Below are 144,179 nucleotides of genomic sequence, written 5' to 3' on the forward strand. Positions count from 1 at the left end.
TTCTCTATTCCATTTTACAAACCTCAAAACGGTGCCACCTTGTCACCACCTTGCCAATTTATCTCCCGCACTCTTTCCAACTTGATGATGTCCTTTGGCTTCATAATTAAAAACAATACTAAAGACATCTAATGCCAGAAGGTTGTTATTGCAGCAAGATTATTGTTTTGAATCAGTCTGCCCTGTCTGGGGCACCTCACCAGGTTCCTGAAGAATATAAGAAATAGGAGCAGTATAGAATATATGTCACGTAATGGATAGAGCCAGAGACTTGGAGGGGAATGTACTATAAAGGATTGTGGTGTGATATGCAAATAAAATGCAGGACATGTCAATCCAGCTTTGTGGCATGTCATTGTCCCCTTTAAGTATTGTTACTGTTAGCTACGTCTGTCAATAAACGTTTTCGTTTTTAACCCTATCTCAGCAAACACTGTAGACATGCTGTGGTAACACAAGACCAAGGACGATCTAAAGCTGTAACTAGAATCAGAAGTTGGCTATTTGGCTTTTCAAACCTATACAATCATTCAGCAAGATCGTGGAGGAGCTGATCAAGTCTCAGCTGCACTTTCCTGCCTGAACTCCAAAGACACTTTCTTCCAAGAACAGTCACTGTCATTGCAAACTTGTCCTTCCCAGTACAATGTTTTTCGACATACTGATATAAAAATGGGAAGAAGCCTCAAACCTGTTGTGTCATATGATTAGGTCATATCTAGGGTGTACAGCAACGTTAGTTTCTGGTGATGACTCTACGAACTTTAATGTCCCTGCTGGAGAAAATCCTCAGTTTGAGATGTTCAGTTGACTCCTCCTGCAAGCTCAACAGCCTTTTGTCTTTGCTGCTGCTCCTCACAATGTTTTACCCTTTTTCCTGGATCCATCAGCAGCCAAAGGGCCATGAGAAGGGAGGGTGGGTGTGACTGGTGGTGAGGGGTAGGTAGCCGAGGGGTGATGTCATAAGGGAAGGCCCCTCATGTTTGTAGCGATTGTAATGAGGTCAGCCAGGTGGACCTTGTTGAAAATGAGTTCCCTGATTAAGCTGGTCCAATCAGGGAGCCCTGGCTGACAGGTACAAATAGGGGGGGGTTTCACACAGCATTGTCCTTTTGTGAAGGGCACTGCTTGTCACTGGCCACTCGGGTGCTTCCTTTCTTCCTGGTGGTGGAAATTGAATAAAGATTTGTACACCTTGTGTCTCTCACTGTGTCTCACACCTACACACACACACACACACACACCATGGGTGCTGGGGAAAAAAAAAGCACTACCGCAGTTAGGCGGTAGTGTGGGGGTTAACAACAAAAAAATAAACAGTGCACTAACTCTATTTTGATTTAGTCCCTACCCTCCCCTTCACTGTTTGATCACACAGCAATGCCCTTTTTGTTGTGAAGGGCACTGCTTGTCACTGGCCACTCAGGTGTTTCTTTTTTCCCTGAGAGAAAAATAAGAAAAAAAAAACAGGGGGGGTCAGAGGTTCTGTTCACTCTGAGAGCTGGCTCTGGGGGAGGTGAAACAGTATCAAGGCCTCTCCTCATGTAAATAAAGGGTGACTTGGTGATGGAATACTAGCTTCTCTAGAACTATTTCAGTGGCAATGAGATTGGGATAACCATGCAAAAGCACCTTGGAGCTGAAGCCCAACTGGATTTCAAACAGGCAATACAACCGGCTTTATCATTGGAAAATGCAGCAAGTGGAGCATATGAGTTGCCGGGTTTTCCAATGGAAGTGGACACCCTCGCCAATCTGACTGAGATTGGCGAACACCACTTAAGTGAAGACAATTGCACAGCCTCACTCAGGACATACCCTGAACAGAGGGACTCAAGGTTAGCCCACAGCAAAACCCCAAACCAACACCAAGCCTTGGCCAAATGGTTAAAATTTTCTTCAGGATCTGGGCCAGCAAGCCATTGTAGTTGGGGGCAGTACGCATTCCTGAGGCAGCCAAAGAGTCCCATTAGACCTTAATTGAGTAAGAGAACTCACAGGCCAGTAGCCATGAGAGTGCACACCCTGGAAAGCCCACTTACATCTGGCTTGGAACAGCTAAACTGCTGAGCAACATCCAAGTCAGATGCAATCAAAATAAACATCTGGTTAAATGGTTACCCGGTTCTAATGGAGATTGATACCGCCATGGCTGTTTCAATGATTGCAGAACTAGTCTTTAACAAAATTTGCTCTGGACTCCAGCCTCAAAGTTAGTGGAAGATCATGGCTAGACTGACAGCCTATACTGGGGAGCCTTTACAGATTAAGGGTACAGCTTCAGTTCTAGTCTCTTATGAGAAGCAGCTAGTTTAATTACCACTGATTGTAGTAGAAGGCTCAGGCCCAAGCTTGATGGGGCGAAATTAGTTGAAAAAGAATCACCCAGATCAGCTCAATATTGTTCAATTAGAAAATGGCTGCCTGAGTGAAGTCCTAATTAAATACCAAGAAGTTTTTCAGGAAGGTCTAGGGACTATCAAAGGAGCCAAGGCCACCTTGCAAGTTGACAAGCAAGTGATTCCATGATTCTGCAAGGTCCACTCAGTGCCATTTGCCTTATGGGCAAAAGTAGTGGAAAGTGAAGGAATCATCAAACCCAGTCCAGTTTGTGGAATGAATATTATGGGCCATACACATTATGAAGCCTGATGGGTCAGTTTGCCTTTGTGGAGATTTTAAACAAATGGTAAATCACTTTTTGCGCTGTATAAATACCCAATCCCTCACATAGAGGATATATACACAAAACTGACAGAGGGGCTGTCCTTCACCAATCTAGACATTAGATTACTTACAGAGTGGAAACAGGCCCTTTGGCCCACACTGACCCTCCGAAGGGCAACCCAGCCAGACCCATTCCCCTACATCTAACACTATGGGGCAATTTAGCGTGGCCAATTCACCTAACCTGCACATTTTTGGACTGTGGGAGGAAACTGGAGCACCCGGAGGAAACCCACACAGACACGGGGAGAATGTGCAAACTCCACACAGACAGTTGCCTGAGGTGGGAATTGAACCCGGGTCTCTGGCGCGGTGAGGCAGCAGTGCTAACCACTGTGCCACCGTGCCGCCCATGAGCCATGTATACTTGCAATTGCGGCTAGATGAGGATTCCCAGAACTATGCTGCAATTAATACCAATAAGGCTTGTACCAACACACAAGACTGCCATTTGGGGTATTGTCAGCCTGTGCAGTTTTTCAGCAGACGATGAAGAACATTTTACAAGATCTGCCCCAGGTAGCCATTTATTTAGATGATGTGCTAATAACAGAGAAGACCAATAAGGATCATTTAGAGAACTTGGACAGAGTTCTTCGACATTCCCCCAGGCGTACATGCCTTAGAAGGGAAAAATGTGTGTTCCAGGCACCCCAAATGATCTATAGAGTCAACAAGGCTGAATTACAACTATTGGAAGATAAAGTGAAGGCAATCAAAGGTGCCCTGGTTCCCACATCTGTATTGGAGTTTAAGTCTTTCCTTTGGCTGGTGAACCATTATGGTAAGGTCATACATAATTCAGTTTCCATCCTGGCACCTTTGCTTCAACTCTTAATGAAGGAAATGGTCGCATAGCCAAGCCATTGCTTTCAGGAAAGTGAAGAAACAGCTATCATGTGGCTGTGATTCTCAACCGGTTTTTGGCCATGCCCCCCCCTGCCTCCCAACACACATAGGAGTTCTTCTCAGGTTCCAGGGCCCCCCCCCCCCCCCCCTATCAAAGAGGGATACAACACAAACAGACAGACAGAAAATCATTTCGCAGTTTTCAGTCTATGACCCCCTTCAGATGTGCCAGGGCCCCTAAGATCTGGTATTGACATGCGATCCCTCCCTGTATGGTATCAGGGTAGCATTAGCTCACAGATGGATCAATAGAGAGGCATGCCTAATACAGTGTGCATTCGAAACTTTGGCTATTGCAGAGCTTAAATATGCTCAGATAGAGAAGGAAGGTTTGGCAGTATAATATTAGGAGTCAGGAAATCCCACCAATACTTCTAAGGAAATAAATTTATAATAATAACGAACCACAAAATGCTCGGTCTACTGAGAGGGGACAAGACAGCGCCCATTACTTCAGGCTGAATTCAGCAGTGGGCTCTAATGCGAAGCGAATATAATTACAAGTTGGATCATTGCCCGGGAGACCAAGTAGCAAATGCAGACGCACTGAGCCGCCTCCCATTGACAGATACGCTACCAATGGTACCACCACTGGAAGAGCCTGCAGTGGTTTTAAATTTTCTGGACACCCTTCCAGCCACAGCTGACAATATCAGGGTTTGGACGCAGAAAGATCCAGTCCTGGCAAAACTGCAACAGCTAGTGGTGATAAGGAAAACCAAGGGGCTGTCACAACCAGAACGAAAACCTTTTTGACCTGGAGAGACCAGATCACATTGGAGGATGGTATGCTAGTATGGGGAGCAAGAGTGATCGTCCAGAGCAAATGATGCTGGAGAAAAACATGCCCGGCTCTTCAATAGTCTTTCCAACTGTTCCAGAACCTGTGGGTTCTCCCGCTCCATCAAGTGCTAAAGACACCTCAAACTCTGAGATGGGCATGGTGGATGTCACCACCTTGACTCTTTTGCCAGCTGAAGAAGAGGGTGAGTTTCTTCCGAGACATGCGGTGCACAAGAAGTGAGCTACCGTGTGTTTCACACCACCTGTATCAGTCAGAGTTGGAGAAACCTGATCCGATGTCAAAATGCTCTGGGGGAGCTACAAGTATCTTAGGACACAGACGAGGTGGAACTTCGTGATTGTAATGTGGTCACCCAGGTGCACCTCATAGAATATGAGTTCCCTGATTGGGGCTATTAACCTGGGCAAAAACAAGGACTGCAGATGCTGGAAACCAGATTCTGGATTAGAGTGGTGCTGAAAAAGCACAGCAGGTCAGGCAGCATCTGAGGAGCAGGAAAATCGACGTTTCGGGTAAAAGCCCTTCATCAGGAATAGCGGTCTGATGAAGGGCTTTTAATAGAGGCTATTAACCTGGATCAATCAGGGAGCCCTGGCTGATTGATATGGACAATAGTGTCAGAGGTTCTGTTCACTCCAAGGGCGCTGGATCAGTGTGAAGGACACTCTGTAATAAAGGCTGATTTGGTGATGGGATACCAGTCTCTGTGGAGCTATTTCATTGGTGACCTCAGCCAGTTCAGGAACTGAACCCACACTGTTAACATCACGCTGCATCACAGATCAGCTGTCCAGCTAACCAGCTCTCCTTTACCCTGGTGTAATTCTGATGGATCTCAATGCAGCCCCTCCACAACTAACAGATCCTTGCTATGATGAGATGCTTGGAACTAAGCCAGTATTCCAATGTATCCAGCAGTGTTCACTCTAATCTATCTCCCATCACCTCTTTGTTATTCTGTCCCTTTGACGTAAAGGCCAACATTCCATTAGCTATTTTAATCATTTTTCTACCTGAACACCAGCTGATATTGATTTCTCTTCAGGGACCTCCTATTGTTGTCGCCTCCTCCACAATTCTTGGTCTCTCACTATTTCTAATATCCCTCTGATCTTGCTTTCTTTTGTGTGAATTGGATGCTCCCGCCCTTCCTCACATTAAAATCTGTTGGCCACTGTTTTTCTTCCATTCACCTAATCGATCAATGTCCCTTTGCAGCATTCTGCTTCCCCACATACTTTATGCGCTTTGCCCCCTCACTGGTTGTAGTCAGCAAATTTGGATATACAGTTTTGTATTCCTTTATCAATGTCCGTTGAAAATAAAGTGAAATCCTGAGGTCCCAGGGCAAATTACTCTGGTGTTCTACCAGCAAAGGGCTGCCCTCCATTTTGAAGCCAGAACGATTACTCCTGCCCTCTCCTTCCAACTTCTGAACCATTTCTCTGCCCATGCAATCTTGAAGTTATACATTCTCATGGGATTGGATCTAACTGTGAGGTGCCCTGCTGGTATTCCTACCTTTCTGACCCATTTGTCCCTCTGTACATTTACGCAGTGAGTGATCCTTGCCCTGCTGAACGAGTGAATGATGAAGTTGCCGTAGTCCCTCTCTCCCATCACAGAATGATGGGAGTTTAACCTGAGAGTCAGCATGCCTTGAGAAGGCAGGATCTTCATGGTGATCTCAGCTAGTACAGGAACTAAACCCACACCACGGCTGGCACTATGCGTTGCAAACCAACCATCCGGCTAACTAAGCTAACCGACCCCCACTAAATCAGTCGTAACTTTCTACAATTACACAGTAAGTTACAACGGAGCGGGGGGGGGGGGCTGCAGGGAGGGAGAATGTAAAAGTTACATGATCTCTGGTAGGGGGCGAGATTTCTTTCCATGAGCTCGACTCATTTTCCAATAAAGAAACTTATCAAAGTTCTAAATATGGGACAGAATTGAATCCAGCCCTAATTCTGCCCATCTGATGCCTCTTTCTCAAGCTGCCTTCTGTTATTACCAAATCCTTCCTGATCCATGGACTTCAGAGTCATTATGTTTATCAGCAGGGTAAGGATTACCCACTGTGTAATTGTACAGAGGAGTAGAGAATTCAGCAGGCTAACACTCACTGACTGTGTAACTGTATAGAAATGCTGACAATCCAGCTGAATATAGATTATTCACTGTGCAATCGCTCACAGCTACTATTCATTCAATAGGCTAAGTATTAATCAATACGTAACTGTATGGAGTTATTACTAACTCAGCAGGGTAAGGGTCACTCACTGTGTGACTATCTGGAGATTTGGAGAATTCAGCAGGGTAAGGGTCACTCACTGTGTGACTATCTGGAGATTTGGAGAATTCAGCAGGGTAAGGGTCACTCACTGTGTGACTATCTGGAGATTTGGAGAATTCAGCAGGGTAAGGGTCACTCACTGTGTGACTATCTGGAGATTTGGAGAATTCAGCAGGGTAAGGGTCACTCACTGTGTGACTATCTGGAGATTTGGAGAATTCAGCAGGGTAAGGGTCACTCACTGTGTGACTATCTGGAGATTTGGAGAATTCAGCAGGGTAAGGGTCACTCACTGTGTGACTATCTGGAGATTTGGAGAATTCAGCAGGGTAAGGGTCACTCACTGTGTGACTATCTGGAGATTTGGAGAATTCAGCAGGGTAAGGGTCACTCACTGTGTGACTATCTGGAGATTTGGAGAATTCAGCAGGGTAAGGGTCACTCACTGTGTTACTATCTGGAGGTGTGGAGAATTCAGCAGGGTAAGGGTCACTCACTGTGTGACTATCTGGAGATTTGGAGAATTCAGCAGGGTAAGGGTCACTCACTGTGTGACTATCTGGAGATTTGGAGAATTCAGCAGGGTAGCGGCTGCTGCAACGTTTAATTCTGGCAGATGGGTGAAAACAGAAGACATTTTCTGAATCAGGCCAGCTGTGGGTGAAGGGTGAAGGATGGGAAGGGGGTGTTGTATTAGTTCAGGAACACAGTGGAAGAGTGGAAATCGGATTGGTTCCTTCATGAAGAGTGAGGACCACAAGGAGATTAGTGAACGACTGTAGTATAAGCTTGGAGAAAGAAAATGTTCGCCTTTCTCTGACCAAAGACATTTTGGCTGAATTCACCGATTAGTGACTATCATACACTTACAGCCCTTCATTTCAGTCTCCCCTACCAGTAGAAAGATCACCTTCACAATCACCTGATCAAACTGTCATCAGTTTGGAGACCGCTGTCCAGGCAGCTCTCAGCTCCGTCTTTTCTGAAGAAACAGATCCCTGGAGTTGTTTTAGTTCTTTCTATTGCTGAAATGGTCAGGTTGCGGGGTCCCCAACACTTCCAATCAGCCATTCATTCTCCCCCCCCCTGAAGCTGCTGAAATGCAGTTCTCATAGACATCCCCCCTCCCCCTCGTACTGCTCCCCAAGTGGTCACCTTCAGCCAGAACATGATTGAGACCCATGGGTAATTCGGGATGGGCCCATACAGAAACATTCACATCCCATGAATGAATAACAAAAAAGAGGGAAGGGAAGGCATTTCAACAGAGTCTAATCCAACTCTCATCCCAACTTCCACGTACATGTCTCTGTCTTCAAGGAAGGTGGAGAATGTTTCCAGGGATGGGGAACTTCTGTGGGGAAGATGGATTGGAGAAGTTGGGCCTGTTGTCTCTGGAGAAGAGAACATTGAGCAGAGTTCTGTTGGAGGTCCTTAAAATCAGGAGGGGCTTGGACAGAGTAAATAGGGTGAAATTACTCCCATTCATGAAATGATCAAGAATGAGAGAACACGATGCAAAGTAATTAGTAAAAGAAGAACGGCGACTCGAGGGAAAATGCTTTCAGACACTGAGTGGTGAAGGTCTGGAATGCACTGCCTGAGAGTGTGGTGAAGGCAGGATCAACTGGAACATTTAAAAGGGAGTTCGGCTCATCTGAAAATTAAAAATGTGCAAGGTTGTGGGGAGAAGAGAGGAAAATGATACTGAGTGGGTGGCTCAGTTGGATGCTGATAATGGATAAGTATGGCTTGAGATATCAGGGAGACCTTCGGATTTTCTTCAGTAGCAGTTTTGCACATTTCAAAGAGAGGACACTTGAGCCTCAACTCAATGTCTCCTCCAAAATACAGAATCTCTGACAGTGTGGCATTCTCTCAGCATCGACACTGGGAGAATCAGCCTAGAGTATGTGCTTGAATGTCGAGAATGGGACTTGAACTCACAGCCTTCTGACACAGAGGAGGCATGAGAGGGCACTGAGAGACAGTTGATGCATGGCTTTGCAGAGTGTTGGGTGGGGCTCTGGCGATCTTGCAGTACAATAGTTGAGTGATTGGGAGAAATCCTGCAGGAACTTATCTCTGCCTTTTTTGGGGGGATTCTTAAAGGGGAGTGTCCATTAGTAAACTTGGAAACCAGTGAAAAGAGAGGCATGTTGCTGAAGCACTTTATATGTAGAACAAAAGGGTACGATTTAGTTGACAGTTGGCTGACACATTGCCATGAAGTAAGCAATGGGAAACTATTAGTTCTGAAAATTCCCAGATAATTCAAAAGAAGGGCAAGTCTGGAACATATTCATTTTGTTTGCAGAAGACGGGTCTCTGTATATTGCATATTGCTTCTAGTGAGCATTATTGAGCTACATTACGAGCTCAACAAATTATCTTAAATTTGTTATTCGTGCAGCAGTTAGCACATTCTGGATTGTGCAGCAAGTCCTACCCAATCTCAAATCATATCTATTCTCCGAAATAATGTAATACTAATTATAGAGTCATAGAGATGTACAGCATGGAAACAGACCCTTCGGTCCAACTTGTCCATGCCAACCAGATATCCCAAACCAATCTAGTCCCACCTGCCAGCACCCGGCCCATATCCCTCCAAACCCTTCCTATTCATAAAACTTTAACAATTTTTTTGTTCATTTACAGGATGTGGGCATCACTGGCTGGGCCAGCATTTATTATCTGTACATACTAGTTAAGAGTTAACTACATTGCTGTGCATCTGGAATCACATGGAGACCAGACCAGGTAAGGATGGAAGATTCCATCCCTGAAGGACACAAGTGAACCAGACAGGACCTCCCCCAGCAATAAGCAATGGTTTCATGGTCACCATTCGACTCTTAATTCTTGATTTTTACTCTAAGGAGTTTGAATTCCATCATCTGCCATGGGAGGATTTGAACCCAGGTCCCCAGAACATTACTTGGGTCTCTCGATTAATCACCTCGCGACAATACCACTAGTCTGTTCCATTCCCATTCTGCTCCTATTCCAATAGTTGGAGCTTGAAATGTTTGGTTCCTGCCAGCCTTAGATTAGAGGATCAGCCATAATCTCATTGAATGTCAAACAGGATCGAGAATAATCTCCTCCTGCACCCATTTTCTAGCCAACCTGTTGAGAGATGCCATTATACACTGGAGCAGGTGGGATTGAACATGTGTCCCCTGGCCCAGAGGTAGCAACACTACCACTGCTCCACAAGAACCACATCGATACATTCTTAATAAGCAGGTTGGAATGGTGGGGTGGGTGATCTTGGGGGTAGGTGTTGGGGGTTAGTGATTTGCCTGATCGAATGCAAGCAGCAAAGAGCAAGGGGATCTCATGCCCCATTTGCATCATTAAGCTGATGTTCTTTCATGACCTTTTGCATTTCAAGGAACTAAGTTGGCCTTTGGCAAGAATTTAAATTGGAGCAATAAGGGAAGGGGTGGATATTTGCTCCATGACTGGAGAACGTCCATTGAAAAGCTCAGTGAAACCTTTCGGAATCTTGTTTACACGTGCTTTCAGTCAACTGGGCTTGACTATCAGGACCAAAACTGCTAACTCTCACAAACAGCATGTGTTGAAGGGACAAGAGACACTGTGAGGGAGTCTATAGGGTGGGGAATGGTAGGAAATGTGGAGAAGATTGGAAATCCACTGATTGCTGCCTCAGGATTTGCCAAAAATCTTAACTGGCCTTGAGAGATTAAGGAGTCAAGAAAGTGGATAGTAGAAATTCATATTAGATTGACCCTATGCTGCATCATTTTCCACCGACAGAGGGAGGCTGAAATTGGTCGCCAGTACAACATTGCAGTCTTATCCAATCAGTTCAGCTCCCTGATGATCAAGTTTGAATAAAAATGAGCCCCAATGGCACAAAACCCTAGATCCCCCTTCACCACCCTGAGACCTGACACTAGGTGGGATCTCATTTAACAAGGTTGCCACCAAAGGATAGAGGGCTCTTACCACCTCCTGGCTTCCAAATGCTTTCAAAAACACATGACCGGCTTGGAAAAAAAAAATATTCTCCTGGAATTCGTGCATTGAAATCATATGTCCAGCAGCATAGTTATCCGTCCATCCGATTGGCAGGAATGTACAGAGAATGGATAATATTTTGACTTTGTGAAGTAGCCCCAAGTTGGGGTGGGGATTGGTGGAGGGATTTGAGTTGAGGGATGGATACAGTGGGGGGGCCAGTGATTTCCTGCTCACACATGTCATACCCAAGCCACAAACATCCATGGTGAAACATGCATTCGAAACAGGGTTATTTTTGCCCTGAAAACTGAATTTTGCGGTTGCATCGTTTTCGAGCGTTCACCTTGGTTTCGGAATGGGTTCTGAGTCGAGCTCCCAGACACCTTCATCCCAAATACACAGACACACGTGGCAACTGAATATGGTTGTTAAATGATCCATGGGTTGATCGATGAGTCTGCCCATTTATTGCCCAACTTCCTCTTGCTTGCTGTCCTCAGACCGGGACGCAGACATTGTAGGGTTTGATCCCTCACCTTTCTTTCTCTCTTTCCCGATGAAGAAAGGATTTCATAAACCGAAGAAAAGTTGAAAAAAAAATGCACTGCTGGCTTCTTGTGTTCCCTGCAGAAGATGAAAAAAAAACCAGAGGGGATGAAATTGAAGGTAAATAGGTTAGCACTGTCTCTATTTATCACAGAACCCTATTGCTGTCTGCTTCCATCACAGAGACACAGCTATTGCTATGTGTCACTTCCTCTTGCTTTGACTGTCAAGTTTGCCTCACTCTCTCTAATCTTACCTTTTTTGTCACTTTGCTTCAGACTGTCAGTCATTGCGTCAAACACTCTTTTCATTCCTCTCTCCTAATCTCTCTCGTTCTATCAGCGATCGAAACACAGGCTTTAAAGAAGGCTATTCAGCCCATTGCACCCATGTTGGCTGAAGCATTGTCACGCAAACTGATTCCACTTTCTATAGTCCTCTAAGTTACGGCAGAGCCAATACGATGATAGGTTTTGTCTCTACCAACTTTTCATGCAGCGAGTTCCAGACTCCTCAGTGATGAAATCACCTCTACCTTTTCCACCATTTACTTTAAAACTACTGGCTATTGACCTTTCGATTTAGGGAAATAATTTTTCTGATCTGCCTAAGTTCCACATAATCAAATCTCTCCTCTTTGCGAAGAAAATAAACTCAGCTCTGTCCCACAGTTAAAATTCCCCAACCATGCCAAATCTCTGTTATACCCACATGAGTGGAATTGCATCCTATTTGTAATGAGGTGACCAGAACTGGGTGGGTGGGTGAGGTGGTCCCACAAGATGCCTGTGTGTGGATTCATTTAACGTGGACTTACAGCTAACACACAGAGACACTCCTGCACTTACCATAGGGGTATCAGAAACACCTGATGATTGATTATCAATTGTTTGGGCAGGTTATGACACACGACTTATAACTATCAAGTTCTGTGAACTGAACCTGGAACCTGGAGGTAAGGACAGAAACCCACTGTGCTGCAAGACCTCCAATTCCAGAGATGTCTGCAGGCCCTGAGCTGTCTGAACAAGTACACATTCTTCCTTTCACTGAATCACTTGACTGATTACCCCAACCCCTCTGTTAGTGTGAATTAGACTGTAAGGGTTAAATAAGAAAAACATAAAGAGCAGACTTCAATTAATGAGCCTTTTACTAGATGAACTTTAAGAGGTAATTTGGATAAACGTGAGGTGCTGCATTTTGGTAAGGCAGATCAGGACAGAACTTATACACTTATTGGTAAGGTTCTGAACAAAGAGACCTTGGAGTACAGGTTCACAGCTCCTTGAAAGTGGAGTCACAGGTAGATGGGATCGTGAAGAAAGCGTTTGGTATGTTTGCCTTTATTGGTCAGAGTACTGGGTACAGGAATTGGAAGGTCACGTTGCGGCTGTACAGGCTATTGGTGAGGCCACTTTTGTAATACTGCATTCAATTCTTGTTTCCCTGCTATAGGAAGGATATTGTGAAACTTGAAAGTGCTCAGAAAAGATTTACAAGGATGTGGCCAAGGTTGGAGGATCTGGGCTATAGGGAGAGGCTGAACAGGCTGGGGCAGTTTTCCCTGGAGCTTCGGATGCTGAGGGGTGACCTCATAGAGGTTTATAAAATCATGAGGGGCATGGATAGGGTTAATACACAAGGTCTTTTTTCTTGGGGTGGGATAATCCAAAACTAGAGGGCATAGGTTTAAGGTGAGAAGGGCAAGATTTAAAAGGGACCTAAGGGGCAACTTCTTCATGCAGAGGGTGGTGTGTATATGGAATGAGCTGCCAGAGGAAGTGGTGGTGGCTGGTACAATTACAGCATTTAAAAAGCATTTGGATGAGATGTGTATAGGAAGCATTTAGAGGAATATGGGCCAAATGCTGGCAAATGGGACTAGATTTATTTAGGTTATCTGGTTAGAATAGATGAATTGGACCAAAGGATCTGTTTCTGTGCTGTATATCTCTGTGACCCTTTGACAGTGTCGGCAGGAGCCTATAAACAACAATTAGCACTAATGAAACATTCTAGTCAGGCTTTGGAGAGAGGTTGAGAGGCAGGAGGTGTCAACATCAATAGGGAATGTAGAAACAGCAACATCTAGGGTAAGATTAACTGTCCTCTGGCTGGGTGAAGGAGAAATATTGATGACATTCACCTATGACCCAGAATAGACATCTGTTGCCTTTATTTTTACAAAGCAAGATTGGAATTTGGATAATGAGTTGCCCATGTGGCAAAAGATTGGTATAAAGATACTGCCTTTTACTACATTCCCCAGAGCTAGCCTCTGAATACTCGCAATGTCTGAAAAAAAATGATCAAAGGCCTGTACGCAAGACTCCTGTTGTAGATTTTTACCATAATCTCTCTCACAGGAATTCCCATAATCTCGCTCACAGGAATTCTAACTGGCTCAAAGGGAAAGGCAGCAAAGTTTGGGAGAAGATTTGTAGCTCGGGTGCTCGTTGTTCTGGTTCTGTTCGCCGAGCTGGGAATTTGTGTTGCAAATGTTTCGTCCCCTGTCTAGGTGACATCCTCAGTGCTTGGGAGCCTCCTGTGAAGCGCTTCTGTGCTGTGAAGCGCTTCACAGGAGGCTCCCAAGCACTGAGGATGTCACCTAGACAGGGGACGAAACATTTGCAACACAGATTCCCAGCTCGGCGAACGGAAAGGCAGCAGTCGAAAGAAACCTCTCCCTCTGACACCATGTCTACCTATAGCGGTTCAAGAAGGCAATTCAGCACCACCTTCTCAAAGGCAATTAGGGACACATAATAACCTTCTCAAGGGCAATTAAGGACACACAATAACGGCTGGCTTAGCCAGTGACGCCCACATCCCACATGCGTTCTGTTCATGGGAATGGCAAGTGCACCCACCTTATGTGATGTATGGTAAGACTCTCAGTCTGAATGAGGACTCTCCACCACAATGCTAACTGGTTTGGTGGCACCTGTACTGGTGGTGTAACTTTTTGTCATGTAATTGTTCATGACTTTTTCCTGAGGTGGAAAGAAAAGGAAGAACAGAGGCAGCAAATCAGAATGCGTTTGAAAGCTATAGGCAGGCTGAGCACTAGGATTTTATCTTAGATCAAAGAAGACTGCCTTTCTTGCCAAAGACAACTCTCCAAGCCTTCATCCAAGACTTGCAAACTACACAGGCCGGCTCGCAGCTCACCTCAACAAGCTGCTGCCATTGTTCAATGGGTTTGCGTGGGTTGGCCAGCATTTCAGTCCAGTGTTCCCGACCTGCACCATCAGCGTCGTTCCCTACACAGCACATCCCAATAACCTCGTTGTGACCGATGCTGCAGAGAGAGCAAGAGACAGGATCAGCGTGAGGTGTTTCTGAAGCGAAAGGAATGAGACAGATGACCAGACAAGTTAGAAGCAAGAATCAGCCATTCAGTCCCTCGTGGCTTTTTGCACCATTTGATCAGTTCATGTCTGATTGTGGCCTTGCTTTCACTTCCCCGCCTACTCCCACTCCTTCATCACTAATCCCTTGTCTCTACTTCTCTTAGGTGTGGAGGAGCCGGTGTTGGACTGAGGTGGACAAACTTTTAAAAAATCACACAACACCAGATAATAGTCCAACAGGTTTATTTGGAAGCACTAGCTTTCGGAGCGCTGCTCCTTCATTGGGTAGCTGCCAACACAGCTATCTGATGAAGGAGCAGTGCTCCGAAAGCTAGTGCTTCCAAATAAACCTGTTGGACTATAACCTGGTGTTGTGTGATTTTTTTTAACTCGCTTAACTTAAATGGCCCAGCCACCACTGTCTGCAGAAAGCAGTTGCAAAGGCTGATGACCCTCTGAAAGAAATAAACTTTTCTCCACATCTCTGTCTTAAAGTCCTTTATTTTTAAACTACACCCCCTTGTCTCTCCCACAAGGAGACAGATCTGCTGTGCATCCTCCTGACAAGTCCCCTTTTCTATGTTTCAGTAGGATATTCTGAATTCCAATGAATACAGGGCCATCCCCTCTCAACCCTTCTCCTGTGACAACACTACCTCATTCAAGGAAGCAGTTGTTTAACTCAGGCCCAAAAGCAAATCACTGTGGCCGCTCGAAATTGGAATCTATTCAGTCTGTACATGCTTTCTTGAAAAGTGTATTTGTTCACAGATGTGAGTGTCACTGGATCGGTGAGTGGTTTATTGTGTATCCCTAAATGTTCACCACCCTCCCTCCATTTTACCCATTCTCACTGCCTTTTTATTCATGCCTGGGATGCTGGCAATGGTGTCTAGGCCTGCATGTGCCCCCCATTCCTAATTGCCTCAAAGCCAACCTGATTTCTCCAGGTCCAGAGTCACATAGAGTCATAGAAATGTACAGCACGGAAACAGACCCTTCGGTCCAACCCGTCCATGCCGACCAGATATCCCAACCCAATCTAGTCCTCCCTGCCAGCACCCGGCCCATTTCCCTCCAAACCTTTCCACATGTTCAATTCTGCTCTCCTCACCATAGGAAAGATGGTTGTTGAACTTGAAAGGGTCAGAAAATGTTTATAAAAATGTTATCGGAGTTGGATGTTTTGAGCTATTAGGAAAGGCTGAATAGGCTGGGGCTGTTTCCCCTGGTGCATCGGAGACTGAGGGGTGACCTGAAAGAGGTTTATAAAATCATGAGGGGCATGGATAAGGTAAATAGACAAGGGTCGTTTTCCCAGGGTGAGGGGTCCAAAACTAGAGGGCATAGTTTTAAGGTGAGAGGGGAAAGATATAAAAGGGACAGAAGGGACAATTTTTTGGTGGTGCACGTATGGAATGAGCTGCCAGAGGAAGTGGTGCAGGTTGTATAATTACAACATTTAAAAGGCATCTGGATGGGTACATGGATAGGAAGGGTTTAGAGGGATATGGGCCAAATGTTGGCAAATGGGATGTACAACTCTATGACTCAATGTAGGCCAGATTGAGAAAGGAAGGCAGATTTCCTTTTTTAAAGGGTAATAGTAAACCAGATGGGTTTTATGACAATTGACAATGTCATAAAACATAGTGGCCCTTATCTTTAGGCTAGCGTTTTTTTCCATTCACGTGAACCAACAAATAAATGATACCAAGTTTCCAAACCCCTGCCATTTTCAGTCCCCACCTTGCTGCAGGGTGCCAGTGAAAGCCAACACAATCTAGAGAAACAGCAGCTGTCCTTGAGGCTTTAGACTGGAGATACCTGCAATGAAGCTAGTCAGACATGTTACAATATACCTTTGCAGCAGGTGGGACTTGAACTTGGGCCTTCTAGCCCAGAGGCATGGACAGTACCATTACACCACAAGAGTTCAACTTTCGATTGCTGCCTCTGCCTTTGGCATGTTCTCTGTTGCCCCATTTCCTAGATTACCAGCATGACTATGAGCTGGATATTATATGCCCCCCACCAGCTCTGTTTTTCGATGGGGGTGGGGGGTGGGGGGGTCATGTAATGTAGGGGGGATGGCTAACCCACTACCTCCGAGCTGGATGATTCGGCTTGAAAATCGGCAGTACGCCCATCACTGTAAATGAATAATTAAGGGACGATTGAGTTGGTTAAGAGCTTTTAATCCTACACCCACACGGGTCAGAAAGGGAGGAATGGACAGTCAGGCGCATGTGAGATTTGCAATTTTTTCCAAATAATAGGAAGGAAGGTGCTCTTGCCCATCAGGAGTGTAGCCTAGCCCCACTCCCTGCAGCAAAGCTGGAACATTCCTCCTTCCTTCTAACATGAAACGTTTCCAGACCACCTGTAAACAATGTATTCTTCGTAAGATCAAAGTCAGATTTTGCTGTCCTTCCCTTATTGACCTGGTATCGAGGGGTTTGCTAGGGCCATTTTAGGAAGCAGGTAAGAGTCAAGTACATTGCTGTTGGTCTGGAGTTACATGTAAGGATGGTGGATTTCCTTCTCTGAAGGGCATTCGTGAATCCAATGGGTTTTTACAACAATCAATGTGGTCACCATTATTGAAACAAGATTTTAATACCAGAGTTATTAACTGAAATTAATTCCACTATGGAATTTAAATTCCATTGAATTTAATTTCACTATGGTGGGACTTGAACCCACATCCCAGAGCAGGAGCCTCTGAAATACTCATCAATGGGATCATTATCTCCCCCAAATCTTACAGGAACTAAACACTAGCTGACCCATGTCCGTGTTACATTGCAATAATTGCACTTTCAACCTGTAATTGGCACACAGGTGCATCTTTATGGAATATTCCACTGTGTATTACAGCTTCTAACACTTTTTGACAATTTTGTGTGTGTGCGTGTGTGTGTGTGTATGTGAGTGTGTGTCTGTGTGTGTATATGTGCATGTGTGTGTGTCTGTGTGCGTGTATGTGAGTGTGTGTAAATATATGTGTGTGTGTCTGTGTGTGTATCTGTGTGTGTGTATATGTGCGTGTGTGTATGTGAATGTGTGTCTGTGTGTGTATATGTGTATGTGTGTGTGTATATGTGTATGTGTGTGTGTATATGTGTGTGTCTGTGTGTCTGTGTATGTGTATATGTGTGTATGTATGTGTGTGAACACATGTGCGCATGCGTCTCTGTCTGTGGTCTGTGTGTTTATGATGGCCTTCTAGCATCCAGTGTCTCGGGCATTAGGTATGCCCTTGATGTCTGTCGCCCAGAGTGTGTTTTTTGACTGCCTGATATCCAAGTGATCTACAGTGATCCCAAGGATTAAGCACAGCCCTCTGCTGACTCTAAATTCAGTTTGTTGTTTGCAAGTGTGCTTTGATGTAATAAATGTTGACAGAGGAAGGCAGCAGAATCCACATTTCACTCGACTGTGGTTCAGGGTTATAGCTGTCAGACACCCAGTGGAAATAATGAATGGAATTGAAGCAACAGCAGACTATAGATTTACAGCAGTTATCCCTTCACAGAAAGTTAAAGATGAGACCTGCTCATCTGGTAGAGAGAGTGGCAAAGGATATGTCGTTTACATGGTGTTTTGTTGATAGGTCTCCATGGCGATGGTGCGACCTATCTATCTCACATGAATGAAAGGTTCCTCAATTTGTACAAGAGAAGCTGAGAGTTACTTCTCCAAGCCCAACCGGAACAAATCAAACTTTTGATCACTCAACCTCTGAAAAGACTGTCAATCAAATTTACTGCCCAATAAGATTCACAGGATGCTTGTATTTAAATTGATTGGCCAGGTCCTGACCTCAGTAACTTGGTCAAATCCAGTGCCTACATTTTGGGCCAACTGCAACCAAGGGGATTGGTTCCTGTGTGTGATTTTGCATATTGAGGATGTCCTTGGTAGTAATGCAAGGCAATTGTGAGGAAGAAGGTTTTCTTCCCTTTGAATGGGGTCTCAGCTTGCATTTATATCACATTTCCACAAACATTCCCAAATATGTTAGAATTCATGATGTGTTTTAGATAGGGTGGTCATATTAGGTAAAGTAGAAAAATAGCAGCCAATTCTCCCACAGCCAGTAATGAGGTAAATAACTGTTGATGCCATAAGGTATGGGAACAAAGTAGGTCATTCAGTCCATTAAGTGTGTTCCCCACTCAATGAGATCCTGGTTGATCTGATAATTCTTAACTATATTTCCAGTTATTTAATACAGTGCATTAGTCGGGGGGGGGGGGGGGGGTGGTAAATGTAGAGTAGTAGGGTAAGGGAATAGGTCTTCAAGGAGAAAGTGAGGACTGCAGATGCTGGAGAATAGGGGAATAGGTCTGTGTGGGTTCCTCTTCAGAGGGTCGGGGTGGACTTGTTGGGCCTGATTCCACACTATAGGGATTCTATGATTCTATAATACTTTCCTGCCCCTTCCCGTGACCCTTGATTCCTTTACAGATTAAAGGTCCATCTATCTCAGCCTTAATGACCCAACCTCAACACGGTCTCTATGGTAAAGAATGCCACAGATTCACAACCCTCAGAGAGAAACAAAAATCCTCTGCATCTCTGTCTTATGGGTGACCCCCTTACTCTAGAATTGTACCCTTTGGTCATAGACTCTTCCACAAAGGGAAACAACCTCACTGCATCGACCCTGGGAACCTCGTACATTTCAGTAAGGTCACCTTTCATTCTTCTAAACTCCAGTGAGTATGAACCCAAACCACTCGCCCTCTCCTGATAAGCAAATCCTTCCATGCTGGCGATCAGCCCCAATGAACCTTTCCTGAACCACCTCCAATGCCAGTCTAATACCGGGTAAATAAGCAAACAGCAGAATTATTGAGCAGTTATCCAGTCAATGTGTTCGCTGTTGAAGACATAACAAATATCCCAAAAATACTTGTAAATCAAGGCATGTTAATTTGGAACTTATTACAAACATCACGGAAGTAGTACTGTGAAGCTTAGTTGAACGAAAGGATGATTCGTCATCAGGACCTGATAGACTCCATCCCAGAGTATTAAAAGTAGTCACTGCTGAGATAGTAAGTACATTGGTTACAATTTTCCAAAGTTCCCTAGGTTCTGCATCAGATTGTAAAATGGTTGGTGGATTCAGGAAAGGAGTGAGACTGCAGGAAACAATAGGCAGTTAGTTGTAGGTCTGTCTTAGGGAAAATTCTATAATCTATTATTAAGGTGGAAGCAGGGCACTTGGAGAATCTTAATTCAATCACTCAGAGTTGACACGGTTTTGTGAAAGGGAAATCATCTTTGGCTGATATATTGGAGTTCTCGAGGAAGTAAGAGGCAACATGGATAAAGGGGAGCCTGGTAGATGTGGTGTACTTGAATTTCCTAAAAGCATTCGATAAGATGTCACATCACAGATTACAACAATAACTAAACACAAATGCAACAAAACAAGAGCTGGGTGGGGTGGGGAGCGACACATTCACACGGATACAGGATTGGTCAGCAAACAGGTAGCAGACCTGAAGAATAACCAGGTCATTTTTGAACTAGCAGGATGTAACAAGTGTCCAAAGGGTTAATATTGGAACCTCAACTAGTTACAATTAATAACACCAATTTGGATGAAGGCACCAAATGGTGTTAAATTTGCTGATGACACAAAAATAGATACGAGACTAAGTTGTAAAGGTGACATAAGGAGTTTGCAAAGGGATATACTATAAATAGGTTAATTGAGTGGGCAAACATTTGGCAGATGGATGAAAATGTGTAAAAATATGAGCTTGTGCATTTTGGCAAGAAGAACAGAAAAGCAGCATTTTATTTTAATGGGAAGAGACTGAAGAACCCTGTGGGATCTTGATGTCCTTCTACATGAATCACAAAATGTTAGTACGCAGATACAGCAGGTAGGCAGACAAATTGAATGTTTCTACTTATTCCCAATGGATTAGAATACAAAATAAAGAGGTGCTTCGCTGCAGCCGAACAGCATGTTGGGTAGATCATATCTGGAGTTCTGTTACAGTTTTAGATCCTTTGCTTAAGAGTGGCTCTAACTGTGTTGGAAGCAGTTCAGAGTGGTTTTGACTGATGGATTCGTAGGCTGAAGGTATTAGGAAGAAAAGTTGAGCTGGGGTTTAGAATAATGAGAGCGGATGTTACTGAAATATGTTAAGATCTTGCGTTGTCAAGGTGGACACTGAGAGGATGTTTTCCTTTATGTGAGAGACAAGAACTAGGGGATACAGTTTAACAATAAAGAGACTCACACTTTTTCTCTCAGAGAGTCATGAGAACATGGAATTCTCTTCCCTAGAGAGGAATGGAGGTTGAGTCATTCAATTTTTTTTAAGGCTGCGTTGGATATTGAGGGGAGGCAGTAAGGAGCAGTTGAGGCCACAATCAGTTCAGCCACATTCATATCAAATGACAGAGCTGGCTCAAGGGGCCACACGGCCTACTCAGACTCTGAGTTTCTATGGTGAGTGAATGAAGTAAGCTTTTATGGAGAAGGTGTCCCACAGTTAAAACAATTGTGAGGAGAAATTCCACAGTCTAACACAGTCCTATCATCCTTTCCAATTTATGCACTTGTCTTAATTTATCTGTTGTCAGGAGAAGCAAGAATTACACATGTTGTTAAGTAATGTGACCTGAAGTGCTAGAGAGCTTCAAGTGTGATTAACCCACATTCACCACAAGGGCAGTGAATAAGCTGTGCAGACTCCCACACCTCTAGTTAAAATGCTTCACTTTAAAATAAAGTCCAACGTTTTCAACTCTGCTGTCCCTTCAGCATTGCCTCCCCCTGCCCCAACCCCACCAAGGGAGATTCAGCTCAGAAGCCTTGATCATTCCGTGTATTACTTCATTTTGTGGGTTACTCCTCTCGAGATGTACTGGATGGCAATAAAACCGTGAGCCTGTAGCTGCAATCTTCTTGTGATGTTTGAATCTTCCAGGAAATCCATCCACATAATTTTCAGCATCAGGTAGCCCGAGCTTGTACTCTAGAGTGCTGCAGCCTCTTCAGTGTGCCAAGCTAATAAAACCTTCAGTAAAACTAAGAATGAAGGTCACAGAAGAACTGATGTAATAGCCCTTTCAACTGAATTTAAAAGCAAGGCCATTGTAATGTGAAGCTGGGAGATATTGAAAGGAGGCATCTGGAGCGATGGTTAATGCACACACCGTTACAAAGAAAGCATCCTTTGTAATCTCAGGTGTTTGTCATGAGTAAATGTAACATTAAATCTTTAAGAAATCTGCAAGCATTTGATATGAAAGTGGAATCTTTTGTCTATGTACTGCTACAAAATTCACACTCTGAACAAAAGCCTTTTCTCCAGGTGCCTCTTTCCTATTCTTTGCCTAACACTGTATTTCTCATTTCTTGGTTGACACTCGCTTTTAAATTCAGCTGAAAGGACTGTTACATCAGTTCTTCTGTGACCTTCATTGTTGTGGGAGTATATGTGTGGGCCGGCGTGTGTGTTTGTAATCATGTGTGTAATTGGGCTTGTGTGTAAATGTGTGCACTTATGAGTCTGTCTGCCAAGTGTGTATGCATGTCTGTATACAAATGTGTGTGTGAAGGGTCTGGGTGTGTTTGTCTATGTGCACTTGCATATGTTTGTGTATGTGTGTGGTTATGTGTACCTGTACAATCTGTGTGTGTGTGGTTATGTGTACCTGTACTGTGTGTGTGTGTGTGTGATTATGTGTGCCTGTACGATCTGTGTGTGTGTGGTTATGTATACATGTACTATCTATGTGTGTGTGGTTTTGTGTACCTGTACTATCTATGTTGTCTGTGCACCTGGGTGCATGTATGCATGAGCGAGTGTGTAACTCAAGTGTGTGAGCCCTGTGTATGGGTGTGTCCACACATGAGCGTGTGTGTGTACGTGTGGCCGCACGTGCAGGTGAGGTGTATCTAAGTGTATGTGTATTTACATTCTGTTCAACCAGGACAAATCAAATAATAAGATATAACAAGGATCGATTTGAGGCTATCCATTTTGAGCAAAAACAGGAAGGTAAAGGATTATTAGAATGGCGATAGATTGTGACAGGGGGAGTTGTGACGAGACCTGGATGTCCTTGCAGATCAGTTGTTGAAAGTAAGTGTGCAGATGCAGTAGGTGGTGAAGATAGCAAATAGGTATGTTCATCTTCATTGCAAGAGGATTCCAGTACAGGAGCAGGAATGTCTTGCTGCAATTGTACAGGGCTTTGGTGAGACCGCATCTAGTGTATTGTGTTCCATTTTCGTCTCCTTATCGGAGGAAGGATGTTCTGGCTATGGGGAGAATGTAATGAAGGTTTAACAGACTGATTCCTGGAAAGGTAGGGCTTTGCACCACCCCACACTGCCCTCAAAGCAGCTGGAGAGGCATAGGGACAACACATCCATCCTAGGACTAGCCAAACAAAGTTAACCATAAGAATTCCTAGAGCATGGCATTCCAACTGGAACTCTACCAACAAACACATTGACTTAGACCCCATTTACCACCCCCTGAGATAAAGAACAGGAAATAACAATATCACATGAAATGACATCAATACAGGAAATGACATCACTGATCCAAGAAAACCTAAACACAGAAATAGAAAGTGGGCTACACCACCAGTGCTTCACCGGAGGCTCACTGATGATGGTACCTGGTATGGTGATAAAATGTCTAAAAACGAACCTTCCAGCTCAGTGAGCAAACTTACATCCAGAACCTCAACCTGAGCTACAAATCTTTTCAAAACTCGGCTGTAGAGACTGTCACATATCTCCCACTGAACTGTGCCTTTGCAAAGGAAGTCTGGAGAGAATGATGCAGTGGTTTCTGTCAAGGCCGGCCTGAGCAGTTCTGTGATATGGTCTCTGTGGTCTACAGTCTAATCCCAGGGACACACACCGAGACAAACATAAACTGAGCCTGGAGGGCCATCAACTCAATGAAAGATGCTCTTTCGTCTACCCGAAATTCGTTGGTCTTCCAGAACAAGGGGTTGACCCTGACTGAGTGTTGCTGACTGGCACAGTCCAAGGTCCAGGACGACGTGCTGAGGGATGCCATAAAGTTTGGAAAGTTGTGGCCAAGGCGCAGTGAGGAAAGACCACTATATAAGGTCATTCTGACGAAGTTAAATAGGGGTCCATTCAGTTATCAGACCCTTCTCATGCCTCAAATGTATGGAAATATAGTATTTTATAAGTAAGAAATGCCTTGGGTATTTTGAAACTGTTGGTAAAGTCCAACTCAAATGTTTGTTTATTCTAAATATGAAAAGACTGTCAGAATCAAACTGCTTTAGTGACAATGTTTGTCTGTAAAGAATTTTATGAATAAAGTATATTTTTGAAATAAAGAAATCCATTCGGTTATTGAACTCTCCTGGTGCCTCAAATATATGTAAATAGTATCTTGCATAAGTAAGAAATGTCTTTTGGGTTGTTGGAACTGTCAGCAAAGTCAAACTCCAATATTTATCTGTTTTTCACATACAAAGACGGTATAGAACTGAACTGCTTTAGTGAACATGTATGTATATAAAAATGTTTATGAATAAAGTATATTGTTGAAATAAAAAATGTTGATGAGCTGGAGTCTGAACTTTAAATACTGCAACATATCAGGGAGGGAGAGAGTTACCTGGACGCTGTGTTTTAGGAGACAGTTATACCCCTTAGACTAACTACCTAGAATTCGGTCAGTGGTCAGGAACAGGAGGGTGTGAATCCACAGCAAGGCAGGATCCAGGAAATAGTGCTGAAGGAGCCTCAGCTCTTCGGCCTGTCTAACAGGTTTGAGATTCTTGCTCCCCTGTGTGGATGAGAGTGGGTGCTGTAGGGAGGGTGAGCAAACTAACCATTGCACCTTGGTACAGGGAGTCATTCAAGAGAAATGTAGTTGTAATCAGGGATAATATAGTCAAGGGTATAGACACTATTCCCTGTGACCAGGATCAAGAGTCCAAAAGTCTGCGTTGCCTGTGGTATCTGGGTTCAGAATATCTCATCTGGGCTGCAGGAGAACATAAAGTGGGAAAGGAAAGCTCCAGTTGTCACGGTCCATGTGGATACTAATAACATATTGTCAAAAGAGGGAAGAGGTTCTGCTGAGGCAATTATGAGAAGCTAGGGGCTAAATTAAGAAGCAGAACCAGCAAAGTATTAGTCTTCAGATTAACACCTTAGCCATGAGCTAATTGGCACAGGCTCAACAAGATTAAAGAGGTATATGCGTGGTTCACATAATGATGTGGAAATTCATATTTGTGGGACACTGGTATCAGTACTGGGGAAGGAGGGAGCTGTTCCAATGGGATGGGCTCCACCTGAATCATGCTGGGACCAGTGTCCTGGAGAATTATATATCTAGGGCTATAGATAGGGCTTCAGACTAAATAGTGGTGGATTGAGTTTAGTTACATAAATCATTACAAAATCAATGGTAAGGGAAAAGATAGGATTGCTGATGAGTGATGGGATTGACTGTTATTAGAAAATAAATGGAAGGGGCAGAATGTGTGAATGTCACATTGTACCAAGGAACCATAAAAGTTCCTTGATAAATTTAAAGACTTGACATCTTCATGCACAAAGCATTTGGAATAGGGCAAATGAACTAATGGCAAAAATCAAAGAGACAAGGACTTTGAACTAGTTAAACTGGGGGGAAGGTTCAAGAGAGGTTATCAAAATTTCCAGAACAAGTTATAGGTCACTTAGTATATGGAAATGGTCAGAAATTTAACTTCAAGCACAGCAAACAACCATGAGAGGATATGGTCAACACAGGATTGATGGTGTTGTACTTGAATGCATGCATGATTTGGAGATGTCGATGTTAGACAGGGGTGTACAAAGTTATAAATTACACAACACCAGGTTATAGTCCAACAGGTTTAATTCGAATTGCACTAGCTTTTGGAGTGCTGCTCCTTCATCAGATGGTTGTGCTGATGAAGGAGCAGCTCTCTGAAAGCTAGTGTGTTTCCAATTAAACCTGTTGGACTATAAGCTGGTGTTGTGTGATTTTTAGCTTTGAATGCATGCAGTATACAAAACACGATAAATGAACTTGTAGTGCAGATTGGTGTGTGCAACGTTGTGTACATCACAGAGATGTGCCTTCAAGTGGGTCAGGGCTGGGAACTAAATATCCAAGGCTACATGTTCTATCAAAAGGACAGGCAGATGAGCAATGGGGATTGGGTAGCCTTGTTAGTAAGAAATGAAATTAAGTCAATAGCTAGAAGTGATATAGGGTCAGAAAGCATAGAATCTGTGTGGGTAGCGTTAAGGAGCCACAAAGGGAAAAAAAACAACCTGATGGAAGGCATTTACAGGCCTCTGGCAGTAGTAAGAATATGGAGCAGAAAATAAATCAGGAGACAGAAAAGACATGTATGAAGGGAACTATTACAATGATTATGGGGGACTTCAACATCAGCTGGACTGGGAAAATCAGGTTGGTAGTGGATCCCAAGAAAAGGAATTCGGGAAATGTCTACGACATGGTTTCTTGGAGCAGCTTGTTTTTCAGTCCAGCAGGGGACAAGGAATTTCTGGATTTGGTACTGTGTAATGAGGTACACTTGATAAGGGAGCTTAAGGTGAAGGGACAGCATAACATTGGTAGTGCCCCTACCCCTGGACAGAAGTTCAAGTCCTACTTGCCCCAGACACAGGTGGTAATGTGTCTGAACAGCTTGATTTAAAATGTCTAAAAGCAAACCAGGAAACATATCATGTGGTGAAGATTAGTGGGAAGCCAGAGAATTGGGAAGCCTTTAAAAGCCAGCAGAGGACAATTTAAAAAAAGTAGTGAGGGGGGGAAAGATGAAATGTGAGAGGAAGCTATAAAAGAAGATTGCAAGAGCTTTTTAAATATATAAAAGGTAAGAGAGTGACAAAAGTGGACATTGGACAACTGGAAAATGAGGCTGGAGAAGTTGTAATGGGGAAGTAGTAAAGAAATGACACAGGAATTATAAATAAGTACTTTGAATCCATCTTTATGATGGAAGACACTAGTAGCATACCAGAACTTCAAGAGAGTCAGAGAGCAGAGGTGGACATAGTAGCCATCATTAGGGAGAAGGTGTTGGAGAAACTGAAAGGTCAGCAGATGAATAAATCACTTGGATAGGTTGGATAGATCCCATGGTTCTGAAGCAGATAACTGAGGAGGTTGTAAAGGCACTTGTGTTGATCTGTTAGGAATCATTAGAGTTCAGGAGGGTTCCAGAGGACTGGAAAATGGCTAACATAACAATTCTGAATAAGCAGGGATGGAGGCACCAGACAGGAGATTACAGACTGTTTAGCCTGACTGCAGTTGTTGGTAAGATTTTAGAGTGCGTTGTTAAAGACGAGATTCAGAGTTCCTAGAAGCGCATGGTAAAATAGGGCTGAGTCAGCATGGCTTTGTCAAAGGGAGGTCAGGCCTAACAAATCTGACATCACCAATTCACCCGACGTTGAAGCCGTTGTCACTTCAGTCACCGCCAGATTGCCGCCACAGCCACGAGGAATAAACCAGAGTCCCCGCTGAAACTGATGCATCGTTGCCAGGAGGGACGGACCAGACCCACTGATGACGAAGCCTTCAATAAAGCCACAGCCACTGAGGCCACGAGGAAGGGACACCCAGATCCATCACGCTGCTGTCACCTCGCAACCGTCTTCCTCCACCACAACCACGGGAAAGAAGGAAAGGTGGACTTTCACACAAAAGAGAAATGAAGAAACAAAACAAAAAAAAAACAAACAAAGACACGTGACCAGCCAGGTGAGCAGGAGCGTACGGCCACAAAGCCCAAACATTTCCCACACTGTTGGTGCCACCAAGGGTTTTAATGGCCGTACCTCAGGGGCCTGCAACTTCTCTCTGTCCATCTCTCTGTCTCACTCACTCTCTACTCATTGCAATCAGACCTTCCCGCTGTAACATCAGCACTCAGTCAGTAATCCTCTGAACATCACACTTAAAATGGCAGAGTAGGACTCCAAAGCCTGAGCTCGTCCATTCCTTCCATTACTTCTTGTCTTTTTCCTCTTTTTGTGTTTATTTTCTTCCTCTTCTTTTATTTTCTCTCTATTTACCTCCACTCCTTGGACAGTATCAGTGGTGGAGAGTTGAGCCAGTGTGGACTCAGTGTGCGTTGAGGTAGCCTGACATGGACTCCCTGCTTTAGAAAGACTGTAATGCTGATCTTATACCGTTACTTTTTTGTTTTTCTAATTTATACCAAAGATTTTGTACCTTTTGAACCTTTGTACTTAGCTTTATAAGGAGTGTGATGCTGATCTTTTAACTTTATTTCTTCATCTTTAAAAATTTATATCTGAGATTTTGTACCTAAGATGGTGCCGAAAATAGTGACTTTGTACACTTTTTGCTGTACTCACGTATCCCTGTCTGTGAATACATGTGACAATAAACCGAATTCTAATTCTAATTCCCTTGGTCCTTCTAAGCTCCTAAACCACACATAAACTCAGAGAGATGTTGACAAAGCTCTTGATCAGGATAAATGCAAGACTGCACGAATTGGCCAATTTGTTACAACAGGGGAAAGCAATAGATCAATGGTTTCTCTATGTCAACACATTGGCCATTCACGGTCAGCTTGGGAACCAATCAGCACATTTTCTCCTGTAGTTGAGTCATAGAGATTTTACTGCATGGAAAAAGGCCCTTAACCCATTGCATCTATGCAAGTCATCAAGTATTTGTCTATTCTAATCCCATTTTTCAGTACTTGGCCCATAATCTTTTATGCTATTATTAATAGTTATAATATTTTGAAATTTGGCATTTTTGCTTTCATCTTGATGAGTCCAAGATGAAAAGCTTTGGCAACATAGCTCAGATTTCAGCAATACGCAGGATTTGTATTACCAAAAATACAAAGCCGACACCTTCTTCCAAACACTGGGAACAAGACTTACTGCTCGAGCCTATTCGACCATCCCATTATATCACGGTTAGACTATATGCCAACTTCATCCATCCATCAGTAGTAGGGGTGTGGAATGGACTGCCTGCAACAGTAGTAGACTCGCCAACCTTAAGGGCATTTAAATTATCATTGGATAGGCATATGGACAAGAATGGAATAGTGTAGGTTATATGGGCTTCACATTGGTTCCACAGGTTAGCGCAACATTGAGGGCTGAAGGGCCTGTACTGCTCTGTAATGTTCTATCATTGATCCTATCCCTCCATCCCTTTACCTAACAAAAATGTATCGCTTTTAGTCTGGAAGATTTTTATTGACTCCAAAGCTTTTCCAGGAAGAAAGTTTCAGATTTCCTTAACCATTTGTGTGGAAACTAAGATTTTCCTGATTTCACAGCCTGTCTCTAATTTTAAGATCACACATCCCTTGTTTTGAATTTCAGGGTAATAAGCTCCCTGTAACTAGCCTGTCTGAATTTTCTTGTATGATTTTGTACCTGACCTGGTGAAGTCAATGAAGTACAAGCCATATTTAAGCAACCTGTCCTCTTAAATTAACACTCAAACCCTAATAGTAGTCTGGTGGATATGCTCTGCACTCCCTCAAAGGTCAGTGTAGTGAGGTAAAGTGCCCAGGGCTTGACTTTGATGAAATGGCCCAACAGAGGCCTGAATGCCATCATACTTTATTTCCACTTGAACAATCCTGGACATTGATTCAGCTTGCTCAGAGCCAGCTCTTCGAGTGAACAGAATCTCTGACATTCCTGTTTACATCTGTCAGCCAGAGCTCCCTGATTGGACCAGATTAAAAGCTCCAATCAGGGAACTCATATTCTATGAGGTGCGCCTTGTCACAACTACTACATTAGACACCTGTCTCTCTTAATCCCATTATTTTCTTCATTTTTGTGGTTCCATTGTGCTCAAATAATTTCTTTCCTCAATTTACTTTTTGTTTCCCTTATGTCAGTGTTACTTATCTCTCATCTGTATTGTAAAAATGGAATATATAGTGTTTTTTGTCAACGAGTCTACCATTCTATTATTGTCCATTATAATATCTCCTGTTTACTGGGCCTACAATCACCTTTACCACTCCCTGTCTCTTAATCTTATTTTATATATCTTTGCTATTTATTTCAATACAGTTTGCAAACTTTTATCATTTTTCTTTTTTGTATTTCTTTGTTGCTGTCTCAATCTGTTGGTATTCTCCCACACCTTGTGCTTGTGTCCTGTTTTTCATTTGATACTGTCTGTTACTTCATTCGCTGGCCTGGCTTGCTTTGCAGCTCCAGTGAAGGATTTGCCTGGCAGAGCAAAAGACTGCTTTGTATTCTACCCAAAAATATCATTGAATATTTCTCATTGTAAATCTGTAGATTTACTTATTAGCTTACTGCAATCAATTTACTCACTGTCCCTCTGAAATTCACCTCGTGATAAATGTGAAGTCTTGGTTTATCAGCTTTTACCAAAACCCAACATCAAATTTTATTATGGTCACTATCTCCAAGATGTTTCCTTATCCCCAGATTGTTAATTAGTTGTGGCTCACTATTCAAGCCTAAATTGAGTAATGGCTGTTCCTGAGTCAGTTCTAAAACATTTTGTTCCAGAAATCCATCCAAATACCTTTCAGATCAATATCTTCACTGTACATCACCTTCTGTACGAAAATAATACTTGTCCATTATAATTAAATTGTTCTGCTCCATAATTTCAATTAGACATCCCTCTCACTATATTAAAGTTATGTCAGGAAGTTGTCTCTATTGTTTCATAGAATATTGCTGTCACTAGCAAGGTCAGTATTTGTGGCCCATCCTTAACAGCCCTTGAACTGTGCAGTTTGCTAGTTCCAACAGGAGTTAAAGGTCAACTCTTACACTGTGTATCTGAAGCCACACGTGGGTCAGATTGGGTAAAGATGGCAGATTCCTTCATTAAAGGGCAGTAGTGAAACCAATGCGTTCTTACAACAATTGGTGATAGTTGCCATGGTTACCATGACTAAAATTGGCCTTATATTCTAGTCATTAAATAAATTTAGTGCTACCAGCTGGGGTAATGGGATTGTCTTTGAGAAGGTGACAGTGATCAGCCTTCTTAAACCACTGCTGGGTAGGACGTTGGAAGTTTGACCAAGTAACAATAAAGGAACAGAGGACTTAGGGATTCTGAAGCCTCACACCGCGAAGATTAACCCTTTCTGCCCACAGTTACTGGTTGATGTGACAGTCACATTCCCAAGTCAGGATGGTGTGTGGTTTGGAAAGGAATCGTAGGTGGTGTTGTTCCCATGTATCTGAAGCCCTTGTCCTTCTAGGTGGTGGAGGTTTCAGGTTTGGTAAACATTGTTGAAGGAAGCTTTGCAAGTTCCTGTTGCACATTTTGGAGATGGTACACACTGCTGCTGCGGTGTGTGCCAATGTTGGGGGAAATGAATGTTTAAGGTGATGAATAAGGTGCAAGTAAATTGGCCTCTGTTGCCTTGAACAGGGTCGAGCTTCTCAAGTGTTGTTGGAGGTTTCCTCGTCTAGACACATCAGGGACTAACCTTGTAACTTTTGGCTTAGTGGTGATGGAAAGAATCTGGGGAGTCAGGTGTTGTCTGTGGAGTCTATCACATGCTGAGCTGCTCTATGGTCACAGTATTTTTTTATGCAGCAGGTTTCTAGTCATTGCAAGCCGATGGAGACTCCCACTAGGGTACTGCCTCCTTGGTTAGATGGACACTGTTTGCATTACCCCTATTAATGCCTTTTCTCATTCTCCATGAACACAAGTCAAAAACAGGAAGCAACCTGTAAACGGAGAGCAGAAAATGCTGAGAATGCACAGAGCAGCTAAATCAGGACTTGCTGAGGGAAGTAGCAGGTTGATACCAGGAGGCCAATTCCCCCAAACAGGACAGCCCTGTGAGGAATGGCACCAATGGCATGAGTTGGTTATAACAGCATGTGCCCACAGTGCTTGAGATTCCACACCAATGCTGTTGCTATCTGGGAGCATCCCGTAGAAAATTATCACTGGAGATGGGTGACACTGAAGGTTCACACAGTGAATATTGACTGGTGTCTGATTGACCTTCTTTACATTGAAGGAGGAGAAAATGAGGACTGCAGATGCTGGAGATCAGAGTCGAAGAGTATGGTGCTGGAAAAGCATATCCGAGGAGCAGGAGAATCTGTCAGGCAGCATCCGAGGAGCAGGAGAATCAACGTTTCGGGTCCTGATGAAGGGCTTTTTGCCCAAAACATCGATTTGCCTGCTCCTCGGATGCTGCCTGACCGACTGTGCTTTTCTAGCACCACACTCTTCTACTTTACATTGAAAACATTATAACAGAGACATGGCAGAGAATGAGGCCATTTGATCCATTGAGCCCATTCTTGGCAAGCCATTGATCAATCCAGTCTTAGTGCCTCTGCCCCACAAATCTATCTCACTTAATGTCCACTTTATTTCATCTGGAAATCACTGATGGTTTCAACTTCCAACCCTCTCATGGGCAGTCCGTTTCAGGTCTTTTTCACTCATGTTAGCCTTTGTGTATCTTGCACAAAGCCTCAAATCTGTGTCTCCTATTCCTCGCATGACTGGCTACAGGATCAACTTTTCCTTGCATGCCTTGTTTAACCTTACACATGCAAACCGCCTTCGTCTGTGTAATCTCCCTTCATAATTTAGGTATCAGGTATCCAGGTATCATTCTGTTACTTGGCATGTGTTTCTGAGTATCATGACTGCATTATACACACATTGTACTCACTGTTACACAGATAGTAGCACATTGTGTGCAAACTGAAAAGATTTGCTGGATGCACGTGATAAATGATGAAGTCGCCATATTCCCGCTCTCTCATTAGAGAGACGATTGGCAGTGGGTAATCTGAGGGTTTAACCACGCCTCAGGTGAGGTTAGAAAGAGAGCCCTTCAGCCACTGCAGGAATTGAACCCACACAGGTGGAATCACACTGCATCACAAACCAGCCATCCAGCCATCCAAACTAACCAGCCCACCTTGAGGAAACACTGCCGCGCACATACAGGCAGAGGGCAGCACTGAATCTACACGCAGGTCTCTCCCTCCCCATTGCCACATTGTTTTAAGAGTTTCTCACCAGTCGTAATCCATGACAGCAATGATGACGTTGACATGGTCCATATTCTCGTTGGGAATGTCAAACACCAGGGCCTCATTGTATACTGGGTTCAGTGTGTTCTTCTTTATTGACGTCTTTCGCTTCTTCAGACGCCTCCCCTCACAGATCAATGACGCCTTCACATAGGGATCTGTAAACAGAGAGGGAGGGATGGTGGGTTGGATGTCAACCAGGCCAGAGCCCTCCATTTCTTGATACTTTACATTCTGCAGGGCATTCGCCTCTATGTCACACAGCATCCAAACCCCAAACAAAATTCTGCGAACTACTACTGCCCTCTAACTGAGTAAAGACATGCCCTAATATGGAGCTCATCTTGCAATCCCCACATACTATTTCTGTCCTGCACTGATAAATCGACGTAGCTGTAATTAGCCTCAGCATCTTCAGATTGGGAAGGGTAAAACTGAGAAGGTGGGAAGAGTCCTTTTCCTGAATGGAAGCTATAGGAGCAGGCCATTCAGTCCCTCTAGCCTTTCCCAAATTAATTTAAGTCAGAATCAATCTGGACTTCAACTCCTTGACTTGCCCTTTTACTCATTTCCCTTAATACCCTTAGGCAACAAGAATCTATCAATTTAATTGAAAATACCATGCAGCATCTATGGCTATTTTATGAGAGAAGGTTTTTCTTAATTTCGGATGCAAGCCCTTGTAACCTCCGATCAAATGGGAGCATGTGCAGAGGTCAGAGGTCTAAGCTCACACAGGGTCACTTTGGTTCAGATACCAGAGGAGCTGACAGCACCTGGTCACCCACTTTGGCAACAAGAAAAGAAAAACAGATTATTATTTAAATGGTGCAAGACTGCAGAATACTATGATGAGAGGAAACTGCACGCCATTGTACATGAATCACAAAATGTTAGAATGCAGGCTCCGCAGATAATTAGGAAGGTAAATGGAGTGATAACCTTTATTGCTGGGGGAATGGCATATAAATAGAACATAGAACATAGAAAAGTACAGCACAGAACAGGCCCTTAGGCCCACGATGTTGTGCCGAGACTTAATCCTAATGTAAAGTATAGTAACTTAACCTATGTACCTCTGAACTCACTGCTATCCATGTGCATAGGGAAGACTTCCTACTACTGTACAGGGTATTGACAGAACCTAGATTATAGAACCATTGGTGTTCAGTCTCACAAGTTTGCTCTGCCATTCATTAGGACAATGACTGATCATCCACTTTGATGCCTTTCGTCCCACACTATTACATATCCCTTTGCGTCACTAGAACTTGGAAATCTGTAAAGATAGAGGGTTTCCAGCACCCTCGAGGATAGAGAATTCCAGATTCACAACTCTAAGTGAAAACAAATTCTCATTTTCGTCCAAATTGGCTTCCCCTGATTTTCAAATTGTTCTGCTGATTCTAGACTCCCCAGCCAGGAAACACGTCTTACCTGGACCTACTATTCCTGGCTCCTGAACATTTTCTAGGCTTTAGTGAGATTCTCTCTCTTTCTTCAAAACTCTCGCTCCATTTTTGCAGCAGGAGCAGTGAGAGTGAGCACCAGGAGGCTGTCGGGAAGGCAAATTGATCCTTTAATAACATATGTCGTGAGTAGGTGGAGCGCATGCTGAGCAGAAGGGGACACGGGACTGCTGAGTAAGTGAGGGAATATATTTGTGTGGTTGCTTTACCTGAAACACTACTCAGGTAGTGTCTCCCACTCATCCTCCTCCTCTAACCAAAAAATAAGGTTCTGTGCGCTGATTCGGTAAGGTTACTAGTTTTTTTGATAGTCTCTTTGGGAATTCAGAACAGTGGGAATGGGATGTTAGGGCAGTAGCATGCTCCTCCTGTAGGATGTGGGAGGTAAGGGTCACCACTAGTGTCCCCACTGACTTCAACTGCAGGAAGTGCACCCAACTCCAGCTCCTCGGAAACCATGTTAGGGAACTGGAGCTGGAGCTGGATGAACTTTGGATCATTCGGGAAGCGGAGGGGGTGATAGAGAGGAGTTATAGGGAACTAGTCTCCCCTCAGGTACAGGAAGAAGGTAGATCCGTTACAGTCAGGGGACGGAAAGGGAACAGACAGGCAGTAGAGGGATCCCCTGTGGCCCTTCCCCTCAATAATAAGTATGCAGCTTTGGACACTGTTGTGGGGGGATGACCATTCAGGGAAAGCCATAGTTGCCAGGTCTCTGGCACTCAGCCTGGCTCTGTGGCTCAGAAGGGAAGCGGGGAGAATAGAAAAGTGCTCGTGGTACAAGACTCAGTAGTTGGAGGAACGGACATGAGATACTGTGGTTGCAAAAAGGACTCCTGGAAGGTATTTTGCCTCCCAGGTGCCAGGGTCCGGGATGTCTCTGATCAAGTCTACAAGATTCTGAAGGGGAAGGGTGAGCAGCCAGAAGTCATGGTGCACACTGCTACCAATGATGTAGCTAGGAAAAGGGATGAGGATCTAAAAGGTAATTTCAGGTAGTTAGGTTGGAAGCTAAAAAGCAGGAGGAGCAGAGTAGTAAGCTCAGGATTACTACTGGTGCTACGTGCTAGTGAGATGAGGAACAGGGAGCGAGTGCTGCTAAATGTGTGACTACAGGGCTGGTGCAAGAGGGACGGCTTCAAGGGTATCTTGGGGTACCTTTTGGGAAGGTGGAACCTGTACATGAAGGACAGTATGCACTGAAACAGGAGGGGCAGCAATGTCCTGGGTGGGAGATTGCTAGAACACTTCGGGAGGGTCTAAACTAATTTGGCAGGGGGATGGGAACCAGAGCTACAGATCAGATGAGAGGGTAGTTGTTGGGCAGGCAGGAATAGAATGTAGAGAGTCTGTCAAGAAGAATACACAGTTGATAGGGCAAAGGGATGGGTTAAAGTGAGTCTGTTTCAAAGCAAGGAGTGTCAAGAATAAGAGTGACGAACTTAGAGCATGAATCAGTACTTAGAACTACGGTGTTGTGGCCTTAACGGAGACATGGATTTCACAGGGGCAGGAATGGGTGCTGGGTGTTCCAGGGTTTAGATCTTTTAAAAAGAATGGGGGGTGGGGGGGGGAGGTAAAAGAGGAGGGGGAGTAGCATTGTTAATTAGAGAATGCATCACAGCTGCAGAAAAGGAGGTTGTTGAGGACGGTTTGTCTACTGAGTCAGTATGGGTGGAAGTCAGTTTTCCATTGACCCCCCACCCCCCAAATACAGCAGAGAGATGGAAGAACAGATTGGACAGCAGATCTTGGAGAGTTATTGTTATGGGTGACTTCAACTTCCCCAACATCGATTGGAACCTCCTTCGTACAGATGGTCTGGATGGAGCCGATTTTGTCAGGGGTGTCCAGTAAGGATTCCTGGCTCAATATGTAGATTGGCTGACTGGGGGGGAGGCCATATTGGATTTGGTGTGAGGTAGTGAACAAGGCCAGGTGTCAGATCGCTCAGTGGGACAGCATTTCGCACAACTGCCTCACCTTTATCATAGCCACGGAGAGGGACAGGAACAGAGAGTGAGGGAAGGGATTTAATTGGGGGAGGGGAAATTATAATGCCAATAGACAGGAGCTGTGGAGTATAAATTGGGATCATTTCTTCTACGAGAAATACACAACAGAAATGCAAAGGCTGTTTAAGGAGCACTTGTTGCAATTGTTGGATAACTTTGTCCCTCTGAGACAGATAAGGAATGGGAAGGTGAAGGAGCCTTGGATGACAAGAGAAGAGGAGCTTGTTGTCAAGAGGAAGACGGAAGCTTACTTAAGGCTGAGGGAGCAAGGATCTGGCACAACTTTAGAAGATTCCAGGGTAGCCAGGAGAGAACCACAAAAATGGACGAAGAGAGCTCGGAGGAGCTATGAGAAAGCCTTCACAGGAGGGATTAGGGAAAACCCAAAAGCACTCTACACTTACGTGAGGAATAAGAGAATGATCAGAGAGAGAGGGGAGGGCCGATTAGGGATGGTGGAGGGAACTTGTGCCTGGAGTCTGAAGAGTTGGGGCTGCCTTAAATGAGTTTTTTGTTTCAGTATTCACTTAAGAAAGGGACCTGGTTAGTAGCGAGAACACCGTGGACCAGGTTAATAGACTTGAACAGATTGATATTAAGAAAGTGGACGTGCTGGAAATTCCGGGAAACATCACAATAGTTAAGTCTCCAGGGATATATCGAAGGTCACTACAGGAAGCAAGGAATGAGACTGCTGCAGCTCTGGCGATGATCTTTGCATCCTCACTCTCCACGGGAGTACTACCGGATGATTGGAGGGAGGCGAATGTTGTTCCTCTGTTCAAGAAAGGGAATAGGGAAATTCCTGGGAATTACAGATCAGTCTGTCTTATGTCTATGGTAAGCAAGGTACTGGAAAGGATTCTGAGAGATAAGACTTACGACAATTTGGAAAACATAGTTTGATGAAAGACAGTCAGCATGGCTTTGTGAGGGGCAGATCATGCCTCACCAGCCTTAATGAGTTCTTTGAGAATGTGACGAGACAGGTTGACGAAGGTTGAGCAGTGGATGTAGTGTATATGGCTTTCAGTAAGGCATTTGATTAGGTTCCCCAGGGTAGGCTCATTCAGAAAGTTAGGAGGTATGGGATACAGGGAAATTTAGCTGTCTGGACACAGAATTGGCTGGCCAAAAGAAGACAGCGAGTGGTAGTGGATGGAAAGTATTCCACCTGGAGGCTGGTGACCAGTGAGCTCTCACAGGGATCTGTTCTTGGGCCTCTGCTCTTTGTAGTTTTTATAGATGACTTGGATGAAGAAGTGGAAGGATGGATTAGTACATTTGCCGATGACACAAAGGTCAGTGGTGTTGTAAATAGTGTTGAGCGCTGTTGCAGGCTACAACAAAACATTGACAGGATGGAGAGCTGGGCTGAGAAGTGGCAAATGGAGTTTAGCCAGGATTAATGTGAAGTGATTCTTTTTGGAAGGTCGCATTTGAATGCTGAATACAGGGTTAAAGACAGGATACTTGACAGTGCGGAGGAACAACAGGATCTTGGGGTCCATGTACATAGATCCCTCAAAGTTGCCATCCGAGTTGATAGGGTTGTTAAGAAGGTGTAGGGTGTTTTGGCTTTCAAATGGGAGGATTGGGTTTAAAAGCCGCGAGGTTTTGCTACAGCTCTATAAAACCCTGGTTAGGCCACACTTGGAATATTGTGTCCAGTTCTGGTAGTCTCATTACAGGAAAGATGTGTATGCTTTAGAGAGGATGCAGAGGAGATTTACCAGGATGCTGCCTGGATTGGAGGGCTTAGAACATAGAACATAGAATGTTACAGCACAGTTCAGGCCCTTTGGCCCTCAAAGTTGCACCGACCTGTGAAATTAATCTGATGCCCATCTAACCTACACCGTTATTATCCATATGTATGTCTAATGCCCATTTGAGTGTTCTTAACATCGGTGAGTCTATTACTGTTGCAGGCAGGCCATTCCACGCCCCTATTACTCTCTTGTCTTATGAAGAGAGGTTGAGCTAGCTAGGGCTTTTCACACTGGAGAGAAAAAGGAAGAGAGGCGACTTGATAGAGGGGTACAAGGTAATGAGAGGCATAGACAGAGTAGAAAGCCAGAGACCTATCCCCAGGGCAGAAATGGCTGCCATGAGGAGTCATAATTGTAAGGTGATTCAAGAAAGGTTTAGGGAGATGTCAGAGGTAGGTTCTTTACACAGAGAGTGGTGGGTACGTGGAATGCACTGCCAGTGGTAGTGGTGGTAGTGGAGTCAGAGACATTAGGGACATTTCAGCAACTGTTGGACAAGCACATGGACGGCAGTAAGTTGAGGGGTGTGTTGGTTAGGATGATCTTAGATTAAGATAAATGCTCGGCACAGCATTGTGGGCCGAAGGGCCTGTACTGTGCTGTACTGTTCTATGTTCTAACACAGATCTAATCTCTCTTCATAGGATAGTCTGGCACCCAAAGAACACATCTGATCAATCTTGATTGTACCTGTTCTTTGGTAGTAATAATATCCTTTCCCAGGTATCCTTTACGAGGGGACACAGCTTTAAATTGGGGGTGATAGATATCGGACAGTTGTCAGAGGTGGTTTCTTTACTCAGAGAGTCGTAGTGGCGTGGAATGCATTGCCTGCAACAGTAGTTGACTCACCAACTTTAAGGGCATTTAAATGGTCATTGGATAGGCATAGGGATGAGAATGGAATAGTGTAGGATAGATGGGCTTCAGATTGGTTCCACAGGTCAGTGTGACATTGAGGGCTGATGGGTCTGTATGGGTAGCTTTGATAATGGTGATTGTGAGTCTGCTGTAAAGTTCTATGCTATATGTAAGGGGTCCAAAGTGCAGACAGGTACCCTAGTACCTAAATAACATTCTGTACAAATGGAGCAAGACTTCACTGCTCCTGTACTCAAGTCCTGTTGTGATAAAGGCTAATATTCCATCAGCCTTTCTAATGGTCTACTTGTACTGGAAACAATTCAGAGATGGTTCACCAGTCTGGTTCCTCGGGTGAAGGAAAGGTTGAATAGGTTGGGCCTGTACTCACTGCGTTTGGGAGAAAGACAGGTGTCCTCAATGGAACTGACAAGATCCTGTGACAGGGTGGATACTGAAAGAAGGGAGAGTCTAGAACAAGGGGGCAGATGGAGGCAAAGGTCATCGGGGTAGAGGGCAAAAAGATGCAAAAATCGATTCGAGGTTCACGACAAAGGGGACCCTTTGTTCGCCATCTGCGTGCAGTGGTGAAATTACCTGAGAATCCAGTCAAATCCATCGCCTTAAGATTGGTGGCTTTGATAATGGTGATTGTGAGTCTGCCTGCCGTCGGGAGATAGCACAAGGAGAAGTTTATCTCACCCAGATCAGCTTTCTCCTGGTGGAAAGACAACAACTTTAGTCAGGCAGCCAAGCATCCCAGAATACTACACTACGGCGTTTTGACTTGACGTTGGCACATAGGATTCAAATAGTCCTCAACTCGCTTTTCTCCTGAGGTGAAAATATTGCCAAAAGGACCAGAAGCCCACAGCAGCAGTGAATGGCAATCACTGAGTTGTACATTAGACTTATTCCACCAAGACTGCTCCACCTTTCCCCTTTCTCTGACTGCAGACTGCTTGCTATTTATAACACTCCCTTTCCAGAGAGAAAGCTGGAGAAAAAACTTATATTTCTATCGCGTTTCTCCTGACCTCATAAAGCCACTTTACTGGCCAATCTTTATTCTCCCATAGGATACGGGCGCCATGGGTAGCAGCTTCAGAACAGATTAAAACCAGAAGGTGCAGGATCAGAAATAGGCCATTCAGCCCTCGAATCTGCTTTCCCATTCAATCAGATGATAGCTGATCTAATGACCCTCAACTTCATTTTCCTGTCTTTTCCCCAGAACCCTTGATCCCACTCTTGATTAAAAAATCTATCTCAGGTTGATGGGCAACCTACAAATCCCTTCATTGCATGTCAGCAGTAAATGCAGGAGTGACTCCTGGCCCGTTGTGCTAGAGTGGCACCCCCCAACTGAGAACCTCTGGCTTCAGGTTCATAGCCTGTTCTGGGGGGAAAAAAAAAGAGACCGAGGAAGCAGATGTAAGATTACACTTTGCCTGCCTTGTGCTTCTCTAGATGCAGGAAACAAGGAAGAAGGTAGAAGGACGTGGAATTCCAGTCACCAACAGGGAAAATTTAGGAGTAGGCGGCAGCCTATTTAAAATCCTAGTGTGGAATGCAGTGTCACTCGCAGTCTGTCCTTGAACAAACTGTGTGGTTTGTATGTCCCATTTCAAAAGGCAGATAAGAGTCAACCACATTGTTGTGATCACACGTAGACCAGGTCAGATAAAGATGGCAGATTTCCTTCCCTAAGAGACATCAGTGAACCAATCAGCATTAAATAATAGTGCAATGGTCACTGTTATTAGTTTCATTTTCCAGATTTATTGCTTGAATCTTAGATTCCACCAGCTGGGGAAGCAAGATTTGAACCCTTATCCCCAGAGCATTCGGCGAGGCTACTGGGCTACTCATCCAGTGGCATTATCATGACCCACCATGAGGGAGGCAACTCGGTGGCTCAGTGGTTAGCACTGTTGCCTCACAGCATCAGGGATCCGGGTTCAATTTCTGTGTGGAGTTTGCACATTCTCCCCGTGTCTGCGTGGGATTCCTCTGGGTGCTCCAGTTTCCTCCCACAGTCCAACAATGTGCAGGTTAAAGTGGATTGGTCGTGCTAAATTGCCTATAGTGTTAGGTGCATTAGTCAGGGGTCAGTGTAAGGTAGGGGACTGGGTGTGGGTGGGTTACTCTTCAGAGGTTCGGTGTGGACTTGTTGGGCCGAAGGACTTGTTTCCATACTGTAGGAAATCTAACCTAATCTCTGTGTAAACTGTTATAATATAGGCTGTTTGAACAGCTGTAATAGAGTCCACACTGGGCCACGGTGCGGGAGGTCCAGGGAGTATCACCTTCAAACACAAAGGGAGGGATCTGTGCCCCTCCTGCCTAATTGGCACTAGCTTCTGTTTGTAGCCTTGTGCTGAGCTAGCTGGCTGGCTCCTCAAGCCACCAAGACATGCACAGGGTGAAAGAGATCAGAGGTCACAGGGTTCTCACTGTCAAATACTGTCCTGAGCTCCATTGCGATGCTTCCCCACCATGGTCGAACAGCCTTGCCAATACCCACAATCTAGAAATAACACACAAGGAATAATCACTTCTTCTTCACTATCTGTCCACCTCGAGTCATGGGCTAATGAAGGTCGAGGGATAGTCACGGAACGTTACTTTTTAGTTGGCATTGCTGGCTTAACTCATCCCTAATTGTCCTTGAGAAGATGATTGGGAGCTGCCTGCTTGAAGTGCCACAATCAAGGTGGGGGGGAGGCGCTGGCGTCATTGATACTGCCATTGGACTAATAATGCAGAAACCCAGGCTCATGTTGTGAGGACATGGGTTCAAATCCCACTGTAGCTGATGGTGAAACTTGAATTCAATTTTAAAAAAAAGCTGGCCCATTGGTGACCATTTAACCACAGTCAGTCTGTTTCACTAATGTCCTTCAGGGAAGGAAACCTGCCTTCCTTACTTGGTCTGGTCTATATGTGACTCCGAACCCACAGCGATGTGGTGGACTCTAGCCCTTGCCAGTCACACATTGACATCCCGTTGACACTTTTTGTTTCATGTGGTCTGGGTTGATGGATATATCAGAGCCCAGTAACTGTTGTCCTCAGGGAACAGAGGAAGGATCCATGATTTCTGTCCCTGGGGGTGATGGGAGGGAGGGAGTTTCAGGATGTTGAACCAATAACACTTAGGCAACTGAAGAAGGACCTCCAGTTAAAAGACTTAATAGTCAGGTGAATAAATCAGCTGGAGGTTTGTAATTTTCTGGAATTTGCTTTGTCAACGTGAGTACTAACATGATGCTAAAAATGGAAACTGAGAAGCCTGAAGGATATACCTTCGGGTGTTTTGGTGGCAATGGCCCAGTGGTATTATCATGAGGCTATCAATCCATACAGTCAAGATTAGAGTGGTGCTGGAAAAGCACAGCAGGTCAGGCGGCATCCGAGGAGCAGGAAAAATCGACGTTTTGGGCAAAAGCCCATAAAAAATCCAGAGACCTGGGTTCAAATCTCACTATGGCAGATGGTGAAGTTTGATTTCAAGATATTAAAGAAATATCTGCAATTAAGAATCTAATGATGATCATGAAATTCTTTGGGAAAATCCCCATCTGGGTGGTTCAGTAATGCCATTTAGGGAATGAAATCTGCCATCCTTCCACGGTTTGACCTACACGTGATTCCAGACCCACAACGGCGTGGTTGACTTTTAACTGCCCGCTGGGCAATAAATGTTGGCCGAGCCAGCGATGCCTACAACCCATGAACAAATTTTTTAAAAGGCAAAAGTGATTTCCTACTCAACATTATTCTGAAGCTGGAGCTGTCAGCTGGTGCACTTGTCTGTATTACAATTAAGCTCGAATGCATTTTAAAAACATAAAAGCAGTGCCAGCTCTTCACTTTCTGTTCCAGATTCTTCCAACACACTAAAGCCTTTGTCACTTTCTTATTAAAACCTTAGTTGTTCAAGTTACTGAACTGAAAACAATGTGAACCTTCACAGCACAAACGCTGACTCTCTTAATTGAATCAGTACATCAGAGCGATTAATAATCCTAAATCTATGTCCTTGTGTCCTCCTCCCCAACCATCACAAAGGCCAATTTGCTTTAACTGAAATGGCAACTTGAGTCTGAAGGAGAAAGGTGCCTTTTAATGCCGCACCTACTCAGACCGACCACAAGATGTCGCTGGCTGTAGCTCTCTGGCGGTGTCTCGTGGTAGCAATGTAGGAAGTTACAATTCACAACCAGTTACATTTTGGCCCAATCAGAGTATGGCACAAATCGCTTCCTAAAGACGAGAGGGTGGATGGAAATTTCCAGAAGAAGGATTCACCATTTTGACCCTGTTTCTGTCGACAACCAGAATAATAACACATAGCCGCATTAATGTAATCAAACATTAGAAGCCACTCCACTGGATCACGATAAAACAAATGGCACTGAGCCACATAAGGACATATAAGGTTGTGTGAGCAAAAGCTTAATTAACAAAGTAATAATTTCTCTCTTTCTCCTTCCGAGAGAAAAGGGCCCCAGGCTTTTCAAAGAGTAACGAGGAATGGGCTACATACTCTGGCCTTGCTGATGACACTCCATTGAAAGAATCAAAAAACATCTAATGAATTCAGGAAATGGGTGAGGTGGTGGATGCTGCCTGATGCTGAGGATTATTGGAGTGGGAAGTAGAGAGGCCGGAAGGGTAAGGAGGGAATTACAAGGTTTGAGACCTAAACAACTTAAGGCACCAATGGTGAGTCAACTAACATTGGGGACAATGAAAATTGAAATTGCTGGAAAAGCTCAGCGGGTCTGGCAGCATCTGTGGAGAGAAATCAGAGTTAACGTTTCAGGTCCAGTTACCCTTCCTCAGAGCACAGTCCTAAGGAAGGGTCACTGGACCTGAAACATTAACTCTGATTTCTCTCCACAGATCCTGCCAAACCTGTTGATCTTTTCCAGCAACTTCTGTTTTTGTTTCTCATTTGCAGCAGTTCATTTGGTTTTTGCTTAAAATTGGGGATATACAGATGGATGGACCTCATTAAGCAGGTAACTGAGGATGAGACTGTAGTGTACTGAAAATTGCACTGTATATTTTATCCACTTGAGACCACCATACACACATGTACCAGCAGAGAGGGTCAGCTAAAAGATCACAAAGAATTCATGTTTAATACCATGTGCAATTCTCATTCCACGTCTCCCTGGCTAAATATATATCTGTTTATGTTCAAGGAACTTCACAAAGATCTTGGCAAAGGAAAGGAAATGGATGGTTATGATGATGATGCCATGGAGTTCTCTTTCCCTCCAACACAGAGGGTCTTTCCGCTAACAGCCCAGAGACTATTAGCAAATGTCACTTTTGCCACTGTCTGGGTTTTCTATCACACAACATTAGGTTATAGTCCAACAGGTTTATTTGAAATTACTGGTGATCTTACATTTATGAATCTGCCTTCTGATCTTCCCCATTAGTGGTAACATATTCTCTATGTCAACTTTATTAAACCCATCCAAAGTTTTCTGCTTCCAAGAGAGAGATGCTCCAACATTCTCAAGGATTGCCAGTGACACTCACCTCACCTCACAGGAAAGGGTCAAAAAACATCTGGTGTGTGTGTGTGTCTGTGTGTGTCTGTGTGTGGTGTGTGTGTGTGTGTGTGTATGTGTGTGTGTATGTGTGTGTGTGAGTGTGGTGTGTGTGTGTATGTGTGTGTGGGGGGGTGGGGGGGGCATAATGATTGCTTCTGCAGAGAGTTATTGGTCTGGGAGGTGCATGATCATGGGAAATATTTTTAAAAACTTGTTCATGGGCTCTGAGCATCACTGGCTGAGCCAGCATTTCTTGCCCACCCCTAACTGCCCTTGAGAAGGTGATGATGAGCTGCCTTCTTGAACTATTACTATCTATTTGCTGCAGGTAGCTCTATAGTGTTGTTATGGAAGGAGTTCCAGGATTTTGACCAAATGACGCTGAAAGAATGGTGATATATTTCCAAGTCGGGATGATGAGTGGCTTGGAGAGGAATTGTGGGTGGCGATGCTCCCATTAAACTGCTATCCTTGTCCTTGTAGATGGAAGTGGGCATGGTTTCAGAAGGTAGAGTCGAAGGAGCCTTGGTGAATGGTGAAGGCGGAGAATGTTACATCGTATAAAGAAACATATTTTGCAGCAAAGGAATTTGGAGGCAGAGAGTGGAGCTGGAAGATTGGTTTTATTAGAAATCCAGGCTATGACTCACCTTTCAATAAGCTCCTTCCGCACTGCAAAGTTCTGCCAAATTCCAGATTACAATGGAACTGCATTCTCTCATATGCTCGCCTCATTTGTGTAATGGATTCCTCTTTACAATTTGGACAGTAGTCATTGTATCACTATCCTACTCTGCTGAGACTAAGTGACCACACACACTGCCATTTCAATTAGATTTTAACATAATTAATAGTTGCATAGAGACAGGTGAGTGATTGATATACTCCATTATCTAATAGCATTGGAGAAAGTGCAGGTAAAGCATCTCTACTTATCTCGAGACAATAAATGATCTGCTTCAGCATTCAGCTTTGCCTTGTGCCAAGCCAATCACTTACACAATGTGTCCCCATGCCCCAGCGTGTACATACATTCCAGCTTATCACTGTCTCAGCCATTAATGGAAGAATAGCCACAAGTTAAAGACCAGAGTGACCTTGGAGAACTGCAAGCTTGCAATTCTTTTTAAAATCCTCATTCTCGGGACTGGGTCGTCGCAGGCTGGGCTGGTATGTATCACCCATCCCCCCACTATCCTTGAGAAACAGGCTGCTGTCTTACACCGGCACCATCTGTGTGGTGAAGGTGCTCCTACATTGTTGGTGTAAAGGGATTTGCAGAGACTTTGGACCCAGTGACTGTGAACGGGTGACTTATTTATATCATACAAAGGCGGTGGTGTGTTTTATAGGATCTGGCCATCACAGACAAAAAAGGCATCTTTTCTCGCTCACTCCCGTAATTACCCTTGAACTGTGTAAAGGCCACGTCTTGGCAATTTTTCTCGGATTTCTTTTTGCATGCTGAAATGATGAAACCAGTGGTTTTATTAAAGGATTACTGCGTGTTTTGAAAGCAAGTAACATGATACTCACAGGATGCGTTATAAATTGCCATTTGAGAAAGCAGTGACTGAAGTATTTGCAGATGAACTGGAGCCAAGGGCTGGTGTACAGATGCAGCTGGGTGGCAACAGGGAGTTGGTTGGCCTACGGACTAACAATCAGTTATCAATGATGAATTGGATGAATTTGGGTGCCAATAGTCCTGTAACTGGTTCCCAGTGGCAGGAGCCATCCATGGAGGATGGGGTGTGTGTTGAGGGCATGGAATGTTGCTACATGCAGTGCTGCGTTCAGCTTAATTAACTCTCCAGTCCAGGAGTCTATCATCCAGAAATGCTAATTGACAGGAAACTCATTGAGCCCGATGTCGCCCCTCAAGTCGTAGAAACTTGTGCCCACCCTGAACAGCTTGGGGCTGGGAACAAGTTACAGGGAGAACTGATGTGCCCTCCAACAGCCCAGGAGCTACCTCTCTGCACTCTCTCCTTTGTGGTAACCTCAGCCAGTGCAGGAATTGAACCCACGCAGTTGGCATCACTCTGCATTGCAACTGAGCTAATGTCATTTCTAGCCATGCCATCGCTCTCTCATATACTCTGAATTATTTGAGGGGTACTGCCATTGTATTGGCTAAAACAAGCACCCGTGCTTCAGATATCCTTGAACTTTTCATCCTCCCCCATCCTCTCACAATGCCCTCCCCCACACACTGGTTGCATTTATCTAATACAATGCTCTGGCCAACTTTGCAGTCGATACCCTGAGTAATCAGTCCCTTCACTCAACAGTATAAGATCATAAGAAGTAGGAACAGGAAAAGGCCATTTGGCCCCTCTAACCTGCTCTAACATTCAATACGATCATATCTGTTATCTTGCTGGTGCCCTGTTCTCCCTGACCCTGCGGTTAATGTTTTGGAGCTGTTCCTCCAAATTGCATCTGATAACTTCTTATTCCTCTACTTCAGCCTCAGAGAGGGTCTGTCGCTTGGCGTAGTCCACCTGCTCAATTCAAGGCCCTGTTGAACAGATCTCCAGACAAATTCTGATTGACTTTGATGAGCTTTTCCCCTCATTTGCTCATCCCATGTCTAAATTGCTTGTGAAGCTTTCATTTCGATGTTGATCCCCAGAGGCAACTTTGAAAAGCTCTCGGCCTCCGCACAGCCTTCTATCCCATCAGCTCCGTTGTGGGGAGCCAAGCTGGTAATGAGTATTTCTGTAGGTCCAGCAGTTATCTCGAGCTGCCAGGGCAGATAGCATTGGACTGAGAGGAGGAATAGAATTTACTGTTCAGTCATCGACTCCTACTCCTTTTGTCAGCTTCAGAAATATGATGGTTAGAGGCTGCTGCAGCAAACAATTTAGTGACAATCAACAAGGTTGCCAACTCTGCTTGGAGCTCTGCACCACGTGGGCCCGAGCAGCATAACACTGATGTTACTTGACTAGTAATGCAATACCAGGACTATTATGAGTCCATATCCAACCACAACAGCAGGGAGGCTTGATTTCTAGATAAACAACTTTGGAAATAAAAACCCTGTGCATCCTGATCTCTCTAGTCTAGCAGTCTATCATTCAGAAAAGCTAATTAACTGGAAAAAGCTGAGAGCAGCACCACATGCAGCAGAGGCTTGGGGCCCTCCCACACTACCCCCCAGTGAGGGTTGGGAGCTATCTGCCATCTTCCCACCTCTATCCCAATGGAAAGGTCAATAGACAGTCTCCTAGCCCCTACACTGACTGAAGCCCTGCAAGTGGGCATTAATGACCTACTCAGTCACTGCTGGGATTAACCCTGGAGTCAAATACACATAGAAATTAGGAGCAAGGGTTCTTCTGGTGCAGTGGTAGTGTCCCTACATCTGAACCAGGTGCAACTCCCACTTGTTCTATGTTAATTAGAAAATATTGGAAACTAGGAGCAGACGTAGACCATTCAGCCCTTCATGCATCTGATTGTATTAATTGAATTTAAAACCCAACAGCAGCTAGTTTGAGATTTGAATCCCTGGCCCAGAACATTAGTCTGAGCAGCTGAATTAGTACTGGCAGTCCCTGGGTTGTGAATGGTCCCATTCCAAAATCCATTCGCAAGTTGCTTTGTGCCCAAGTTGGAACACAATGCAGGACAATGTAAAGTAGCCGTTTGGAGGTGCAGGAAATGTTTGTAAGGTGGGACTTTCATTTTTCACCCTGTTTTGGATTGCGTTCATAGGTAAGAGCGTCCCAAAATTGCTGACAAGCTGGCAGAGTGGGTTTTCAAGTGAGTCTGTGTGAGAGAGAGTATGTCCTTTGGGAGAGAGCGAGCGAGTTTGGGGGGCAATAAGACAGAGAGTGCAAATGGGATGGGGAGAGAGAGTTTGTGTGTGGGAGAAAGTTTGCATGAATTAGGAGAGAGCTGGTCTCACACACGTGCACACACACACACAAACACACCATATACACACCGACGCACCCACACACAGACACACACGCACGCATACATATACACACACTTTCCAGCCTACTCCTTCCTAAAAATAAGGATTTCCTTCAGTTCCTCCTTCATGTTTGACCCTCTGTCCCCAAGCATTTCCTGAAGGTTATTTGGGTCCTCCTTAGTGAAGACAGATCCAAAGTATTTGTTCAACTGGTTCTGCCATCTCTTTGTTGTCCATTATGAATTCACCTGCAAGGGACTTACATTTGTCTTCACCGGTCTTTTTCTCTTCACATATCTATAGAAGCTTTTGCAGTCAGTTTTTATGTTTTCCCCAAGCTTACTTTCACATTCTATTTTCCCTTTCCAAATTAAACCCTTTGTCCTCCTGCGCTGCATTTTAAATTTCTCCCAGTCCTCAGATTTTTCTGGCCAATTTATATGCCTTTTCTTTGACTTTAAGGCTTGCCCTGATTTCCCTTGTTAGCTATGTTTGAGCCACCTTCCCTGTTTTACTCTTACGTCAGACAGGGATGTACAATTGTTGAAGTTCATCCATGTGTTGTTTAAATGTCTTCCATTGCCTATTCACTGTCAACCCGCACTGTTGGTATCACCCTGCATTGCAAACTGGACATCTGGTTCACTGAACTAATTCGTCTTTGATATTTACACCATGCCGACCAGTTATCCTAACCTAATCTAGTCCCATTTGCCAGCACTTGGCCCATATCCCTCTTACCCTTTCCTGTTCATATACTCATCCAGATGCCTTTTAAATGTTGTAATCATACCAGCCTCCACCACATCCTCTGGCAGCTCATTCCATACACGGACCACCCTCTGAGTGAAAAATTTGCCCCTTAGGTCACTTTTTAATCTTTCCCCTCTCACCCTGAACCTACGCTCTCTAGTCCTGGACTCCCCCACCCCAGGGGAAAGACCTTGTCTATTTACTCTATCCATGTCCCTCATGATTTTATAAACGTCTATGAGGTCACCCCTCAGCCTCTGACGCTCCAGGTAAAACAGCCCCAGCCTGTTCAGCCTCTCCCTTTAGCTCAAACCCTCCAATTCTGGCATTTGACCCCTCTTTGAGGAGCTTTGCACTCCAGAGACATTGTCTGAATCTACATTACATCAGCTATTGTGTGTTCCCACAGCATTCATCTAGTTCTCTGGATACCAGCCTATGACAACCATGCCACCTTCCCTGCCAACATTGCCAAACAGTTTCAATAGCAGCCTTAAGAAGAGTCATATCAAATTTGAAACTTTAACTCTGTTTCTCTCTCCACAGAGGCTGCCAGACCTGCTGAGTCTCTCCAGCATTCTCCCTTTTCATTTTGGGTCCTATAGCGGCGGAAAGTTGCTTTTATTTGAGTATCCTTCCGACACACACCAATGGCAGGCCGTAAGAGAGAGGGAGAGATTCCTGGTCAGCCGTGTGTGAGAGAGAGAAAACATTGGAGCCTCTACCTCTGTAGCTCCAGGATGCAACATGCAGTAAAAAGTGTACGTTGCCATAGTAACGTGGCTTCCTGAGTCAACTGTAATCCCCCTCCACACCTCCTCCTGAAAGAAAAATGCACATTAGAGCGTTAAATCAATTCAGTGTTTAAAAGCTGCCGTGTTTTGCAAAGTTCCAGATGGGAAGCTGACAATTAAGAATGGGCAGACTTAACAATAACCTCCAAAATGGAATTGGTTAAATACTCAAAGGGGAGAAGGTTTTCCAGGCTGAAGGCCAAAGTGTGAAGGAGGGTGTGATGCTCACCAGATCGCTTGTTCAATGAGCCAGCACAAGCACGGTGGGCCAAATGGCCTCCGTCAGTGCACACTGTTGGTATGATTCAGGCCCCCGCAGAGAAACAGTTGTTTGCAAAGCGAATTGCACACCCTCTGCTCAAAGCCACGGCTGATGCAGCTGGAGAACCTGACACAGAAGCACAACAGGACAGGCTGCATGCTTCCATTCCTTCTGTGTCCCAGGGAAATGGGTCGAAATCTGACAGTAATTTAAATTGGAAACACTGTAAAGTGGCTCCCAGGGATCATTCTGCAACTGTCTCCACTCTATGCTTGTGGCTAAAAAGAAGATTCAGTGAATAATATATAAAAAAGAAACAATCATTTAGGCCTTGACCACGGGTGAATGAATTGAGTGCAGTGGTGTCTAGAGAGTTGGCTTAGAAAGTGAGATTAAAGTTCTCTCTTATTAAGACTGAGAGTAGGCCCTCAATCAGCAAATTCCTGGACTCTGAACTTAATGTTAGGCAGAAATGTTTCAATTCCTCACCTCCACTTCACCCATCGATTTTTCTGGGGCCTTTGTCAATCACAGACTGATTGTTGACATCTCAGGAAATAGAGGGACACTTGCAGGGGTTTGGAGAGGGGGCCTGGAGAAGGAGCGTGCAGGAAGCTGGAGATAAGGTTGAGGATCTGCTTTGTTCATTATGTGGTTAAAGACGCAAAGGTGATGGGCACTGATTTATTAAATACTGGGATCACATTTAAATTCAAGATTAGAGTGGTGCTGGAAAGGCACAGCAGGTCAGGCAGCACCTGAGGGGCAGGAAAATCGACTTTTCGGGCAAAAGCCCTTCATTCCTGACCTGCTGTGCTTTTCCAGCACCACTCTTATCTTGACTCTGATCTCCAGCATCTGCAGTCCTCACTTTCGCCTCATATATAAAGTGTCCGGTTCGGGGGTCTTGTGATGGAATGGTCATGTCCCTTCTCGTGAGCATCCCCAACTGCTCCAGAGGTGTGTCATAACATCTCTGAACTGGTCAACAACAGAATATTTGTAAAGTGTCTGGTTATGGCTATTTGTGGTGCAGAGGTAGTGTCCCTGCCTCTGAGCCAGGAGGCCTGGGTTCAAATCTCACCTGTCATAACATATTCAGATAGGTTAATCAGGAAAGATGCATAAAGTGCCAGGTAGCTGGTGGGAGGCTCTCTATTTGGCAGTCCTTTTCTCTCCCATTAGGGATTGACTGTTGAGCGTGATGCAAGCAGCGCTCCCATATGAGAGAAGGTTCACAGGTTTCCTGTAATGTCTGTGGCCTGGAGGCGTCCATATTCCACACAGATTCCAGACCTTACTTCACTTCAGGCTGTTTGCACCTCAGCCCCATATGCCGAACATTTGTTCTCCTCTCGTACCCCCACCGCTGCAGAAGGGGACAGGCAAGTCCGAGGACCTCCTCGTGAAGCCTGGCTAAGGAGGTCATCAACATCCCTGGCCAATAAGTGGTCAAGGGGATCATTTGATCCCTATTCTGTGGCACTGTGCACATTTGGTAATCCCTGGAGAGGGAGCAGATGGTGCCTGCTGGTATAGCTCAGGGCTTTCACACCTGGTGGGTACCACGGGAGCTGCAGTGTACCAGCTTCACGCAATGTCACATATCCATTTATATTTTCTAAGTTTAATTTCAACGTTTGATTCTTGTTGCGGTGACCCTTAAGGCGCTGTTACCCTTTAATTTGACTATTTAAAAAATAAAGAGATTCAGAAGGGCTAACTGGTAGTTCCTCTTCACCTTATCTCTATTGCGCTCAGTGTTTCCATCATGCAGAGGACAACAGTTCAAATTCCCTGATGGGAAGAAGTTTCTGTCTGTATTGTTGGCTGCAGAAACTGGGTTTTTGCTTTGGCCAAGTGGCTATTCACATTTCCAGGCAGTGGGCAGTGGAGGGGACCATTACAGTCAACCACCAATCTCTCGTCTGTGATTACATCAACACCCAGTGTCCCCGGAGAGCTGATGCCCACTGCAATAGAACATAGAACATAAAACATAGAACAATACAGTGCAGTACAGGCCCTTTGGCCCTCAATGTTGTGCCAATCCAAGCCCACCTAACCTACACTAGCCCACTATCCTCCATATGTCTATCCAATGCCCGTTTAAATGCCCATAAAGAGGGAGAGTCCACCACTGCTACTGGCAGGGCATTCCATGAACTCACGACTCGCTGAGTAAAGAATCTACCCCTAACATCTGTCCTATACCTACCACCCCTTAATTTAAAGCTATGCCCCCTCGTAATAGTTGACTCCATACGTGGAAAAAGGTTCTCATGGTCAACCCTATCTAAACCCCTAATCATCTTGTACACCTCTATCAAATCACCCCTAAACCTTCTTTTCTCCAATGAAAACAGCCCCAAGTGCCTCAGCCTTTCCTCATATGATCTTCCTACCATACCAGGCAACATCCTGGTAAACCTCCTCTGCACCCGTTCCAGTGCCTCCCCATCCTTCCTATAGTATGGCGACCAAAACTGCACACAATACTCCAGATGCGGCCGCACCAGAGTCTTATACAACTGCAACATGACCTCAGGACTCCGGAACTCAATTCCTCAACCAATAAAAGCCAGTACGCCATATGCCTTCTTCACAGCACTATTTACCTGGGTGGCAACTTTCAGAGATCTGTGTACATGGACACCAAGATCCCTCTGCTCATCCACACTGCCAAGTATCCGACCATTAGCCCAGTACCCCATCTTCTTGTTACTCTTACCAAAGTGAATCACTTCACACTTAGCTACATTGAACTCCATTTGCCACCTTTCTGCCCAGCTCTGCAGCTTATCTATATCCCGTTGTAACCTGCCACATTCTTCCTCACTGTCAACAACTTCACCGACTTTCGTATCATCCGCAAACTTGCTCACCCAACCTTCTAGCCCCTCCTCCAGGTCATTTATAAAAATGACAAACAGCAATGGTCCCAAAACAGATCCTTGCGGAACACCGCTAGTAACTGCACTCCAAGATGAACCTTTACCATCAACTACTACCCTCTGTCTTCTTCCAGCCAGCTAATTCCTAATCCAAACCTCTAATGCCATACCTCTGTACTTTTTGCAGTAGCCTACCATGGGGAACCTTGTCAAACGCCTTACTAAAATCCATATACACCACATCCACCGCCTTACCCTCGTCCACCTCCTTAGTCACCTTCTCAAAGAATTCAATAAGGTTTGTGAGGCACGCTCTGCCCTTCACAAAACCATGCTGACTATCCTTGATCACATTATTCCTGTCCAGATGTTCATAAATCCTACCCTTACAATTCTCTCCAAGACTTTGCCCACAACAGAAGTGAGGCTCACCGGCCTATAGTTACTAGGGTTATCCCTACTCCCCTTCTTGAACAAGGGAACCACATTTGCTATCCTCCAGTCTTCTGGCACTATTCCTGTAGACAACGAGGACATAAAAATCAAGGCCAATGGCTCTGCAATCTCCTCCCTTGCTTTCCAGAGAATCCTAGGATAAATGCCATCAGGCCCAAGGGACTTATCTAGTTTCACCCTTTCCAGAATTTCCAGATCTCTTTAGATCCTTCCTGGCTACCATATAACTCTCAATCACCCCAATTGAACCTTCACGCCTCATCTTTACATAGGCCGCCCTCTTCCCTTTAACAAGGGATTTCCAATTCCTTATTAAACCAGGGTCCCTCACACGACCCTTTTCTCCCTGCCTGACAGGTACATACTTATCAAGGACACTCAATAGTTGCTCCTTGAACAAGCTCCATATATCGATTGCGCCCTTCCCTTGAAGCCTACTTTTCCAAGCCACGCATCCTAAGTCATGCCTCACCGCATCATAATTTCCCTGCCCCCAGCTATAACTCTTGCCCTGCAGTGCACACTTATCCCTTTCCATCACTAGAGTAAAAGTCACCGAATTGTAGTCACTGTCCCCAAAGTGCTCACCTACCTCCAATTCTAACACCTGGCCTGGTTCGTTACCCAGAACCAAATCCAGTATGGCCTCACCTCTTGTTGGCCTGTCTACATATTGTGTCAAGAAACCCTCCTGCACACATTGGACAAATACCGACCCATCTAACGAACTCGAGCTATAGCTTTCCCAGTCAATATCAGGAAAGTTAAAGTCCCCCATAACAACCACCCTCTTACTTTCACTCTTCTCCTGAATCATCCTCGCAATCCTTTGTTCTACGTCTCTCGGACTATTAGGAGGCCTGTAGAAAACTCCTAACAGGGTGACCTCACCTTTCCTATTCCTTACCTCAGCCCAAACTACCTCAGATGGCGAGTCTTCATCCATCGTCCTTTCCACCACTGTCATACTATCTTTGACAAGCACACCTCCCCCTCTTTTACCCCCACCTCTGAGCGTACAAAAACATTTAAACCCTGGAACCTGCAACAGCCAATCCTGTCCCTGTTCTACCCATGTCTCCGTAATAGCCATAACATCGAAATCTCAGGTACCTACCCACTATGTTTGAGGTTTTTCACAACCAGTGGGTTGTGAAAGTGGGACTTCTAATTAAAATTAGATAAGCTTTGGTTTAAAATGCTTCTTTAAAGGGTGACCTTTTAGTTAACTAGTTTGTTAATTTATGTAATTTACTCAAAAGAGTCGGAAGAGAGTGAGGTAGAACACAGGGGTTATGTTTACAAGGTAAAAGTCTGCAAAAGCTGAAGCCTGTGACTAAAGCAACTATCAAGGAAAGATAATTATCTTGTTTTGTACTTCACTATCTAGTTTGGATCCATTTAGCATAGCCATGATCATACTGGAGGACAGAGCAGGCTCAAGGGCTGAGTGATCTACTCCTGCTCCTTTTTCTTATCTCCTTATTGTCAGCATGCTCAGGGGCCACCCAATCACCTCTTGGGATCCAATGGATCACCTTGTCACCTGATATATCTTCCTTGTCATCAAGAGTCATACCTGACACATAGGAAGATGGTCATGGTTGTTGGAGGTCAGTCATCTCATCTCCAGGACACCTCTGCAGGGATTCCTCAGCGTAGTGTCCTCGGTCCAACCATCTTCTGCTACTTCAGTGACCTTCCCTCCATCAAGAGGTCAGAAATGGGGATGTTTGCTGATGATTGCACAACACCATTCATAACTCTGAAGCAGTTTATGTCCAAATGCAAGAAGATCTGGACAAAGTCCAGGCTTGGGCTGACAAGTGGCAACTAACATTCATGCCACTCAAATGCCAAGCTATGACCAGCACCAATAAGAGACAATCTAATGATCATCCCTTGAAATTCAATGGTTGAATACCACACTATCAATGTCCTGGGAGTTATGATTATTCAGAAACTGAATTGGACTCATCTTTGAACGCAGTGGCTACAAGGACAGGTCAGAGGCTAGGAATACTGTGGTGAGTAACTCACCTGACTCCCCAAAGCCTATCCAATATCTACAAGGCACAAGTCAGGAATAGTCCTCATTTGCCTGGATGAGTGCAGCTCCAACAACATTCAAGAAACCTGATACCATCCAGGACAAAGCAGTCCATTTGATTGGTACTACATCCACAAGCATCCACACCCTCCATCCACCGACACTCAGTAGCGGCAGTGTGTATGATCTACAAGATGCATGCAGAAATTCACCCAAGATCCTCAGACAGCACTTCCAAACCCATAACCACTTCCAACTAGAAGGACAAAGGCAGCAGATATTTGAGAACACCACCACCTGCAAGTCCCCCTCCAAACCACTCACCATTCTGACCTGGAAATATATCAACGTTCCTTCACTGTGATTGGGTCAAAATCCTGGAATTCCCTCCCGAACAGCATTGTAGGTCAACCCAGAGCAGGTGGACTAAAGCAGTTTAAGAAGGCAGCTTACCCCTACGTTCTCATTGGACAACAAGGGATGGGGAATAAATGTTTGCTCAGCCAGCAATGCCCACATCCCACCGAATGCATAAATAAAGTGTGCAGCTACCAATAGCCGCTGCTAAATACTCACAGCCTACCCAGAAATGTTTATTATGAGTGTAATTTTGGAAAAACACCAACAACAGATCCCTGGCTCAGTCAGTCAATGTGTGGTTAATGCAGGCCATTAGGATTGCATAGAGGTTTACAGAAACAACTCCATATGCCCTACTGATTTATGATGCTGTTTCTGATCCACAACAAACCTGCTCAATACTGAACCCATCTCGCCTAACCAACATAAATTTCTCTTCATTTCTCCTTCCTGTGCTTATCTGTCTTCCCCTTAAATGAATCGATATTGCTTTGCTCAATTACTACCTGTTGTAATACACCCACATTCATGTTAATCTGTGGGTAAGCCATTCACCTCCATTTTCTATTGGATTTATTCATGATGTTCCAACCCCAGTCTTTGTTCTCCCTTTAATGGGAAACACCTCCTCTACATCTTCCCATTGAAACTTCCATGATTTTAAAGGTCTCTAAATTTAACCATTTAGGAACAAGACGGGTAGGAAATGATTACTCAGGCCAGGGCTTTACTATTCAGTTAGGACGTGCCTGATCTACAGCAGCAACCCCATTGACTCCAGAACAAAGCCTGTATGTTCAATGTGGTAAGAAAGAGAGACATATCGCGAAAGATTCTTATCTTGTACTCACTGGGACAAACACTTGCTGAACAATTCCAAGTGTGCTAAATAGTTGCACTAACAACCAACTTAAGATAACCAGTCAAGCCCATAATATGGCTCAGTTACACTTGACTGAAGTGATCTAAGTTCAGGGCCGTGATCTCTGAAACAAGGGAACGCATTCGAGCCCTGTATTACCTAGTTCCTCATGGCTTCCTCCAATCAGCCAACTAGCCAATCAATCAGCACCTTTTTCTTCTGTTATTTAAATTTCATGTGCTCATTTGACATTTGGCATTTTTGCATGTGTCCTGATGAATGGAAGACAGAAATGCTTCAGCAAGCGACTGCCTGCATCATTCTTCCTTCGCACACGTCACATACTGATGATGACGTCAGGATGAGCCATCCTTTTCCTGTAGGAGCAGGAAACCACAGTGGATCGCTCTCTTGGCCCAAACCACCTTTTCAAAAAGTTGCTATTCCTCCGGGAAGACAAGGGCTTAAATATTAGCTGTGGTGTCCGGGAGAGCCACTCTCCAGTCACAGCCATGGGATATTTTCCATCCATCTGATGAAAGCAGACAGAGGCCTCATCTTACCACCTCACTGGCAGCTCTGACAGAGCAGCACTCCCTCAGCACATCATCTGCTCACTGAGGCATAGCGGTGGAGACTTGGCGGTGGATGGAGGGAGAAGGCACTGAGCCAGGTTGAGTGCAAAGTGAGAGAGTGGGGAGAGGTGTGAGGGGGAAATGGGGACAGATAATTCTTTTTTAATCTGGCTGTCATTGGCCATGCCTAACTGCCCAGAGGCCAGGCAAGAGTCAACGACATTGATGTTGATCTGGAGTCACGTGTAGGTCAGACCAGATAAGGATAGCAGATTTCCTTCCCTGAAGGACACGGGTGAACCAGATAGGCTTTTGCAACAACTGACAGAGTTTATCTGGAACCCTTAATTCCAGATTTTTACTGAAACCACATTCTACCGTGGCAGGATTTGAGCCCAGGTTCCTAAACATTACTGAGAATCTGAAACCAAAACAGCTGGAAGAACTCAGAAGGTCTGGCATCATCTGTGGGAAGAAAACAAAATTCTGAAGACTAACTCTGTTTTCTGCCCACAGATGCTGCCAGACCTACTGAGTTCCTCCAGCTGTTTTGGTTTCAGACTTCCAGTAATGGTCTAGTGATTACACCACGAGACCATCCTCTCCCCATCACTTCACAGATCCCAACTTGCCCAATGTGGAAAATCCAATGCAACTCACCGATGTCGCCTCCAAGATGTCCCGCCACATGGGTGTTCCCTCGGAGAGGTCGGAGAATTCCAGCAGGTTGTCCAGCACCACTTGCCCGATCAGGTCGTGACGAGAGAAACGGTCAAAGTCATAGATGCTGAAGTGGAGCTTGCGATTCTGCAGCTCGTTAAACGGGACATTGAACTGAAAGGTCTCATTGAACACTGGGTTCAGCGTCTTGCGGTGCACCTTGGTCTGGAACTTCTTCTTGCGGTCGGGGAGCAGGTAGATCTTCACGTAAGGGTCAGAGAATCCGTTGGCGTCTTTGGCTGGAAGATCGAGGGCCTTCAGGACTTTGACCACCAGCTGCTCGGTGGCGTACGTGTACCTCAGCAGGAAGTTTATCCGCCCGCAGTTCACCTTCTGGTGCTTCTTCGCCTCTGCGTCGATGGACCTCTGCTTGTAGAGTTCCGGTTTGATCTGGCCGATGCTGGTCACCTGCTCCACTTTCTCATCGGTCTGGCTCCCAAAGTCCGGGCTGGACAACTGCTGTGGGATTGGCCTCGGGAGCGAGTTGAACCTGAAAGGCAATGAAGACGTCAATGGATTCTCCACAGCCTTTGTTCTATCTTTGGCAGTGACCCAGAATACTTTGTTTCCCCGAAACAATGATCCCCGCCCTCCCACCCCTTTGTCATCACTTTCAGGCCATTGCTGCTGATCGGAAACTAAATTGCAGTTCCTTAATTGTCACTGGGTCAAAATTGTGGAACATCCTCCCAACAGCACAGTACAAATATCTATACCCACATGGGCTGCAGCGGTTCAAGATGTGGTTCACTAACATGTCCAGGGCAATTAAGGACAGGCAATTATCCTGGCCTTGCCTACAATTGATATCCTGCAAATGAATTTTAAAAATAAATGTTGCGTCAGGATGGATTTGAGTGTGATCACACACTTTCCCTTGAAAGTAACAGTTTGAATAAGTGGAAGGATTCACAGGCAGATAAATGTTCCTCCCATGACTGTAGGCAGCTGGCTTTGGTGGGGGAGGGAGTATTGGTCCTGTACGGTAAGCGGTGTGTATGGGTAGGGACTCCCATGACCTAAATGAGGAGGAGGGAGAGAGTCCCCACTGGACATGAGTATCCCCTTGGGGGGGGCGTCAACCTGAAATTCAGAGGAGAGTAAATGGGCTGGGATTGCTTTCCTCAGAGTACAAAAGCCTGAGGGGGCATCTGATTGAGATGTGCAAAGTTACAATGGGCACAGGCAGGGTAGATAGGGTGAAACCTTTCCCTTGAGTAGTGAGTCAATAATCAGTGGGGGTACAGTTTAAAGAAGCAGGAGATTTGGAGGAGTTTTGAGGAAAATATTTTTAAGCCAGAGGGTGATAGGTGTCTGGAAATCTGCCTAAAAGGTGGATAGAAGTGAGAACCTTCAAGATATTTAAAAAGATATTTAGATAAGCACTAGATATGCCGTAGCATAAAAGGCGATGTACCAAGTACTGGAAAACGGGATGAGAATATTTCAGTGCTTACTGACTAGTATGGACACGATGGGCCAAAGGGTCTTTCTCTGTGCTGGAGAAATTCTATGACTCTGCAGTATTTATTCCCTGAAACAGTCTTGGCAGCATCCTCCCTCAGGTTTCAGTTTAGTAGGACTTGAGTAAGGAACCCAACAAGGATCCTGAGACCATACTGGCTGGGAGTCAGACCAGGGGAGCCACTTTCCATCCAATTTGGCTGCTTTCGTTCAGGCTATTTAGAATGGCGGAAGGCCCCTGATACAGTTCAATCATGGCTCTCAAACCCGAGAGAGAGGAAGACAAGTGGGTACTGCTGAGGCAGGATGGGTAATGTGAGGATATCGAAAAACAACGGGGCCCAAAGTAATTATATTTCTTTGGAAGGACTCAGTGGAGGAGGGCCTCTCTGATCAGAGAAGACACATCTCAATTTTATTGCAACGGGTGGGCGGAGGGGAGGGTGGTTGGTGGTGGTTTTTGATGACAGCAGCATTCCTCTTCCCCCCCCACCACTTCCCATCGCCTCCTGCCTCCCATCTCTTCACACTCCCAACTCATCAACGCTCTTCCAACTCCTCACATCCCCACCCCCCATCACCCTCCCCTCTTTGGCACCTACTGCTGACCTGACTGGATCAGTTAGGACTCTATTCACTGCAGTTTAGAAGAACAAGGGGGGAGGGAATCTCATAGAAACTAATAATATTCTAACAGGACCAGCAAGTAAATACAGGATGTTCCCGATGACCGAGGAGTCAAGAACAAGGGGTCACAGTTTAAGAATATGGGGTAGGATTGAAATGAGGAGAACTCCCTTCACCCAGAGAGTGGGGAGCCTGTGGAATTTTCTGCCACAGGAAGAAGTTGAGGGAAAAACATTGAATGTTTTCAAGAAGGAGTTACATATATTTCTTAGAGCTCAAGGGATCAAAGGGTGTGGGGAGAAAATGGGAACAGGGTACAGAGTTGGATGATCCATGATCATATTGAATGGTGAAGCAAGCTCAATGAGCCAGATAGCCTTCTTTTGCTCCAATTCTATGTGCAAACATCAAGATTGGTTACCTACCTCCTTCACTGCAGGCATACCTTCATGAGTAGGGCCTCCACACTTCCCTTATCAACTCCTGCCAACCCAGAAAATCACAGGTCGGCCAGACTGGGTGAGGACCTCCCAGTCACCGCCCATTTCAATTCCTCCAACCACTCCCTTCCCAATGTGACCATCCTGAGCCTCCTCCATTGCCAAAACAAACTACAATGTCTATTGGAGGAACAACACCTTATCTTCTGCCTGGGCAACCTGGAGGACTCAACACTGAGTTCTCCAATTTCAAGTAACCTCCCTCTCCATCTATGACTCCCTTCCCAGCCCTCCACCCTCCCTTCCACTGCTCCCTGCCACCAACCGGATTCATTCCTCCCATTGACCAACCAGGTCATACCCTCTACCTGTCTTCACCTATCCCCACTTCACCATCCTGCCCCGCCACCCACTTTATCTGCAGCTTCCCTCACACCTACCCCCAATCCAGAAGAAGGGTTACACCTGAAACGTCCTGATGCTGCCTGGCTTGCTGTGTTCTTCCAACCTCCTGCCCGTCGACCTTGGATTCCAGCATCTGCAGTTTTTTTGTCTCTAATCAAGACTGGGTGAGGATGGTAGATTTCCTTCCATCGGCACCATGAGTGAACCAGGAGGGTTCGTTCTTGGCTCTGAGGCTAGCTTTTAATTCAAGATTAATTAATTTGGTGTCTTAAATCCAAATCACAGCGAGTGGAATATGGATGTAAGTTTGCTCGCTGATCTGGAAGGTTCATTTCCAGATGTTTTGTCACCCTGCTAAGTAACATCTTCAATGGGCCTCAGCCGAAGCACTGCTGAAAATGCCTGCTTTCTATTTATATGTTTGTGTTTCTTTGGGTCGGTGATGTCATTTCCGGTGGTGATGTTATTTCCTGTAAAATCACTTCCTGTTCTTTTTCTCAGGGGGTGGTAGATGAGGTCTAACTTGATGTGTTTGTTGATAGAGTTCCAGTTGGAATGCCTTGCTTCTAGGAACTCTCGTGTGTGTCTTTGTTTGGCTTTGCTTGGCAAAGATATGCACGAGAATTCCTAGAAGCATGGCATTCCAACCGGAACTCTATTTAGATTAGATTAGATTCTCTACAGTCTACCAACAAACACATCGAGCTATACCCCATTTAACACCCCCTGAGGAAAGGAACCGGAAGTGACTTCACCACAGGAGATAACATCACCAACCCAAAGAAACACAAACATATAAATAGAAAGCAGAAATTTTCAGCAGTGCTTTGCCTGAGGCCCACATAAGATGTTAGCTAGTAGGGTGACGAAACGTCTGGAAATGAACCTTCCAGCTCAGCGAGCAAACCTACATCCAAAACCTTAACCTGAGCTACAAATCTTCTCAAAACTCACTAGTGGAATATAAATTGAGATATAAAATTGGGACTTAAAGCAAATCTTTATGCTGGTGACTATGTCCTCTATCACCAATTGATGTAAAAACACCTTTGGTTTACTTCAGGGGTTGGAAATCTTCTGGTGGAGAGGGGAGACAGTGGTGTAGTGGAAGTATTACTGGACCAACCATCCACAACCCCAGATCAATGTTGCAGGGAGATTGGTTCAAATCCCACCACAGCAGATGGTGAAGTTTGAATTCAATTTAAAAATATAATCTGAAATAAAACTATGCAATCACTGATTGCACTGAAATCCCCATATAGTTCACTACAGCCCTTTAGGAAGGAAATCTGTCATCCTTACCTGGTCTAGCCTACATGCGACTTCAGAGCAACAACGATGTGGTTGACTGTGAACCGCTTTCTGGGCGACTAGGTCAGTAAATGCTGGTCTATCAGGTGATGCCCAGATCCCATGAATAAATATTTTAAATGGACGTTACTCCAGGCCCAACACAGAATGTGGCTGACTCTGAAATAGCTAAGCAATTAAGGGTACTTAGGGATGGGCAACTGATACCAATCTTGCCAGTGATGCCCACATCACATGAAACAAATAAAAGAAAAGTAGGACAGCATTTGTGGTAGAGGGATCTGAATCTTTGCTCCCCTAGCATTCAGTTTGGTCTCCTCAGTTATGAACCTGGGGATGAAACCACTAGACCTCCATTGCCCTAGTCTGCAGGCTTGACCACCTCAGGTCATCTGAGCCTTAAATAAAATGACAGAGATGGTAAAAGCAACACTGTAATCTCTTCCTCCCAATACAGTAGCAAGAGCCTGAACTGAGAGACTCCATCACGGTTCCCACCTTGTTGCTGGTGGCGGGACAGACACCTGTTGGTGGGAGTGTGCGTTTGGGAGGCTGTTCTCCTTAGTCCCGGAGTTGGTGTCCACCGGGATATCAGGCGACGTCTGGCTCAGTTTGATGCTGGACTCGGGGTATGACTCCAGGTCGAGGTAGGAGCGTTCGGGCATCTCTGGGCCACAGTCAACGCGCTCGACAGCAAGGTCGGTGAAGTGCGAGTGGTGGTGCAGGTGGTGCAGGTGGTGCGAGTCCTTGCGCTGGGGGTTCAAGCCTTTGTCACGCCATGGGATCCAGCAGAGCTTCCAGGAGACAAAGAGTGAGACACCCAGGAGAACGATGCCGCAGAATGTTACAATCACCGAGAGGAGGCTGACCGATATATCTGAGGTGAGAGACAATGGGTGGCGGGTGATGGGTGTGTAGAAAAGGCAAATGTTAGTAACAACCTTCAAATCTTCAAAGGACACAGTAATGTGCTTAACTCTACAAGATCAAGCAAGGCAATGATTACAGAGACGTTACAATAATGTGCAATTATTTATAGAGAACAAGAAGACATTAGGTACAAAAGGAAGTGTAAAAGTGGGTTGAACTGTCTTGTATTGGATTATGAGGGTCTGGTAACTGATCTACACTTACTGTGCTCGGTTGGCTCAGTTGATGTGGACTTAGCATTATAAAGAGACACCACAGAAGCTCCTGCGGCCTAGAGCTGTAATACCTCAATCCAATGTGCATCACTCTTCTAAATGCAACAGAATACTAACTGAGATTGTACGACCGTCCCTCATAAAGAAATCCCCTAAAGACTGATATTATTCAGGTGAAGCTGCGCTGCATACCCACCAAGAGCAATCCCTCCTTCCTGAGTGAAGTGCCCAGAACTGAGCACAGTTATCTCAAGCTGGGCTGATAATGGCTCTAGAGAATTGAACATTACTCCCACCCCTCTGTACACCAACCTCCTGAAATAAAGGCCAACGATAACCTTTGCCTTTTTGCTTGCTTTCTCTGCAGCTTTTAATTATTTTATATTTTGCCTCCCAATGTGGTTCCTCAAAGTTTTGTTTTCATTCATTCATGGATGAGGCCAACATTTATTGCCCAATCCCAAATTCCTTTCAGAATATTGACAGGATTGAGTCTACAGCTAGGATCAGAATAGCAAAGGCAGGACCACAGTATCAGATCTTTCCACATCACTTTCTCATATGGCTATGTTGTGGCTTTTGTATACTTTAGGTGTTGTGTTATGACTCAAACAGTATGTAAATGTACCTTTAAGAGACATGCTCACATCATCACTGTGTCATAGCGTGTGACCTGAGGGTCTAAAGATCTCATATCTTGCATCACTTGAAGCATGAAGGTCTATTAGAAACATACTCCTCTGGTTGTAGAATACTGTATTAGCTTACGATTCACTCAGTCACTGATTTACCTCAGGAATGTAATGTTTGAAGATAATAGTTTGTTGTCACAGATGCCTGTTGGAATCTTCAATACGACACCCAGTTTTTCATGTTACAGGAGATAACATAAAAATTTCTCCATCAGGTAAAATGCCATGCAGGAGCTAAACTCACACCACATGTAATGTACCACTTTTATCTTTTTAAATTCTTTTAGGAGATATGCATGATTCGAGTAAGATCAGCCATTAGTTCCATATCCCTTTTAAGGTGGCGTTGAGCTGGCATCTTGAACCACTGGAGGTACACTTACAGCCCCTCTGGGAATGGAGTCACATGCTTTTGACCAAGTGACACCGAAGGAATGGTGATATATTTTCAAGCTGGGATGGTGAGTGGCTTGGAGGGGATCTTGAAGGTGGTAGCGATCCCATGTATTAGTGCCCTGTCCTTCTACATGGCATTGATTGTGAATTTGGAAGATGCTGTCAAAAGATCTTCGCCGAATCTTTGCAGTGCATCTTATAGATGGCACACATTGCTGCCACTGAGTGCTGGTGGTGGGGGAGGATGTTTATGGATGTGGTGCTAGTAAAGGAGGCGACTTTGACTGGATGCATCAAGGTTCTTGAGTGTTGATGAAGTTGCACTCATCTGGCACATGGGGAGTATGCTGTCACACACCTGACTTGTGTCTTGTAGATGGTGGACAGGCTTTGGGGAGTCAGCGGCTAAGTTACTTGCTGTAGTACTCCACGCCTCTGACCTACTAATATAGCCAATATCGAGAGTGTGGTACTGGAAAAGCACAGCTGGTCAGGCAGCATCCAAGGAGCAGGAGAATCAATGTTTTGGCATAAGCTGTTTATTCCTGATGAAGAACTTATGCCGAAACGTCGATTCTCCTGCTCCTCGGATGCTGCCTGACCTGCTGTGCTTTTCCAGTACCACACTTTTTGACTCTGATCTCCAGCATCTGCAGTTCTCACTTTCTCCTATACAGCCAATATGGTGAGTCCGGTTCGATGGTAACCCAGGATGTTGACAGTAGGGGATTTAGTGATGGCAACACGATTAGATGTCAAGGGGTGATGGTTAAATGTAGAAACATTGAAGATAGGTGCAGACATAGGCCATTCAGCCCTTCCAGCCTGCACCACCATTCAATATGATCATAACTAATATTGCAACTTCAGTTTCCCACTCTTGCTTTCTCTCCATATTCCTTGATCCCTTTAGTCCCAAGGGCCATGTCCAGCTCCTTCTTGAATATATCTAACAAACTGGCCCCAACAACTTCCTGTGGGAGAAAATTCCACAGGTTCACAGCTTCCTGAGTGAAGAAATTCTTCCTCATTTCAGTCCTGAATGGTTTACCCCTTATTCTTCGGCTGTCACCTCTAGTTCTGGATTTACCCAACATCGGGAACATTCTTTTCTTATCTAGCCTGTCCACTCCCGTCAGGCTTTTATATGATTTTATGAGATTCCCCCCAATTCTCATAAATTCCAGTGGGTTCAAGCCCAGTCAATCCAGTTTTTCTTCATAGATCAGTCCTGCCATTCTGGAAATCTGTCTGTTGAACCTTTGCTGGAATCCTTCAACAGCTAGAATGTCCTTCCTCAGACTGGGAGACCAGGTTGGATTCTGTCTTATTGGAGATGGTCATTGCCTGGCATTTGTGTGGCGCGAATTTTACTTGGCGAAAGTGAGGACAGCAGACGCTGGAGATCAGAGTCAAGATTAGAGTGGTGCTGGAAAAGCTCAGCAGGTCAGGCTGCATCCGAGGAGCAAGAAAATCAATGTTTCGGGCAAAAGCCCTTCATTAGGGAAGGGCTTTTGCCTGAAACGTTGATTTTCCTGCTCCTCGGATGCTGCCTGACCTGCTGTGCTTTTCCAGCACCACTCTAATCTTCACTGCGAATTTTACATGTCACTTTTCAGCTTATGCTCAGTTCTGTTTCTGGGCAATGGCACACTCCAGGATATTGGTAATGGGTGATTCCACAACGGCAATGCCATTGAATGTCAACTTAATCAAAAGCAATTTACAGGAGATCTGAAATAAAAACAGAAAGCGCCAGAGAAACTCAGCAGGGCTGGTAGCATCTGTGGAGAGAGAAATCTTCAGTCATGTCAGAATTACACCAGGTTTACGGGCTGTGCCTAAATGGTTGGCATCCTCTTCAGCAAGGGCCCTGTCAGAGCGATGAACAATCACCCACTGCAAATGTAAGAAACCCTTTTGTTTGAAAAGTGATGACACTATTTGCTTAATAATAAATAACCCACGAGCAGATAAATATTTTTTGTGAGCTGCTAGGCCATGTAATAAACCGTAATTCAGTAATTAAAACATTAGTTTGGTTTCTTCAGCAACGTCACTGTTAAATAATGCATTGCTTTGCAACCTCTCTGATAAATAATGCATTTGCGCACACACCTTCAATATTACAAACACTCATAGCTGCTGCTGTAGATGAAACAATCATATATCAGCTGCAATGAAACCGAGGAATCATACCCTTCCTGGTTTGTACTGCTGTGGGGTGAATCCTTTTACAATTTCAGTTCACGAATGTTCGCGAGTTCGCAACCCGGTTTAATGTCGCTCAGTCCATCCCTGCCTCAGCTCAGTCACTGAGGAGAAGGTGGGGACTGCAGATGCTGGAGATCAGAGCTGAAAATGTGTTGCTGGAAAAACGCAGCAGGTCAGGCAGCATCAAAGGAACAGGAGAATCGACGTTTCGGGCATAAGCCTTCCTGAAGAAGGGCTGATGCCCGAAACGTCGATTCTCCTGCTCCTTTGATGCTACCTGACCTGCTGCGCTTTTCCAGCAACACATTTTCAGCTCAGCTCAGTCACTGCTGAAACTCTGAGACCCAGCTGTTGCCTTTGTTCCATCAAAATCTGACTTCTTCCGATGCTCCTCTGCCCAGCAGCTTGACCTTAAGTTCTCTGTAACCCGGATCTCACCGAAAGCTCCTCTTGCCTTCATTCAGGAACTGAGGAGTCCAATGACTGAGAAATGCAAATTGACATAGTATGAGAGACCAGGTTTGAAAGATTACATAAATAGGGAGGTGGAGAGATTTGAAGCCCCCTCCACCCAGAAGCCCAGTGCTTACTGACTTAACTGAGGGCCCCCTTAAACAATTCACATTGATCCTTTCAAAGCTCTCCACCTCCCTATTTGTGTAATCTTTCAAACCTGGTCTCTCATACTATGTCAATTTGCATTTCTCAGTCATTGGACTCCTCAGTTCCTGAGAAACATCTTCAATTCAAATGGCCTGCCTCAAGGCCAATTCTTCACGATCTGCTGATCAAGGCCTAGAATGGTGCCCTCAGGGTCTGCATTATGGCAGGTGTGACAGTGTAATAAGGAATTGGGGGAAGATCAGGCCAATTGGATATGGGGTTATTCTCTCCATCTGGGCTCTGCTAGCCCGAGACTGGTGAACTGGAAGCGGAAACACTGAAAAATGGCTGGAACTGAGCATACCAGGCCTGCATGTTAACTAGCTCGAGTTGAGGGAGAAATGTCCTCATGCAGTAATTACAGCGAGCGTTCACTTTGGCAGATCTTGCTTGTTTACACGTTGCATGGTGACGGAATCACAGATGATTTATAGTGGAGGGAGCTACAGTCCTGTCGGTGCATTGGTTTGATTGCTTGCTGGTCACGTGTGGGGTTCCAAGAGAGATTAGAACACTATTGTAAGACCTGAATTCTGTGAGACTGCAAGAATCCTGTGAGCCAGTGACAGAAAATGCTGACTCTATATCGATGTGAGTGTATATAGTACACTGCACAGTATTGATATTTTGCTAAATGTATTTGCCAATACAATACGAAAGGATAAAAACAAGCCAGGGTTACAGCAGGTGAGCACAGTGAATGGGTTTTCGGATGATAAATCCCAAATTCCCAGAACAGCAAAGGAATACATACAGGGTGTGCAGGTCAATGCTGATGAAAAATAGAGAAACTTTGCATTTTGATAGCGCCTTAGGGCACCCACAGCACTCTACCAGTCAGTAAAATACATTTCTAATGCAATAATGGAGAAAACGTGGCAGCCAATATGCACACAATCATCTCCCCAAAGGCAGAACTGCGATAACGACCAGACCGATGAGTTTGGTTTGTAGCTGCTCTGGTTGAGGGATTAAATATTGACCCAGGACATTGGAGTTGGGTTATGGGGAGGGTAGGGTGAGGAAGCTAAGCAAATGGATTGTTGAATTTATTCTGATGGAGAGAAGGGGACTGCACAGAGATCTCTGCCAAACTGAGGACATTAGAGGACAATATCTCAACATGGTCTAGAGCTCCTTCATCTGTTTACAAACCTCTCCCAGGAGATTGCTTAGTGTCAGCTTGGGAGTGAATATATTATGATGCATGAATCCTTACAGTTGTGTGGGACAGGACGTGTGGTGCAGAGTGCTCTCTTCCTAACCTGTTGTCATTCATACGCTCACTGGCCTGCTTACAGTCCACAGAACCAGACAGCAAAGGCAAATGCCACTAAGAAATGAGGAATTCTAGCTGCAAGGTTAGGTTGGAAAAGCTAGAGCTATATACCTTGGAGGAAAAGAGGGAATATTTAATAGAGGTGTACAGGAATAGGACAAGTTTGGATAAAGTAGATTTTAGCTACTAGCCAACGATACAAGGATGAGGAAGCAGATTTTGGACAAAAGTTTAGGGAGAGATGTGAGAAAGTCTGTATTAATGCAGTGAGTACTAATGACTTGGAACTGACTGCGTCCAACAGTGATGGAAGCAAAGACAGTGTGAACTGGATCGGCATTTAAGTGAAGTGAAAGAGGGTGGGAGGTAGTGATGGGACTGACCATATTGCTTTACGTAGATCTGGAATGGACTGAATGGGACGAATGAGTGGGGTCTCAACTAAGAATGTGTAATAAGGTTTGGCTGAGAGCCTGGGTATCCATTACGCTATTGAAACACCTGAGCCTCTGCTTGCTTGACAGCTCTGGTTTACTGACAATTGCTATCAATTCAAATGCTTAGACACACAAGTTTAGGAGATTTGAAATGCTGGCAGTTTTGACATTTTAAAGGGACTGCATGATTGACACTTTTATTGGCTTGTAGTAAAATAGTTTTACCTTAAAAAGAACGCGGGAGGCGATGAATGATTGCTCCTTTAAATAGTTTTTTTAGGTATTCTATTGTCACTATAGTGTTAACAGCCTCTATTCAGCATGTAGTCACAGAGGTCTACAGCACAGAAAAAGGGTCTTTAGCCCATTGAGTCAGTCAAAAGCAAACACCAAACAATTCTAATCCCATTTTCACATATTGTGGGTGAAATGGGCACAGATAGAACATAGAACATAGAACAATACAGCACAGAACAGGCCCTTCGGCCCACGATGTTGTGCCGAACTTCTAACCTAGATTAAGCACCCATCCATGTACCTATCCAAATGCCACTTAAAGGTCGCCAATGATTCTGACTCTACCACTCCCACGGGCAGCGCATTCCATGCCCCCACCACTCTCTGAGTAAAGAACCCACCCCTGACATCTCCCCTATACCTTCCACCCTTCACCTTAAATTTATGTCCCCTTGTAACACTCTGTTGTACCCGGGGAAAAAGTTTCTGACTGTCTACTCTATCTATTCCTCTGATCATCTTATAAACCTCTATCAAGTCACCCCTCATCCTTCGCCGTTCCAACGAGAAAAGGCCGAGAACTCTCAACCTATCCTCGTACGACCTACTCTCCATTCCAGGCAACATCCTGGTAAATCTTCTCTGCACCCTCTCCAAAGCTTCCACATCTTTCCTAAAGTGAGGCGACCAGAACTGCACACAGTACTCCAACTGTGGCCTAACCAAAGTCCTGTACAGCTGCAACATCACTTCACGACTCTTGAATTCAATCCCTCTGCTAATGAACGATAATACTCCATAGGCCTTCTTACAAACTCTATCCACCTGAGTGGCAACCTTCAAAGATCTATGTACATAGACCCCAAGATCCCTCTGTTCCTCCACCTGACTAAGAACCCTACCATTAACCCTGTATTCCGCATTCTTATTTGTTCTTCCAAAATGGACAACCTCACACTTGGCAGGGTTGAACTCCATCTGCCACTCCTCAGCCCAGCTCTGCATCATATCTAAGTCCCTCTGCAGCCGACAACAGCCCTCCTCACTGTCCACAACTCCACCTATCTTCGTATCATCTGCAAATTTACTGACCCACCCTTCGACTCCCTCATCTAAGTCATTAATAAAAATTACAAACAGCAGAGGACCCAGAACTGATCCCTGCGGAACTCCACTTGTAACTGGGCTCCAGGCTGAATATTTAAAATGGAGAGCATTGGGGTCATGGAGAGGGGACATACCTCTGAGGTGATGTGAACCAAGAGATCCTTAAAAGCTTGTCTTTGTGAAATTTGCAGCAGAATAGGTTTTCCCGATTTCTGCAACAGAACTGGCCAGATTAGGAATGCCAGCTCCTGCTCTGTACCAGTCTACATCCTTAAAAAGTGCTTACAAAAACTGGAGAGACCAGTACCAGGGTCAGGAACCTGGAATTGGCCGCCAGTTTTAAAAAGTTCCTAAACCAACTCGACTGTGTGAAAATCCAGGTGCGTGCTTCCAATGCTATCAATCATAGAAGCATTACAGTGTGGAGAGAGGCCATTCTGCCCATCATGTTTGCAGCAACCCTCCACAGAGCCAGCCTCCTGCCCACGCACCCCCCCCCCCCTCCCACCCCCACCCCCATCCCTGTAACCATGCATTTCCAATGACTAACCTACTTAACCTGCACATACCTGGACACTATGGGCAATTTAGATTGGCCAATCCACCCTAACTGCACACCCGTGGACTGTGGGAGGAAACCAAGGCACCCAGAGGAAACCCATACAGATGCAGGGAGAACATTCAAATTCCCAAGGCTGGAATCGAACCTGGAGCCCTGGCGCTGTGAGGCAACAATGCAAAACACAAATACATTAAATGAATTGAAACTTTACAGGTTAGAAAATTGTACACTTAGGGTAACCTGATTGAGGTTATAAAACATTAAAGACAATAGATGTACTCCACTCGACTGTTTATCACAATTAAGCTTCTTTTTTATTTCAAAAATATACTCTACTTATAAAATATCTTCAAATAGTTAGTCCCTAAAGAAGCTCAGATCTGTATAGCAGTATATGGAGAAACAAACACTGGAGCTTGACTCTATCCCAAGAAACCAAAGTCATTTCTTACTTATAGAAGAATACATTTACACACATTTGAGGCATTGGGGGAGGGTCTGATAATTGAACAGTCCCCCATTTAACTTCAGCTGAAAGACCTCAGATGGTGGCCTTTCCCCGCTGTGTCTCAGTGGGAGCAGCCCCAGGCTTTAGTGCGTCCCTCAGCACGTGGTCCTGGACCTTGGAAAGTGTCAGTCTGCAACACTCGGTTGAGGTCAACCCCTTGGTCTTGAAGACCAACAAGTTTCGGACAGACCAAAGAGCGACTTTCACTGAGTTGATGGTCCTCCAGGCGCAGTCGATGTTTGTCTCAGTGTGTACGTCCCGGGGAACAGAACGTAGAGCACAGAGTCCGGTGTTACAGAGCTGCTGAGTAGGGGCCTCAACACAAACCACTGCATCTTCCTCCAGACTTCCGCTGCAAAGGCACATTCCAGAAGGAGATGTGTGACGGTCTCTACCCTCCTCCTCTGCAGATGTTTCAAGGGCAGCGTGTAGTGGTGCAGAGTCCAAGCATACATTAAGGATCTCAGTTAATGTTCTCCTAATCACCAGCCCAGCGATGTCCTGGTGCTTTCTGAAAAGTTCTGGTGAGGACGCATCCTACCAAATGACTTTGACAGTCTGCTCAGGGAACAACCTGACAGCATCCACCCTCACCTTTTTCCACAGGGTCTCGAGGACACTACGTGCTGACCACTTCCTGATGGACTTCTGGTCAAAGGTGCTTTTCTTTGCAAATTTCTCCAGGAAGGATGGGTGATACGGAACGCTCCAACTACTTGGACCATTCCGCAGCAGTAAGGCCAGATCCATCCTTCGCAACACCAGGGACAAGTAGAACCTCAGAATGAAGTGACACTTGGTGTTCGCATACTGAGGGTCTCTGCACACCTTAATGTAGCCCCCTTTATTCTGAGTTTTGTACATGGTGTCCCTGCAGACATAGTCCATCTTAGCCCTCCAGATGAAGTGCAAAGTGTCTTAGGTGACTGCAATGGGACAGATTTGAGGAATGGGCAAGACCTGCATCATTTAGAACAACAGAGAAACTGCCTCACACCTGATGACCAGATTTTTACCCGCAATGGAGAGGATGTAGTGCTCCCAAAAGTCCAGTTTCTGCCTCACCTTGCTGATGTTCTCCCCCCATGTTTTTGCACACACCCTGGGTCTCGCAAACTATATCCCCAGCACCTTCAGGTAATCTGTCCTGATGGTGAAGGAGATAAAGGGTCAGTCGGCCCAGTTCCCAAAGAACACAGCTTCATTTTTGCCTTGATTTACCTTGCCTCCTGAGATCAGTTCAACTGGTTGCAGATGCTCATGAGTCTGCGCACTGACAGCAGATCCAAGAGAAAACGGTGACATCATCCACGTGCGGGGAAGCTTTGACCTGCAGGAATAGTCGCTCCACTCAGATTCGCATCCTTCCTGATGGACTCAGCGAAAGGCTCTATACACCACACAAACAAGGCAGGAGAGAGTGGGCAGCCCAGCCTGACTCCAGATCTGACTGGGAAGCTTTCTGATTCCCACCCCTTGATTGAGACTGCACTAATGATGTTGGTGGAAAGCAGTCAGATCAAATTGCAGATTCCCTCCCCAACGCACATTTTGGAGAGCACATCCCACATGTGATATCCTGTCAAAGGCCTTCTCTTGGTCAGGCTGATGACACAGGCATCTACCCCCCTGCCCCCACCCTGCACATAGATGATTGTATCCCTGAGGAGCGTGAGGCTCTCAGACATCATCCTGCCCAGTACAGCACAGGGTGAATCACCGATCCCAGAGCAGACCTGACCAGGTGGGTGATGACCTTAGACAGGATTTTGTAAACTGCGTTCCACAGTGAAATTGGTCGCCAATTTCTAATTTCCTCCCTCTCCCCATTCTACTTGTAGATGGGGCAGCATGATGGCTCAGTGGTTAGCACTGCTACCTCACAGCACCAGGGTCCCACGTTCAATTCCAGCCTTGGGTGACTGTCTGTGTGAAATTTGCACATTCTCCCCATGTCTGTGTGGGTTTCCTCCGGGTGCTTCGGTTTCCTCTCACAGTCCAGAGATGCGCGGGCCAGGTAAATTGGCCATGCCAAAATGCCCATAGTATTAGGTGCATTAGTCGGAGGGAAATGGGTCTGGGTGGGTTACTCTTCAGAGGGTTGGTGTGGACTGAAGGCCTGTTTCCACACCGTAGGGAATCTAATCTAATCAAGATACAGGTGATCATACCTTTTGTCATGGATTCGCACTTCTTACCTGACAGAAGCATACTGCCATATACCTCAGGTTAGGAAGTACTGGAGTAAGGGGGAAAGGTGTGATGGTATACTGAAGTACTGCATACAATTCTGATAACATTACAACAAGGATGTGAACACACTAGGGAGGGACAGAGGAGATATACAGGGATGTTGCCAAGACTGGTAAATTTTAAGTATGGGGGAAGATGAGATAAACTGGAGTTATTTTCTTTGAAATAAAAGAGATTTATTGATGAGAAAAAGCACATTTTGTCACAGCTTTTCTCTGACACTCATCAGGACATGCACAAGAATACCAACGTAAAGGGGAGCAATATATTTATACTGTATGAAAAGAGCATTATGCTTGCTTTATAAAGACAATGCCATGGAGAAAACACCTGCTTGATGGCAATTGATAGTTAACTGCCAAGCCTCACTTAAGTTTAAACCAGCAAGTCGACTCTGATAAATCAAGGCATTGCTCAGAGGAATGGACCAGAAAATGAACAAAATATGCCACGGCTATTCTCTTGTTTATTCTTCAGGGCAAAATCTTGACAAATTAAAATGCATAAAACTATAAGGGTCCAGATAAACGGCATCTGAAGCATCTGTTTCTATTGATAGAGTGGGCAATAATTATTGGCATGGAATTGTATAAAATAGAATTCACATATCAAATGTCTACAGTGCAAAAAGAGGCTTTTGGGCCCATTGAGTCTGCATTGACCCACAAAATAGCATTTCGCCTATACACACACCCGCGCCCTATTCCTGTCAACTCACATTTACCATTGTTAGCCCACCTAGCCTTCATATCACTGGACATTACGGGCAATTTCCCACGGCCAGTCCAACTAACCTGCACATCTTTGGACTGCGGGAGGAAACTGGAGCACTTGGAAGAAACCCACACAGAGAGAAGGAGAATGTGCAAACTCCACGTAGACAATCACCAAGGAATTGAACCCAGATCTCTGGCACTGTGAGGCAGCATTGGTCAACACTGAGCCACTACTGAGCCATTAAAATTAACATGGTTAGAAAAATTAGAGGAGGGGTCTATCAAAGGAGTTGCAAATGGTGCTGAAAACTGTGCAATCATCATCAAACATCCCCACTTGTGACCTTACAATGGAGGAGGCGTCATTGACGAAATAGTTGAAGATGGTTGAGCTGAGGACACTACACCATGAAGCTTGTACAGAAAGACCAGTGATCTCCAACAAGCACAAACAACTTCCTTTGTATCAGGTACGACTCCGAACAGTGCAGTTTTTCATCACTGATTCCCATTCACCGCAGTTTCGCTCGGGCTCCTTCTTGCTACACTTGGACAACTGTAGCCTGTCAATCTCACCTCACCTCTGGAACTCAGTCCTTTTTTCCACATTTCAACCAAGGCTGCAACGAGCTCAGGATCTCAGTGGCCGTGGTGGAACCCAAACTGGGCGTCACTAAGCAGGTTACTGCTGAACAAGTGCTGCTTGGTAGCACTGCTGATGATACTTTCAATCACTTTATTGATGACGCAGAGTAGACTTACAGGGAGTAATTGAATTTGTTCTGCTTTTTACGTACAGGACATACTTGGACGATATTCAACACTGTTGGATGTACTGGAGCTGCACTGGAACAAATTGGTTCGGGGTGTGGCTAATTCAGGAGCACAAATCTTCAGCACTACTACCAAATTGTTGTCAGGACCCATAGTCTTTGTGGTATCCAGTACTTCCAACTGTTTCTTGATAACACATAGTGGCCTTTCCGGTGTTGGGGACTTCTGGAGAAGGCCAAGATGAATCATCTACTTGTCATTTCTCGTTGAAAGTTGGTGTGAATGCACAGCCTGTATCTTCTGTATTGATGTGTTGGGCTCCTCCACAATGTTTGTGAAGCGTCCTCCTCCACTGAGTTGTTTAATTGTTCGCCACAATTCATGACTAAATATGTCAGGACTGCAGAACTTAGATCTGATCCATTGGTTAGCTCAGCCTATCAATTGCTGCTACTTCTGTTGGGCCTGCAAGTAGTCCTGTTTGGTAGCTTCACCAGGTTGGCACCTCATTTTTAAGTCTACCCGATGCTGCTCCTCGTGTGCACTCCCGCACTCTCCATTGAATCAGAGTTGATTCCCTATCTTGATGGTAATGGTAGAGTTGGGGATTTGTTGAGCCATGAGGTTCAGATTGTACTGAAGTATCATTCTGCTGCTGTAGATGACCCACAATTTCTCATGGAAGGCCAGTCTTGAGTCATGGTGTGGAGGTGCTGATGTTGGACTAGGGAGGGCAAAGTCAGAAGTCACACAACACCAGGCTTTAGCCAATAGGTTTGTTTGAAATCATGAGCTTTCAGAGTGCTGCTCCTTCACCCGATGAAGGAACAGTATTGAGTTGCTAGATCTGATCTAAGTCTGGCCCAATTAGCATGATGATATTGCCTACAACACAATGGAGAGTATCCCCAACGCGAGTACAGGACTTTATCTCCACAAGGACTGTGCAGTGGTCACTCTGACCGATAGTGTCATGGGCAGACGCATCTGCAGCAAGCAGATTGGTCAGGATGAGGTCAAGTACATTTGCCCTTTCACTGGTTCTTTTGTGTCTTTTATTGTTGTGCTGCCTAGCCACTCATGGTGCAGGACATTGAAATTCCCAACTGAAAGTACATTATGTGCCTTGACCACCCTCAATGCTTCCTCCAAAAGGCATTCAATGTGGAAGTGTACTGATTCACCAACCTACGGAAAACAGTACATGGTAATCAGCAGGAAGTTTCCTTCCCTATGTTTGACCTATTGCCATGAGACTTCATAAGTCAATGCTGGGGACTCATAAGGCATCTTCTTCCTGACCATTTACCACAGTGCCACCACCTCTGCTGGGTCTGTCCTGCCAGTGGGCCAGGTGTTGTGGTAGAAATGGTGTTGACTAAACATTTTTAAGGTACGATGATTCTGTTTGGCTTTTGCCTGACTAGCAATCTCAGCACTAACATCAAAGCCTTTGACACTGTTGTTGTTTTAGTCAGTTACTGGTCCATTTCTTTTTAGAAGTTGGTACAAGTAGAATGGCTGACTGGGTCTTTTGTGAGGGCAATTTAAGAGTCAAACATGTTGTTGTGGGTCTGGAGTCACCTGTAGACCAGTAAGGACAGCAGTTTCCCTTCCTTAAAGGACTTTAGTGAACAACAATGGCTTCATGCTCATCACTTAATTTCCGATTTTTTTATTGAATTCAAATTCTGCCATGGTAGGGTTTGAAACCAGGTCCCCAAAGTATTACCAGGGACGCTGCACTACCATAATACCAGCAGGCTATGTCCTTTCCCTAATGTGTTGTTCCCAAACATCTATTGCTGCAGTCTTTCAAGATGGCAGGGGAAGAAGGTGATGCACAAGCTTTACAAGTAATGAGATGGACAATATAATTCTATGATTCTAATATCTGATCCTGCCTATTGCTATTTGCATGTTCAGATGATTAAAGATGACACTGGCTGAAGGCACTATAGCGACATCCAGATCGCTGTCTTTTTAAAATGTGGCTTTATATAAAGCACTTTTCTCTTTAATTAAGTGTCTGACAAATGACTGAATAAGAATTAAAAGGCCACATCGCACTTGATTGATTGCTACAGAAAATTGCTTAATGAAAGATTAGCTGAGTATTTAGATGTGCTAACAAACACGCATTACAACTGGACAAATATGGCCTGCATGCCCAGCAGAGTACCGCGACTCCCTCAGTCAGGATTATGAATCGTTGCAGAATGTGAGTTTAATTTAAGTCACTGTATTAATGAGCAAAGCGTAAATCGTTGATTTAATTTGGCTGTAATCTGAACTACTTGCTGCAGACAGAGGGCCTCAGGCCAATTTCCAACCATCATCGAGTCATCTCCTCTAACTTGGGGTAGTGGCAGTTGCTATAGTAACGGGCCTCAATTCTTGGTGGGCTCGTGAGGAGGGTTCTGGGGAAAACAACAGAAACAACGTGGGTTTATACAATGCTTTTAATATTTTAGGGAGGTTCACAAGGTGATGCACTTGGGCAGAATAAACAAGGCAAATGAAGAACAGCAAGACTTTTCAGTAAGTTTACCGATGCGTCCAGAGCTACAGTTATGTGGAAGCATCTAGAACCAGAATGACCTGAGCATGTTTGTACACCAGTTCCTGAAGGTAACAGGACAGATGGCTAAATTAGTTAGGAGGGAATATCGATACACCTGTTTTTATTAGCTGAGGCACAGAGTGTAAGAGCAGAGAGATTGTGCTGGAACTGTATAAAACATTGGTTGGGCTATGGATAGAGTATTGTGTTTAGTTCTGGAATCCATATTATAGAAGGGATATGTTAGCACTGGAGAAGGTGTAGAAAAGATTTATCAGGATGTTGCCTGTATTGGAGAGATTTGGATAGACTTGGGTTATTTCTATTAGAACAGGAGAGACTGAAGGGGGACATGTTTGAAATGTATAAAATTATGGGGGGAGGGGGGAAGTAAATGGGGTGGACAGGAAGGAGCGTTTCCCCTTGGTGGAGGAGTCAATGACCAAGGGGCATAGATTTGAGGAAAGCAGCAGGAGGTTTACAGCAATTGTGAGGAAGAACTTTTCCACCCAGAGAGTGGTGGGAGTCTGGAACTTACTGCCTGTAAGGGTGGGAGAGGGGAAACCATCAGAACATTTAGATGTGCACTTGTGATGCAAGAACACAAGGCATGAAATGGGATTGGAACAGCAAGGTTCTTGTTTTCAACTGATGCTAGTCTGATGGGCTGAAGAGCCTTTTGCTGTGCTGTAGAACTCTATGACTCTACAAGATGTTGCAGTGCTGGCTGAATGAGTGTCATCCAGTGGTTGTTAAACTGACAATTTTTTAAAAAAATTATTCATTTTGTGGGATGTGGGCGTCGCTGGCTGCGTTTATTGCCCATCCCGTTGTTGTTTAATTTGTAGAGCACAGATTCCTGCCGAGTCCAGAGCCACAACACTATGGATCATCTTAGCTGTTGTCTGAAATGGCTCAGCAAGTCTCTCAGTTCACGGGCAATTGGGAATGGGCAACAAATACCAGTCTTGCCAACAACGCCCACATCCTCTGAAGCAATTGCTTCTTTTTGTATAAAACCTCATAACATGCGCCATTAATTTAATGACTTTTATCTAAGGCTAGTTCTGCTTAGCTAAGTAATATTTTCGACACTTGCATAATCACGTGGCAGTCACTTCTTGAATGCCATAAATTGGGCATAGTATGAATTGTGAAATATTTTTGCGACTGTGGAATCAAATCGTGTTGGCCAATTGGTAGCAGATAGGCAATGGGTTCAACAGCTTCCTCATTTCCCCTTCCCCCACCTCATCCTAGTTTCAAACTTCCAGCTCAGCACTGTCTCCTTGACTTGTCCGGACTTGTCCGACCTGCCTATCTCCTTTTCCACCTATCCACTCCACCCTCTCCTCCTTGATCTATCACCTTCATCCCCTCCCCCACTCACCCATTGTACTCTGTGCGACTCTCTCCCCACCCCCACCCTCCTCTAGCTTATCTCTCCACGCTTCAGGCTCACTGCCTTTATTCCTGATGAAGGGCTTTTGCCCGAAACGTCGATTTCGCTGCTCGTTGGATGCTGGCTGAACTGCTGTGCTCTTCCAGCACCACTAATCCAGTAATGGGTTTAAGTCCAACTTGTAGCTCAGAATCTTGCCACTGCTGTACTGAGGAGTGTTACATTGCCAGAGGTGCTAAGTTTTGGATGAAATGTTAAACGTATAAGCCCTGCCTACCCTCTGAGTTAAGAGTTGAGAAGATCTCCCCTACTCTCCTGACTATTATTCATCTCCCCTGATTGACACCTAAACCAGATCAGCAGCTCATGGTGCTGTGATACCAAGAAGCTGGCAATCTGATGCTCTGTCACTTGCCATGACTCTGTGGATGCACTTGTGCAGGAGTGGGAGCACGGAGCGACTTCCCCTCCCATTTGTCACAAAGTGCTGACAGCAGCTGTTGTCTGGCAATCTGTTGTCATCAATCAGGAACCAGGGCACTCTGTGCCTGCCTGCCCCACCCAACTATACAGTCATGGAGATGTACAGCATGGAAACAGACTCTTTGATCCAACACATCCATGCTGACCAGACATCCTAACCTAATCTTGTCCCATTTGCCAGCCCTTGGCCCATATCCCTCTAAACCCTTCATATTCATGTTCCTATCCAGATGCCTCTTAAATGTTGTAATTGTACCAGCCTCGACCACTTCCTCTGGTTGTCATTCCACACATGCATCACCCTTTGCTTGAAAATGTTGCCCCTTTAGTCCCTTTTAAATCTTTCCCCTCTCATCTTAAACCTATACCCTCTAGTTTTAGAATCCTCTATGCTGGGAAAATGACCTTGTCTATTTATCCAAACCATGCCCCTCATGATTTTATAAAGCTCTATAAGATCACCCCTCAGCCTTCAACGCTGCAGGGAAAATAGCCCCAGCCTGTTCAGCCTCTCCCTTTTGTTCAAACCCTCCAACGCTGGCAACATCCTTGTAAATCTTTTCTGAACCTTTTCAAGTTTCACAACATCTTTCCTACAGCAAGGAGACCAGAAGTGAATGCAGGGTTCCAAAAGTCGCCTAACCAATGCTTTCAAACCAGCTGGACGATTGATGGCATCTGTGTGTTTCCTTCATTCTGCAAAGGGGGTGAGGACGATGAGGAGGTTTCACAGGCTTCTGCACCCCACCGTCTCACTGTGACTTCTCGCAACAAGACAAAGAGAAAAAGAAATCTCAACTTCCTTCGAGGGTCACACCTGTGATAAATGTCAGTGAAGGGACCAGGTGGCACATGGGTGGCAGAATGCCATGTGTTATGTAAGGTGTGACTCTCCTCATCACTACAGATCACCTGCAGCAGCCTTGCAAGCCTGAGACAGATTTTAACCCTACCCTGCCAGTGAAACCCAAACAGTTGGAATCCAATAATACACCCACGGTGAGCACGTTCCACTTTGACACAGTTGATCATTCATAACCCCACTTCCCAGGCCAAAAAGGACCATTTCCCAGACCAGCCTGGACCTGCTGCCCTTTCAACATACAAGTCTCAGGAGCCCCACGGCCAGACAGCACATCCTGAGTTGCGTCTACCACTCCACTATTTAATGCCACACGACTTTTGAGATCAGGTGCAGAGAAAGATCCCACAGTCTGGACTGTTGGACGAAGAGCTTACATTTGGCATCTTGTTATAAGGGGAAACTTTGTGAGCTATTCACATGCAAGATCTTGGGAAGAAATGCTGCCACCAATTCCTCCAGTAATTCTTGTCACAGGACGTACTCATATTAAATGGCGAAGGATTAAACTCTAATATGTATTTGGCTTAAGGTCGGTTAATACATTACACTAGGTAAAGAAATGTTATTATCTCTTGCGGGATCTAAGACTCGATCTGGGCTGAGTCATTGCTGCTTCATGATTGAGTTACTCCTTCTGTGGGGGTGGAGGACAGAGGTGTTTGTGTGTGTGTGTGTGTGTGTGTGTGTGTGTGAGAGAGAAAATGTGTATGTGAGTGGGTGTGTGGGTGTGTGAGAGAATGTGTGTGAGAGAGAGCGTGTATGTGTGTGAGTGTGTGTGTGTGCATGAGAGTGTGTGAGTGTGAGAGAGAGAGAGTGTGTGTGTGTGAGAGGGAGAGAGTGTGTATGTGTGTGGGTGTGTGGGTGTGTGAGAGAGAGAATGTGTGTGAGAGAGAGCGTGTACGTGTGTGAGTGTGTGTGTGTGCATGAGAGTGTATGTGTGTGAGAGAGAGAGAGAGTGTGTATGTGTGAGGGTGTGCGGGTGTGTGAGAGAAAGGGTGTGTGGGTGTATGGGTATGTGAGAGAGAGAATGTGTATGTGTGTGTGTGCACGTGTGCATGTGTGAGAGCAGGCTGTGCAAGTTTGAGAGCCTATGAGCCTGGAGGCTGTGGAAGGGAAAGCACCAGATAAAATAAGGTTACTGAGCATTGCGGACACAATGGTCTGATGTTCCATGGCAGGATCAAACTCCCCGCGGAGATAGGAGGAGATATTGGAGAACTGTCGCTCAGCCTCTGCAATGTAGAGATCAGCACACCAGACAACAGCACCACCCTTAATGGCAGGCTTAATTACAAAGTCAGGGTTGGATTTGAGAGCATGAAATGAAGTCAGTTCAGAGGGAGATAACCTGGAATGGGTAAAGGGGGACAGAGAAATTGAAGCGACCAATTTCACGTTGACTGAGGAGAACCCCTCTGCGAAATAGTGGTATAGGCTCTTTTGCAGTCACCAGGATAAGCAGATGAAGCTTCAGTTTAATGTCAAACACAAAAGACGTCGCATCCAACACAACAGGACCTCTTCAGTATGGCACTGGTGCCTCAGTTTAGATTTTTTGTGTTCAGATTAAGGAGGAGATAGGTATGCCACTGGATTATATCTCCTCTCCAATGCTCCAGCATATGATTAAAACCTATTGTGGCATCCCATATAATTTAGACCTGGTTAATAAATAAACCTGGAGTATAGAGCATGGCTCAGTGATGGTGACCACAAAACTATCATCAATTATTGTAAAGTCCCATCTGATTCACTAATATCCTTTGGGGAAGGAAATCTACTTTACTTACCTGGTCTGGTTTACATGTGATTTCACAGACACAACAATGAGGTTGACCCTCTGAAATGGCCCCAGCAAGCATCTTAGTTCAAGGGCAATTAGGGATGGGCCACAGATGTTGGCTTTGACAGTGACTTCCACACCCCATTAAAAAGTAAAGTTTGAAAAGGTAAAGTCACCATAGTCCCGCTCTTTCATAAGAGAGATAGGTGACTGGTCGCAAGTCTAACCTGAGGGTGATCACGCCTCGGGTGAGGTTAAGACACAATCTTCACGACTTCACCTGGTGCAGAATTTGAACTCATGCTGTTGGCACCACTCACCAGCCATGCGGCCAATGGAGCAAACTGACCATCTCGTTTACAAGCAAAACAGAAAGATTCACAGGGTTATGTGGAATGGAACCTATCAGATATTCCTAAGAGCACGCCCCAGTAAGGTCAATGGTAGGGAAAACTCAAAGGGCTAAGTTGCCTCCTGCTACTCCCACATCTACTGATCTCATGGTTAGCGTATCTCAGAACAAAGAACAGTACAGTAAGTTTTAGTGATCCGACTCCCCTTCCCACAGCGCTGTTATCCCATTACCTGTCTCGATGTGGCGTGTGCGGTCTCGATCGCGCATGAGGTAGGAGAACTCGATGCACTTCTCGTTGTTGCGGTTTTCCCGGATGCCGAAGCACAGTTCATGGACCAATGTTAGTGCGTTTCGGCACAGCTCTTCCTCTCCGTCTCCAGACATCTCGCCGCAGCATCGCCTTCGAGCGATGAAGGGAAAAGACAACCAGCTGCCCGAGGGGGGGATGGAAGAGGAAGTTGACCGGGTGGGAATGGCTCTCGTTGGAAAGCAAGTCTGAGAGGAGACTCTGCCAGATCCTGGAGAAGACAATCTGCTCAGATTTGGGGACCTTCCTGAAAAGGGGGTTTCGAGTGAAGGTGAAGGGGTTGGCGACCGGTTATCTCCGTGGAAATTTCAATCCTCAATCTTTGGCCGTCACGTCTTAGCTTAGGAGACCCAACTCCTATGAGTGTCCCTTTCTGAATGGGGAAGGAGAACGAATCGTTTGCGGCTGGTTGTGAATAAGCCCCTAACGCACATGGTCTTGACCAAACCTTGGGCCCACACGATGGGCAGGCCTCCAATTAAAAAAACGCCAGATGAGTTCTTCCCTCTTCTCTGCTGAGGAGAGTGGCCAAGCCTTGACCCCCTTCTTGGATCGTGGCTTGTGGTGGGGGGGCTTCTGTGTCCGAGAGGATGGAGTGGCCTCCACGTTCTGGAGTCAGGAGCCTCTGGTTACCCTCCTGCCCTTGCCACCTCGGCACAGGGGAGTCGTGACCCTTCTCATGATCTTCGCTTTCTCAGAGGGCGACAAGGAACTCTTGAATATCTGCTGCCAGATGCGGTTCAAAATCTCCAAGATTCGAGGAACAGAACAAATTGCTGATGCTCCCACTCCCAGTCCTCCTGAAACACACTGCAATTACTGAGCTCTGTTTGCTTTGGAACACAGTTATGATTCCTCAGAGAGATCTCACAAGATTGCCTTCAAGTCCCACTCCCATTATTATTCGTGAAGAAGACGCAAGATGTTCGAAGCAGTGACTAATCTCTCTCAGATTTGAAAGTCATTGTGAAGGTGACCTCTCTGCTTCTCATCCCTGCAAGAGAAAATGAAGCTTGTAATGAACTATGGAAACAAGAAAAATAAGAGATACATTGCTCATTGGTTCCTTCATTATCACATAACACTCAGCTCCCAAATATATCTTGGCCCACCTACACACAGCTTTCATGTGGAACGTCCAAAAGTAGAAATACCATCAAGGGCCAAAAGTTGGAGGGCGTATGCTGAAAGCGATTAGCAAACTATTCATAACCATAATCCTCAGAGTTCCTTTAAAGGGACCCCACTGGGAATGTGGATGAAGGAAATATATAAGGCTCCATTATGAATGAAAATAAGGAAATCAACTGCAAGAATTATTCTCTCGCATTCACGGTGACTGCATTATTAAATGACATTGACTATCAGCCTTGAGGGCAAAAGTGAGGACTGCAGATGCTGGAAACCAGAGTTTAGCTCAGAGTGGTGCAGGAAAAGCATAGCAGGTCAGGCAGCATCCAAGGAGCAGGAAAATCAATGTTTCGGGCAAAAGCCCTTCATCAGGAATAGAGGCAGGAAGCCTCCGGGGTGGAGAGATAAATGGGGTGGGGGGGGAGGCTGGGGAGAAGGTAGCAAAGAGTACAATCGGTGAATGGGGGTGGGGATAGAGGTGATAGATCAGAGAGGAGGGTGGAGTGCATAGGTGGGAAGGGAGATTGGCAGGTAGGACAGGTCATGGAGACAGTGCTAAGCTGGAATGTTGGAACGGAGGTAAGGTCGGAGGGAAGGGGAAATGAGAAAACTGGTGAAATTCACATTGATACCCTGGGGTTGAAGTGTTCCAAGGCAGAAGTACAATGGGGAGTTGAAATGTGGCCCAACATTTCAACTGCCCCTCCCACTCTGCTGAGGACATGCAGGTCCTGGGCCACCTCCACCATCGCTCCCTCACCACCCAACGCCTGGAGGAAGAACGCCTCATCTCCCACCTCGGAACACTTCAACCCCAGGGCATCAATGTTGACTTCATCAGTTTCCTCATTTCCCCTTCCCCCACCTTACCTCAGCTCCAACCTTCCAGCTTAGCACTGTCCCCATGACCTGTCCTACCTGCCAATCTCCCTTCCCACCTATCCAGTCCACCCTCCCCTCTGACCTATCACCTCCATCCCCACCCCCATTCACCTATTGGGCTCTTTGCTATCTTCTCGCCAGCACACCCCCAACCCCCGCCCCCCCCCCCCCCTCCCCCCACACACACACACACACACACACACACACACATATTTATCTCTCTACCCTGGAGGCTTCTTGATGAAGGGCTTTTGCCTGGAATGTTGATTTTCCTGCTCCTCGGATGCTGCCTGACCTACCTTTTCCAGCACCACTCTAATCTAAACTATCAGAATTGAGGGGCTGAATAGCCTACTCCTGTGTTCCATCTTCTCTGCCTTCCTATCCCCTCAGTCTAACTTCAGCCCCTCTCTCTTTCACATGCTGCCTTTCTCCTTCCCTTCTCTATCTTTCTCCTCTCTCTCTGCCCAGCCTTTCAAACACTTTGCCTTTCTACTTCCCTTTCGGTCTCTGATTTCTCCTTTTTCTCTCTCTCTCCCTGCCCTTTCTCTCTGTCACACCCTGCCTTTCCTCTCCCCTTCTCTCTCACTGTTTTTCCTCCTCTCTCCCTCTTTCTCCCTGTCCTCACTCGCTCTCAGTGTCCCTTCCTCTCACATGCTCTGTCTTTCTTCCCCCCTCTATCTCTCTCTCTCTCTCTCTCTGTGCCGTTGCTCTCACAAGCTGTAATTTCCCCTCCTGCCATCTAACTCAATCTCTGTCTTTCCCTGTCACTCTCCAAGCACAGCTTCCACCATTCCTTCCATCTCTCATTTCTTCCTCCTGTGTTTCTCTGTACCCCTCTCAGTCTGAGCTATTTATATGTCAATTTCTTTCAGTATACTCCTCACAGAGGGTATTAACCCCTTCCTACCCTCTCAAGAGTGCTGCTACAATTTTGCGACAGATCATTCATCCACCCTCTCTCCTGCAAGATTTTCAGTGCTTTTATGAAATTAATGAACCTTTATTCTCATTCCACTTCTCCCTCTCAGTGTTTAGACAAAGCTCATCTATCAGTATAAATAATGAACTCTCTTAGACCACTGATACATTGGAATGGTAACATTCAGGAGAGAGCTGTGATGGCATTAGAATGACGAGCAGTCGCTTCCCTCAAATTTGCATTTCTTTTGTAAAATCATTAACCCTTTTGCGCTCTCCCTACACATTGGCCCTTTCTCTGCACAGATTGACACCAGTTCCAATACGGCTGTATGAAACCGCAGAGTTACAGCCATCTAACAGCACAGACACTGGCCATTCAGCCCATCTGTTCCACACGAGCCTGCTCCTCCCACTCTTCTTTATTACCCTCTATCAACATCTTGTTCTATTTCATTCTCCCTCATTTGTTGAACTAGCTTCTCTTTAAATGCATCAACACTGCTCACTCAAATGATATCGAGCTGCTTTCACTTTATTGCCATTCTCTGGATAAAGACTTTTCTCTTGAATTCATTTATTTGTATACTTATGGCTCATAAAAACAGAATGCGCTGGAAAAATACTCAGCAGGTGTGGCAGCATCCGTGGAGAGAAAAATAGAGTTAACACTGGGCCCGACATGACTCTTCATAGAATCATTACGGTACAGAAAAAGGTTGTTCAGCCCATTGTGCCGATACCAACTCTATTATTTAGTCCAGTTCGATTTTGTAGTGCTGAATTCCTGCCTGTCCCCCAGCATTACTGTCCAAAGAGACACCCAAGGCCCTCCTCAGTGCCTCAGTTGAACCTGCTTCCACCACATCTCCAAGCACTTCATTCCATACCCTAACGACTTGCTGTGTGAAAAAGGTTTTTCTCACATTGCCCTGGTTTCATTTGCATCTCACTTTATATCTACGCCCTCTTGCTCTTGCTTCTTTCACAAGCAGAAACAGCTTTGTCCTATCTACCCTACCCAGGCTTCCTATGGTTTTGAACACCATGATCTCCTCTCAGTTTTCTTTCCAAGCGAAACGGTCCCACATTCTTCAATCTATCCTCAGAGCTGAAGTTTCTCATTCTTGGAACCAATCTTGTAAATCACTTCTCACTCTTCTTCATGCATTTGCATCTTTCCTATATTATGGCATCCATAATTGGACACTGTTTGTCGTTACAGTGGCGTGAGTGTTCTCTGTTCTGAGGATTGGTCATACTGGACTCAAAACATTAGCACTGTTTCTCTCTCCACAGATGTTGCTAGACCTGCTGAGTTTCTCCAGCTCTTTCTGTTCTTACTTCCAGTATCCACAGTATTTTGCTTTTATATTCATAGCCCCTGACTTTGGTATCCCCTACATATTCTTCTCTACATCCATACTTTCTCAAACACTTTTGCTCTTTTAAATTCCTGTCAGATCTCCCTTATTTCGTACTAGAGTGGACCGCTTTTCCCCTGATAGTCATAACTGCTGATTTCTGGTGCCATCCTTGCGAATCCGCTTTTGCACCTCTTCTGTCCTCTATAACCTATCCATATCCTTTCAAGAACTCAAAAACCAGAATCTCGTCTGTTACATCCAATCTGGTCTAACCAAAGGTCTGTGTCAATTTAGTATAACTTGTTTTCAATAAAAGCCTGATTAAAGAAAAGAAAGAGCTGGAGAAACTCAGCAGGTCTGGCGGCATCTGTGGAGAGAGAAACAGAGCTAATGTTTTGAGTCCAGTATGACCATTCCTCAGAACACTCATGACACTATAACAACAAACAGTATCCAAGATTGTTGCCACAATATAGGAAAGATGCAAATGCATTAAGAAATGTTTTGCAAGATTGGTTCTTTTATATAATAGATCAATATTGAGTAACTACTAATCATTATTGTGGATGTCTCCTGCTTCTGTCTGTCTGAATGTTTAATTTTCCTTATTTGTTCAAGGGATGTGGGCCTTGCTGGCTGGGCTTGCATTTATTGCTCATCCCTGATCATCTCAGAGAAGGTGGTAGTGATCAGCTTTCTTGGTTAAGGTGCCACATGGGATACTTGCCTTTATTAGTTGAGGAGTAAAGTTTAAGAACAGGGAGGATACGCTCAATCTCAAAATGTTGGTTAGGCCCCACCAATCGTATTGTGTGCAGGTCTGGACTCCACATCATAGAAGAGATGTAATAGCACTGGAGAGAGTGCAGAGGAGATTCACCATTCCTCACGTCCACTCTTCTGCCCTTTCCCTGTGACCATTGATTCTCCTACTGATCAAGAATCTACCTCAGTCTTAAATATACATAATGGTTCTGCCCTCACAGTTCTCTGTGGCAAGGAGTACCAAAGACTCATAACCCCATGAGAGAAGAAATTTCTCCTTATCTCAGTAATAAATTAGCCCCCCTTAATTCTGAGACTATGCTCTCTACTGCCAAACCCTCCTGTGAGGGGAAACATCCTCTCAGTATTTACCCTGTCAAGCTCCTTAAGAATCCTCTATGATTCAATAAGATCACCTCTCGTTCTTTGAATTTCCAATGAATATAGACCCAACCTGTTTATCCTTTACCCATGATACAATCCCTTCACTCAGAAATCATCGTGAACCCTCAAATGAAATAATGTATTTCCTTAAATAAGAGGACCAAAACTGCTTACATTACTTCAGATGTGGTATCACCAGTACCTTGCCAGTAAGACTTCCCTACTCTTACACCCCTTGCAGTGTGGGTTGGTACCTGGGATTTCGATGTTGTGGCTATTACGGAGACATGGGTAGAACAGGGACAGGATTGGCTGTTGCAGGTTCCAGGGTTTAAATGTTTTAGTAGGGTCAGAGGTGGGGGTAAAAGAGGGGGAGGTGTGCTTGTCAAAGATAGTATTACAGCGGTGGAAAGGACGATGGATGAAGACTCGCCATCTGAGGTAGTTTGGGCTGAGGTTAGAAATAGGAAAGGTGAGGTCACCCTGTTAGGAGTTTTCTACAGGCCTCCAAATAGTCCGAGAGAAGTAGAAGAAAGGATTGCGAGGATGATTCAGGAGAAGAGTGAAAGTAATAGGGTGGTTGTTATGGAGGACTTTAACTTTCCTGATATTGACTGGGAAAGCTATAGCTCAAGTTCGTTAGATGGGTCGGTGTTTGTCCAATGTGTGCAGGAGGGTTTGCTGACACATTATGTAGACAGGCCAACAAGAGGTGAGGCCATACTGGATTTGGTTCTGGGTAACGAACCAGGCCAGGTATTAGAATTGGAGGTAGGTGAGCACTTTGGGGACAGTGACCACAATTCGGTGACTTTTACTCTCGTGATGGAGAGGGATAAGTGTGCACTGCAGGGCAAGAGTTATAGCTGGGGTCAGGGAAATTACGATGCGGTGAGGCATGACTTAGGATGTGTGGCTTGGAAAAGTAGGCTTCAAGGGAAGGGCGCAATCGATATGTGGAGCTTGTTCAAGGAGCAACTATTGAGTGTCCTTGATAAGTATGTACCTGTCAGGCAGGGAGGAAAGGGTCGTGTGAGGGAGCCGTGGTTTAATAAGGAATTGGAATCCCTTGTTAAAGGGAAGAGGGCGGCCTATGTAAAGATGAGGCGTGAAGGTTCAATTGGGGCGTTTGAGAGTTATAAGGAAGCCAGGAAGTATCTGAAGAGAGAGCTAAGAGCAGCAAGGAGGGGATATGAAAAGTCCTTAGTTGGTAGGATTAGGAAAAACCCAAAGGCTTTCTATAGGTATGTCAGGAATAAAAGAATGACTAGGTAGGAATAGGTCCAGTCAAGGATAGTAGTAGGAAGTTGCGTGTGGAGGCTGAAGAGATCGGGGAGAAACTGAATGAATACTTTTCGTCAGTATTCAGTCAGGAACAGGACATTGTTGCCGATGTGAATATTGAGTCACAATTAATTAGAATGGACGGCTTTGAGGTATGTAGGGAAGAGGTGTTGGAAATTCTGGAAAGGGTGAAAATAGATAAGTCCCCTGGGCCTGATGGCATTTATCCTAGGATTCTCTGGGAAGCAAGGGAGGAGATTGCAGAGCCATTGGCCTTGATTTTTATGTCCTCGTCGTCTACAGGAATAGTGTCAGAAGACTGGAGGATAGCAAATGTGGTTCCCTTGTTCAAGAAGGGGAGTAGGGATAACCCTAGTAACTATAGGCCGGTGAATCTCACTTCTGTTGTGGGCAAAGTCTTGGAGAGAATTGTAAGGGATAGGATTTATGAACATCTGGATAGGAATATTGTGATCAAGGATAGTCAGCATGGTTTTGTGAAGGGCAGAGCGTGCCTCACAAACCTTATTGAATTCTTTGAGAAGGTGACTAAGGAGGTGGACGAGGGTAAAGCAGTAGATGTGGTGTGTATGGATTTTAGTAAGGCGTTTGATAAGGTTCCCCATGGTAGGCTACTGCAAAAAGTACGGAGGTATGGCATTGAGGGTGCATGAGAGGTTTGGATTAGGAATTGGCTGGCTGGAAGGAGACAGAGGGTAGTAGTTGATGGTAAAGGTTCATCTTGGAGTGCAGTTACTAGCGGTGTTCCGCAAGGATCTGTTTTGGGACCATTGCTGTTTGTCATTTTATAAATGACCTGGAAGAGGGGCTAGAAGGTTGGGTGAGCAAGTTTGCGGATGATATGAAAGTCGGTGGAGTTGTTGACAGTGAGGAAGGATGTGGAAGTTTACAGCAGGATATAGATAAGCTGCAGAGCTGGGCAGAAAGGTGGCAAATGAAGTTCAATGTAGCTAAGTGTGAAGTGATTCACTTTGGTAAGAGTAACAAGAAGATGGGGTACTGGGCTAATAGTCAGATACTTGGCAGTGTGGATGAGCAGAGGGATCTTGGTGTCCATGTACACAGATCTCTGAAAGTTGCCACCCAGGTAAATAGTGCTGTGAGGAAGGCATATGGCGTACTGGCTTTTATTGGTAGAGGAATTGAGTTCCGGAGTCCTGAGGTCATGTTGCAGTTGTATAAGACTCTGGTGCGGCCGCATCTGGAGTATTGTGTGTAGTCTTGGTCACCATTCTATAGGAAGGATGTGGAGGCACTGGAACGGGTGCAGAGGAGGTTTACCAGGATGTTGCCTGGTATGGTAGGAAGATCGTATGAGGAAAGGCTGAGGTACTTGGGGCTGTTTTCATTGGAGAAAAGAAGGTTTATTGGTGATTTGATAGAGGTGTACAAGATGATTAGGGGTTTAGATAGGGTTGACCATGAGAACCTTTTCCCACGTATGGAGTCAGCTATTACGAGGGGGCATAGCTTTAAATTAAGGGGTGGTAGGTATAGGACAGATGTTAGGGGTAGATTCTTTACTCAGTGAGTCGTGAGTTCATGGAATGCCCTGCCAGTAGCAGTGGTGGACTCTCCCTCTTTATGGGCATTTAAACGGGCATTGGATAGGCATATGGAGGATAGTGGGCTAGTGTAGGTTAGGTGGGCTTGGATCGGCGCAACATCGAGGGCCAAAGGGCCTGTACTGTGCTGTATTTTTCTATGTTCTATGTTCTATAAAGTAAGTTCCATTTGCCTTCTGATTATCTGCTGCACACTATGTGGTAGCTTTCTGTGTTGAGTGAACAAGTACCCCACATTTCCCTTTGCTCTGCAGCATTTCTCCATTTAAATAACTTTCATTTGTTCTCCCTTCAAAATGAACAAATTCACATTATACTCCATTTGCTCACTCTTTTAACCAATCAATATCTCCCTGTGAACTGTTTGTATCCCTCTCACACCTTGCCTTTCCATCAATTTTTGTGTCATCTGCAAATTTGGCTGTAATGCATTCATTTCCTTCCTCCAAGTCATGAACCATAGATTGTAAACAGTTGCAGACCCAGCACTGATTCCTATGGAAACAGGGCTACAGAGTTGAACAACTTCTGAGACAATGAAGACAAAGATTAGATTACTTACAGATTAGACTACTTACAATGTGGAAACAGGCCCTTCGGCCCAACAAGTCCACACTGACCAGCCGAAGCGCAACCCACCCAAACCCATTCCCCTACATTTACCCCTTCACCTAACACTATGGGCAATTTAGTATGGCCAATTCACCTAACCTGCACATCTTTGGATTGTGGGAGGAAACCAGAGCACCCGGAGGAAACCCACGCAGACATGGGAGAATGTGCAAACTCCACACAGACAGTCGCCTGAGGCAGGAATTGAACCCGGGTCTCTGGCACTGTGAGGCAGCAGTGCTAACCACTGTGTCACCGTGTAGACTTCTGAGAGAAAGTCCCTGACAACAAAGGTGGACCTTCTAACCAGCCCACCATGACACTCAAACATTGCCTGCTGAAACTCTAGTAGGCCCAAACTCTGTTTTCAGGGATAGTAGGTGCAACTGTCCCAAACCTTCTTCAAGTGAAAATCTCCATGTTTTGGTACACTTTTTAGTCAAGGCATATCTGGTGAGTTGAGAAACTTTCCCAAAATTTGGCCCCTAAGGGTTTATTCCCTGGGACTGAATTGAAAGGGTTGTGCTGAAATGTATTGAATGTTGTCTTGACCACAATTGGAGTACTCAACACATTTCTGGTTGCCTTTTAGAAAAATTACGTACAGCAGCAGAGAAGGTACAGTCAAGATCCACCAGTATGACAACCAGAATTGCAAATATACACCCATCAGAAAACGTTAAACATGCACCACCATAACACAGGATCCTGGGGTTCTGAAATTCAAGGCTCCTGGGCTCTGCAATTCAGACTTATGTGGCTTCATCCTGCAGGACTTGGGATCCATGATACAGAGCTTTGAAGCCCTGTAATGCAGGACTCTGGGCCTTGATAATGTGGGATCTATCACACAAGATTCTGGTCTCTGAAATGCAGAATCCTGGGGATCTGTAACACAGAACTTTGGAACTCCCTAACGTAAGATTCCGAGACTTTGGATTTCAAGATCGCCGTGAGGGCTTTTCCTAGGGACACACACCAAGACAAACATCAAATGCTGCTAGCAGGTCATCGACTCAGTGAAAGATGCTCTTCGGCTTGTCTGACATCCATCGGCTTCCAGCGCAAGCCACCTTGCACAACTGCATGTTGCAAACTGCTGCATTCCAAGGTCCTGGACCGCATCCTGAGGGATGCACTAAAGCCTGGGTCAGCCACTGCAAAGATACAATGGGGAAAGGCCTTCCCACTATGCACTGAGGAACAGTAATCCACATAAAAACTTATGCACTGGAGAATTCTTGACATGGAATGTAAATGTACAATGTAACCATAATCTGAAACAGCAAGAGGAGTGAGTCACCTCATTCTCCGCATTGAACAAAACTGCATTGTTTTATGTAAAGTCAAGTTTGAAGTGTCATACAATGTACTTCTACAAATTTTATGAATGAAGTTTATTCTTGTGAAACAAAATTAACCAGCTGTCTTCCTTTTACCCTGAGAGTCCTCCCGTTTACTCAGATATTTCCTCTTCTCATTGCTTAGGATTCTCTCTCTCTGCCCCCAGCATGCAGAGGAGGTTAGGTCACTGAATGCACTTAAGGCTGAGTTAGACAGATTTTAGATCAACACAGGATTCGGGGTCATAGAGGACTGATAGTGAAACCAAGACCAAAAACTGATCAGCCATGATTTTATTGAATGGCACAGCAGGTTTGAGGGGCAAAATGACCTCCTCCTACTCCTATGTCTTGTTGGGTACACATGAATAACAGGAAAGGTTAGCTCCACAGTGACGCTTTCCTGGTCAAATTATGAGCCCATACTCCTTTCCTTAGTTTCCAGCTGTCGTAGAACCTGAAGCAATAGACCTTGACCCCTAATGCCTGCATTAATCTATGTCTGTGGAACGATTGACAGGACAATGAAAATCATTAACTGCTTCTCTGCCTGTTTGTCATGGACACACCTGTTTTATCAATAAGGTCACAGGTGACATTAAAATTGCTGTTGTGCTAATTAGTGAGGAGGAAAGCTTTGGACTACAATGTAATATAGATGGCCTGGTCAGATAGGCAGACAGTGGCAGGTGGAGTTTAATCCTCAAAGTGTGAAGTGATCCATTTTACGAGAACTAACAAGGCAAGAGAATACACGATGTGTGGTAGGACCTTGGATAGTATAGAGGATCGGGGGGAGCTTGGCGTGCATGTACACAGATCCTTGAAACTAACTGTGTTGGTGAATAAAGTGCTTAAGAATGCATATGGGATACTTACCTTTATTAGTTGAAGTTTTCAATACAAGAGCAGGGAGGTTATGTATATACCATTAGTTAGGCCGCAGCTGGAGTACTGTGTGATATTCTAGTCACAGCACGGCAGGAAGGATGTGGTTGCATTAGAGAGGGTGCAGAGGAGATTCACCAGAATATATCTTGGGCTGGGGCGATTCAACTATGAAGAGAGTAGGTAGACTGGGGTGGTTTACCTTCAAGCGCAGAAGGCTGAGGGGAGGGATTGTTTGAGGTCAGTAACATTATGACAGCCATAGATGTAAAGTCGCCATAGTTCCAAAGAAACGTAGGACAGCTCCCTCATTAGATAGAGAGAGAGAGAGAGAGACAGAGTGGTGGTTTCACCTGAGGTTTACCATGCCTTAGGCAATGGGGGAGATTGAGAAAGAGAGCCCTTCATGGTAAGCTGAGATGGTGCAAGAATCGAACCCACACTGTTGATATCACTCTGCATTGCAAACAACCCTCCAGCCAACTGGACATATGGGGTTGACAGGAATAGACCTTTCTCTTTAGTAGAGGAGTCAAATACAAATGTCTTCATCCAGAGAGTTGTGAATATATGGAACACACAGCCTGAAAAGGATGGTAGAGGCAGGAACCTTCATTTGAGCTATAGGGAGAGGCTCAACAGGCTGGGGCAGTTTTCCCTGGAGCGTCGGAGGCTGAGGAGTGACCTGATAATGAGAGGCATGGATAGGGTAAATGGGCAAAGTCTTTTCCCTGGGGTCAGGGAGTCTAGAACTAGAGGGCATAGGGTTAGGGTGAAAGGGGAAAGATATAAAAGAGACCCACGGAGCAACTTTTTCACACAGAGGGTGGTACGTGTATGGAATGAGCTGCCAGAGGAAATGGTGGAAGCTGGTACAATTGCAACATTTAAGAGGCATTTGGATGGGTATATGAATAGGAAGGGTTTGGAGGGATATGGGCCGGGTGCTGGCAGGTGGGACTAGATTGGGTTGGGACATCTGTTCGGCATGGACGGGTTGGACCGAAGGGTCTGGTTCCATGCTGTACATCCCTATGACTCTATTTAAAAAGCATCTGGAAAGGTTTAAAGGGAAATGGACCAAGTTCTGGCAAATGGGACTAGATTAGGTTAGGATATCTGGTCATCATGGATGAGTTGGACTGAAGGGTCTGTTTCTGTGCTGTACATCTCTGTGACTCAAAATATTTAGATGAGCACTTGAAATGTCACAACATACAAGGCTACAGGCTACATGTTGGAAAATGGGATAAGACCAGATAAGTGCTTGATAACAGGCACAGGAATAATGGATGGAATTGCCTCTTCTACGCTGCAAGATTCTATATTTTAAATTTTTATTAATTAACGGGATGAGGGCGACACTGTCCAGGCAGCATTTATTGCCCATCCCTATATTGCCCAGAGGACAGTTAAGAGTAAACCACATGGCTGTGGGTCTGGAGTCACATGTAGGCCAGACCAGGTAAGGATGGCAGTTTCTTTCCCTAAAGGACATTAGTGAACCAGATGGATTCTTCCAACAATCGACAAGGCATTCATGGACATCATTAGACTCTTAATTCCAGATTTTTATTGAATTCAAATTCCAGTGTCTGTCATGGCGGGGTTCAAACCCGGGTCCCCAGAACATTATCTCCATCTCTGGATTAAACAGTCCAGCGATAATTCAACTCGGCCATCGCCTCCTTCAGGCTCTCTATGACTCTAGACATCCTTGCTCCCTGAGAGGAATGTTGGTAAATTTTGCCAAGGTCTCAACTGGTGAATCAGAATCAATAGGATGGGAGTTGAAGTGTCAATCTAACTCGACACTAACTCCAGTCCAATACTCTGAGTGCAGTGCTAAGGCATAGCTGTCTTTCAATACCTGGAGGCCCAGGCAGGAAGTATAGGCTTGTTAATTTGACTTGGGAAGCATTAAAGCAGAACCTCATGCTGTTTGCTCACCCATGTTTGTACAGAGGGGCATCTTTCAAATTAGATCTTAAGCCCAGGCTACCTGGAATCTTGATCAGCTGGACCAGTGGGCTGAGGATTGGCAGATGGAGTTTAATTTAGATAAATGCGAGGTGTTGCATTTTGGTAAGACAAACCAGGGCAGGACTTAACTTAGTTAATGGTAGGGATCTGGGGAATGTTGGCAGACAGAGACCTCCAGATTCAGGTACACTTTCTTTGCAAGTGGTGCCCCAGGTAGGTTGGGTGGTGAAGAAGGCATTTGGCACACTTGGTTTCATCAGTCAGAGCACTGAACAGGACAGTGGGAAAGCAATTGGGGAAAAAGATTTGGAGGTCCCGGTGTTGTACAGGACATTGGCGAAGCCATTTTTGAGTACTGGTCACTCTGCTAAAGGATGGATATTGTTGTTTCGCCATAGACTCACCAAACCATAGGGGCTGCTGTCTCATTAGAGAGAAGCAACTGGTGGTGATTTAACCTGAGGGCCACCAGACCTCAGACAAGGGAAGAGATTGAGAAGGAGAGTCCTTCATGGTAACCTCAAACCGGTCATGGGAATTGAACCCCTGCTGTTGGCATCACACTATTCAGTAAACCAACAATCCAGCCAACCGAGCTAAACCGATTCCCTGGGCAGATATTATTAAATTGGAAAGGGTGCAGAGAAGATTTGCAAGAATGTTGCTGAGATTGGAGGGCTTACATTATAAGAACAGGCTGGATAGGCTGGGAGCTTTTTCCCCAGAGCGTAGGAGGCTAAGGGGGGGATGTTATTGAAGTTTACAAAATCATGAGGGGCGTAGATAAGGCGAAAAGCTAAAGTATTTTCCCTCAGATGGGGGGGGGGGGAGGGTTCAGAACAAGAGAGCAGAGATGAGAGGGGAAAGATTTAAAGGGACCTGTGGGGCAACTTTTTCACAGAGGGTGATGCATATATTGAATATTCTGCCAGAGGAAGAGGTAGATGTACATACAGTTAGAACATTTAAAAGGTATTTGGATAGATACATGAATAGGAAGGGTTTACAGCAATAAACGTAGGCCAAACGTGGACAAATGGGACTCGTTCAGTTCGGGAAATCTTGTTAACATTGATGAGTTGGACCTAAGGTGCTGTACGACTCTATGTTTGCCCTCTCAGATGCAGGGAGAAGATCCCGCGACCACTATTCAGAAGAAGGGCCTGAGGAGCCAATATCCATCCCCATTCCCATCACCCAATCCCCCCACCACTGCCCCTACAAAGTGCCCTGCTCAGTATAAACTCCTCAGGGGACATCACCAAGATCGGATTATCACAGCTTTCTCTGCGGGGCCTTGCTGTGAGTAAATGGGTTGTTGGGTTTCCTGTAACAGGACTTCAGAAGGTGCCTAATTGGTGGGAAAGCAATTGGGGAAAAAGATTTGGAGGTCCCGGTGTTGGACTGGGGGGTACAAAGTTAAAAATCACACAACACCAGGTTATAGTCCAACACGTTTAATTGGAAATATGCTAGCTTTCGGAGTGAAGCTCCTTCATCAGGAGAAAAAGATGGTTAACTAAATGGCAACTTTTCTTGCTTTCTTTCACTCTTCCTTTATGATTCATCTCAAAGATATTTTTACTACCTACCCAATTAGAGACCACCCATGACCCCTCTCCCTGACAGTTGGCCACAGTCTGTACTCAGGCACAAACCCAACCAGAATTTAACTGACAGCTCTTTTCTGTGAATTCATTGAAGCAGGATACGTTTAATTTCTCTTAACGATTTTGTAGCTTCTCTTTCTTTTTCCAAAACATCCGTTCAGGTGTCCCACAATCTTCAGCTACTTATTTTCCAAAAGAGAAGCCTATTTTGGCTTAGCTCACTCAAGCACAGTGGCTCATTTTGCTTTGTGTTTGCTCCCAACTCGGTTTGATATCTCAAGGATTCTGTGTGTACAGAAATCTTAAGCTCTTTCTTCCCAGCTCAACCTCTGTGCTTCAGCTCACCGGAGCAGCGAGTATTTGCAATGCAGCGTAATCTATTTTTAAAGCCGGTGTACAGAACAGAGGAGAAATTGTCACTTGGCTCCTGAAAATAGATCCGTGGGCCGTCTCACAGTCTACCACCCAGGGCTGGGGCACGTTACCTCATCCACTTTCTCACAGTGCAGCGCTAAGGGAGTGCAGCACCGCCATACCGCCGAAGGGTTGCTAACTGAGGTCCTTCTTGGCTAGGCATTAAAAACACAACCCATCACTCTACTCTGAGTAGGATACATCAGGGATAGGGCTTACCTGCTCAGCGAGGAATGAGACCCACAGCAGCAGCTGCACTAGGAGCCTTGATTTCTCTCCTTGGCCTTAACACAAAAATAGGATTCAAGAGAAGGAGTAGGCCATTTGGCCCCTTGAGCCTGCTCCATTATTGATAAGAACATGCTAACCTCAATGTGGCCTCAACTCCACTTTTCTCTTGATTCTCACCACAACCTTTGACTCCGTTATTGATCGAAACTCTAAATGAGCTTTGAATTTATTCAATAAATCAGCCTCCACTGCTCTCTGGGATGGAGAGACAAACAAACTTCCAAGACAAAAAAAAAATTTCTCCTGTTCAAAGGGAGCCCGGTTATTTTATAAACCATCTCCCCTGTTACCTGCACTGTACCCATCTTATCAACTGACCTCGGGAACTTAAATATTTCAATCTTGTTTCTTTTAAAGTTCATTGGATATACGCTCAAACTCTTCAACTGTTCCTCATGAAATAAGCCCTTCTGCCACTATCCTGGTCAATACGTACCCCTCAAGCAGCATGATTTAAAAATAGTTTCTCAAGAACATTAACGTTTTGCCATTTGTGGGAGCTCACTATGTGTAAATTGGCTGCTGCATTTCTCACACTGCAACAATGACTATACTTCAGATATATTTCAATGGCAGTAAAGCATTTTGACACATCTTAAAAAATTAACAGGAGTGTCCCATGAGTACTAATAATTATAGGAAGGCAAGTCATAGGTATTATGGGGAGTGGAAAAGAAATGGGAAAAGTAGAGTGGGAGGATTCCCATGACTAAGCTAACATTTATAGGAGGTTGATATGCAGTCAGTAATCCCTTTAATGGGAGTGACATTCATGCGGCTAAATGACCTAGGTTCTTGTTGACAAAGTGTTTTGTCTTGCTCTCATCAGGACAATTGCAAGAATGTCACATTTTAAACCTTCACAATCATTCTAACTACAGGAGAAAAGAATTCACTGATTGGTTAACAAGTTGACCTTGATTTGCTGAAGTGTTACCAAGGAAAAAGCAGCAGGCTATAGTGGCCTCCTCAACCTCTCGGATAATTGAAAAACATCCCCAAGGCTTGAACATATTCCTTTTGCTTGCAGAGACTAGGAAATGAATGTATATCACGTCTCGCAAGCATTAATGAGCTATGTTATGAGTTCAACTAGTTATCTTTAATTAGTTTGTGTGTAGTTATTAGCACATTCAGAACTGTTCAGCAATCACTTTTCAATTGTCAGATTGCATCTGACAGCAGATGTTCTGTTTTGAACAGGGACTGTGTACATTTGTACCATTCAAAGGGAAGGTGGAGGATAGCACCCTTGTGTAGTGCTTGCCATGTGCACCTCACTCTCTGACTAATGCTGTGTGCCTTCTGTCAGTGTCCTGCAGCTGTGGTCTCTGTCTACAGACTTAGAGAAATTAAAACAGTTAGTGTATCAGTGCATGACATAGTCCCAGTGTGCATTTTAAACAGGAATAGCTGCTAGATCACTGGTTGGTTCCTGACAATATTCACGTTTACAGTAACCTCCATCTAATCAGCTGATATCGTTAAGTGACAAAGTGAAGACAAATTTGTAGAACACTGGTATTTTTCTTGTTATTATTGGATGTTTACAGTTGAGCTATTTTCTCCTTCCTAATTATTTTACAAATGACCAAACATCATCTTTATCTATGAAGTTTCCCTCATCAACGAGAACCTGCCTTAAAAAGCTAATGTTCCTTTGCAATGTAAGAAATCTGGTAGCCAATTTACACACAGCAGATTCTACAAACATCCATTTAATCATCTGCTTTTGTCATGTTGCACACCTTGGCGATCCTCCGTCCTTGTAGCATTTCTTCAATTCTCATTGATTGTCATTGCATCTTCATCGCTGAAGTACTAAATTTTGGACTTTTGCATCTTAACCTCTTGCCCTCTTTCTCTTTGCTGTCAGACCCCCTCCCCCCGCTTTAAAACCCACACCATTGGCAGTTGACTGTCTCCTCACCCATTGGCTCCCTTGATTGAGACCGGCCCTCTGAGCACCTTGCACTATTTTACTGCATCACTGGTGCTACTTGTGTGAAGTTGTTGTTGCAATCCCCTCGTCACAGTGGTCAGTCATGTGGCTGCTCACCTTGTTAAAAGGAACAAGCTGCCTCCGCATTTCAAGAGGAATGTTTGAGAGCTGGTCTTTTGCCTTCACTCTATGTCTAACGCAACAGCTTTGTTTGTTTTAACAACCTCAGGTCATGGTGAGACATCTTAATTTGTATCCTGTAATTATCCCTCTTCCTGCCCCTCCTACCCTCCTGCTCCATGCTAATTAGTCTCTTACATTTCATCAAGTACAGTCCTTTCTTCTTGTTCTGTTTCCTCCTCTGCTGATTTCTTCCCTTGGGCTCATTATCCACGTGCTGTTATGTGGCCTCCACCGTTCCAGTCTGTGATTTCAGTTCAGCTTTCTCTTCCACAGGATGTTAGCATCGCTGGCAAGGCGAGCATTCCTTACCCATTGAACGAATAGCTTGGTAATCCATTTCAGAGGGTAGTTCAGAGTCAATCACACTGCAGTGGGCCTCTAGGCCAGACAACATAAGGATGGCATTTCTCCATTTAAAATAGGGGAGGCGATAGTAATACAGTAATATCGCTGGACTATTAACCCAGGAACTCGGCTAATTTTCTGGGAACCTGAATTTGAATTCAATTTTTTTTAAAAATCTGGTTTTAAGAATCTACTGAAGACTGTCAAAGCTTTGCCAATTGTCAGGGAAAAGAAAACACCCATCTAGCTCACTAATATCCTTCAGGGAAGGAAATCTGCCATCATCACCTGGTCTACATGTGACTTCAGGCCAACAGCAATGTAGTTGACTCCCAACTGTCCTCTGAAACGGCCAAGCAAGGACAACTATGGACGGGCGATAAATGCAGGCCAGCCAGCGATGCCGACATCCCACATGTGTCCCTGAAGGACATTAGTGAACCAGATGTGTTTATACAACAATCAAAGATTGTTGTGATAGTCATCATCAGCACTCCCTCTAAGTCATGTGACTGATGGTCCTGTCGAAGCAGTCACTTCTAATTTCTCTGGCACTGTCATGCTCAGACCTCGAAGGTCCATGCAGTGATTTTTAAAATAATATTTAATTACCGAAATAACTTGAATTTCTAAATGTCTACACCCTGCCTTCTACAGCAATAAACTGGGCCTCTGGATTACCATAACCAGTGACTTTGCCATTATGTCACCATCTACTCTAAGCTGTGGCTATTGATCGGACTGTCCTCCCCCAATCCAATTCTCACCAGTCTCTCTCATCTATCATGGGGCAGGATGGACAGGGCTTGGTGGGCAATTGGACCTGGTACCTTTTTCCAATCGCTAACCAGGTCACTATATAGTGCTAAGTGTCTACTGGAAAGAATGGCCCTCTTTCCATGCTATAAGAAACTTTGTGACTCTCTATAACTCTGAGGAGGAGGAAACCTTGGCTGATGTCACTTCTTCCTACGCAGGAGACTGACACGTTACTATGGTTGGGGGTTGGTAAGATGGACGGCTGGTTTGCGGTGCAGATTGACACCAACAGTAGTGGGTTCAATTTCTGCACTGGCTGAAGTACTGTGAAGATCCCAGCGTCTTAACCCTGTCACTAACATGAGGTAGGGTGAGCCTCAGGTTAAAGTCACCATCAGTCATTTCCATCTAATGAGAGCAGCCTTATGGTCTTCTGAGACAATGGTGATTTTTAACTTACTATTCTACTGATGGGGTACTGCATTGTTGGACTTGCTGACTTTCAGAAGAGATATTAATTTGAGATCCCACCTGTCTGCTCCGACGGACAAATAATTGAAACCGCAGCAACTATTGTAAACCATGTGGCATGCTGATTCAGTGGTTAGCTCTGCTGCCTCACAGAGCCAGGGACCTGGATTCAATTCCACTCTTGTCTACGTGGAGTTTGCACATTTGCCGTGTGTCTGTGTGGGTTTCCTCTGGGTGCTCCGGTTTCCTCCCACAGTCCAAAGATGTGCAGGTTAGGTGAATTGGCCATGGGAAATGTAGAGTAATAGGGTAGAGGAATGGGTCTGGGTGGGATACTCTTCAGAGGGTCGGTGTGGACTTGTTGGGCTGATTGGCCTGTTTCCACACTGGAGGGATTTGATTTGATGCTATTTTGAAGAGGAGGGAGTTGAGTGCTTGAGATTTGGCAGCGGGGGGGGGGCGGTGGGTGGGGGAAGAGGTGGAGTTCTTCGTATGAGAGAGATCGTGAAAATTGGGTTGTGGAGAGCTGCAGGTCTTTCATGGACAGGTCACAGTCCAGAGGCCGAGTTTAATGGTCTGGCTACATGGTTTAAAATCCCAACACAGATGCTAGTAAAATTTTGATATGGCAATCCACCCCATGAGCACAGTCCAATCATCCATTGTTTCACAAACCCATTTGTTCATTCATACCCCTTCGAGAATGCATTCCACTTTCCTTATGTAACCAAAACTACACTCTCAATCACTGGAAAACAGATGTTCATGATCACATTGCTCTTTGTGGGAGCTTGCTGTGCACAATGCTTGCTGTGCCACTTTTCCTGTGGATGACATTTCCGAAAGTCTTTCGATGGTTACAAAGCATTTTGGGATGTTTGGAAGTTGTGATAAAGGCGCTATGTCAATATAAATTTGTTTTTTCTTTATTTGTCTTATTTCTACCATTGCCCTGAAGAGATTAGTTAAATCAGAAATCAGGCGAAAAATATGATCTGCTTGATTAAACTCGTTCTAGTAAAGAATATCAAATGGAGCGTAACTATTCCAGTACATTCTTTTTAAACAAATGGTGATGCCTGGCTCTTTCACTGGGATTACCATCCACCGTATGTAAGGTGCACGATCTGCTGATGAACACAATTAATGGTTCACTGAATTCCTGACTCGATGTGGGGGAAGGGATAAGCGCTGTCTCACCCACTGTCCTGAGAAGCTGACAAGGATTCCACATTGTCTCTCCCTGGGAAGGCTCGTTCATTAAATGGTTTTAGGTGGGGAGTGTAGGGGGATGCTGAGGGGTGTGTGTGTGTGTTTGTGAGAGGGGAGGAGGCTGTGTTTTTGGGTTGGGGGAGTTGGAGAGTGGGTGCAGATCGCTAGATGTTTCAATGGAGGGGTTGCAGGAGGGGTCAGAGACTGGCATTTGGGATGGGGGTGGAAGGGGAGTGTGTTTGAGGGAGTAGATTGGATGCCCTGGAGTATGGTGGGGACTGGGTTTATGTTAGGGGGATTCAGAGGGTGTGGGTGAGGCTGGGATTGGGGTTGGAGGGTAAGCATGGGGTTGGATTTCGTGTTGTGGTGGGGGTAGAGCTTGGTGCAGTACAGTGTGGGGGGAGTGAGTATGGGTGGGGGTAAAGGGTGGGGATGTGCGGTTGGATTTTGGGTTGGGTGGATGAAGTGGAGAATGGGGCATATTGGGTTTTGGATGGGGGATGTGGAGGGTGTGGGAGTGGAGTGGGGGTGTGGTGTTGAATTTTGGGTAGGGTTTGGCGGTGAGATGGATGCAGCAGATTGGGGTTGGTGGGTTTTCCAATGGGGGCTGCAGAGAGTGTGGGAGGGGCTGGGATTTGGGGTGACGGAGTGAATGGAGATGCTGGGTGTTGGGGTCGGGGTGAAAGGGATGCCAGAGGTTTGGGGGTGTGGCTGTGATTTGAGTTGGGATGCAGGAGGTTATTGGGGGTAACTGAGTTTTGGGTTGGGGTGCAGGGATGGGTAATGGGTATTTGGATGGGCCATGAGGGACTTACAGGGGTGTCGAGGGGGATGGGTGTTGGGGTGGGGGGGTTTTGGATAGGGATGCAGGGATGTGTGTGTGGAGTGACACTGTGTTTTGGCATGTCGGTGAGGGTTTATGTGGGGTGCAGGGGACGAACAGGGAGGTGTTGCGTATTCCACCCACCAGCAGCTGCCAGCCAATGAGAGGCTGGCTGCTCCACTGAACAACAGTGCCAATAAAGGCCATGGCTGGTATAATGTCCACCCGAATCCTTGTATCATCATTGGATCCAAGGCCTCATGGGAGAGATGGTGGTGAACAACAGGATCCCCAAGGGTTGGGAATGCTGTCAGCAGAAAGGGTAGGGTGATTTTCAGCAGGTCAGTCCCTCGCCAGGCAACTGAGCAGGTGGTGAGTCATCCCACCCTTCCCCCTCCCCAACAACCCCATGTTGGGGTGAGGCCTGAGAGGAGTTTTCCCCAGAAAGGGGCTCCATTGGTTTTGGGGTAGGAAAACCGTCCATGGGCCACCCCAACACAGAGGTACTCAGGGTGGAGACGGGGAAGGAGACATGTTCCCCAAATAAATACTCCCACCAGACCCACCTCCACTGGGGGCGGCATCAAATTGCATAGTGCAACACAGCTCAGAGAGAGGCCTTTGACCCATTATTTATCTTTGAAAGCAATGAAAAGATACAGTACAGAAAGAGGCCATTCAGCCCAATACATCTGTGCAAGCTGAATAAATTAGCCACCCATTTTAATTCTGTTTACCAGCACAGATCAGCAGACATTAGTCAGTCTTGCAGGACTACCCCTGCAGTCATGTAAAACCGATCTCCAATTCCCTCTTGAATCAGCTCCTACTGTCCCATCAGGTGGCACATTCCAGATCACAATATCAGTGAGGGAAGTGATGGTAACGTCACTGGATTGTAATAGGTAAAAACAATGAGTGCAGATGCTGGAAACCAGATTCTGGATTCGTGGTGCTGGAAAAGCACAGCAGTTCAGGCAGCATCCGAGGCTCCTTTCTAGTGACGTCCACAACTCAGAACACGTAAAATTAAAAATGCACTGTGAAAAATTCTGTGTGTGTCTGTTTCTTGCTTTTCTCACAATTGTGTTAAATCAGAGTCTGCTTCTTAACAAGCTTCCTGTCAGTGGGTACCCTTTCTCCCTGCTTATTCTGTCAAAACCTTTTTTAATTTTAGACACCTCTTCTCCATGGATAACAATCCGAGCCTCTCTCATCTCTCAACATATTTATAGCCACCCATCCCGATTTCAATCCATTTCCTCTGGAGCTTTTCTGAGCCGTTGACATCTTGCTGCAGCATAGTACCCAGGTTTCGACGCAAAATTCCCCAACAGAGACCAAACCAGTAACCTATGCATTTTCGCCTCACCTCCTTGCCTCTGTTCTGTGTTGCACTTTGAACTATAGAATGCTGTATTGCAGGGAAAACAGGTGACAGCACATCTGGAGTACTCCGTGTAGTTCCTGTCTCCATATCTAAAGAGACATACATTTGCCATGCAGGCAGTTCAGCAAAGGTTCACCTCACTGATTCCTCTGACGGCAGGGTTGTCATATGAGGACAGATCGGATCGACTGAGCCGGTAGTCACTGGAGTCCAGTAGAATGAGAGAGAATCTCATTGAAACATTAAATTATGAAAGGGTTGGAGTAATTGGATGCAGGGACTGATGTTTCCCCTGGCTGAGATGGGGGAAGAGGGGATTAGAACCAGCAGTTATGGCCTCAGGATACAGAGTTGACCCCTTAAGACCAAGGAGAAATTTCTTCACTCAGAAGGTAGTGAAGCTGCATAATTCACTACTTCATGAAGCAGTGAGGCCGAGCTGCTGAATATATTTCAGAAATAAATGGGTAGATTTCTCAATATTAGGTGTGTCAAGAAGTATGGAGAGAGGATGGGAGTGTGGGTTGAGGGAGAGGATCAGCTATGATCATCATGAATGATGGAGCAGACTCGTTGGTTCAAGTGACCTATTGTTGTTCCTGTTCCAAGATTTGTGACAATAGTGTCGTGCTTTCGCTGAGGTTTCAAATCTCTCTCCATTGCCACGTAAGTGTACCCAAATTGGGGGGTGGATTCCCACAGAGGTCCAATGACCCAGAGAAGAACGTGATGCTGTTGGTCGCATTATGCAATTGGTCCCACATGTGACTTACTTCACTGAGTAATCACTCAGTGACTATAAAAGCGTAAGTGGTGTGGAAGCCATGGAAATCTGACAGGTCAAAGAATGTGTGTAAAAGTGCGAGAAAAGAGAGACATGCCGGTAAGGTTCCCATCATGCACTCATCAAGGCAGATTCACAAGAATAGCAAATCTCAAAGGGAACACTAATTTATATTGCATGAGAAGAGGAGGTTAAGCAAGTGGACTCTGATTGATAGAGGTGTTGCCATGGAGACTATAACAGGTTGTCTCTCAAGCTTTTGCTTGGTTGGCAAAGGAGAAATACTTGAACTTGTTCCTTCATTCGCGAAGGACAGAGCCCCGTGTGTTAAAATATGTGCTTTTTATCATGTTAACTGAGCTGTACTGCAAGCCTGACTGATCACGTTAAATTGGTTGTTGGCATTATTTTTTGCACAATCAGGACTGTTTAAAAGTTCAGACCCATTATAGCATCACATCTATCATCGGACACGGTGTTCCAGAGTTTTGCAAGCATTCCGAGAAAGATTTGGTCGAATTTGCTGCACAGGTGTGATGGGAATAAGCTGACAATTCCTGAAACATGTAGCTTGCCAAACTGCCTTTTCGAAAGAATATTATAGTCGTGTTTTCTCAAACAACCTTTGCTACAGCATAGCTTAGGGGCAATCACACAGGTACCCATGAGATGGAGAAGGCTGAAGGAGACAAATAAAAGGCACACCAGATATTCTGTGGTCACAGCTACAGGAGAAACAAAGTTAAAAATCCCACAACACCAGGTTATAGTCCAACAAGCTTATTTGGAAGCACTAGCTTTCAGAGCGCTGCCCCTTCATCAGGTGGTTGTGGAGTATAAGATCATATGACACAGAATTTATAGCAAAAGATTGTATGGCATGATCCTGTTCCACAGCTACCTGATAAAGGAGCATCGCTCCGAAAGCTAGCGCTTCCAAATAAACTTGTACTATAACCTGGTGTTGTGTGATTTTTAACTTTGTCCAACCCAGTCCAACACCGGCATCTCTATATCAGGAGAAACAAGTAATAATGAAAACCAGGAATGCGTGATATTTTGGGCAAAGTCAAATTCGATGTGGACCAGATGAACGCTGATCGTGTACCCAAAAGAAAGGGTGCAGAAGGATTAAATGTAAGCACAATGGCTGGGCAGCCAAAGGGTAATTGAAGGCAAGGGACCCTCGTCGGCACAGTGCCACTGGGACGAGACCATAAAGGAAGTCCTGCTTTAAGGTCAATTGGCTGTATTCCGAACAGATCAGATCAACCTTCAGTAGACCTCAATTGACTATCTACGAGACAAGTGTATGTTTCAAAATCTGCTTTGTAAATTTTACAGTTCTTCTCACTAAAACTGTTGCAATTGCAGTCACAGGTTTTTGATTGTAATTCTCAATCAGATATAATGCAGGATAAATTCACATAAGCTGGTCCTACACAGCCCAACCTCCTGGGAACAAGACCACTAATATGAGCAGCTCATTTACTGCAATGGATATGACATGCTCCCAGGACCCAGAGGCCAGCAATCACATTTCTTGCTGGGAAGCTATCTCAATTCATTAAGAAGTTGTTTATGAGGACTGCAGATGGCTTTGGCATTCCCAATGGATAACAACTCAGCAACATGTGAAAGAAAATAAAATAAAATGAAAAAATGTGTTGGTGAATTAACTTCTGTGAAATAAAAATGCAAATGTGAATGTTTCCTTTTTTAAATTATATAACCATGTTTACAGAGAGTGTGTTAATATTACAGTTCTGGGTCACAGAATCAATATACCCCAATTCCTCTGCAGTACGGTCAGAGTACTAGTGATCACACTGTCCATCTGATCTACTGGTCAAAAACATTTAAATTTACAGGACTCTCGCACCGATTGGTATTTTATGACTTTTTGTATTCAATGTTACAGACTGTCAGTACAACAGTCAATCATCCCAACGGGTACCAATAAATCACGTTTTGCAAGGTTTAATCTGAAAGTCCCTCTACTTCCTAACACTGAAAGTAAAGGTCTCACTACACCGTCCTATACAAACACTCCCAGGACAGGAACACTACAGGCTCAAATACAGAGTAAAGTTCCCTCTTCACCATCCCCATCAAATCCTTCCAGGACAGGTACAGTACAGGGGAGATACAGAGTAAAGCATTCTTTGTACTGTCTTCATCAACACTCCCAGGAAAAGTACAACACGGTGTGAGATACACAGTAAAGCTTCCTCTACTCTTTTAAACTGGAAGTAATGCTTTCTTGACACTGTCAGAATCAAACACTCCCAGGACAGGTACAGCATGGGTTTAGAGACAAAGTAAAACTCTGTCTAATCCTAAACTGAAAGTGAAACTTCCTCTATTCTTGTCAAAAAGAAAGTAAAGCTCCCTCTACTTTTCCAAACTGGATGTAGAGCTTTCCCACCACTCTCTCCACCCAGGACAGGAACAGCACAGGGTTAGACACAGAGTAAAGCTTTCTCTACTCGTTAAAACTGAAAATGAAGCTCTCTTGACATTGTCACCATCACCATCGCTCCCCGGACAGGGTCGGCACAGCACAGGTGCAGGTTGGCTGTGGGGTGAGTGTGACCTTCGCAATCCCGATGTACTATTCCCACTGGGATCAGTTAATTCAGCAGCAATGGGGGAGATGGAGAGTGGGAGCGGCAGGGGGAGGAACTGAACCTCGGTTGCTGTGGAATTCAGAGAGTTAGAAATGACCTGACTCCATGGGCAGAGTTCATGCTTGTTGCATTGCAGCTGGAGACAGGGACCATTTAATGTGCTTGAGGGTGTAAAGTGGGGGCCCTGTCATGTTCCTACTTGCGCCCTCAGTCATTGTGTTGGGAAGTCCTTCATGCAAACATTAATGCTCTCTCCTGACCCACCGCACCCCCTCTGTAACTGGTAACCCAAGGTCTCACCATCCCAAAAAAAAACAAATCTTTCTGGGGTTGCTTCTAGGCCTCTTTGGGGGGTGGTGGCTAGGGGTATCCATCTCTCAACATTCACCTCCTACTTGAGGACCCCAGCCTTGGGAATGTGGTGGTGAAGGCAGTCACTGTAAAGGGTCACATCCAGTCTCCTTGCTGCTAACCCCAGGCTTTCCAGGTCCTTTGCCTCAGCATCCCACAGTCCCCACATTCTGCTGTCACTCACCCACAGCCCGGGGTCATCAGCAGTCCTGGGCTTCAGAGGACTCCATCCCCGCACCCTCCGCCCCCGTGCTGCTGGCGAGCAATGGAGAATTGCTTACCCCCGTCTCTCCCCTGACTGAACGGGACTTGCAATCACAATCTGTTTGTTTCCTAGGAAGCCTGTCACTGCTTACCTCCCTGAAGAGAACCCAGAGGGAAAAGCAAATGGAAAGCAAAAACAGTAATACTTGGGCACAAATGTGCTGGAGCATCACTTTGATATATACAAGTCAAGTTGGACCAGTACGTGTCAGTCACAAGTTTTATTAGCTTCTCCTTCTCAGGTGGGCTTATGCCTGAAATGTCAATCTTCCTGCTCCTCGGAGGCTGCCTGACCAGCTGCGCTTTTCCAGCACCACACTCTTCTCGCTGATCTCCAGCATCTGCAGTCCTCACTTTCTCCTCATGGCTCTCAGAGATCTCTTTCCTCCTCCCAAACCAGCAGCAAGACCTCTGTCACCCCGATTATATGAATGTAAGAGCTGGACTAGGCCATTCGGCCCTGCGAGTTTGTCCTACCATTCAATAAGATCATTGGTGATGGCGTACCTCCATTTCCCTCTTCTCACAGCATTCCCAAATCCCTCAAACACAAAACAAAAATCTATTGATCTCAGCCTTGAATAGGCTCAATGTCTGAGCATCCAGCTTCCTATGGTACAGGAATCACAAAATCCACAACCTTTGGAGTCTGGAAATGTTTCCCCATCTCTGCGCTGAATGGGCCGAGCCCATGGTTGGTGGCTGGGCCCTTGTTCTACTCGCCAACAAACGAGAAATATTTTGTTAGCATCGACCCTGTCAAATCCCTTATAAATTTTATATGTCTCAGTTAGACAGCAACTCATTCTTCTAATCTCTTCATCTCCCCTGTCTGTATCTAGGCCATCCTTGTAGATCAGTGACTTTCTGCTCAATCTATGGCAAGCAGTTAATTGAAATGCAATGCGGTCACCGTGTTCCCCAATAAAAGCTGCTATCTAAAGGATGTTACTTGGAGTCTATGTAAAGATTTTCTTCAGATAGGAATGTTAATGCCCCTAAGCGACTTATTACTAATGGATTGATGTTGCTCCACGCTGGTTTTGACTTATCTCGCATTGTCTCTCTCCTAAGGCCCTGCAATTTCTGTTCTGAACACAACAAGCTGCCAGTGAAGTCACATGAGCAGGCTCTATACCCCCATTCCCTGCTTCCCTTAGGTTGGTGTCCCTGCCTGAGGACAGGTTTCAATGGGACATTGAAGGAGAAGGGAAAGGGGCTTGAGTCAAATCTTCAAAAAGTGAGCCTGCCCTTCACCTGAAGAGCCCCACTGCCAGAAAACAAGAGAGACTGATAATTTTATTTAGATTGCAAATGCATCAAGGGGAGAAAGAGGTAAGTGGCGTTGAGATGGAGGGTCGGCCATGATTATACTGAACGGTTGAGCAGTGTCAAAGGGCTGAATGGCCTACTAATGCTCCCAGTTTCCATGTCTCTAACAAGCCATTATAACTTAGGGGCAAGAGTGAGCCATTCAGCTAATCAAGCCTGCTTTGCCATTCCAAATCCAAGCTGATCATCCAGCTCAGCGCCACTTTTTCATGCTATCCCTATATCCCTTCATATCATTTGAACTTAGAAATTTGTCAATCTCTGTCGTAAACATGCTCAATCATTGAGCTTCTGCAGCCCAGTGGGCTAGAGAATTCAAAAGGTTCACCACTCTGTAAGTGAAGAAAGTTCGACACAACCCAGTTTTAAATGGACTGTCCCTTAAGTGTAAAACTGTGTCCCCTAGTTCTTTTTTTTTTAAGATGCCCTACAATGTGGAAACAGGCCCTTCGGCCCAACAAGTCCACACTGACCCTCCGAAAAGTAACCACCCAGACCCATTTTCCCTCTGACTAATTCACCTAACACTATGGGGCAATTTAGCATGGCCAATTCACCTGACCTGCACATTTGTGGACTGTGGGAGGAAACCGGAGCACCCGGAGGAATCCTACACAGACACGGGGAGAATGTGCAAACTCCACACAGACAGTCACCCGAGGCTGGAATTGAACCTGGGTCCCTGCTACTGTGAGGCAGCAGTGCTAACCGCTATGCCACTGTGCCGACCCCTGGACACTTGACAATGCTAGACATCCCTTCCTAAGTCTCCTCGACAACTGCCCTTAGCAACTGATGGGGTATAAGTGTCACTGGCAAGGCCAGCATTTCTTAGCCATCCCCAATGGCCCTTGAACTGAGTGTCTCACTCAGCAATTTCATTGCTCTGGGTATGGAGTCACATGTAAGATGAACCAGGTACGGACGGTAGATTTCCTTCCCTAAACAGTATTATGAACTAGCTTTTCAAATTCCAGGTTTACAGTAATTTAATTTAAATTCCATCAGTTGTCACTGGCGGATTAGTACCCATGTCATTGGCACAGCAGTCTCGTGACATTAGCACCACACCAGTAACCCCCCTTAGATGAAACAGGGATAGTTTGCAGAGAAGATTCCATGGAAGTAGCCTGTGCTGGAGTGATTCCATTATGAGGAGACAAGAGATGTAGTCTAGAGTGGGGTTCATTGGATCATGCAGTACAGAAGAGGCCCTTTGGCCCATCCAGTCTGTACATCAAAGTTACACTAAATCCATACGAGATTGGATTGATTGGTTGGATTAGTTTCCTTAGAGTAGAGAACGCTGAGGGAAAGACTGATTGAAGTGACTGAAGCTACAGGGGCATTGATAGTACAGATAGGAAAAAAGCTTTTCCCCTTAGTAGTGGGGTCAATAACCAAGGGCAAGATTAGAGTGGTGCTAGAAAACCACAACAGGTTGGGCAGTATCCGAGGAGCAGGAAAATCAATGTTTCGGGCAGGAGCCTTTCATCAGGAATGGGCTTCTGCCTGGAATGTTGATTGTCCTACTCCTCGGATGCAGCCTGACCTGCTGTGCTTTTCCAGCACCCCACTCTAATCTTGTCTCTGATCTCCAGCATCTGCCGTCCTCACTTTCACCTAGTTGGCAATAACCAAGGGCACAAGTAACGAGCAGGAGGTTTAGAGGGGATTTGAGGAAAAGCTGGTGGTAGTATGTGTCTGAAATTCATTGCTGGAAAAGCGCAGCAGGTCAGGCAGCATCCAAGGAGCAGGAGAATCGACGCCCCGGGCCTTGTGCCCGGAGCGTCGATTCTCCTGCTCCTTGGATGCTGCCTGACATGCTGCACTTTTCCAGCAACACATTTTCAGCTCTGATCTCCAGCATCTGCAGTCCTCACTTTCTCCTCTGAAATTCATTGCCTGTTTGAGTGGCAGAGGGAGGAATCCTCAGGTATTTAAGACGTATTTCGATGGACACTTGAAATGCCAGAACATACAAGGCTATGGGCCAAGTGAAAATAGAATTAGAACAGATAGAAGTTTGGGTACACTCGAACAGAGTGGGCCGAAGGGCCTCTTTCTGTGCTGTAAAGACTCTATGACCCTAGCCTAATGGATGAAAATGGGACAATGAGCAGAATTGACCAGAAGAATGGCTTGAGGCAGGAGTGACACTGTTGAGTGGGTGAAGGAACCCTGCCCTCTCGGCCGATGGGGAGGGAGTGGGGAAAGTTGGGGACAAGTAGATGCAGGTCAATGGGCAGAGATTGAATTAATTTCATTTCTGGGCCAAATGGAAACTTTCTTCATTGAATAGTGAAAGCAGGAAAGAATTCACTGTAGGCGAATCAGAGAATGAAAACCAGCTTGAAGTAAAGTTAAAGCATTGGAATGTAAAAGTTTAATCTGATACGTAATCCTTCAGGGTGTCTCTTCCACCTTTGAAGACTGCGGTTTCGGTCTTGAACTAAGAGACTCCTTTTAAAAATGGGGGAACCCTCTGTGAAGATGGAAATAGGGAGAATTTCTTTACCCCCCCCCCCCCAAGAGGGTTGTCGAACTTTCTCATCCACAGGGTGGTCGAATGTCCTGCCCTCGTAAAGCTCACACTGCCACAGACAGCTCCACCAACTGACAAAAGCCCACGAGCGAACTGAAACCATTCTGGCTGTATCTTCCTTACTCACTGACTGGTTCAACCCACCGACTGCTTGGTGCCCCACACGGAGCGTTTCTGAACAAGGTCGCGCCCTTCAGACATCCTTCAGATCAAGGAGACAGGGGAAGTCACTGACAGCTTCCTTGTGACAAATCCTACCTGTCAAATGGCGGGCTTTCGATGGCTGCAGTGAGCCTAGTCCTGCGAAACAGGTTCAGGACGGGACAGGGCCCGGCATTGCCAACTCGGTGAAAGTGAGGACTGCAGATGCTGGAGATCAGAGTCAAGATTAGAGTGGTGCTGGAAAAGCACAGCAGGTCAGGCAGCATCCGAGGAGCAGGGGAAATCAACATTTCGGGCAAAGGCCCTTCATCAGAACCACTCTAATCTAGACCCCAGCACTGCCAACCTCCATCACTGTAGTCTCCCAGCACAAACTTCTCGCACACTTGTAAGAGAGACACACAATCAATGCTGCACATTACCCGGGAGTATCTCCTTCACGGACACAGTGACAGGCTCGCCACCATAACCTCAACAAGTGAAGAGGTAATTGGTTGGCTTTGGGGTTTGCATTCACGAAATAAGAAATACTATTGGAGGCAGGGTCATTGAATACACTCGTGGCTGTGTTGGAGAGACGTTTGATCGTCAAGGATTATGGAGCGCAGACAGGAAAGTGAAGATGAGACCAAAATCAGATCAGCCAATGACAGGGCAAGCTCAAGGGACTGAATGGATGACGCCCGCTCTTAACTCTCACATTGTTCTTGGATCGTGGACTCCCTGGAAACCTCACTGAGTTTTAATTAATTACCCCATTCATGTATCAGAGCACTGAATAAAATCAAAGACATCGGGATGGAGCATGTAAGGAATTCAAGGTGGTGGCTGATCCAGCGAGCTGTTAGAAAAATGGAAAAAATTGGAAAGAGAGAGAGCACAGATAGAAAGAAAGACGATGGTGAGCGAGCTATAAGGAGGGACAGAGAGGGGAGACAGGACGGAATCGGAGAGGTGAAAACAGACAAGGAGGATCGGAAAGGCAAGATGATGAGTACCAAGAAGGAACTGGATGGAAAATGGAGAGATAGAAAATGAGGAAGAGAGGGATAAAGAAAGGAGGGGAAATGAAGGCAAGAGAGAAAAGATGGAGAAAGAGGAGGTATTGAGAGAGAGGAAGAGGCAAGGGAGGAGGAAGCGAAATCAGAGAATACAGGAGTGGGGGGGGGGAGAGGAGATGGGGAGAAAGACTGGGGGGAGAGACGGGAGTGTAGGGGGAGACAGTGACAAGGGGTGGCAGACTGAGGGAGGAGGGGGGAAACAGGGGATAAACTGGTGGGAGGATGGGGTGGGAAGACAGGGGGAAAAGTGTGGGTGGGGAGACGGGGGAAGAAGATGGGAGGAAGGCAAGGGAGAAGAAAAGGGGGTGAAAACGGGGGAAGATGGGGTGGGGGAAGACTTGGAGGGGGAAGAGTGGTAGGGAGGAGGGTGTCGGGGGTGGTGGGGGATGACGGGAGGAAGATGGAGGTGGGGCAGACAGGGAGATGGGGAAGGGGGCAAAGGGGAAGGTCGGGGGGACGATGGGAGAGGGGAGAAGGGTGGAGACAAGAGTGGGGGGAAGATGGGAGGGGGCGGGAAGAGAGGAGAGGGGAGAAGACCTGGGTGGGGAAAATAGGACGAGGGAGACTGGGGCAGACAGAGGAAAGACAGGATGGGGGGGGAAGGAAAATGGGGTAAGGGAAGCAGGAAGAAGAGTAGGTGAAGATTGGTGAGCGATGAGGAGAGACAGAAAAGGGAAAGCAGGAAAGGAGGAGAGAGATGGCTGAAGGAAAGGGTGTAAAGGGAACATCGGAAAGGTTCGCGTGAAAGGAGGGAAGAGACTGGCTGTGGAGAGGGACTGCACAATAAAAGGGGGAAAAGAGAGTATGGGGGGTCAGGAGAAAGTAAGGACAGGATAGGAGGAAAAACACAGTTTTGGAAGGTGAAGGGTCAGTGCACAAGGAGGGAGAGAAGGGAGAAGGTGGAAAGGATGAGAGGCAGCAGAAAAATGGAATGGAAGATAATGGCTGTGGAGGAGAGGGAGAAAAGGTGGACAGAGGGGAAGTGAAAATGTTGGGGTGGGGAAACTGAGTGCAGGATTCAGCATGCTGTGTGTCAGCGGTCAGACACAGAGACAGTGTCACACTCACGTTATAGACACATCACTCCCCCTTTGCACTCCCCTTTCTGAAGGGGAGCATAGTGGGGGCTTGGGAGGTGGGGTGGGGGGCAGGAAGGAATCAGAGGGACTAAGTTGTCACTGGACTTGTGAACTAACACAGGGAGGCACTGAGAAAATCCACAACTACTGATGAGAATCAAACCGAAACAGAAGCACACACACATAATAAATGACAGATTCTGTTTAACCCTGTGATAAACGTACCAGTTACCGACACTGATGGGAAGCAAGAGGCAGTGAACGTACCTGCACAGAACATGACATTGAATACCGGTACATGAAAGCGTGACAGAATTCAAACGAAAACACCCACTGCATTAGGAAAAGGAGAATAAAATGAAATAATGAAAAGAAACACAAGTACCTGCTTCTTTTTTCCTCCTGTTAAAAATCATCGAGGAGTTTTTTTTGTTAAATTCCAAATCTGGGGAGGATTAGGCCTTGCCTGATGAACAATCTGGGGGGTTCTCGGAGCCAGGTGTTTGAATGAGCTGCTGCTTTAGCTCTCTCCAGTTCCTGGTTTAAATCTTCAATCAGCGATTTGTCTGTCTTCAGTCCAATGGGCAAGGGTTAGTCCTTTTTCTCCCCCTCCCCTGCCCTCCCACCACCTCTCTCGCAGATGCTGTAGGTATAGAGAGAGCAGAACCCGTGGATACGAATCCTCAGTCAATTTGTTCCAGTCTTTGTATAAGAGTTAGGTACGTGGGTCCTGAGCTCCTACAATTGTGCATCCCTCCCTCTGTTTCATTCCGTGCTGATTTTTCTCCTCTCTCTCTCTTCCCACCCCCACCCTTTCCTGGATTCTCTCAGACTTCAGGCAGCTTGCTCTAACACCCTCTCTGCTTGCTGCTGTCCTTGACTGAGTGATGCACGGCTGTTTCTCTTGGTTCACATTAATCCTTCCTCCCACTTCAATCCATTAGTGGTCTGCACCAGATGCAGGAGCCGTCATATCAGTAGGTCTTCACTTGTGTGGCTCGCCCTCTCTCTCTCTCTCTCTCCCTCCCTCTCCCTTTGTATTACAGAGAGCAAGTGTTCCCACATCCCCTGAAGCAGCTTAACATTCCCAGAGCTTCTATTCTTTTCTCTCCCCCTCTCTCTCTCTCTCTCTCTCCCTTTTTGCTCTCTCACTTCCCTGCACCTCTTCTCTTCCTCACTCTCCCTATCTTCTTCTCTCTCCCCCCTTATTCTTTGTCTTTCTTTCTCCTTCTCTCGTTTTCTTATATTTCTCTCCACTCCCCTTGTCCTTTTCTCTCTCCCCTTCTCCCTCCCTTGACCCCTTCTCCCTCTCTTGTCACCCCTTCTCCCTCCCTTGTCTCCCCCCCCTTTTCCCTCCCTTGTTCCCCCTCTTCTCTTTTCTCCCTACCCCACTCTCCTCTACCCCTCTTTCCCCCCCCCCCGCCCCCCCACCTCCAATCCCTCTCAGTTGTGGATTGGATCAGGTCCTGTATAAGACTCTCTGTCTCTGGTCTCTCCTCCTGATGCTGTGTGTGAGAATGAATTACAGCCAGACTCCTGGCTGACCCGTTTATGGGTCCCTTCTATTCCCTACCAGTTTCTCAGGAAAAAAAATGGGGCAGCACTGGGTTGACCTGACATCTCTGCCCCTTGTCCTTTAACCCTTCAAACTCCCTCTCTCTCACTCACAGACGTATACATTCTTACACAGAATTAATTGTCGGTTCTATTCGGTGCCTCACTTTTAACACCCATCTCCTCCGCGCACCCTCCCCCTCAATGTGACAGGCGTCTCAATCTGGTCCAATAGGCAGTCACACATCCTGCACAGCTCCCTGCAGCAACCTGTACATGCAGCACACCCACACAGAGATACACGGACAGAGAGAGAGAGAGAGAGAGACAGACACACACAGATATACTGACAGAGAGACACACACAGAGATACACTGACAGAGAGAGACTCACACACATACACACACAGATATACTGACAGAGAGACACACACAAAGATACACTGACAGAGAGAGAGACACACATACACACACAGATATACTGACAGAGAGAGACACACACACACACACAGATATACTGACAGACACACACAAAGATACACTGACAGAGAGAGAGACACACATACACACACAGATATACTGACAGAGAGACACACACAAAGATACACTGACAGAGAGAGAGACACACACACACACAGATATACTGACAGAGAGACACACACAGAGATACACTGACAGAGAGAGAGAGACACACACACACAGATATACTGACAGAGAGACACACACAAAGATACACTGACAGAGAGAGAGAGACGCACACACAGATATACTAACAGAGACACACACAGAGATAGGCTGACAGAGAGGGAAACACACACAAAGATACTGACAGAGACACACACACACAGATATACTGACAGAGAGACACACAAAGATACACTGACAGAGAGAGAGACGCACAAAGATACTGACAGAGACACACACACACAGATATACTGACAGAGACACACACACGCAGATACACTGACAGAGAGAGAGAGAGAGAGAAAGACAAGCACACAGATTTACTGACAGAGACACACACATACAGATACACTGACAGAGAGAGAGATGCACACACAGATATACTGACAGACACACACACACAGATACGCTGACAGACAGAGTGACACAAAGATACTGACAGAGACACACACATAGAGATACACTGATAGAGACAGCCACACACACAGATACACTGACAAACACACAGAGTTACACTGAGAGAGAGAAAAAAACACACACACATACACAAAGACACTGACAGAGACACAGGAGCGCGCGCGCGCGCGCACACACACACACAGATATACTGACAGAGACTCTCAACAGATGCACTGACAATGACACACACACAGAAGCAGACAGAGACACATAGATATACCAAAGAGACACAAGCACCCACATACACAGATACACCGACACACACACACACACACAGATACATTGACAGAGACAAACACAGACACAGACACACACACACACAGAAACTGAGACAGGCACACACACAGATAGAAAAACAGACACACACACACAGACAGAAACACACTAACACAGACACATACAGACACACAGAGACACAGACTCTCACGCACACAGAGACAGAAAGGAGAACAGATACTCCCATGTACACACAGTAGCACAAATACAAACACACAGATATTCACAAAGACACACAGTTCAGATACACACTGGCCTCTCCCCTGTAGCAAGGGACCAGGTGCCTTGCCTTTGATGCAGCCCTTTTGGGAAGAGTTGCCCGTTACCTTCCCTGACAATGTGACTGGAATACAATGAGCTGAATATTCCCAGAATGTATCTCCCTCGCTGCTTTAAGCTAAGGATTGCCGGCAGGGTGAATTTCCGTGCCATGTGTCTGAGGGCTCCTGTCCAGCAAGAAAGTGGTTAATGGTGGCATGGGAAGTTCAGGGGGATAAAAGAGGCAGCTGCAACACTTCCCCTTTTAATTCCCTTATCTATCTGCCTTCTCTCTCTTTATCCGATTTCACCGGCTGGGCAAGACATCAATTGGAAGCTTCACATTGACAGGGTGCCTTATTAGAAGGGAGGTTTTGTGTAATCGATTACCAACCTAGTGAAGATATGTCAAATTTGACCATTTATTCAATTTCAGGAGTTGGATCCCTTTGTAAAACAAAACACATATTATAGGTTTTAAATTTACTCCTCACAGTCCTGAGATATATTTGCCACATTACAGCTTGATTTGAATCTGTCCCCCACTTGGTTTTGGGCAGTTAACACCGTAAGAAATGTTAGGTGAAGGCAGCACCACACTCTCCTTCTCTTCAATATTCTTGTGTGGTTTTTCTTCGTTTAAACATCACTTCTGCATGTTCCACCCTCAGCTGTCTTCAGCCATGGGTACAACCAGCCTGTAGTTCTGCTCTCAGCCTGGCAGAGGGAGCACATTCCCAAGGACACTGCTCAGTTAAAAAGGACAGGCAGCCTGAGAAGATCGCTTAAAAGGGTCAATGCAACAGAATATCAATAAAAGAAAAATACTGTGGACGCTGGAAATCTGAATTTAACAAAAAAACACATGCTTCACACCATCTTCTCAAGGGCAACCAGGGACAGGCTATAAATGCTGGCCCAGCCAGTGGTGCCCACACCCATGAATGAATGAAACAAAATATTTCTCCTCATGAATGAGTCTAGGACCAGACGGCATAATCTCAGAATTAAGCAACGCCCAATTTAAGGCTGAGATGAGGAGGAATTTCTTCTCTCAAAGGGTTGTGGCTTTGGAACTCCTTGCCACACAGAGCTGAGGGGCCAAGTCCTTGTGTATCTTTAAGGCTGAGCATGATAGATTCTTGATCAGTCGGGGAATTGAGGGTTACAGGGAAAGGGCAGGAAAATGGACGCGAGGAATTCTGGAGCAGCCTGATCCTACTGAATGACAGAGCAGGCTCTAGGGGGTGAACTGCCTACTCTGTTCTTATTTCTTGCGGTCCTGATTAGATTAGATTCCCTACAGTGTGGAAACAGGCCCTTTGGCCCAACAAGTCCACACTGACCCTCCAAAGCGTATCCCACCCAGACCCTGTACTTACCCCTGACTAATGCACCTAACCTACACATCCCCAAACACCTTGGGTAATTTAGCACGGCCAATTCACCTAACCTGCACATCTTTGGATTGTGGGAGGAAACCAGAAGGAAACCTACGCAGACTCGGGGAGAATGTGCAAAACTCTACACAGTCGCCTGAGGCTGGAATCGAACCTGGGTCCCTGGTGCTGTGAGGCTGCAGTCTAACCACTGAGCCACCATGGTGAGATTTGAACTTGTTTCTACAATATTAACCTGGGGCTCTGGGTAGTCCAGTGACATTACCACTCTGCCACCCCCTCCAAGATGGATCATTGGGTCACTCAATTACGTCATAAGGGGAATGATACTTGGCTCAAATCATTAGCCCACCACAACCGTGAGGCTTACATTGGCTCCCAGGTTGTCACCAGCTCAATCTCAAAAGCTTTACCCTTGTTTTTTTAACTCCCACCACAGTCATGCCACACAATCCCCTTGATGTGGAGACAGACAATGACATAGAGGAAATATAGCTGGTCTAATATGTCAGGTTCTGGCTGATATTCTGGGAATGCGGGGTTGAATGGAATTTAAACCCAATTAATAAATTATAAAGCTAGTCATAGTGACCTTCATTCCCTTTAAGTTCCTCATTTGCTGCCTGGATCTGCAAGGTCTCAGTGTGAGAGAGGTGAGAGAAACATGGTGATTGGCTGCATGATTTGGAAGAGAATGTTGATGGTGGCTATCACAACAAGCACTCATTGTTGTAAAAATCCAGTGGGTTCACTAATATCCTTCAGGGAAGGAAATCTGCTGTCCTTAGCTGATCTGGTCTACACGTGACTCCAGATCCACAGCAGCTGTCCTCAGTTCAAAGGCAATGGGTAACAAATGTTGGCTTGGTCAGTGATGTCCACATTCCATGAGAAATAAACAGAAAGAAAGCCGTTTCTGTCTCTGTCACCTCCACCGGGACTTTGAGAGATACCTCAATCAGTGCTCAATCAGTTCTGATCTCTGTGAAACTCAGCGTTGACTCACTCCAGCATTGATGACAGTCCATCTAGTTATCCAGGCCCTAAGCTCCATCTTTTCACCCCTTTAGATCCTACCTAAAAACTTCACCAATAACCAAGCTTTTGGTCACATGCTCTAAAATCAATCATTGCATCACAAGATCCCCTTGTGCCCCCTCTACTCTTTTTAATTGAAAATAAGGTGACCTCTATTCTTAAAACTGCAAGTGAAGCTTCTTCCACTGCGGCATCATCAAACACCCCCCAGATCAGGGACAGCATAGGGCTATATGCGGGAGTAAAGCTCACTCTACTCTTTAAACTGAAAGTAAAACTCCCTCAATACTGTCCCTATCAAACACCCCGGGACAGTTACAGTTCAGAGTTAGATACAGAATAAAGCTCTCTCTACTCTTTCAAACTGAAAGTAAAGCTCCCTCGACACTATCCTGAACAAAAACTCCCAGCACATACACTGCATATGATTTGAAACAGAGTAAAGCTTTTCCCTACACTATTCCCATCAAGCACTCCTGGGAAAGGGGCAGCATGCCGTTAGATACAGACTAAAGCTCAGTCTACACTGTTTCCATCAAATACTCACAGGTAGACACAGCATTGAGTTATATACAGAATAATTCTCACTCCAGCCTCCCCATCAAACACTCCCAGGTCAGGGGCAGGATAGACTTAGATATACAGAAAGGCTCCTTTTACCTTTTAAAACTGAACGTAAAGCTCCCATTACACTACCCCATTCAAACACTCCCAGAGAAAGCCTGGAGTTATACAGCATAAAGTCACCTATGCTCTTTTAAACTGAATGCACTGCTCCCTCTACTCTTTGAAACTGTAAGTTAAGCTTCACTGACACTGTCCCCATCAAACACTCCCCAGGACAGGTTCAGCACAGGGTTACACTTATTTTGAATAAGTCCAGTCAGGCAATGATAAGACATTTCTCTGGGCCCAGTGGGATTTGAGTAGAACAGGGTTATATACAAAGTAAAGCTCCATTAAAATAGGACATCCTATTACAGCAGTTTATCATCTCCCCTGCTTTTCCTGAATAAAAGTACCAATTAGAGACTGCTTAGGGCAGTGATCTGACAGACACAGCACTGCAACTCTTAAATGCTCTCAATTTATGAATTATCTTTAAGGCATATGACACATTTGATGGCACTTTACTATCAGCCTGGCTTTTTATCCCAGACCTGAGCTACTGGGTCAGCAATGTAAATTCACAGCATCCCTGACTCCCAGAAGTGAAACCATACAGCCTGACAAACGAAGCCACGTGGATATTTTGACGCATTCTCACAGCTGGCAGATCACATCCCAGGTACCAGCAGTAATTGTTCAGAGGACACGCTAAGCAGCCAACCACTAGTCTTCTCTTTAGTTGAACATCTGCCGATTTCGGCAAGAGTCCGCAAGGTGCCAGGTGAGATGTTTGCATTTCAGAGTGTGATAACGGATATTTACTGCCATGTCAGCCTCCCCCACACCCCACCCTCACCGATCACTGGCCCTTGAACCTGAAGGTTGTAAATTCAAGACCTTGTCTGGAGACTTGCAGACAAAAATAATCAAAGCTGGCACTCCAGTGCACTCAGGGAGTGCTACATTGGCAGAGGTGCTGTCATCCAGATTAAAGCATTAAACTGACATTGCATCTATTTCCTCTGGTGGATATAAAATGATCCCTAATATAATTTGGAAGATCATGGGTATCCTGGGACCAATGTCTAACCCTCAGTCAACATCCCTATTCATCGAATGGCCTTCTACACCATGGTGCAGTGGTCGGCTGGCTCAGCCTGTCCACTGCCCTTTTCCCCATGCATGTGGGGAGCGGGGCTCCCTTCCTGTTGGACAGGGTCAGGGGCTGATGCACCTCCACGTCTGAACTCAGAATACCTGCCTCACTTACGATCAGCCAGCTCCCACATCATGCAACTACAGCACATCAGCTGTCCAGCCATTTTGACTTATTTAATTAATTTATACAAATTTATGAGTTAAATAGTTTCTTGTACTTCTCTATGGTTTTATTCAACTAACCAACTAATAGTAACCTTTTAACCAATCGCACAACACACAAGAAATATTAATTGAAACGCTTCACCTTACCAACACATGGGGGTTCTGTTTTTTGGTTAAAGGAGGAGGCATGTAGTGTCTCGGGATTCATCCGCTGCCCAAATATATACCGAGCTGTCCTCTGCACCTCGCTGCGACCTCTCCCTCTGCTACTCCTTTAAAACCCTCACTTACCCACTTACTCCAACTGCCGCTGAGGAAATGAAAACACTGAACTCCCGAGGAAAGTTTTTATATTTTAAAGTTATCTTCCCATTGGCCTCGGTAATTGTTGTTGTATTTGGGTATAGTATTGTTAGAGGTATAGACAGTGTTCTTTGTGACCAGGATTGAAAGTACTGAAGGAGGTGTTGCTTGGGTTCTGGATATCTCATCTGCAGAAGAACTTGGAGTTGGAAGGGGAAAGATCCAGTGCTCATGGTCTACGTAGGCCCCAACGACAGAGATAAAACCTGAGCGGTGTTTCTGCTAAGGGAGTATGAACAGCTAGGAGTTGAACTAAAAAGCAGAACTGAAAAGGTAGGTGGCTCACTGGTTAGCACTGCTGCCTCACAGTGCCAAGGATCTGGGATCGATTCCCACCTCAGCCCACTGTCTGTGCGGAGTTTGCACATTGTCTATATGGGTTTGCTCCGGTTTCCTCCTACAGTCCAAAGGTGTGCACGTCCGGTGAATTGGCCATGGGAAATTGCCCGTAGCGTTGGGTGTATTAGTAAGGGGTAAATGTAGGAGAAATGGGTCTGGGTCAGTTACTCTTCAGGGGGCCGGTGTGGACTTGTTGGGCCGAAGGGCCTATTTCCACACTGTAGGGAAACTAACCTAACAGCAAAAGTGGTAGGATTAGGCCAGTCTATCCCTGAAGATTTCTTTTTTTAATTAGTTTGCATGATGTTAGCCCAACAGTTGCTGCCCATCCCTGGTTGCCTGTTGAGAAAGTGGTGGTGAGCTGTGTTCTTGAACTGCTGCAGTCTGTGTGGGGTGGGGACACCCGTAGTGCTGTTAGGGAGGGAGTTCCAGGTTTTTGAGCCCGTGAGAGTGAAGGGACGTCGGTTGAGCTCCAAGTCCAGATAATGAGTGGCTGCCATGCATGGAGGTCCACAAAGAACAAAATAAAAATAAATTACAGGGAATATAGGTTACAGTTTTGGAAAGTGTTATCAAAGGAGCTTTGATTTAATTGCTGGAGAAAAACTGCACAAAACACAACACAGAAGGGTTTGGGAGGTCTTGTGCTTGAAAATACTAACATCCAAGTTCAGCGAGTAACAGAATGAAATGTTGGCCTTTATCTCAAAAGGAGTAGAATATAAAAAAATAGGGAAAGCTTACTAAAATTACACTAATCAGAGCATGATTGGAAAACTGTGAACAGTTTTTGTCCACCTTCTGAGAAAAGACATTCTGGCATTGAAGGGAGTCCACTTGGCTGAAAACAAATATGGAGGGATTTTCTTACAAGGAGAGTAGATTGGGCCTGTACTCTTTGAAAAATGGAGGAAACCTTGTTGAAACATACAAGATTCTTAAGGGACTTGAAAAAGTAGATGCAGAAAGGTTGTTTCCCCTTACAGGGTAGTCTAGGACCAAAGGACATAGAGTCATAGAGATGTACAGCACAGAAACAGACCCTTCAGTCCAACTCGTCCATGCCGACCAGATATCCTAACCTAATGTACTCCCATTTGCCAGCACTTGGACTACATCCCTCTAAACTCTTTCTATTCATTTACACATCAAGACATAATCTTAGGACTGAGATGAGGAAGATATTTTTCTTTCAGATGGTATTGAATCTGTTGAATTGTCTACTGCAGAGAGCTGTAGGGGTTGGTTCATTAAATTTATTTAAGGCTGAGATAGACAATCAGATTTTTAATTAGTAAGGGAATCACAGATTATGGAGAATCGGCAAAAAAGTAGAGTTGAGGATTTTCAAATCAACCATGATCTCACTGAATGGCAGACAGACTCAATGGGCTGAATGGCCTCACCTGATTCCGGTGTGAGGCTGGGTCTTCCTGTGCATTTGCTTCAGAGCAGTTCCTCATAGATGCCTCTAGTCCCTCTTGTTCATACGTCAAGTCAGACTTTGATAAAGTGTTCAGCTGAGGGTCGGGCCCTTACAATCCTTTGAACCGAGCCCCAGGGTGTGATTGTGCCCCTGAGTGAGAAAGTCAAGAGAGGGAAAGAGAATGTGAGTGTGTGGGAGTGAGTGAGTGAGTCTGTCTGTCTGTGCACGTGCGCGATGGGGTGGGGTGGGGTTGCGGTTTGTTGGCTGGCTCAGTCTCTCAGTTTGTCATGAATGGCACAGCAGACTCAATCAGCCAAATGGCTAAGTTCTGCTCCTATACCCGTGGGCTGAATTTGTATTTGCAGAATTACATCTTACTTTGCTGAAAAACTGCATAAATCCATTAAGATTCTGTAAGTGCCACTTTAGAAATAGAACTAGTCTGACTCAACACTGGGACACAGACAGACTTTAACCTCACACCTTTAACACATTGTCTGAGCTGAGATGGCATCTATTGTTAGAAAAGCTGAAGCTATCTCAAGAATAGATAGGGGTGGTACATTGGCTCAGTGGTTAGCACTGCTGCCTCACAGCGCCAGGGTCCCAGGTTCGATCCCAGCCTTGGGTGACTGTTTGTGTGGAGTTTGCATATTCTCCCTGTGTCTGCAGCATCCAAGGAGCAGGGGAAATTGACATTTTGGGCAAAAGCCCTTCATCAGCACCACTCTAATCTAGACCCCAGCACTGCCAACCTCCATCACTGTAGTCTCCCAGCACAAACTTCTCGCACACTTGTAAGAGAGACACACAATCAATGCTGCACATTACCCGGGAGTATCTCCTTCACGGACACAGTGACAGGCTCGCCACCATAACCTCAACAAGTGAAGAGGTAATTGGTTGGCTTTGGGGTTTGCATTCACGAAATAAGAAATACTATTGGAGCACAACCTCCTGATAAAGAGACAGTGCCTCAAAGGCTAGTGCTTCCAAAAAAACCTGTTGGACTATAACCTGGTGTTGTGTGATTTTTAACTTTGTCTACCCCAGTCCAACACTGGCTCCTACACTTCATGCCTTTATCTTATGGTCTTGTCAGTGAGGAGTATACACCCACTCAAAGATCTTGCATCATGGCTGTTCTGTTGGGTTTTACAAGCCACCAGTTCCCAAAGAGCAAAGTGAGACTTGCACAGGTCATTGACTTTCAGATAAGAGCAAGTTGCAATCTATCTCTTTCTTTTTTAATATACTGTGGGTTAATAAAATGTTTCCTGCCTCTCGTGTTGACAGAAAGGTTACAGAGTAAATATTGGAAGAATCCTCCTAATTCTGATAGAGTCGGACAGCTCATACATTCTGATATAGTTTCAGCTGGAACTCTGGCTGGGGGACGAGGGGGATGTGGGACTGCAATTGTAATTCAACACCAGACTACCATCTCACTCCCACTGAGTGAGCTCGGCTGGAGGTGCAGTTTTTGCCCTGACAGGCAATGACAGAAAGGCTACAGCGAGAACATTTGATGCAGATTTGGTGAGGTTACTGTTGCTCACAAACACGGGCAGAGTGAGTATGTCAAAGGCAACAGGAGGACAGAAAAAGAACATGGCCAGTTTTCATAAGGTCTTCAGTTTCACAAACAGCGCAGGGTGAGTTACAGAGTGACGCTCCCTCTATTCTTTTAAACAGGAACTCTCAATACTGTCTCCATCAATCATTCCCAGGACAGGTACAGCACGGGGTTTGACACAGAGTTAAGAGCCCTTTTAAACTGAAAGTAAAGTGGAACTAAAGTTTCCTCTGCTCTTTTAAACTGAAACTAAAGCCTGCGCTATATTGTCCCAATCAAACCTTCCCAGGAATGATATAGCACAGGGTTTGATGCAGAGTAAAGCTATCTTTACTCTTTTAGTTTGGCCTTATCAAACTCTCCCAGGACAGGTACAGCACCGGGTTAGATACAGAGTAAGGTGTGCCCCCGCCCACCCCCCAACTCTTTTAAGCTGAAAGTAAAGCTGTCTTGACACGGCTTTCCTGATGAAGGGCTTATGCCTGAAACGTCAATTCTCCCGCTCCTTGAATGCTGCCTGACCTTCCGCGCTTTTCCAGCACCACACTTTTTGACTCTGCCTTGACACGGTCCCCATTAAACACTCCCAGGACAGTGGAGCACAGCGTGAGATACAGAGTAAAGATTTTTCTAGACTGTCCTCATTAAACAACCCCACGTTTGATGCATTGTTTATTTTTATTCATTTAGGGGATAGTGTGTTGCTGGCTAAGTCGGTATTTATTATCCCACACCCAGTTGTGGTCAAAAAGGCTTTGGTGAACTGCCTTCTTGAATGACAGCACTCTTTGGATTACAATAATTGCAACTTTCCAGTCCAATGGAACCTTTCCACAACTTAGAGAATTCTGGAAAATTAAGAGGAACACTCCCACTGCTTCATTAGCCATATCATTTAAGGATGAAGTCCATCAGACCCTGGGGAGCGTGCAGCTCATAACTCTTACAGTTTGCTCAGTAGCTCTTCCCTAGTGATCATAATTTCACCAAGTTGCCCTCCACCTGTCCCCTCTTATTTAGAATTATTTCTGAAGTGTCCTATATAGAAACAGAGACACTAGGGACAGGAATAGGCCATTCAGCCCTTCGACTGGCTCCGCCATTCAACACGATCAGGGCTCACCACCTCAGTGTCCTGTTCCTGCTCACAACCTGTAATTTTTTTATCCTTTCATCCCGAAAAACAGTATTTAACTCTTGAAAACATTCAATGTTTTGGCTTCAACTACTTTTTGTGACAGAGAATTCCAGAGGCTCCCCACTGTCTAGGTGAAAAAATGTCTCATTATCTCAGTCTTAAATACTGTCTCCATCAATACTCAATACACTTAAGACTGTGACCACTTGTTCTGGATTCCCCTGTCATTGGAATATCCTCCTTGCATTTACCCTCTTTCATCCTGTTAGAATTTTATAGGTTTCTAGGAGTCCCCCGCCTCATTTTTCTAAACTGCAGTGAATATAGTCCTAACTGATCCAGTTTCTCTTCATATGTCAGTCCTACCATCCTAGAAATCAGAATATTGTACTTTCATTGCATAGCCAGAACACCTTTCCTCAGATAAGGAGACCATAACTGCACACAATACTCCTGGTGTGGCCGATATAAAATTTGCCGTCTTCACCACCTGTTATGCCTGCAGGCTTACTTTCTGCGACTAGTGCATAATGACACCTGGGTCTCCGTTCACCTCCTCATTTCCCAATGTATAGCCATTGAGATGATAATCTGCCTTCCTGCTTTTGTTACCAAAGTGGAGCGGCTCACACTTAGATTAGATTAGATTCCCTATAGTGTGGGAACAGGCCCTTCGGCCCAGCAAATCCACACCGACCCTCTGAAGAGTAACCCACCCGGTTCCATTTCCCTCTAACTAATGTACCTAACACTACGGGCAATTTAACATGGCCAATTCACCTGACCTGCACATCTTTGGGAGAAAACTGGACCTCCCCGAGGAAACCCACTCAGACACAGGGAGAATGTGCAAACTCCACACAGTCAGTCGCCTGCTGCTGGAATCAAACCTGGGACCCTGGTGCTGTGAGGCAGCAGTGCTAACCACTGAGGCACCGTGCATTCTACATTATACTTCATCTTCCATGCATTTGCCCACTCACTCAGCTTGCCCAAATCACACTAAAGCATCTCTACATCTTCCTCACAGCTCACCCACCCACCCAGCTTTGTGTCACCTGTAAATTTGGAGATATAATATTCAGTTCCCTCATCCAAATCATTAACATATATTATGCGTACCTGGAGGTCCAAGCATTGATCTCTGTGGTATCCCACTAAGCTCACGGCTGCCACTTGGAAAATGACCAAGCTATTCCTACAACAGTACAGTCAGAAGCAAAATGTTTATTTCATGCACCATCTTTCCTGTCATTCACCCTCATTCTCACGTTCATTGTGGCCTTCTATACCTCCTGACCACAGTCATCAGCAAATGGTCCACCCTTCTGGACACTTGACATCAAAGTCATTATGGCAGCTGACCATTCCCCATACAATCCAGGGTTGTAATAACACCCTGTACTCTCCCACACACCCCTGCTCCCAATACCGGGGTCCTGCGCAACCAAAATTCAAAATCCTGACCCTGTTCACCTGAAATTATTTGGTCAGGTTTGGTTTATTGATGCAGCTTTGAAACTTCTGAAGCAAGGAGGGATCCCTGATCCTGAGGGTGCGCTTATGATTTGCTGCCTCCTCTATCAATAATCTTTGCTCAGCGTGTGACAGACTCGTATTGAGCAGACAAAAAGGTTTTAACCTGCGAAACAATAATTTAGGTCACAGTTTAAGAAGAAAGTCAGAATTTGCACATTCCAAAAATGATTTTCTGGTCACCTGCAATTTATTTTCTCAAAGGTACATTGGTTCCAGGCAGCCTTCCTATAATTAACTGATAATGTGATTGCACTGGAGTGGCTGCACAGGAGATTTACCACGATGTTGCCTGGGCTGGAGAGTTTCAGTTTATGAAAGGAAATTGGGTAGACACGGGGTTGATTTCCTAGGAGCAAAAGAGACTGAAAGGGGACATAACTGAGATGTATAACATTGTAAAGGGCATAGATAAACTGGAAGAGACATTTCTCTTTGGTGGAGGATATCAATGATCGGGTGTGGGGTGGGGCGGTTAAAGTGAAGGGGTAGCAGGTTTAGAGGGGATATAATGAAACATTATTTCACCCAGAAGGTGTTGGGAATCTGAAACTCACTGCCTTCCACTCCTCATTTCCCACCCGCCACTCACTAACTCATCTCCCACCCCCTACCACTGACTCCTCACCTCCATCCTCCCCGCTCACTAACTCACCTCCCACCTCTCCGCTCACTAACTCACCTCCCACCTCCCCACTCACTAACTCACCTCCCACCTCCCCACTCACTAACTCACCTCCCACCTCCCCACTCACTAACTCACCTCCCACCTCCCCACTCACTAACTCACCTCCCACCTCCCCACTCACTAACTCACCTCCCACCTCCCCACTCACTAACTCACCTCCCACCTCCCCACTCACTAACTCACCTCCCACCTCCCCACTCACTAACTCACCTCCCACCTCCCCACTCACTAACTCACCTCCCACCTCCCCACTCACTAACTCCTCACCTCCCACCTCCCGACTCACTAACTCACCTCCCACCTCCCCACTCACTAACTCCTCACCTCCCACCTCCCCACTCACTAACTCACCTCCCACCTCCCCACTCACAAATTCACCTCCCACCTCCCCACTCACTAACTCACCTCCCACCTCCCCACTCACTAACTCACCTCCCACCTCCCCACTCACTAACTCACCTCCCACCTCCCCACTCACTAACTCACCTCCCACCTCCCCGCTCACTAACTCACCTCCCACCTCCCGACTCACTAACTCATCTCCCACCCCCTACCACTGACTCCTCACCTCCCACCTCCCCACTCACTAACTCACCTCCCACCTCCCGACTCACTAACTCATCTCCCACCCCCTACCACTAACTCCTCACCTCCCACCTCCCCTCTCACTAACTCATCTCCCACCCCCTACCACTGACTCCTCACCTCCCACCTCCCCGCTCACTAACTCACCTCCCACCTCCCCACTCACTAACTCACCTCCCACCTCCCCGCTCACTAACTCACCTCCCACCTCCCCTCTCACTAACTCACCTCCCACCTCCCCACTCACTAACTCCTCACCTCCCACCTCCCCTCTCACTAACTCATCTCCCACCCCCTACCACTGACTCCTCACCTCCCACCTCCCCACTCACTAACTCACCTCCCACCTCCCCGCTCACTAACTCACCTCCCACCTCCCCGCTCACTAACTCACCTCCCACCTCCCCGCTCACTAACTCCTCACCTCCCACCTCCCCACTCACTAACTCACCTCCCACCTCCCCACTCACTAACTCCTCACCTCCCACCTCCCCACTCACTAACTCACCTCCCACCTCCCCACTCACCAACTCACCTCCCACCTCCCCACTCACTAACTCACCTCCCACCTCCCCGCTCACTAACTCACCTCCCACCTCCCCACTCACTAACTCACCTCCCACCTCCCCACTCACTAACTCCTCACCTCCCACCTCCCCACTCACGAACTCACCTCCCACCTCCCCACTCACTAACTCACCTCCCACCTCCCCACTCACTAACTCACCTCCCACCTCCCCACTCACTAACTCACCTCCCACCTCCCCACTCATTAACTCCTCACCTCCCACCTCCCCACTCACGAACTCACCTCCCACCTCCCCACTCATTAACTCCTCACCTCCCACCTCCCCACTCACTAACTCACCTCCCACCTCCCCACTCACTAACTCACCTCCCACCTCCCCACTCACTAACTCACCTCCCACCTCCCCACTCACTAACTCCTCACCTCCCACCTCCCCACTCACTAACTCACCTCCCACCTCCCCACTCACTAATTCACCTCCCACCTCCCCACTCACTAACTCACCTCCCACCTCCCCACTCACTAACTCACCTCCCACCTCCCCACTCACTAACTCACCTCCCACCTCCCCGCTCACTAACTCACCTCCCACCTCCCCACTCACTAACTCCTCACCTCCCACCTCCCCACTCACTAACTCACCTCCCACCTCCCCACTCACTAACTCACCTCCCACCTCCCCACTCACTAACTCACCTCCCACCTCCCGACTCACTAACTCACCTCCATCCTCCCCGCTCACTAACTCCTCACCTCCCACCTCCCCACTCACTAACTCCTCACCTCCCACCTCCCCACTCACTAACTCACCTCCCACCTCCCCACTCACTAACTCACCTCCCACCTCCCCACTCACTAACTCACCTCCCACCTCCCCACTCACTAACTCACCTCCCACCTCCCCACTCACTAACTCACCTCCCACCTCCCCACTCACTAACTCACCTCCATCCTCCCCACTCACTAACTCACCTCCCACCTCCCCACTCACTAACTCACCTCCCACCTCCCCACTCACTAACTCACCTCCCACCTCCCCGCTCACTAACTCACCTCCATCCTCCCCGCTCACTAACTCACCTCCCACCTCCCCGCTCACTAACTCACCTCCCACCTCCCCACTCACTAACTCACCTCCCACCTCCCCACTCACTAACTCCTCACCTCCCACCTCCCGACTCACTAACTCACCTCCATCCTCCCCGCTCACTAACTCACCTCCCACCTCCCCGCTCACTAACTCACCTCCCACCTCCCCGCTCACTAACTCACCTCCCACCTCCCGACTCACTAACTCACCTCCCACCTCCCCACTCACTAACTCACCTCCCACCTCCCCGCTCACTAACTCACCTCCCACCTCCCGACTCACTAACTCACCTCCATCCTCCCCACTCACTAACTCACCTCCCACCTCCCGACTCACTAACTCACCTCCCACCTCCCGACTCACTAACTCACCTCCCACCTCCCCACTCACTAACTCACCTCCCACCTCCCCGCTCACTAACTCACCTCCCACCTCCCCACTCACTAACTCACCTCCATCCTCCCCACTCACTAACTCACCTCCCACCTCCCCACTCACTAACTCACCTCCCACCTCCCCACTCACTAACTCACCTCCATCCTCCCCACTCACTAACTCACCTCCCACCTCCCCACTCACTAACTCACCTCCCACCTCCCCACTCACTAACTCACCTCCCACCTCCCCACTCACTAACTCCTCACCTCCCACCTCCCCACTCACTAACTCACCTCCCACCTCCCCGCTCACTAACTCACCTCCCACCTCCCGACTCACTAACTCACCTCCCACCTCCCCTCTCACTAACTCACCTCCCACCTCCCCACTCACTAACTCCTCACCTCCCACCTCCCCACTCACTAACTCACCTCCCACCTCCCCACTCACTAACTCACCTCCCACCTCCCGACTCACTAACTCACCTCCCACCTCCCCACTCACTAACTCCTCACCTCCCACCTCCCCACTCACTAACTCACCTCCCACCTCCCCGCTCACTAACTCACCTCCATCCTCCCCACTCACTAACTCACCTCCCACCTCCCGACTCACTAACTCACCTCCCACCTCCCCACTCACTAACTCACCTCCCACCTCCCCACTCACTAACTCACCTCCCACCTCCCCGCTCACTAACTCACCTCCATCCTCCCCGCTCACTAACTCACCTCCCACCTCCCCACTCACTAACTCACCTCCCACCTCCCCACTCACTAACTCCTCACCTCCCACCTCCCCACTCACTAACTCACCTCCCACCTCCCCACTCACTAACTCACCTCCCACCTCCCCGCTCACTAACTCACCTCCATCCTCCCCACTCACTAACTCACCTCCCACCTCCCCGCTCACTAACTCACCTCCCACCTCCCCACTCACTAACTCCCCTCCCACCTCCCCACTCACTAACTCCTCACCTCCCACCTCCCCACCTCACTAACTCACCTCCCACCTCCCCACTCACTAACTCACCTCCCACCTCCCCGCTCACTAACTCACCGCCCACCTCCCCACTCACTAACTCACCTCCCACCTCCCCACTCACTAACTCCTCACCTCCCACCTCCCCACTCACTAACTCCTCACCTCCCACCTCCCCACTCACTAACTCCTCACCTCCCACCTCCCCACTCACTAACTCACCTCCCACCTCCCCACTCACTAACTCACCTCCCACCTCCCCACTCACTAACTCACCTCCCACCTCCCCGCTCACTAACTCACCTCCCACCTCCCCACTCACTAACTCACCTCCCACCTCCCCACTCACTAACTCACCTCCCACCTCCCCACTCACTAACTCCTCACCGCCCACCTCCCCACTCACTAACTCACCTCCCACCTCCCCGCTCACTAACTCACCTCCCACCTCCCCACTCACTAACTCACCTCCCACCTCCCCGCTCACTAACTCACCTCCCACCTCCCCACTCACTAACTCACCTCCCACCTCCCCACTCACTAACTCACCTCCCACCTCCCCACTCACTAACTCCTCACCGCCCACCTCCCCACTCACTAACTCACCTCCCACCTCCCCACTCATTAACTCCTCACCTCCCACCTCCCCACTCACTAACTCACCTCCCACCTCCCCACTCACTAACTCACCTCCCACCTCCCCACTCACTAACTCACCTCCCACCTCCCCACTCACTAACTCCTCACCGCCCACCTCCCCACTCACTAACTCACCTCCCACCTCCCCACTCACTAACTCCTCACCGCCCACCTCCCCACTCACTAACTCACCTCCCACCTCCCCACTCACTAACTCACCTCCCACCTCCCCGCTCACTAACTCCTCACCTCCCACCTCCCCACTCACTAACTCCTCACCGCCCACCTCCCCACTCACTAACTCACCTCCCACCTCCCCACTCACTAACTCCTCACCGCCCACCTCCCCACTCACTAACTCACCTCCCACCTCCCCACTCATTAACTCCTCACCTCCCACCTCCCCACTCACTAACTCACCTCCCACCTCCCCACTCACTAACTCACCTCCCACCTCCCCACTCACTAACTCCTCACCTCCCACCTCCCCACTCACTAACTCCTCACCTCCCACCTCCCCACTCACTAACTCCTCACCTCCCACCTCCCCACTCACTAACTCCTCACCTCCCACCTCCCCACTCACTAACTCCTCACCTCCCACCTCCCCACTCACTAACTCACCTCCCACCTCCCCACTCACTAACTCACCTCCCACCTCCCCGCTCACTAACTCACCTCCCACCTCCCCACTCACTAACTCCTCACCGCCCACCTCCCCACTCACTAACTCACCTCCCACCTCCCCACTCATTAACTCCACACCTCCCACCTCCCCACTCACTAACTCACCTCCCACCTCCCCACTCACTAACTCCTCACCGCCCACCTCCCCACTCACTAACTCACCTCCCACCTCCCCACTCACTAACTCACCTCCCACCTCCCCACTCACTAACTCCTCACCGCCCACCTCCCCACTCACTAACTCACCTCCCACCTCCCCACTCACTAACTCCTCACCGCCCACCTCCCCACTCACTAACTCACCTCCCACCTCCCCACTCACTAACTCCTCACCGCCCACCTCCCCACTCACTAACTCACCTCCCACCTCCCCACTCACTAACTCACCTCCCACCTCCCCACTCACTAACTCCTCACCTCCCACCTCCCCACTCACTAACTCACCTCCCACCTCCCCACTCACTAACTCCTCACCTCCCACCTCCCCACTCACTAACTCACCTCCCACCTCCCCACTCACTAACTCACCTCCCACCTCCCCACTCACTAACTCCTCACCGCCCACCTCCCCACTCACTAACTCACCTCCCACCTCCCCACTCACTAACTCACCTCCATCCTCCCCACTCACTAACTCACCTCCCACCTCCCCGCTCACTAACTCACCTCCCACCTCCCCACTCACTAACTCACCTCCCACCTCCCCACTCACTAACTCACCTCCCACCTCCCCACTCACTAACTCACCTCCCACCTCCCGACTCACTAACTCACCTCCCACCTCCCCACTCACTAACTCACCTCCCACCTCCCCACTCACTAACTCCTCACCGCCCACCTCCCCACTCACTAACTCACCTCCCACCTCCCCACTCACTAACTCCTCACCGCCCACCTCCCCACTCACTAACTCACCTCCCACCTCCCCACTCACTAACTCACCTCCCACCTCCCCACTCACTAACTCACCTCCCACCTCCCCACTCACTAACTCACCTCCCACCTCCCCACTCACTAACTCACCTCCCACCTCCCCACTCACTAACTCACCTCCCACCTCCCCGCTCACTAACTCACCTCCCACCTCCCCACTCACTAACTCACCTCCCACCTCCCCACTCACTAACTCCTCACCTCCCACCTCCCCACTCACTAACTCACCTCCCACCTCCCCGCTCACTAACTCACCTCCCACCTCCCCGCTCACTAACTCACCTCCCACCTCCCCGCTCACTAACTCACCTCCCACCTCCCCGCTCACTAACTCACCTCCCACCTCCCCACTCACTAACTCCTCACCTCCCACCTCCCCGCTCACTAACTCACCTCCCACCTCCCCGCTCACTAACTCACCTCCCACCTCCCCGCTCACTAACTCACCTCCCACCTCCCCGCTCACTAACTCACCTCCCACCTCCCCGCTCACTAACTCACCTCCCACCTCCCCGCTCACTAACTCACCTCCCACCTCCCCACTCACTAACTCACCTCCCACCTCCCCACTCACTAACTCACCTCCCACCTCCCCACTCACTAACTCACCTCCCACCTCCCCACTCACTAACTCATCTCCCAGCTCCTCACTCACTAACTCCTCATCTCCCACCTCCCCACTCACTAACTCACCTCCCACCTCCCCACTCACTAACTCACCGCCCACCTCCCCACTCACTAACTCACCTCCCACCTCCCCGCTCACTAACTCACCTCCCACCTCCCCACTCACTATCTCACCTCCCACCTCCCCGCTCACTAACTCCTCATCTCCCACCTCCCCACTAACTCACCTCCCCTCACACTAACCCCTCACTAACTCCTCACCTCCCACCTCCCCACTCACTAACTCACTTCCCACCTCCCCACTAACTCCTCATCTTCCACCCCCACTCACTATTCTTCATCTACCACCCCCCCCACTCACTAACTTATCTCCCACCCCCCCACTCTTTAACTCATCTCCCACACCCCCACTCACTAAAGCATCTTCCATCCCCCAATAACTCCTCATCTCCCTCCTCCCCACTCACTCATTTCCCACCTCCCCACTCACTAACTCACTTCCCACCTCCCCACTCCCTAAGTCCTCATCTCCTACCCCACTCACTAACTCCTCATCTCCCACCACCCCATTCACTATCTGCTCATCTCCCACCCCCCACTCACTATTCCTCATCTCCCACCCCTCCACTCACTAACTCCTCATCTTCCACCCCAACTCACTAACTCATCTCCCACCCCCCACTCACTATTCCTCATCTCCCACCCCCCACTCACTAACTCCTCATCTCCCACCCCCCACTCACTATTCCTCATCTCCCACCCCCCCACTCACTATCCCTCATCTCCCACCCCCACACACTAACTCCTCATCTACCACCCACACTCACTAACTCATCTCCCACCCCCCATTCACTAATTCTTCATAACTCACCTGCTTAAGTCAGGTTAAGGACCATCCTCGTCCTGTTTGTGACTTTCAGCAAATCTGTTGCCACTCCATCATCCAGAGTGGGAGAGGAGGATGGTAGAGGCAGAAATCCTCATAATATTTAGGAAGTATTTTGCTGGGGAGTTTATGATGGCAATACATACAAGGATATGGGCCAAGTGCTGGAAAGTAGGATTCATGGTGGCATTATATGGGGAAATGGGTGTTTGTCTTTTACTCAAGTAAATTTAATGAACGGAAGGGCCTTTTTCTGTGCTGCAGACCTCTACGACTCTATAAATCCTAGCCCCAAGTCAGCTTCTGTCTTTGTACTGTTTGCCCACTGTTACTCATAGATGAAACATGCTCAGCCTGAGTGATGAGGGTTAATTCAAAGCTTTGAATAATGGAAGGGGCCCCCATTTATCATTCCTGTCAGATGCAGTCTGACTCTTACCCATTCAGTTAATGTGACAGGTACTCTGAACCAATTTGTCGTCATGACAACCACTTCAAGGACTTTCTTCTTTTGTGTCTGCATCTCTCACTCACATACATTGCCTCCTGCAATTCCTCCCTTCCCTCTCCTTCAAAAGTGGAAAGACAACGAGACCAGGGAACGGTTGCTGGAGTGGCAACAGGTTTGGTGAAAGTCACAAACAGGATGAGGAAGATCCTTAGGATGATTTAAGCTGACGAGTGATGAGGAGTTAGTAAATGGGGGGAGTGGGAGATAAGGAGTTCGTGAGTGGGGGTGATGGGAAATGAGGAGTTAGTGTATGAGGGGTGGGAGATCGGTGTTAGTGAGTGGGGGATGATGGGAAATGAGGAGTTAGTGTATGAGGGGTGGGAGATCGGTGTTAGTGAGTGGGGGATGATGGGAAATGAGGAGTTAGTGTATGAGGGGTGGGAGATCGGTGTTAGTGAGTGGGGGATGATGGGAAATGAGGAGTTAGTGAGTGGGGAGGGGAGATGAGGTGTTAGTGACTGGGGGGATAGTAGATGAGGAGTTAGTGTATGAGGGGTGGGAGATGAGGAATTAGTGAGTGGGGGTGATGGGAAATGAGGAGTTAGTAAGTGGGGAGGGGCGATGAGGTGTTAGTGAGTTAGGGTGTGGGAGATGAGGAATTAGTGAGTGGGGGTGATGGGAGATGAGAAATTAGTAAGTGGGGAGGGGCAATGAGGTGTTAGTGAGTTAGAGTGTGGGAGATGAGGAGTTAGTGAATGGGGGTGATGGGAAATGAGGAGTTAGTAAGTGGGGAGGGGCGATGAGGTGTTAGTAAGTGGGATGGGGGGGGATGGGAGATGAGGAGTTAGTGAGTGGGGATGATGGGAAATGAGGAGTTAGTAAGTGGGGAGGGGCGATGAGGTGTTAGTGAGTTAGGGTGTGGGAGATGAGGAGTTAGTGAGTGGGGGTGATGGGAGATGAGAAATTAGTAAGTGGGGAGGGGCAATGAGATGTTAGTGAGTTAGAGTGTGGGAGATGAGGAGTTAGTGAATGGGGATGATGGGAAATGAGGAGTTAGTAAGTGGGGAGGGGCGATGAGGTGTTAGTAAGTGGGATGGGGGGGGATGGGAGATGAGGAGTTAGTGAGTGGGGATGATGGGAAATGAGGAGTTAGTAAGTGGGGAGGGGCGATGAGGTGTTAGTAAGTGGGGTGGGGGGAATGGGAGATAAGGAGTTAGTGAGTGTGGGTGGATGGGAGATGAAGAGTTAGTGTATGAGTGGTGGGAGATCAGGAGTTAGTGAGTTTGGGTGGTTGGGAGATGAGGAGTTAGTGAGTGGGGAGGGGCAATGAGGTGTTTGTAAGTGGGATGGGGGGGGATGGGAGATGAGGAGTTAGTGTATGAGGGGTGGGAGATGAGGAATTAGTGAGTGGGGGTGATGGGAAATGAGGAGTTAGTGAGTGGGGAGGGGCAATGAGGTGTTTGTAAGTGGGATGGGGGGGGATGGGAGATGAGGAGTTAGTAAATGGGAGTGATGGGAAATGAGGAGTTAGTGAGTGGGGAGGGGCAATGAGGTGTTTGTAAGTGGGATGGGGGGGGATGGGAGATGAGGAGTTAGTGTATGAGGGGTGGGAGATGAGGAATTAGTGAGTGGGGGTGATGGGAAATGAGGAGTTAGTGAGTGGGGAGGGGCAATGAGGTGTTTGTAAGTGGGATGGGGGGGGATGGGAGATGAGGAGTTAGTGAGTGGGGAGGGGCAATGAGGTGTTTGTAAGTGGGATGGGGGGGGATGGGAGATGAGGAGTTAGTAAATGGGAGTGATGGGAAATGAGGAGTTAGTGAGTGGGGAGGGGCAATGAGGTGTTTGTAAGTGGGATGGGGGGGATGGGAGATGAGGAGTTAGTGAGTGGTGGGGTGGGAGATGAGCCAAAGTAGACATCGGAAATCTTTGTTAGGGCAGAGGTTGGATTATTCAGACTTTATTCCCTTAATCTCTATGATTCCTGCTGAAAGTGACATGAGCCATTATTATGTGAGAGATTGATCAGACTGAGCTGGACTCTTGCAAGGAGGAGTGCGCTGCAAATAATCAACATTGGAATTTCTGACGTCTGCATTGTCTATGTTTGAGTGCGGATGTAAATTTAACCCTTTAGATGGCCACCTTTCTAAGCCCATCTTTGCCCTTACTATCAATTCACATCCAAGGACTTGGGACTCTTCCCTATTCAGTTTGGATCCTGATGTTGCCCTAAATTCCAGATTTGGAACCTGGAAACAGAGAGCAGGAGGGAGGGCAGTTTCATTCCTGCCCCAATCTTCCCAGGGGAATTTCCTGTCGCCAGAAGCCTTGTTCAATTGTGGAAAGAACCTGGGGAGCAGGAGTACCAAACCAAGGGCTTCAAGGCAATATCAGGCTGGTAGTCCACATGGGAGAGGTGGGTATTGTTTGGGTAGATTGGTTTACTCTACGCATTGGAGTTTAGATGAATGAGAGGTGGTTTTATATAAATATGTAGGATTCTTAAGGAGCTTGACAGGTTAAATGTGGTGAGAATGTTTCCCTTCATGGGAGAGTCCAGGACCAGAGGGCATAGTCTCAGAATTAAGAGGCACCAAACTGAGACTGAGATGAGGAAGAATTTCCTCTCGCTGAGGATTGAGCGCCTTTGGAACTCCTTGATGTAGAGAGATGTGGGGACAAAGTCCTGTATACATTCAACAGTGATAGATTCTTGACCAGTAGGGGAATCAAGGGTAATGGGGAAAAGGCAGCAAAGTGATTGTGAGGAATGTCAGATCAGCCATGATCCTATTGAATGGTGGAGCAGGATTAATGGGCCTACTCCTGTTCCTATCATTTATGGTTTTAGGGGTACTTGTGAGGGCACATGCAAAATACAGCCACCCTTAGGTTTTCATAAAAAACATCAGAAGGAGGAACTGCAGGACGCCATTCGCCCCATTCAGCCTTCTCCTGCATTCAAAGAGATCATCGTCTACCTTAATGCTATTTATCTTCCAAAGACATCATCAGATAAAGAGGCCTGAAGCCAATGGGGTGAAGGGGAAACCCTATCACAGGGAATGGGGAATGGAGAAGTTACAGACATGATTGCTGCATTTGAAAGGTGCCGTCACAGATGCACGGAGCTTCTGTCTCTGTGCAACCCTGGATCGGGTGCCAGGAAACCAACTCCAATGAACCAAAAACCTCCACATTCAATGGGGCACAGCTGTGCTGGTGCCATCACAAAATGGCCCCAAAGCGAGGCCTTCAGTGCACTAACTTCCCTATTCCCAATCCGAACTGGAAAAGGTCTGACTGACAGGAATGCATTAGGTAGCTGCCCAGATGCAACATTTCTCCCCACAACCCAGCTTCCCCACTCACCCACGCCCCCATCAAACCCTATGGAGGAGAAGGAAAACTAAGTCTATGTCTTCAGTCAGCAGAACTAGCTTTCGATGCTGCATTTATACAGCAGCCTTTACATAGCAATGTTCCAAACTGGTTCACAAGAATCAAACAGAAGCTGAGCCAAAGAAGTATCAAGAGAAAATGTTTAGTCAAAGAGTTGGTCTCATAAAGTGAATACAAGATGCTTTGGCATTTGAATTTTGGGGCACCCCGAAAAACTGGCTTCTGTACCACAACTGCCCAACTTTCTGCACAAGAGACTTACTGGATTTATTACAAACTATATTCACGGCCCCTAGTTCTGGTCTTCCCCCAAACAGTGGAAACTCCTCGCTGAGTCTACCGAACAGCATTCAAGAAGCTTGAACCTCTTCACTACAGAACAACAAACCTGAATGGTACCAAATCCACAAACATTCACTGTCTCCATCTCTGGCACTCAGCAGCAACTATATGTACTACAAGATGCATTGAAGAAATTCTCCAAGGCGCCTTAGACAGGTCCTTCTAAATCCAGGACGATTTCCGTCTCAAAGTAAAACAGCATTAAAAAACGGGAAACCACAAGCTGCAAGTTCCCACTCAAGTCACTTACCAACCCGATTTAAAAATATATCACTGTTCCTTCAGTGTGACTTGGTCAAAGTCCTGGAATTGCTTCCCTATCTACAGCACATGGACTGCAGCGGTTCAAGAAGGCAACCCACCATCACTTTCTCATGGGCAACTAGGAGCAGGCAAAAAACACTGGCTCCAGCCAGGAACACCCTGAACCCAATAATAATTACAAAACACTCCTGTCATATTCAGTGACCTCTCTGGGGTCACCCCCACATCCCAGCCTTCTCCTCTCTGGAGGAAAATGCTCCTTCCCTATATTCCTTGAAGTCACAGTTGTAATGATGCAGTAAATACACCAACCGATTTCTGCACAGTAAGCTCCCACAACCTACAAAATAATCCAGAGCAAACAATCGATTGACTGAGAAATTCAAATTGGAAGGAACTTCAAAGCTCTTGGGAATAGTACAGAATTTCATCTCATTAGAGCACACCCCCACCCTCCCCTCAACCCCACACCTGACATAGCTGTTGTGCCATAGCTGGAGGGGATCTCCCTCCTTATGATCACAAACCGGCAGCTGTCAATTCTTATTAACCTGATCTTCCCAGGGCATTTCCATTGTGAGGAAATGGAATCTCATCATCTCTCTGTCTTACACTAATTCTCTTTTTCTCTCACTATCAGTCCCTCTCTCTCTCCCTCTCTCTTTCTCACTTATCCTCTTTTCCTCATTAACTCTCTCGGTCTTGTTCCCTCTCTCTCAGGTTCTCTTACGCTTTTCTTTACTAACTCCCTTGATCCTATTCTCTCTCTGTACCTCGTCTACATCACTAATTCTCCAGCTCCCTCCATCTCTTGGAATCTCTTCCTCTCTCTCTCCCCCAACACCTGCACCTTTCTCCCTTCACTGCTAACTCATTTTCTGTCCCCCACTCTGTCTGCCTTACTAACTTCTTTCTCCAACCCCTTGCTATCTCTCTCTTTCACTGTCTATGTAGGAATCTACAGGTCTCGCCTCAGTTGGTTTTGGTCTTCACACTTTGAGGGATGTGAGGCTCCTTGGGAGCGTGCAGAGGAGATTTACCAGAATGATGAAGCGATTTTAGCTACAAAGTTATGTTGAAAAACTGGGATTGTTCCCTTTGGAGCACAGGAGATTGAGAGAAGATTTAATTGAGATGAACAAGATTAGAGCAGGTTTGTGCAAAGTAGATGTTCACACAGACCAATGGTACGCGGGATAAGGACTTCGGAACTCAGCATTAAGATTTTGGACTAAAGGTGCAGTGTGGGGGAATGTGACGGGGAAGATCTTTATATAGTGAGTGGTAATGGCCTAAGAACTCACTGCTCATGGGGATGGTGGAAGGGGAAACAATCAATAATTTCAAATGGAGATTGGATGAGTGTTTGAGAGAAATCAACTTGCAGGGTTACGAGGATAGAGGGGGAGAATAAGGCTGACTGGATTTCTCTAATAAGTGTTAACATGTATTTGATGAGCTGAATGGCATTCTTCAGTGCTGGAAATGACTCCATAACTGTTTATTAGAGACCTTTCTATTGGTTCTCCAGGTTTAGCAACCCACCTGCCATCCTAACTGGACAGTGGACAGGACTTCGGGCTCCTGACTGGTCAACACTGAAACAAAGAAGAGTCTATGGGACATGACAGGGTACATGTGGAAAGGTTGTTTTCCCTTGTAATAGAAACGAGGACAAGAGGGCTAAATCTCAGAATAAGGGGTTGCTCATTTAAAACAGAGATGAGGGGGAATTTCTTCTTCTAGAAGGTGGTGAATCTGCGGAATCCATTACCACAGGGAGCTATAGGAAAGACGTTGTGAAACTTGAAAAGGTTCAGAAAACATT

At 46.1% G+C, this 144,179-nt stretch overlaps 1 protein-coding gene across 3 annotated transcripts; it reads right to left on the bottom strand.

Annotated features, from left to right (window-relative positions):
- Window positions 1-3,718: 3,718 nt before the first annotated feature.
- syt3 (synaptotagmin III) lies at window positions 3,719-117,117 on the bottom strand. 3 transcript variants are annotated; one of them, XM_072588770.1, is made up of 9 exons: window positions 116,274-117,117; window positions 83,018-84,088; window positions 62,852-63,230; window positions 58,044-58,593; window positions 39,468-39,585; window positions 32,740-32,911; window positions 14,457-14,586; window positions 14,156-14,278; window positions 3,719-11,360 (listed from the first exon to the last, which is right to left on the bottom strand). In XM_072588770.1, the coding sequence occupies exons 2-8, from the start codon at window positions 83,169-83,171 to the stop codon at window positions 14,180-14,182; spliced, it is 1,602 nt and encodes a 533-aa protein (XP_072444871.1). In that variant the 5' UTR covers window positions 83,172-84,088; window positions 116,274-117,117; the 3' UTR covers window positions 3,719-11,360; window positions 14,156-14,179. The 3 variants fall into 3 exon arrangements, with proteins under 3 accessions (XP_072444871.1, XP_072444869.1, XP_072444870.1); XM_072588768.1 differs by having other exon boundaries at window positions 39,468-39,588; window positions 116,274-117,115; XM_072588769.1 differs by lacking the exon at window positions 116,274-117,117 and adding an exon at window positions 84,207-84,230 and having other exon boundaries at window positions 39,468-39,588.
- Window positions 117,118-144,179: the final 27,062 nt, after the last annotated feature.

Source organism: Chiloscyllium punctatum, chromosome 18 (assembly GCF_047496795.1).
Source record: "Chiloscyllium punctatum isolate Juve2018m chromosome 18, sChiPun1.3, whole genome shotgun sequence".
In the NCBI taxonomy this organism is placed as follows: Eukaryota; Metazoa; Chordata; class Chondrichthyes; order Orectolobiformes; family Hemiscylliidae; genus Chiloscyllium; species Chiloscyllium punctatum.

Bases quoted from the DNA above. Each gene is read 5' to 3' on its own strand.
- syt3 (XM_072588768.1), bottom strand. From the start codon at position 83,171: ATGTCTGGAGACGGAGAGGAAGAGCTGTGCCGAAACGCACTAACATTG. The intron at 63,231-83,017 runs GTAATGGGATAA...CTCTCACCTCAG, and splicing joins CACACGCCACATCGAGACAG to ATATATCGGTCAGCCTCCTC. The intron at 39,589-58,043 runs GTGAGTTGCATT...TCTTTCCACCAG, and splicing joins ACATCTTGGAGGCGACATCG to GAGAAAGCTGATCTGGGTGA.